Genomic DNA, 130,802 nt, shown 5'->3' on the forward strand with positions numbered 1-130,802 from the left:
CATATCTTTAATGTGAAACCCCAATGGAGAATCTTTCTAGAATAACTGTCTAGCAGGTTGATCCTTTTGTGGTTCCGCTGAAGGTGCATTAAAGTGTCTGGCAGGTTGTTGCTTAATTCCTCACCTTTAATGGATAGTTGTGGCAAAGTGGTTTGCAGTGCGCAGGTGTAGTGGTGATGTGATTATGAAACAGAAGACAGACAACAAAGTTCACGATCCAAACAGATTTTATTTTTATAATCCTGGTCTGGTAACCATAAAGAATAATCCCAGGCAATACACAGCAATGTGTATTGCACTGTTCCAAAACAACAGGTTGCAGTCCCTAAATAGTAAAACACAGTTTGTAAATAATAAATACAGTAGAGCACACACAAAGGCACACCTTCACAAGTCCGGAGTGAGTTCTATAGTACTTGTGGTGTAATACAATTTATATGTGTTCAGTGTTGCAGTGTTATCCGGCTTTAGAGCTGGCCTTAAGTGACAGCATGGATTGTGTTAGCCAACTAATAATAACAAACAAGTAGATTTTTAGACACGACAAAACACTCACGGTAATTCACAGTACTCCTTCCAGTGCAGCTTAACCATAAACAAAGGAACAGATTACCTTGCTACTTCCTCTTATATACCGTCAGTCACACCCCCCTTGGTTAATGAGTGCAACCATTTCTCCTCCAATCCAAGGTTGCCACATCGCTTCCCCTCTGGGGCAATGACTTGGTGTACCGTAGCTCTGCCCCCTTTCTAAATCCTGGGAATGAATTGTCAGGCCATCCAGTCCAGGGCACTGTTCCCTTTAAACAGTGCCCTTACAGGTCGGGAGAGAGATTTATAACCAAGATTCATTCTTTCTATGTCACACTGGTACATATATATTGATAATGATATATTGTGCAAAAAATTGTCTTAAGCATCCCGTTGATGATGCATGCTATTGTGCATATCTTTTATTTATTTATTTATTTATTTATTTATTTATTTATTATATAACACATAAATAAATAAACCTGTGTAGTAATACTCATAATTATCACCCATGTCGTAGGGAATTAGGAGACCTGGGAAAAAGAGGATCAGCACCCTGTTTAGATGTATGTGGAAGAAAACTGTGTTTTAATTAATTGATTGATTGATTGAAGTTAAGTAACCCCTCACTGACCCGAAAAGTCAAATTGTTTAATCTGATTTTAGTGTTTTATGTTTAAGATGACTATCCCACATTTGTCAAATTTTTGACTGTTTGGAAACAAGTACACTCATTCGGTTAACTAAATAAACACGCATCTACAGGCGTCACAAATTTAAAGTCAAAATAACGGTCACGTATTATATTTCGGTTGTTTTTAATTGTGACAAACACTTAAACCTGACATTTCATCCATCAACAACAACTACCGGTTGACCTCTTGAAATCATCTGACACTGACATCATTATCAGGAAGTTACGTCAAGCGTTGTGTGTGTCGTTTGTTAGGAAGAAGGTCGACTGATAGCAGACAGTAACAACTTCTGAACAGGTTGGAGTTTTACATCAACGTCACATAGAATCCAGGTATTTTGTGTTGTATTATATATGTACGTGTGTAGAACGATCTAAATTATAGTTAAGAAGCCAATTATTTAGTTACAGTGTCTTTTAGAATTCTACACTGAGCTTTCGGTTTTTGTTTGGCAGTCATTTCAGCACCAGAACTACTAAACTAGGTTTTTGTTATTGTTATTGTTTTGTACAGGTTATGAGAATATATTCTGATTTCGTGTAAATGACCAGTGCTAGACTATTCCATAGGTTAGTAACGTTGACATGAAAAGGAAAGCGGATGACAGTTTATGCTGAGAACGCTGGAGCGTGGGCCTGTGTACATTCTGGGTATATTATATGTTTTATTCTGATATGAACACACGCTGTTATGATACATCTGTTTTGTGGTGCAGCGGTTACCGGCTTTTCTTTAAATCTGTACAATGTGAATATGTGGGGAGTCATAAACAAATTACGCTCGATATTTCTATAACAACAATAATATATGTCTAGTTTAGTGGTTTAAGATGCTAGTACGAATTTTATTTATTGTATCATTAGTCACAGTATTATGCCGTTTTGTTATATGGTCAGGAATGTCTCTCATATGTAATAAGTAAAAAATAACCTATTGGTATGGGGAAAACACGATAACATTGTGGATTGGCACCCTCTTTGACCAATCAGTTGCAAGAATCTGAAAACTACGCCATTTAACTAAAATGTCAACAGTGGTAGAGAACCAATCGGGTTAAGCAAGGGGTGCAGCTTCACGTTTATCTGTACAGTATTAATACAAAGTGTGTGACGTGTTAAGCAGTCAAGTGATTGACTCATACAGGTTATTCTTTTCTTGCTCATGGTTATACCAGTTACAATACATGCCAATATCGTCAGATTTGCTAGGAACCGGTAATGGGGAATTTTTAAATTGCATAATGGGTAACGGTTTATACTTTGTACATGTTACAATCTGAAGAAATCTTCCCAGTTTATTTGCAATCTTAACTACTGACTGAATTTTTATAAACTGGGTCATTCCGCGTCAAATCAACAAAAATTACCCAACTACCACTTTTCAGTAGATGTAAACATTTACTGGGAAAATAACAAACAAATAAAATAAAACATGCAACATGTGAACTAGTTTTCGCCAGATATGAGGCAGCAGCTGGAAGTAGGAGAGCATTGTAGTAGATATCTTCAGTAATATAGAAACGTTTATTGCACATTTTATGTTTCTGTTTCCGTTTCCATAGTGAAGATGTTTGGATAAAGATGTATGTATTGTTTCATTCAAAGAGTGCACTTTTAAATGTGTCAGCAGAGTGAAAGAGAATATGATTACCGCAGCGGTATATTTAAAGCAGAATCCGAGACTTTAGACCTTGTGATGGGAAAACATCGTGCATGATTTAAACCTTTAATTCCTGGTATCTGACAAAGTAAACTGTCCGTTTATGTTGTGCAGAAACCATTTAAGCTGAATGTACTGATTTATATTTGCAGGGTAATGTAAACATTTTAGGGAAAATGTGCTGGTGTCTTTGGCCATCAACCAAATGGTTCCCATATTGGGGTATTGTGCACTCTGTGATACTGTATATACTAGAAGATTTCTTTTCAAATGTTGTGCCACAGGGGATGACAAATATCTAATAATAAAAAATAAGCAAATCTTCATTCAATGCATTTTACTGATTTGAGTGATTCACCTCTATGGCCAAGTATCTCAGTGCCTCCAGAAAAGACGAGTACTTTGTGCTGAAGGATTGGAATGTGGGTGTGTCATGCATCATACCAATATTCCCCCTGGCAAAATGTTAATGTACAACAAGGCACACAACTAAGAATAAGAAAGAAAAATCAATCGCAGATTCTAAATTCATGAATTATAAAACAAGATAGCAAAATCATGCCAATATTTTCATACCAAACCAACCCACATGTGTAAAATCATTAGATTATTTTCAGCCCTTTTTAAAATTTATTTTGTCCATTACAAAGCCTTTCTTATCTTTCTTCTGTCTGAGGATCTGATGAAGAACCACTCTCTGAATATACAGAAAAACTTTGGATCTCAATCTCAGTGTAACTTCCAGTGTATGGCTTTTCATTTTCCTGGTTGCATATCCAGAAAGATCTGAATGAAACTATAAAAGACAGTGGTAGTGCTTGGTGAGCAATTGATTTTTAAAAATGGGTTAGATCTGCTTTTGCTAAAATCAACCATATTGTTATTCTGTGTATTGTACTGTACAATATAGTGGTGTTAATATTTTTCAGCCTCATCAAAAACATTCTGAGGTTTATCAGTATAACAGTTTACTCACCCACAACAAATGAAAGATCACAGGCTTCTCACAAGATACAGAACAATGTGCCCTTGGGTTAATGTTTCGAACCAGCAGTTTTATCATGACTGCAAATGAGTACAGGTTCAGGACAAGATTATACAAACCTTAGGAAAACTAAAAAACAAATTTAACACAAGATGCAGATTCTTCTGCAACATGTAGTAACATTATAAAGTGCGTCCAGATGATCTCTTCCAAATATTTAGTTATGAGAGTAACAGTCCATATCTGTTGCTGGAATACACTCTGTTTCATTAGTCTAAAGGGCAGTGAAATGTTATAAACATGTAGTGTATGGACAAGTGTTTATCTCTCTACAGTAGATCACTGAGGGCTGCATCATCATGCGAGTTTTCTCATTCATTCTCCATTAACTTGTGTGTGGGAGTTATGGGTACAAAGAAAAGACAAGCCACCTTGGGCCAATAGCCTCTCTTTATTCCCAGCATTTTGTTTCTTTTGTTTGTATGTAGCAGATTGTGATTTTGGTTAAGTGCAGAGGTAGTTTGCCCATGGGGGTTTAATTCCATTAATCTAATATCCCTTTCACACTGACGAGTTATGATGACTCAGAACACACTGATGCTGCATTTTGGTCTGTGTGAATTGTCTATACCGTTTACAGAGCTGTCCTATTTTATGTCTTATTTTTATTTCTATGGTGTGTGAACTATGCATCAGCTGCAGAGTCACTTACAAGAACGTCTCGCCCGAAAGACGGAGCACAACGAGGTTAAGTGTCTTGCTTGGGGTCACACAATGAACCATTGGCTGAGCTGGGATTTGAACCTAGGACTTCCTGGTTACAAGGCTGTTTCTTTAATCACTGGACCAACCCCTGTGTGAAATGCTATGTCGGCACTGAAGCCCTGTAGTGGGCGTGGATTGAAAGCACCGTGTAACAATTTTTTTTATTTTGGTTAAATGGGTAGTAAGTGTTATTTCCTAATTGCTTATGCCTCAAAAGTATAGAAAATGGCCATTATTCCCCACAAACTTTGGTTTTGTGACCAGGACAGTGATATTTTGAAATTTACCTATTTTCCAGAGCATTCCAGATAGATTCAGTGCTGAGTAACTTCTAGAACTTTCCAGTAATATAAATAGTAGTATAAATACAGGGGCCTTAAGCCCACCAGTTCAGTTTAGTTCCAGCTGCCTAAGTGGATACATATCTGCATTTTTCTGAGATGGCATTAAGAGGCTGCAGTGGTGGCGTTCCTGATGGGTCTCCAAGGCGGTTTTACCAAGTTTCCCTGCTATGTTTGCCTTTGGGACAGCAGGGACACCAAGGCGCACTACCACAGACGGGACTGGCCACAGCGGACCGAGTTCTCTGTGGGGAGGAGCAACGTCAAGTGGGAGCCACTGGTGGACCCCCGGAAGGTGCTGATGCCACCACTGCACATCAAATTGGGCCTTATGAAACAATTTGTCAGAGCTCTAGATAAGGAGTCGGCAGCCTTCAAGTACCTTCAAGACTTCTTCCCTAAGCTGTCTGAGGCAAAGGTTAAAGCCGGTGTCTTCGTCGGACCACAGATAAAGAAGATCCTGGAGTGCAATGAATTCCCCAAGAAGCTCACTAGTAAGGAGAAAGCGGCTTGGAACAGCTTTGTCGCAGTGGTTCAGGGCTTCCTGGGCAATCACAAGGCCGAAAACTATGTGGAGCTGGTTGAGACTCTGGTGAAGAACTACGGCACAATGGGCTGTAGGATGTCCCTCAAAGTCCATATCCTTGATGCTCATCTTGATAAATTCAAGGAGAACATGGGAGCGTACTCGGAGGAGCAAGGCAAGCGCTTCCACCAGGATATACTGGACTTTGAACGCCGCTACCAAGGACAGTATAATGAGAACATGATGGGAGACTACATTTGGGGGCTGATTCGTGAAAGTGATTTACAGTATAATAGTAAATCTCGAAAAACTACTCACTTCTAAATCTTTTGTAGTCATTTTTGTATTGCTTTAGTATAAATACATGTTAATTTGGATTCATATGTTGTTTTTTCTGACTTTATGTGAACGAAAAGACACAAATTCGCCCGTTTTCTCATTGGAAATAGGTAAATTTCAAATATCACTGTCCTGGTCACAAAAGCAAAGTTTGTGGGGGATAATAGCCATTTTCTATACTTTTGAGGCATAAGCAATTAGGAAGCAATTGGCTGCTCAAGAACTAGGTAGTAATTGGAGTCTGGAATAAGTTAAGAAATTGTAAACTTTACGGGATGATGAGGAGGTGAATTCACAAACAGAAGGGTCAGTGCGTGATGCTGTATTGTATGGCATGAGAGAGCATGCTGGAGATTGTCAATTCTTGGTGCGTTATTACTGGGCGCCCAGTAAATATGCAGGGATGTTTTGGAGGTCTCGGATCTGTGACCACTGACGGACCTAATTTCTCTCGCTTGCAATCCAGTATTGGACAGTTTTTGTAGGGTACTGCGGATGCTGTGATTAGTGTAAATGTGTGAGATACATGCCTTCTGGCTTATTCTGGATAGCATTGTTGTTAGGTAATTCACTTGCATTGGCTTTGTCATATACCATATAACGCAAGAGTTGAAGGTACTTTGTCACGGTCAATAATCTTGCATCATTGAGAGGGCACAATCGCAGTTAGAATACCTACATTTACCTTTGTCGGGGTACCCTTCCACTGATAAACATATTAAGAAAATTGTTCCAAAAATGAAAGGATTGCATACATAATTGGAGAAAAAAAACAAATGGCTTTATAAACAAATAACATTTTACTTGTCAGAGCTGCCTATAGTTTATCTGGGCAGTGCCAGATATCTGAATGGAGCAATTTGTTATTGTTGTTGAAAGATGCTGCCTCCACTCCAGTTGAGCTCACAGGCTGACTCTGCATTTGCGGGTTCAGGACTGGTTGCTTTTGTTGGTGCAGTATTGATTGGCTGGTTTTGGTAGATGATACATTTGGACCAATTGTGTCTTTATTTAGTATTTGCTGTCCAATAGATGTAAACTGAGCTTTTAATAAAGCAAGTCAAAATAAACAGCCTGCATTTTTTGCTGTTGTTTTGAGGTGCTATGGAGTCGAGCTTTTGAAGTCTAAACTTTGGGAGCCAACCAGCTCAGTTATCCATTCATTGAAAGTGATTGTTGGACATTAGTCAGCCAATACTAAACACTGCGGCAGACATGACATGGCCCTCTGCAATGATTAACTCCAGTTGTCTTCTGGTAGTGTAAGGTGATATCCACATACTGTACAGATCACAGTCCTCTACAGCTTAGTTCAAAGCCAGAATTAGTAATTAGAATTATAATCTGTTTTATTAGCCAACTAGTAATTTGAATGTACCAGCACTGTGGGGAGATTTTCCAGCATGAGAAAACTGACATGATGTAAGCATAAAGAGTCATGCCCCTATTATAGCCAGGTGTAGATGCACTGAATGCAAATGTATATGAAGCATTGCAAAACATGTTCTTATTCGCAGTCCCAAATAAGGAAACAAATAAAAAATGCTGAAAATATTGTTGGTGATACCAAAAGACATCATGGACCCTTGTTAGTGCCATCAGACAAGTGAGAGTCTGAGGCTGAAATAGGAGGGTGGGGGAATGTTAATTGTAAAGTGATGTAACACAAAAGTGAACTGGTAGCCAGAAGGATGCATGGGAGGACTCAATTAGTTACAATATTATCTTATTTGTTTTGCAGAAGACTTGTCGATTGAAAAAGAATGTCATTATTTGAAGACCTATCGGCAACCGGCAATACCACGGAGATGTCAAACTTTGCACATGTGATCTTTCAAAATGTGGCAAAAAGCTACCTTCCACATGCTGCTCTGGAGTGTCACTATACTCTGACCCCGTACATCAGGCCTCATCCGAAAGACTGGGTTGGCATTTTTAAGGTAAGTTTGTTTTTCTGTTGGACAGTAGCTCAGGACTATATAGAAGTCGTGCGTGCTGTAAATATTTTACAGTGAGGTAAATAGTTTGCATATCACTGGTGAGAACATGCTAAAAGTGTAGAAATATTGATAATTTGTTATTTATATTTTGTGTTTATCAAGGTTATTGAGGTAATTGACTTGAAGAGTTTGAAGTGTTTGTTAGAGTCACTGTTATACAAACACTAGCTTTCAGGCTGTCTGAAGCAAACTTTATATGCTTTTATTACCAATGTGTTAGTTACCATGTTTTTGCTCAGTCAGCAAACTGTTCCCCATTCAAACAAAGTTGCCTCTTTTTCAGACTGACTTCTACTGTTTTAAAAGCAAACTGGAAAGTATCCAAAGCAATGCCGTTTTGACTATTCCCTGTCTTGTGATCTGATCGGAGCATATTATATCCACCCTGAAAAGCAGTAGTAAAGTTACAACAGTACATTTCAAGTGGATAGCGTTGAATGATCTTTTTCTAGTGCTGTGTTGGCAGAACACCCCAAATCAAATGTTGCCTACCTGAAGGTTCATTTGTGAGCAAGATGATACAGAAGATAATAGAAAGTGTGGTTTATAAGTTTCTGCTGCCCCCTAGTGCCAAATAGTTACAAACTTAGAACTACAAAAATAAATATACGTATTCCCTGGTATATTGTTAGTTGTGGTATACACAGCGCTTCTGTTTTTCAGTTTTTATTAATTTCATTTTTCGGTGCTTATTTTTTAGCTTTTTGCGAGTTTTATGTAAATTGTTTTTTTTGGGGAGGGTCTTTTGTTTTTTTTATATACTGTATGAAATTATTGTTAGAATTATTTACAAAGATCCCATCCTGTTTTAGGTGTCAGTCGTTTGTCTCCATGTTAAACTAGCTGAGTGTTTAGAATTGAACTTAACAGAATATGTAATGTTTGTTTTTCTCTACTTTGAACTAAAGATAAGCTATCATTTGGTACAATTGACCCTATTCCTGTTCTCATGTCTGGTCTTAATGCTGTAGATGGTTTTCTACTAATAAGAAAAGAGCCCGATGATGATGATGATAAAAAAAAAAGAATAAAAAAGTGACACTTGATTAAAAGCTTAAGAATTGCAGATCGGAGTCATGAACTAATGAATGCTGACGTGTCTTCTTGGAGGCCTTTTACTTTTAATGTGTAACACAGTGGAGTTTCCTTGTGTATTACATGGCTGCACTGTTTTCAGTAACATTTAGAGTATGCCATGTTTATTCTTATTTCAATCTACTGAAGCTATATTAGCTCTTTGAAGTAGCAGAAAATAAAAACTTAAAAGCAACATGAGTGTGGCGAGGGAGCTGGGAATGTTGCCTGGGAGGGTTAAGAGTAGGCAAACATCTGATTTATAATTAAACTGTTGCCAAGTTGTGGAACTATGTACTGAGTGATTCGGTTAACTTTTTCTTGAAATCAACCATGTAAATACATGCCACTCCATGACTACTCTGTGTGTGTATTTTTTATGTTAACATAGATGCATTTTGTATGTCAGAAACTGGTTCATTTTAAGATTATTCAGGCCAAAACTGGTTAATGCTATAATAAATCCGATAATATTAGTTCTTTGCTAACTTCTAACCTTAGAATATGATGCTGTATTCTTTGATTTTAAATTTGTTTTTGTGTAATCTCCAAATTAAAGCAAAGATTAATTTTTGAAAGGTTCACATTTTTCCAAAAGTGCAGTGTAATGAGCCTGTTGGGGTCCAAGCCTTTTGTTAATTATATTGAAGAGTTAGTTATAGCGAAAGGACAATCAAAATGAATGATAACCTGTTGGTGTAAATTAATGAGATTGTGAGTACAAGTAGAATTACACATACCTGTTTGTCTCATGTATGCAATATTCTACCTTTGCTTTATCCTGTCCTATTTTATAAATTAAAACGCAGTACAAAAAGCAAAAATACAGAATTCAAGACTAATTTGACATGAATGATTTCAAAGCGCACCAAATCTTAATCCAATATACAAGAATCCCAAATTGAGCTTTTATTCAAAATGAAAAGTTCAGATCCTCAAGGTTGTTGTTGTTTTACTGTAATCAATTATGATTTTCCACATGGTTGTTGAACAAGCCAAAAAAAAAGAGTGCTTTTTGACAACCTATATTCACGACAGAGATATTCCTGCATTACTGCTTTTTTTCAAACGATATATGTAGTTGCCAGCTGTGTTGCAATATAAAAGTATTTGGTTTCAGAGGCATACACAACACATTATTTATTAAGACAAAAGAGTTGACTTCACTGCGGAGCAGAGTTCGCATCGCGTGTGTACAGACCGTGATGTTGAGAGTGTGTGTTTTATATTATGTTATTTTATTTATTTATTTATTTATTTGGGATCCAGGGACCAGGTTCGTTATAGCCGAAGGTTTGTTGTAATGAAGGGAGTTATAGTGTGTGTGTGTGTGTGTGTGTGTGTGTGTCTCTCTCTCTCTCGCTCTCTCTCTGTAGATATATATTATATACTCGTGAAAAATTAATTAATTACATGTCGATGTCCTTTCTCTCTCTCTCTCTCTCTCTCCTCTCTCTCTCTCTCTCTCTCTCTCTCTCTAGGTTGGCTGGAGCACAGCTCGGGATTACTATACTTTTCTGTGGTCACCTCTTCCAGAAAAGTATGTAGAAGGAACATCAGTTAACTGTGTGGTGGTATTTCAAGGTAAACTGTTGCTTCATTCATTCATTTGTTTATTATACTATATAAGGCAAGCATTTATAACTGCTTTAACTCTGACTGTGATTAAGACCCTGTGTAAATTCCGATTTCACAAGCTGCACAAAAATCGTGAAATTAGCCCAATACCGCGATTTTTTACAATATTCGTAAGAAATAAAAAATATTTGATTTAATTATTTGTATTTCATACAAAAAAAACTGTTCAGCTCTGCTGTGTGCCTGTGTGTACTATTTTCCGTGCACATAGTGCTGTGCAGTGATTATCATGTGACTATATGCAATCTAGGTGGGAAATTAAAATACTGCACGCTGTAAATAAGGCTAAAAATGTGTCTGCAGCAGATCATGTGAAGGTTATGTGACATAACAGCGAGTCCAAAACCATGCCGACATCACTGCGGGGTCCATTATGGCGCTGGCCTTTACAGCGACTGCCCATAACAACGCTACAACATCACCGCGAAGGACATTACCGCGTCGACCATTACAGCGCTACAACATCACCGCGTGGGCCATTATTGCGCTGGCCATTACAACACTACAACATCACCGCGTGGGCCATTACTGCGCTGGCCATTACAGCGCTACATCATCACCACGTGGGCCATTACAACGCTGTGACATCACCGCGTGGGCCATTACTGCGCTGGCCATTACAACGCTACATCATCACCGCGTGGGCCATTACTGCGCTGGCCATTACAACGCTACAACATCACCGTGTGGGCCATTATTGCGCTGGCCATTACAACACTACAACATCACCGCGTGGGCCATTACTGCGCTGGCCATTACAGCGCTACATCATCACCACGTGGGCCATTACTGCGCTGGCCATTACAACGCTACAACATCACCGCGTGGGCCATTACAACGACTGCCCATAACAACGCTACGACATTACTGCGATGGACATTGCAGCGTCGACCATTACAACGACTGCACCTAACAACTCTACAACATCACCGCACCGAACTACAATTCAATTCCCAGTTCTGTTCCCGTACAGCTCCATCATAACTAGTTGGGTAAATACGACAAGTAAAACCTCCATGCAATAAAAGCGTGTTTCCACAAGCGGTTTGTATGTATTTGGGGCTGCATATCAATTTTTTTTTTTTTTTCTTTTCACTAATTGCGGAATGATATTCAACGTGTGTTTTGATTTATATATATATATATATATATATATATATATATAATATATATACACACACACACACACACACACAGCTCTGGAAAAAATTAAGAGACCACTACAAAATTATCAGTTTCTCTGGTTTTACTATTTATAGGTATGTGTTTGGGTAAAATGAACATTTTTGTTTTATTCTATAAACTACTGACAACATTTCTCCCAAATTCCAAATACAAATATTGTCATTTAGAGCATTTATTTTCAGAAAATGACAACTGGTCAAAATAACAAAAAAGATGCAGTGTTGTCAGACCTCGAATAATGCAAAGAAAATAAGTTCAGATTCATTTTTAAACAACACAATACTAATGTTTTAACTTAGGAAGAGTTCAGAAATCAATATTTGGTGGAATAACCCTGATTTTCAAGCACAGCTTTCATGCGTCTTGGCATGCTCTCCACCAGTCTTTCACATTGATGTTGGGTGACTTTATGCCACTCCTGGTGCAAAAATTCAAGCAGCTCGGCTTTGTTTGATGGCTTGTGACCATCCATCTTCCTCTTGATCACATTCCAGAGGTTTTCAATGGGGTTCAGGTCTGGATATTGGGCTGGCCTTGATCTGTTGGTAAGCATGATGTGTCTTTCATCTGCTGCAGTAAGTTTCCTTGGCCGACCACTGCGTCTACGGTCCTTTGCATGTTTTTTTGTGCTTCTTCAAAAGAGCTTGGACAGCACATCTGGAAACCCCTGTCTGCCTTGCTGTGCTCAGTCTTGCCGTGGTGTATGACTTTTGACAGTAAACCGTCTTCAGCAACCTCACCTTCTTAGCTGAGTTTGGCTGTTCCTCACCCAGTTTTATTCCTCTTACACAGCTGTTTCTGTTTGTTAATGATTGTATTTCAACCTACATATTGAATTGGTGATCATTAGCACCTGTTTGGTATAATTGTTTAATCATACACCTGACTATATGCCTACAAAATCCCAGACTTTGTGCAAGTGTACCTAGAAGAATTGATGCTGTTTTGAAGGCAAAGGGTGTCACACCAAATATGTATTTGATGTAGATTTTTCTTCTGTTCACTCATTTTGCATTTAGTTAATTGATAAATATAATCTATTAACATGTCTATTTTTGAAAGCATTCTTACTTTATAGCATTTTTTCACACCTGCCTAAAACTTTTGCACAGTACTGTGTGTGTGTATGTATGTATATATATATATATATATATATATATATGTGTATATATATATATATTATGTGTGTGTGTGTGTGTATATATATTACAAATACATCGCAGAGGTATTTAAATCTGCTAATATTTAATTGTCAAAGGCGCAAGCCTGATCCAGTTCTTCCAGTGACAGTGTGAGACTTGCAGCTCTTCCCCATTCCCCTGTATCTGAGTTTCCAGCAGAAGCTTTTATTATTAATAATAATAATATTTAATTGTGGATTCATATCTCCACCCTCAAGGTCTCAGCGTATATTGCAATTGGTCGATATCCACCGTTGTTTGTCTAAGATATCCCAGTGTATGCTTCTGCTACACACATTAAATGGTGATTTCTTGTTTCTTTGAAAATATATTTATTCAGGGCTACAGAACACAACACAAACAAAGCGTACGCACTGTAACAAGCTGAACTGACAGTTTTTTTTGTTTTGGAACTTTTAGTATTAGAAAACAGAAGAATAGGGTAATTTTAGGAATGTACCATCTACATAGAGTACCAGTCAAAAGTTTGAGTACACCTGCTGGAAACTAGTTTTTTTTCATAATTGACAATGTTTTACATCGTATATGTTTCTGTAAATACTTGAAAATGAAAACACATGTTACAATATACAAAACAAAACATAAGGAGTATCAAAGCAATGTTCAAGAAAATTGAAAATTGTCTCTAAATCTTGGATTCCTCAAAATAGCCACCCTTTACCTTAATAACAGCCTCACAAACACGAGGTATTCGGTTAACAAGTTTCAGCAGGAAATCACCCGACATGTCCTCCCAGCTCTTCTGCAGCAATTCCCAGACATGTAGGGCACTTGTGGGTAGCTTTGCTTTGACTCTTCTGTCCGGTTCGTCCCATACAAGTTCTATGGGATTGAGGCCTGGAGACTGGGCAGGCCAGGTCATTAGATTGAGTTGTCCTTCACTTTCCTTCTTTGCCAGATAGCTCTTGCACAACTTTGAGGTGTGTTTCGGGTCATTATCTTGCTGAAGAATGAAGGACTGCCCAACTAGCCGTAATCCTGATGGAATGGCTCTGAAGTATGCTATGATAGCCATGCTGGTTGAGCTTGCCATGGACTTGGTAAAGATCACCAACTCTGTCACCAGCAAAGCAACCCCAGACCATGACACTGCCTCCTCCATGCTTAACAGTGGGAACCACACATGTAGAACTCATGCGGTCACCCTCTCTGGGTCTTACAAATTATCGACGGCTGGACCCAAATATTTCAAATTTTGACTCATTGGTCCATAAGACCGACTTACACTCCTCAAACATCCAGTTTTTGTGTTTTTTTGGCCCAGGCAAGTCTCTTCCTCTTGTTCTGCACTCTTAACAATGGTTTGTTTGCAGCAATTCTTCCAGTTAGGCCAGCTTCACGCAATCTCCTCTGAACAGTTGATTTTGAAACATCTGTACTTCTTATCTGAGCTTGTATTTCAGGGGCAGTTAATCGCCGGTTTCGCAGGCTTGTGACTCGAATGAACTTGTTCTCTGATTCTGAGGTTACCCTTGGCCTGTCTGACCTTGTTCGACCTCGTGAGTGCCAGTTTCTTCAAATCGTTTGATGGTCTTGGCCACAGCAATTACAGACATTTGCAAAGTTCTTGCGATTTGTCTTAAAGACTGATCTTAATTTCTTAAAGTAATTACAGACTGTTTACAGAATTTTTTTTCTTTGCTTAACTGAGCGTATTTTGCCATTTTCTGCTCCCTTAAATTCAGGAATGACAAACTTGTGCCTATGCTACCTATATTTATAGTAATCATGGACCCTCACCTGTTAACAATAATTGGTGACAAAAGGTTAATTAGGTAACATGCTAGTTAACTCAGAGAACATCTAACAAAGATACTTTTATACTTAGGCCATTGTTCTAACACTGTGTTGTACACATTTCAGACTTTTAACTGACTTGGGCTTCAGACTGAAATCCCCTTGCTTTCGGTGACCATTTCATTGAACTTGACAAATTTACATTTTCATTTAAAAATAAAATTTTTGAATGCAATTCACTTATGATTATCAGCTTATATAAGTACACGTATCATATAATGAAATATTAAGTGTTTCTAGACAAGTCTATACAGTTAAAAGCATAGGTAATCATGAAAAACCTGGTTTCAACAGGTGTACTCAGACTTTTGACTGGTACTGTACATTTGCCATAAATAAATAGGAGTGTTTTGTAGGAATGTAATATATACATGTATTCAATGTTAATTTTAGGATGTTACACTTCCATAAGTTAGGGTTTGTAAACTTTGGACGACCACTATATACGCACACAGTAAATCTGTTCTCCAGCAGCTAACAGGATTACATTTTAGGTGCCCTGCCAAACGGACAAACAACTATTTCTACTTATTGTGGCGGACAAAAGAAACACACCGAAGGCAGTTTTTTTGGCCAAAATAGCGGTAACAAAAACCACTGTTTATTTCTTCCTTGAGAAATGGATGCTGTTAGAAATGTGATGGGGGGGCTGGTAGTAAAACCTGGAATGCAACTGCTTTGCATTTGTGCAATACAGGTCTTGCTGACTCTTCTAGGTCATATTAAAACCTACATACAGGGGGGTGGGGGGTTTCCCGTTAAGTGTCGCGTTTGTCTTCTGGGAATTGAATTGTAATTTGGTGCGGTGATGTCGTAGTGCTGTAATGGTCGGAGCTGTAATGTCCATCACGGTGATGTCATAGTGCTGTTATGGGCTGTCACGGTAATGGACCCCACGGTGATGTCGCGATACAGACTGCTTTACTTGCAAAGAAACAAATAACGGTGACTTCCATATTCAAAAGTCCACTGAGGAACGTGAAGCATGCAATACATTAAATTTTGACCTGACAGTTGTTTGTTTGCGTAAATATCCCTCTTGAAAATTTGGACAACCAAAAGTTATGTAAATTCTTCAGGCTGAGTGTAGCAAATGGTGGAGTGATTCCTTCATCAGCCCAGCTAAGATGTGAATACTTGCCTAAAGTTGCCGAGTATCACAAGCAGGAGATTATGGAATTGTTACAACAGTCTGGTTGCTTGTCAGTGGTCACTGACTAGTCGACTTGTTGCACAAGATCAGTATGGGTTACACATTGTATTTGTTTTGCAAGACCTAAATGGTGAGCATGCACCTGACGTACTAGAACTGAAAGCTGCCCTTACACATACACTTTCCTACAGGCTGTTAATTACAACACCGTTTCACAGGCTGTTGTAAAGTGCTTGAATAACTTTTATTTTTTTTGTCAGTGCATTTATCTATATATCTTTTTTTTAAAACAATAACCTGTACACACAATTTATAAAATAGTTCCGCGAAATACAGTACTTTACCCGTGACACTGCCATGAATTTTAAAGAAAATGTCTGCGATTTTCACAGGGCCTTAACTGTGATCATGGTTGATGGGGTTACTTTCTTTGATTTCTTTTCTAGGTTACTATGTTCCAAACGATGTTGCAGAGTTCTATCAGTTCTGTTATGTCACATACAAAGGTGAAATTCGAGGAGCCAGTACACCATTCCAGTTCCGAGCTACTTCCCCTACAGATGACCTGATGACCATGGAAGATGAAAGCAATTCTGATATACTGGTTGTGACCACCAAGGCTGGCATGCTTGAGGTGTGCTGTTATGAATATAACTGTTTCTATGTCTGCCTTTTTATCTATTTAAGAATGATTCAACTACATTGAAAAGGCAAACATTTCCATTACCTATAGTGTAGAATAGTATAGTAGCAAATTCAGTGCACACTTGCAGCATGGTTCTGCTGAAAAGATAATGCAGCACCTCAAGTAGTTGGCTCACAGCTGGTTAGGGATGGTGTTTCCTTGGCTTCCCGAGAGTATTGTCATAAATCTTTCAGGTTTGTGTCTGGACTCTGTTTCCAGTTTGTGTTGCTGTCTGCCCACACAGAACCTGATCTTGCTGCATTTTACACTACCTGCATACATTTAAATTTTAGTGTGTGTGTCTATATATATATATATATATATATATATATATATATATATATATATATATATATATATATATATATATATATATATATATATAGCTCAAAGAGCCAGCTGCTCAACGTTTCGATATGTTGTATATATCTTTCTCAAGGGAACGTGTTTGAATAAAAACATTTTAAAACTTTCCCCTTGTCTATTATGCTGCTGGCTCCCTTTGTGTAGTTTCTGATTTAATAAATAAATAAATAATAATACAAAAAAACATGTAAATTATTTTACAGTGAAGTGGGACTCTCTAGCCAAGTAGTGTGGCCATTCTTATTTACTTTTATAGTAGAATATTGAGTAAGACCACATGACTTGCTCTACGTAGAAATAAACTGGCCAATAGCCTTAAATGTCTGGCAACATGACATTTAAAACCGTAAAGAACAACGTTGACGTCAAGAACTTGCAAAGTAAATCCAGATCAAGACTGATATTCTTGCGTCAGTTGTATAACATTTATGAAGTTTAAACTGTTGGAAACTTTTTTTCTAGTAATATAATGAAAAAGGTGGTGCCAGCAAAGGTGAAAGGTTGCTGCATCATGTGGCATCTGGAGTTACTCGCATGGAGCCAGCAGTTGGGTGGATTCTAGAAAATTGTATTAATTAATAATTGGTGCAGCAAAACTTGAATGACTTTGAACATAATGCAAGTTCCTGTACCTTTTTACAGTTATAGGTACAGTCTTGTATCTTTTATAGTCTGACACTTTTTTTTACTACTGACTACTTTATAAATTGTTGTGTAAAATTTTCTTGTGAACCAATAACCAGTACATAAACTTATTGTTGCAGTAAAACATTTATGGTAGACTTAATTTTGAGATAACATTGGAAGCAATGAGAAAATTCCCATTCATTTGTTATGCATACATTACAAAATTATGGGATATTGATTCTCTTTATGCAGTATAAAATTGAAGAAGCTTTAAAAGAAAAAGAAGAGCTAATGAAGGTGATATCCTTGCTGCAAAAAGAAAAAGATCAGCTTGAAGAACAAGCTGAGAAGCTGGGGAAGGCAGCAGATCAGCAAAAGGAGACGTGTGCACAGGCCAAGAAGGAGTACCAGGTAAGTAAATCCACTGCTGCCCTTTCAACTGCTAATATCTTAGGAAGCATTTTTCAGTGCTGTGGAAACGCCTCATATAAAAAAATTATGGTACGCTTCACTTTATCCTGTGATCTAATATGGCTGCCTTAATGTGGTCATGTGACTTTTTTTCTTTTTTTTGTGTTTGGTTTCTTGATGAAGACCTAATGCATTGAGATTCATTCATGGTACGTGCGGTACACTGTGCTCTCGCTTGAGTTCAATTGTGGTATCGCAAGAAAAAAAATCTATTTTGTGACAGTAATTTTAATAAGCTGATGCCAAAAGCATCTTACCTCAGAGGCCATGTATGTAATGACTTCATATATCCAGGGTTATACAGTATAAACACTACATAGTGAGCATGAACATTCTATGATAATCTACGTAGGCAGTTTGGCTGTAAAAACATGAAATACCTTTTTATATTTCTTGAAGCACTAAGGACTAAGGTGATTCATGTGTATTGCTCAGTTTATGCTGGAGAGCCACTTCAGACAGTGAAGTGGGACCATGTGACTTGTTCTGTGTAGAAATAAAATGGGCAATAGCTTTAAGTGTCTGGCAACATGATATTATTTAAAACCACAAAGAACAACTTTGACGTCAAGAACTTGCAAAGTAAATCCAGATCAAGACTGATATTGTGTCAATTTTATTACATTTATGAAGTTTAAATTGTTGGAAACTTTTTTCTTCTTTCAGGAAATTGCATAATTAAAGACTTTAGCCCAAAATTCGTCATCAACAAAAAGTAGATATTTCTACTATAGAGTAATGAAACACACATTAAATAATATAACCTGTACAAGTATTTTTTATACTGCGGAATATAATGCAAAGAGTTATTCTGTGAAAGACAACTTTTCCTTTTTAATAAGCGGTTTCACATTTAGTTTTTATTTGTATGCCACCAGTAGAGGTAATGTTATAGTTGATTTTAAATAAGAGACTGTTGTCTAATGTTTAAAAAGGCTAGACTGGTTGCTGTTCATGGTTAAAAGAACAGTCTGGTAGAAAATTTTGCGTTCAACAATGATTTATTATGGTTTTGCCATTGAAGAGTCAATTGGCATGTTTTTTGGTTGTCTTTGTCTCTGTCTGTTAGCTCCCCCTTGTGTTTTTTTAATGGCGACGCATTGTAAAAATAATTGTTGGACCAATCTGTTTAATATGTATTTAATGGCATATAAGACAATGCTTAATTTGATTTTAAATGCATAATACTGGCTGCAGTATTGTAGTCTATGTATCAACAAATATGTTTAAAAAAAATGAATTATCAGAACTCTGCTGTTTGGTAATATTAAATATATTAATTCATTACATATTTTGCTTTATGTAATAAATGCAAAAATTTGGCTCCTTTTAGTATGGAGTGCTTGAAGTAAAAAAAAAAATATATATTTAATCAATTTGACCTGTATGCTATAAATCTATCCTAAGTAACATGAAAACATAAATATATACAATATAGTGTGGCTGTAATGTTATGACTGCTAGTTTTTATGAGATTTTGATATGCTGATAAAAATTATTCTAACAAAGTCATAATTTGGTGAGAAATCCCTTTAGGTGAAAGTTTTGATAGAACATTGTTTTCTGCTGACTGTATAAAGGATAAACGGGTTTGCTTTTATTTTAATTAGATAGCACTACCTTCTAATTTATTAGCCATACTGTAACTGGCCTTGGGCACAGAGCAATAACTCAATGTTGATCATACATCTGTACACGTTTCATTGATAGGATAGATGAAAAACATTGCTTATAGTGTAAATGGTTGAGAGAAACAAGTTTTTAATGCCTGCTTCTGAGCTGTAAAAATCTAACTTTGCTTAATACTGACATCCTTTACATGGATTCTATTTCATGTACCTGCAGTGTAGACAGTACAGTGCAATCTCTAAGATCTAACCCATGCCCCCCCCCCCCCCCCCCCCCCCCCCCCCCCCCCCCCCCCCCACCCCGCTTCCCCCCCCGGTGTACGATTGAAATTCCCCCCACCCCCCCCCCCCCCTCCGTCGGCTGCCCCCCCCCCCCCCCCCCCCCCCCCCCCCCCCCCCCCCCCCCCCCCCCCCCCCCCCCCCCCCCCCCCCCCCCCCCCCCCCCCCCCCCCCCCCCCCCCCCCCACCCCCCCCCCCCCCCCCCCCCCCCCCCCCCCCCCCCCCCCCCCCCCCCCCCCCCCCCCCCCCCCCCCCCCCCCCCCCCCCCCCCCCCCCCCCCCCCCCCCCCCCCCCCCCCCCCACCCCCCCCCCCCCCCCCCCCCCCACCCCCCCCACACCCCCCCCCCCCACCCCCCCCATTATGTTCAGGCCCCCCCCCCCCCCCCCCCCCGCCTTTCTCGGGGGTCGGTCAACAAAAAGCCAGGTCCCCTATAAGCATTCTTCTTCTAAATAGTTGTTAACAAACCCTGTAAGCTAAAGAGCAGCCAGTCTGTAAATAACAAAGGTAGAAGAGTGTCCCATTTGTGAAGTGCTGCATTAACAGCACTGTCTCTCACAAGCTCAATTCTAACAACATTTGCTTCATTTTCTCTTTAGGATATTCTCAATGAATCACAAACCCTTAAGGATGAGAACGAAGAAATTAAGAAAAAGTATGAGAACGCCACTTCTCGAATTCTAGAGTTGGAAAACAACCTAATTGGGGTGTCCCAGAAAGCCATTGAGAAGGAGACTGAATTAGACAGGTGTTTCTTCTTTCTTTTGATTTGTTAGATAAATGCATTAGATGAACCAAAGTGGTTCCTTTGGTCAGCTTAAATAAATAAATAAAAGGTCACAGCACCCATTGGCTCAACTTAGTTAAAATGTCTCAACTTACTTATCTAGCCAGCTTGTATTAAGAACTCTCCAATAAATTCATAATGTGTTCCTGCTCTTAGTGTTGTTTGGTAAGTGATATATTAAAAGCCTGAGTTTAAGATTAAAACTGTAACTATTCTGTTAACATATTGTCTTCTAAGTTAAACTGTGATAGAAGCACTCTGGGTTTCTTAACTGCAGCTTGACAACAGTACCATAGATTGTGCTCCAAGTTCTCCTCATGCTACTGAACCCAGAGGCTTGCATCATGACAGATTACATGGCATCGGTAGTCAAGCATTCCTTTTTTATAATTGTAGCACTTTATAGAGAACATAAGGAATCTGACCAACACACCATTATGCTCCTATAGAATCAAACTTCTAGAATATTTTCATAAAAGACTCATTTTGAGAAACGCTCTGATTTTGTATGCATTCAGTATCGTTTGTTATTTAAATTATTTTACCTTGATTTGCTTTTTCTGCTGCATTTTAGCATTCGAGGAAGACTGAAGAAACTAAGTCTGGAGAAAGAACAGTTGGAATCTCAATTAAAAAATGAGAAGGATGAGAAAGAGCTGTATAAGGTATCACATTTGTATTGCTAAATTGCATAGTTTTTACAGGATACGTTTGTGTTTCTTTAGCACGTTGTGTAGTGCATAATTTGTAGCTGAAACAAAAATCTCCCATTTCTGTCCTCATTTGCGTTACACATCAACAACTCCCATTGAAGTTGTAATTTAATATGGCTTCAAAGTAACTTGAGGCCTAACTTTATTAACTGCACAAGATGTGCAGATTTCAAACCCTGCTGTTTCAGCTTATTTAAATAAATCCCTGTAATTTTACTCCTCATCAGCAATTACCATGGGTAGTAATTTTATAACTAAATTCGAGAGAATTTAAACATTGGGTTTTCGCAGTAAAGTGTTAATTGCCATGAAGGATTCAGCTCTGGTGAATATTCTAAAAGGTATTGACAATGTCGGCCAAGGGATTTTTTTGACCTGAAAAATGAAACCAGGACCAGGGGTCACAAATGGAAATTAGATTAGAGGCATTCAGAACAGAAAATAGGAGGCACTTTTTTTACACAGAGAATTGTCAGAGTCTGGACCAACTCCCCAGTAATGTTGTTGAAGCCGACACCCTGGGATCCTTGAAGAAGCTGCTTGATAAGATTTTGGGATCAATAAGCTACCAACAACCAAATGAGCAAGATGGGCCGAATGGCCTCCTCTCCTTGTAAACTTGCTTTTGTTTTTAATAAAGCTGTAATCAAGGATAGATAGCCAAGTACGTTTTCATACTGCTTTCATTGAAATATTTTGGTAGCTTTTATTAGGTTAAACCCACTCAATGCAAGGTGTTCACAATGCCGACCTCTTGCAGATATTACAAGGAGGGTAAATTAAAAGCAAAAATATTTGAGAAACTTGTCATGGATTTTTGCTATTTTGAGAGAAAATAATTTAGTCTTAGTCTTGCTCCATTACTTTTGAACTATAAAACTTTGGAGAGAATTCTACAGCTTTTGTGCAATGTAACAAGATTTTAACCCCATTAGGGTCATGCTTTATGTGAACAACAGGGTAAACATTTAGCAGCAGTAAGACGTACATTTGATGCATTATCAGTTTTGTTCATACTATTTTGTAGATTTATTATTCACCAGTTAATGTAAAGGGACGTTTTTACAGGAGGTAATAAATATAACTGATGGCAGTTTATTGGATTTTGTGTTTTTTTTTTTTTTTAAATTAGAATTGAGCAGTGAGGTTTGTACGTATTATTTTCACCAAATTACATTTCTATTTTATTAGAATCACCTGAAGAATACAGAGCTGGAGAACACAAAGCTAACTGCAGAGGTACAAACATTAAAATCCGTTGCTGTAAACAAAGAAAACCTGCTCACACAGCTGAGAGAAGAGTCGGGCATGCTGAAAATGTGCATGGCAGAAAAGGAGAAGGCGCAAAAAGAAATGCTGACTGCGTCCTCCACCAAGGTACAATAACGTCTCCCTTATTCTGCAAGTGACTTTATAACCACCATGTGCAGTATGTTCAGGACTGATTATTGATTAAGTCCATGATTATTGTAAATTTTAGTACCTTATAAAAATGAAACCCTTGCTAAAGATTGTGACTTCCTCATAGGCTGAGTCTGGATTTTTGAGAGAACAGCTTCGAAAGAGCGAGGATCAGCTTCAGGCCACAAGGCAGGAAGTGTCCATGTTGGCAGCAGAGCTGAGAGATGTTTTCAATGTTCGGGATAGGACCATGTCTGACCTGTACACTGCACACTTGGAGATAGATTCTTTGAAGAAGAGTCTTGGTGATGCTGAAGCAGAGTGTAAGGCTAAAGATGGAATGTTGCAAAACATGAAAGCTATAGCTGAAAAAAATGAAAAGGTAAATAATGTAATCCTTAAAGATAATTTTCAAATAGTTAATACAAAAAAGTATACTATTGGAAATGTAACTGGGGGTCTGTTGCAGTAGGTTTGATTACAGAGATTGACAGTTTTAGCAATATCTGCAGAGAGATCGTCATGAATTAAGGAATAGTGAATGTTCTGTTTATTTTATCGTAGGAGGGACCAGGAAAGAACAGCATGGTGGAACAAGAGCTGCATAGAGAAGTTGAAGATTTAAAACTTCGACTTCAGATGGCAGCAGAACATTATAAAGAGAAGTACAAGGAATGTCAGAAACTTCAGAAGCAAGCAGTGAAGCCCACTGAACAAGCAGTGAGTGTCTGTAAGACAGTTCCATCTTCCATGTTATGCACAGCCTCTAATGTTTACTTTGTATGTACGAGTGTCTGTAGTCTAGTCATTTGGCCTACCTGACTTTGAGCCTGTGTGGAGAATCCGAAATACTTTCTCATTGCATTCGAATCATGTGACAATTTTTTTAGATTCACCTACTCTACCTTTATATAGATATGGTGGTCAAACATATTTTTAGATTTCAACAAACAAAACCCAAAAAATGTTATTAGCAATAGTTTTTACTTAAACACATTTGAAATTAAAATGCCAAACAAAGTTTTAAATGTGTAAAAATGCTTTTTTACACACCAAATTCGAGTACATGTCCTGTCTGGTGGTCATTTTGGATTTAACTTTTGCACTCTGCTGGCTTTTAGCTTTCAGAATGAAAAAAAGATTTGGCACCAAAATATTAAAACTCTCGAAAGGGAAAAGTCACTAACTTAGATTGATTTTAAATTGAAAGATATATATATTTTTTTTCCTTTAACGCATATCCTGCCCTTATAAACACATCAGGCACTCCGCCAATGCGGCTGCACTTGCTGCTGCTATTGTCTGAGAGAAGAGAATGAGTTAAACTTACAGGAGTTTATTTTAAAACAGTTTGTATGTGTAGTATAATGAAGTCAGTGTGGTTTTGTTGAAAAAATAGGTAAACCGAAACTCAGGGTGCCACAGACAGGGTGGAGCGGCTAAGTCTGGAAATTCAATGGCAGCATGTGTTACTGTTATACAATAGAATCCACTTAGAAAAAATGTTGTGTGTTGTTTTTTTTGTTTTTTTTTTTTGTTTTGTTTTGTTTTTTTTTTGTTTTTTTTTGAGCCAAAATGTTATCAAGGTGAATTGTACAATCCAAAGAATTATATTTTGTAAGATTTTATAGAATATTTTGAGAAATTCTTATTACGATTGAATACGATTAGGTTTCGTTGTCTTCTGCGATATATAGTGACCTTTAGAGGTCTGTAAACATAAAACTTCTCAAACATACTTCATTATTTTAAGACAGATGTGTAGTAGACAAAACGTTACATTAAAAATATATATTTGTTTAGCAATTGATGATTACTCAGATAATCTTACCTCGATTTCAACACCGCTACATTCACGATTCGCATACCCTGTCCTCATAGGGGATACATTGATAATAATCTTTATTTTATATAGCGCAATTTATGCAACACATCTGAAAATGCTTTACAATTCAAGAATAATACATAATCGCAAATAATCACAGCAGACTATATACGTTAAAACAAAACACAAGTACTGTGCAAACTCATAAAAAGACAGTTCCTTACACAGGCTGAAATGCCAATTTAAAAATGTGTTTTTAGGTTTCTTTTAAATATTGACATTCTTTGAATCCTTAATTATCTGTGGAAGAGCATTCCATAACTTGGGTGCATAGCAACAGAATCTCCCATAGACCGGAGCCAGGTTTTTGGGACTCTTAAGAGCCCAGCATCAGCAGATTGTAGGTTTCTCACAGGAGTATATTCAATTAACATATCAAGATGTAATTTGGTGTCAAACCATTCAAGGCCTTGTATGTTAAGAGTAATATTATAAAATCATCCATAACTTAACCGCTAGCCAGTGCAGGGATGCCAAAACAAGTGTTATATGTTCAAATGATTTAGGTAGTTGGGACTCAAGCAGCATACGGTAGCCTATTAAGAGCATGTTTTGAGACACCAGCAAGCAAGACATTGCAGTAATCAAGTGGAGAGGAGACAAAGGCATGCACACGTCTCTCCACATCAGATAGAGAGAGAATAGGTCTTCATCGGGTTATGTTACACAGGTGAAAAAAGGACACCTTGGTAACATTTCGAACTTGCGCTTCGAAAGTTAGACGAGCATCAAAAGTAACGCAGAGATTTCTCATTTCAGAACTCGCTCTAATGTCAAGCCCATCAATAATGAAACTGAAGCTCCCTACATTACTCAACTGACACGGAGAACCAAGCAGCATAACCTCTGTCTTATTGCAGTTTAGCTGCAAGAAATTCTGATGCATCCATAATTTAATTTCCACCAAACAGAGTAAAAGTACAGAAACAGCTATTGTGGTGTCAGATTTAATTTGAAAATAAATCAGTGTCATCAGCATAAGAGGTGAAAAATAGCTCCGTGGCGACAAATTATCTGGCCAAGTGGTAGCATATAGCATATAGTTATTAAATAACAAAGGCCTCAGAGTAGAGCCCTGTTGGACACATGTGGAAACTGGACTGGAATTGGACGAATAACCCCCCATCGAAACAAATTGCTTCCTGTCTGACAGATAAGATTTAAACCAGATAAGATAACACCCTGTTCTGCTCACTCTAATATAGACAGTAAGTAAAGCTTGCGAGGTCACTCTGTCATTTTATTTGAATAGCATGAGAAAGAATGTTCCTAGCACTCAATTATGCTTTTAAAAGCTGAGACAACAATATTATATAGATCAAAGAACATAGTCAAAGTTCTCCAAATGGCGAGCCAGGATACATTATGCATTGATATGGTGTGTGTCACTTAAATCGTATATCCTTTTATAGGAGTCAAAGAAAACTGCAGTTGCATTTAGCTTTCAAGCAACAGAAACTGCAGCAAATTCAGATACTGCTGGAGCAGTGACCATCCCCCCAGGTATTACCATTTTGATTTTCTGTTTAGTTACACCGGGTAACAAATTATTATTATTTTTTGGTTCCTGGGTAGTAAGTGTTATTTCCTAATTGCTTATGCCTCAAAAGTATAGAAAATGGCTATAAAACGTGTCTTTTCGTTTACATAAAGTCAGAAAAAACAACATATGAATCCAAATTAACATGTACTTATACTAAAGTATAAGTCCAGTATATCCTGGTGGAAGCGCTCGCCTTGCTCCTCCGAGTACGCTCCCATGTTCTCCTTGAATTTATCAAGATGAACATCAAGGATATGGACTTTGAGGGACATCCTACGCCCATTGTGCCGTAGTTCTTCACCAGAGTCTCAACCAGCTCCACATAGTTTTCGGCCTTGTGATTGCCCAGGAAGCCCTGAACCACTGCGACAAAGCTGTTCCAAGCCGCTTTCTCCTTACTAGTGAGCTTCTTGGGGAATTCATTGCACTCCAGGATCTTCTTTATCTGTGGTCCGACGAAGACATCGGCTTTGACCTTTGCCTCAGACAGCTTAGGGAAGAAGTCTTGAAGGTACTTGAAGGCTGCCAACTCCTTATCTAGAGCGCTGACAAATTGTTTCATAAGGCCCAATTTGACATGCAGTGGTGGCATCAGCACCTTCCAGGGGTCCATCAGTGGCTCCCACTTGACGTTGTTCCTCCCCACAGAGAACTCGGTCCGCTGAGGACAGTCCCGCCTGTAGTAGTGTGCCTTGGTGTCCCTGCTGTCCCAAAGGCAAACATAGCAGGGAAACTTGGTAAAACCGCCTTGGAGACCCATCAGGAATGCCACCATTGCAGCCTCTTGATGCCATCTCGGAAAAATGCAGATATGTATCCACTTAGGCAGCTGGAACTAAACTGAACTGGTGGGCTTAAGGCCCCTGTATTTATACTACTATTTATATTACTGGAAAGTTCTAGAAGTTACTCAGCACTGAATCTATCTGGAATGCTCTGGAAAATAGGTACATTTCAAAATATCACTGCCCTGGTCACAAAAGCAAAGTTTGTGGGGCGTAATAGCCATTTTCTATACTTTTGAGGCATAAGCAATTAGGAAATAACACTTACTACCCAGGAACAAAAATTGTGTTACATAGTGTTATCAGTGGATGAATTTTATGCCTTGGAGAAACTCTATTGAAGCCATGTGTATAAGTGCGTTGTGTCAAGTGATTTTGTCTTAGGAGACTTGTGAATGGTAGATGTGGTGTCAGTCCCTTTGAGGCAGTGTTTTATGGTTTAATGTATCATTTTCAGTCTGCCCAGCATCATCTGATACTGTGCTTGACCTGCTCACTCAAGAAAAAATACAAGTAATGAATAAAGAAATGTCTGAAAGAAACGACAAAAAATGGAAACAGATGCTGACTGTAAGTTAACACATTATTGTACGCTTGTATTTAAATTACTCTGCATTCATTATGTTAAAAGGCTAGATCATTGTGAAAAATTGATTCAAGATTGAATTTGTATGAACATGTTCACAAATTGTTATTTGACATTATGTACTAATAACTACAATGCAAAAATGAAATGCATTACAATAGGTGTTTTTAAAAAAAAATTACTCCTTCGTAATATATCTGGCAATTAATTTTGAATGAAAACTTTAGATGTGTTTTTTGTTTAGGAGGAGAAAGAAAAGAGCAGTAGGTATGCAGATGAGTTGGCCAAAATGGAGCTGAAGTTGAAGGAACAGTTGAAAATAAACGAGAGCTTGAAACTGCAGTTAGCTGCAGAGAAGGATCGCTATAAGGTCAGTGTCATTTGAATAACATTACAGTGTGTGTAGAGCACTTGTAATCTTCTTTTTAAAAAGACCATTTGAAGTATTCGGTATATTCTTATATTTAATGTTGGCAGCTATTTTCTTTGTGGTTAGTACAAATTGCAAAGAGGATTATAATATAAAATGGTTATACAAAATAAATTGCAAGTACAGTTTTTACACACACATCATCTAGATCAGTGTTTCCCAACCATGGTGCTGTTGGGCACAAAGAGCCGTGGAATTTTTTGAAAAACTACATGTGGGGGGACCTTGCCTTGTATTTGAATTAGTGTTGGAACCGGATCACATACTGTACTCTTGCTCTCCAGGTGTGCATGACAGAGGCAGTATTATGCTGCGTTCATATGGGAGTCATGTGGTGCTCAGTGTGTTTTTCAAACCTTAGAAATCTCAAATGTTACAGCAGTAAATTTATTTATGACCCAGAAATTGACAAATATTTGAAGAAAAGAGATTTTGGCGCTCCCACATTTACTTGCAGTGATGAAGCTGAACGTGAAACTATGAAAGTGAAAAGTGGTGAACCAACACTTCTGGGGGAGCTGTCTGCAATGTGGATTTTCGTTTACAGTGGAACCATCTTGCCCTCTTCCACAGTGTCTCATGTGTAGGGAGAAACTCTCAAGCGTTGAGGGATCAGAATGAGAAGCAAACATGATTGATAGACTGTGCAACTGTTTCTGACAAAGCACTGGAAGCAGGCTACGTGGGCGCGGAGCTTGTAGCAAAGCCACAAAAGTCACACACAATCTCAGAGACATTAATTTTACCAGCATGGAAAGAAATCATGAGAGTAATGTTAGGTGCACATGCAGTCAAAGAAATTGAAAAAGTTCCCTTTTCGGAGAATACAATAAATCGCTGCGGTGATGACCTGTCAGGTCATATTGAGATGGTGCTCCGAGAAAAATTCAAATCAAGTGGAAAATTTGCATTGCAGCTTGATGAATGAACGTAAACCAGTGGCCATACACAACTCTTGGATAATGTAAGGTACGTAGACTGTATCAAAGTACAATAAAGTAAATGATGTTAGAGGAATGGCAAGGGTGGTAAACAGCTTAAACCAAGGCAATTAGTGGGCGAGTTCATTTGGAGACAATATGGTGGTGTGGCTCAAAAAATAAAGGTATCTAGGTGTGCCACAGGCAGCAGAGAAAAGGTTGGGAACCACTGATCTAGGTGCATTTTGCTTGTGTTGTTTGAAGCCCTAAAATAGTTTAGTAGGGTTCAAATTACTTTTAACTGCCTAGTAATGGCCAAATGTATAATATGGAGTAGGGATGCAACGGTTATAATTTTACCACACTGAAAATGGACTGAAACCTACATTTGCATTAAATTCAAAACCAAACGATACCAGCAAAATAATTATTTATTATTTATTTATTTTGTACAATAAAAAAAGAGTTGGCAGTGTCAGCACTAATACACCAGCATTTTTGGGCGCTCATCTCACACTTTGCTAAATGTGGACAATTCATATTAATATCCCTTAATTTTTAATATGGTAACATACAATAGAAGTTATCACAAGACTTACCTGATTGCCCTCAGTAGGTATAAGTGTGGCTTGACACTTGGTCTTGTTCAGATGTTTAGGGCTGTTTTTCTTTTTAGATTTATTAATGAAAGACCCTAGCGATCGTACTACCAGGCATATGCAAACACTCGGCTTGCGTACCCTAAACCTTTTGTTAAAAAAATACATTCTAAGAAATAAAAATCTGATGGAATACAACTGCAAAATGAGCAAAAGGGATACTGAGGACGTAAATCTGGAAGCTGCTTTAGATGCTGCTGTGAGCAGTTCAGCTTCATTTACTGTGTGTATTGAAATGTTATTTGCTGTACTCTGTTGGCATATTGATGGACTTCAAGTGCAAGGGCCTTGCTGTATATGTATTATAGTGACAGACTAAACCAGCACACTAAATGAGAACTGTGTGAATGTTTTGGGGGGGTGGCGTCAGGCCTGGGTTCTAGCTTTAGTTGTTTTGCTGTCATAAATCTAGCTGACATTTTAAATTAGAAGTGTTTCCTCATCGGGCACTATTTTAAAATGCTGCCACACATCTCAGTCACTTTGAAGCCAGCCTGCAGTTCCGTGGAGCTCATGTAGCTCAAAAACCATGAGCTGAGTGCGAGTGATGCAATAACACTGCATTGAGCTTATCTATCAGTAGAAAAAAAAAAAAAAAAAACTGTGCATAATAATGGTATGTCCTATTCCATTGGCAGCAAAAATCCATTTCTGTTTTAAACTTTCATTTCAGTTTTGCCAAAAACAGATTGGACAAAATTAGCTGGTCATAACCAACTTACATCCCTAATATGGAGCCAACTAATCATGCTTGTTATAATTGGAACACTACAGAAGTGTTTACTTTTATTTTATTTATTTTTTTCTTAATGTTTTTTTTCTCTCCCAAATTTGTGATATTTTCACAAATAGTACTGTTTGCATTTTCACATTGGCAAGCACAAACCTCGTATTCTCCTGTAAATATCCTGCATTCTGTATACTAAGCCTGTATTCTGGCTCAAATAGACAGAGACATACATGCTCAGTATGTGCTCTGGGCAATACTAGATTACACAAAGACTGCTAAAACAAAGAAAGATAATTGTGTGTTTCCTGTAACTGTTACTGTAACCATAAAGCAAAAATAAAAAGCTAATGTTCCACAATAAATTGTTAATATGAAAATGACACCTCCTAAAACAAGTAGGTAATATTAACCATTTTAACTTCTTATTTTGGTGTACTTTTAATGTTACATTTTTCATTAAATAGAAATAACATTGTATTGAAATATTGCTTTTAGAGTCGAGTGACTGAAAAAGGGAAGGACGTGAATAAGCTAAAAGAAAATCTGAAATTGTTTTTTAAAGAGGAGGAGGTATGCAGATATTGAAGAAGAACTGAGCTTGCTGAGGTTCCTTACCAGTCCTTTATATAGCCTTTGCATATGAGAATTTGAGGGTTGGATTGCTTTGCCACATAGTAATAGGAGCAGTGACAGATAAAAGCAGCCATAAAAAGGGGCTGTGAAATTCTCTTTGAACAAAGAGAAGTTGTTAATTCAAAATGTATAATAAAATGTTAAAGGGGAGACCAATTAAATTAAAAGCTTTATGACATTTTACAGACTAAAAAATTAAAAAAATAAATTAAACTACATGTGACTTTTTATGGTAGAAAGATGTGATGGTGGATACAGTAGGATTGGTATTTTGGATTGTTCTGGGAAATACATTGCAAAGGTATTTTTTGAAAGAAAAAAATGAAATACTTTTCTATACAGATATATGAATATTTTTGTATAGAAAAGTCTTCCTAGGCCCATCTTGAAAAGAAAGTCTCATTAGTACACATTGTAAAATAGTGAAAAGTCACTTGCTTTTTTTGTTGTGTTTCCAACAGGAGCTACAGGAAAAAATAGAAAGCCAACTGGAAAGAATAACTGAAGAGCAGAGTTCCCAAGGTGCAATGCAGGTTGGCGTGACTCAGCCAGTGCTCCAGCAGTACACGATTCCATATTCACCAGAAAACCTGCCAGCCACTCTGGTAGCAGCGAGACCCCCTGAACTGCACTACGGAAATCCCTATTCCACACAGCACAAGAGAGGTGTGTTATACAGTGGAGAATCTTAATGTGAATGTGTGTGGCCTCATTATATGCCTTTCTATAAGATTTACATTAAAAGATTTTTGGCTGTTACTGGATAAACAGTCAAATTTAGAACAGCTTTATTTCTCATTTGCTTAGATGTTTCAAACAGGCAAGTTAGAGTAATGAGAACCATGCTGTTATTGCCTGGCGTATTTTCATACACATATAAACTGGATTTATTGTTCTGTTTTCAAGCAGATTTTTTAATGACTTTCAGTCTTATGCAGAATTTAATGAAAGATGTGTCAGGTTTTACATTATTTAAAAAAAATAAAATACATGGACAAGGTCAATATTAATTTTCTGTTTAGGAAATGTTCTTTTTGCACAAGGTAAAAGTATAGTAGAGTGTTATGATTGATTTTGCAATTTTTCATAGTTTTTAATATCAATTGTGTGCTTACATGATATTTGTATATTGCTTAAAACATGTATAGGATATATTTGGTCAAACTGCAGGACACAATACAGTATTTATGTTTTCCCTGGAATGATGAAAGATGATTATTTCCCAGGCTGGATGATAGGGCAGAATAATTAGACAAGCCTGGATTATTTTAATATTACATTTAAATACATTATTTTTTTTATATAAATATAAATCTGTGTTTTGAAGCAAATCAAATAATCCCTTTAACATTACATGTGTGGCAGAGCAAAGCTCTGCCCTTTTAAATTGGCAGGGATGGGGTTAACTTCCCCTGCCTGCCTGGGTTTATTATGTTCAGGTGGCTGGGGTTGATTAGTTGATTAGGTTGATTAACGATCAATCAGCGCCCAGCCACCTGATATAAAAGGAGGCCTCAGCTTCTCATTTGGGAGAAGGGAGCTGAGGAAGCAGGTTGGTGGTTTTTGTTTTGTGGTTTTTTGAATTTTCTAAATCCAGTGAAGGCATTGCCCAGCCTGGAAACTTTATTTTTGTGAGTTTTATTTTTGCTTTATTTGTGTTTGATATCTGTTATTTTGCCCTTGTGCACTTTATTTTTGTTTATTTATAATAAAACAGTTATTTTTTTCAAAAAAAAAAAAAATAATAATTATCCCAAAAATTCCACCAAACAAAACAAAAATACTGCTCTGAGCCTCTAGGTGGCGCTATCCCACTGCTCTGACACCAAATGTGGCAGGCTGGCGAGTGGATCAAAAAAGACTGGCCCAGTGACAGACTGCAGTTCAAAACCAAAATTGGTTTCCAGGCTGGGCAATGCCTCACTTAGAAAATTCAAAAAACCACAAAACAAACACCAGAGCTCCCTCCTCTCCCAGAAAAAAATACTACTTTTATTATAAATAAACACAAAAATAAAGTGCACAAGGGCAAAATAACAGATACTCAAACACAAATAAAGCAAAAATAAAACTCACAAAAATAAAGTTTCCAGGCTGGGCAATGCCTTCACTGGATTTAGAAAATTCAAAAAACCACAAAACAAACACCAACCTGCTTCCTCAGCTCCCTTCTCCCAAATGAGAAGCTGAGGCCTCCTTTTATATCAGGTGGCTGGGCGCTGATTGATCGTTAATCAACCTAATCAACTAATCAACCCCAGCCACCTGAACATAATAAACCCAGGCAGGCAGGGGAAGTTAACCCCATCCCTGCCAATTTAAAAGGGCAGAGCTTTGCTCTGCCACACATGTGATACTGCTATTAATCTTAACTACAAAAGCTACCTAATAAAATATACATAAATCAATTATAAAATTTGATTACTTGTAAACTTGGTTGCTTTTCTGGAAGGAGAATCCACCCCTAACCAACACGTCATCAGCAAGCACATAATGGTTCTGTGTGTTATTCACCAATGTCGCTTGTTTTGTTTCGGCCTCTCGGTCACATGTGAAGAGGCCAAAACGGTAGTCGACCGTCTTAGAGCCTGTAGGAATGGTTACCCGGAGAGAGGTGGCTCATAGCCATTTCCTGTCTGCGGCACTGGGATGCATGGTATCATGCATGTTTTTCCTAGCCGGCCTCACGCAGGTAGCTTTCTCGCAACCACTGACAAGGCCTCTGGCCAAATTTATCATTCACTCGGGCCCTGAGTGCCCATCACAGTTCAATAAATCATTTGTTAATAGCAAATCAATAAATCGTCACATTGCGAATTCTCTGTGCTGAGTGTACTATTATAATAATCATTTATAGAGGTTTTATTTTTTTTCTATCTTGTCTAAATTTGATTACATTATAAAACAGTATGTGATAATTGTGTTTCATATTTCTGATCTTTATATTTCTTCCACAGATGGAGCAGATGGTACATTTTCTCCAGACCAGATCCACAGACCTCCCATAGGAGCCCCCTGTTGGGACAGTAACGTGGTTTGCATTCAGCCAGCACGCAACCTAAACAGGCCTGATGGACTTGAAGACTCAGAAGAGCTTAGCAATGTAAATATAAAACTCTTAATCCCTGAATGGAATGCATTCTTCTAGTACCCAAAACCAAAAGCACCCGTCTGCTTAATTCCAGGCAGGGAAGAGACTTGGGTGAAATAAAATATACAGAAAAGGTTTAATTAAAACTGATTTTCCTGAGCTAAGTAGTTTTACGAGAACAAAAAAAAAAATTAATTGGGATGCTGTTACTATCTGTTAGACTAATAAAATTGGGGCTAATTGCTGAAAGAAGTTATAAGAGCAACTCTTAGAAAGCTTATCATTACAGTACTGTGCTCTTTGCTAGTACAGTGGTATCATGACCTGTTTCACATTTTAGTCTAGTTTGCTGCATTAAATTACTATTAACCTTTGCTAAAGCCAATCATTGATCAGACAGGCGTGGTTTGAGCCTTACAGCTTGAAATATTTTAATAATGTGAAATGTATTTTACCTTCCTGACTTCTGACTTTATCTGTCAGCAATGGAGAATAATTAGGAAAACTGTCAGAAGTTGCAAAGCTTGTTTGAAAACTATGATGTGTGCTTAGCCATGTTTGCCACCTTGCTGCTTATTGTAGATGTAGAGTTTGACTGTGCCTGGTACACACATTACAAATGACAAGCTCTTCTCATTTGAGTCATTTGCTGCAGTTTAATTAGCAGAGTACTTGTCCCGATCAATCTGTGATTCTCGCTGGCTTCTTTCTCTTATCCACCCATAAATGATGAGAGAAAGCAATACAAGTGCAAATGTGTGCTTGTTAGCAGATAGCTAACATTGTGCTATAAGAGGACTAGTATATTTAGCCATTTAAATGTCACACAATTTGTCTTGTCTCTTCCAAAAGTAAAATATTACATTTACAGAGTAAAAACCTAGTATTCAGCCAGGAATAGATATATATATTTTTTTTTTAATAAAAAGCTTCAATACTAATGTGCATCATGTATGGGAATTAAGCAGTTTATAAAGAATTCCATTAGTATGTTCTTAACTATTTTTGTTGATGTAAAACAAAAAGATTAAATAACTACCAAATAGAGCCACAGACTATAAAGGTTTAAATGACTCCAAGATGACTCAATTTATAATTATGCCAGCAGTACAGCTAATTAGTATTTTTTAGGTGTATGTTAATGTGCTGTTAGCATTTGTTATAATGTAGTCCTGTGCAATGTTATAAGCTAATTACTTGTTTGTTTTAACATTTTAAATGCAATCTTTCTTGTTTTTTTTTTCTTTCTCCGCTTTTAATGTTTGTTTTGTAACAATGGAGAAAAGTCACTAACTTTTCATGACGTAACATGTTGGGAGTGTAAGAATCTATATGAAGGAAAGCTGTGAAAGTCATGTAGTATTTTTGTAGGTTAGACGTGGCTCTTGTTTTGTATTTGCAGCTGGGATTGGAGGTGTATTTTACTTCTCATACAAATTACAGTAATTGACATTCGTGCCTTTTTACTCTTATGACGTAGACTCTATAATCTGAATTGATCTAATTCTGTTAAATACTTTTTGTTATGTAAAATGTAATGGCTATGTACAGTATGTTAATGGTATGCCTAGTTTTGAAGGCTGGCAGGTATTGTGTAATAGTAATCTTTATTTTTATATAGCTCCTTTCATAGTGGACCACCATCACAAAGCGCTTTACAAGATACGAGACTAGGGTTTGTGAACTATACATCAGCTGCAGAGTCACTTAAAACAACGTCTCACCCGAAAGACGGAGTACAAGGAGGTTGAGTGACTTGCTCAGACAATGAGTCAGTGGCTGAGCTGGGATTTGAATTGGGGACCTCTTGGTTACAAGCCAGTTTCTTTAACCACTGGACCACACAGCCTCCTATGAATGCCTTCCCTAGCTTGCCAGACAGTAACTATATGGGAGAGCAGACCCCTAGCCTTCACAGCAGGGGACACTAAATCCAGGCTTGTCTGTGCACCTGCTTTGGGGACCTGAGGATATGCAGGAGAAGGAAAGGTCAAAAACCTTCTAAAATAATTAAATATAACCCATGTGTTTAACCCTCCTGTGCAGAAGGTTCCTCTGCTTTACCTTTCAGCCGAATCATTCTATTGACAGTTTGTTTGTATTCAGAAACCTTACATCTTACCAAGCCAAAAAATAAAAAAAAAAAAGAATTATTTCAAGTACAGTTACTGTTACCTGTTTTATTAAAAGATGAGGGGGGAAAAAAAAGGTTACATTGTGTGCAGGAGCTGTCTTCATTTTTGCGTTATCTATTATCCAAACTGAGCTCTGGGGTTTCACCTATCCCCCGTTTAGTATTTGCAGAATATTTCACATTAAAGATGCTAAGGACACGTACAGGCATCTTGGCACAATGCAACTACAGCAGAAAGAGAGGAGTTTGGCTGTACATTCTGTCTGCACAGTGATCCTCATCCGTTCCTTCTGCAACTGTTTGTGCTGTCAGAGCTCATGAAACGAGAGCACTGCTGATCAAAGCTGATGAGAGGAAGCAACCCAAAAGGGCAATTTAGCTGATGTGTGTGTGACACGCTCGGCTGCCAATTACTGCATCGATGGATCCCTCCGAACTGATCGGTGGGAAGCAGACTTGCAAGACTGGAACCGCATTCTTGACAGCTGTTCTGTTATCCAGAATGGATTTAAAATTTCTTATGTTTTGTTATAAAGATTATTATGGCATGTAAGGTATTGCAGATTATTTTGTAAAACAGTTTTGGTGTGGCAGCAAAAGTAACCGTAGCTAAATATAAACCATTTCTTCAAAATTTTGCTTAAACATAAGTGTAATATTGAAATGACATGCCACATTTTAAATGTATTTATTATTATTATTGTTATTATTTTATTTTTAACTGTTAAACTTCTGTGATTCCGAGAGCATTACTTCAGGGACCTAAATAGAATTCAGGTTTTTTTTTTTTTTTAAAAGATTTTACAACACAATTTAAAACTAGATTGACACCAGTGAGGAGTTTGTGTGTCAATCTTAAACTGCTTAATGCAATCCATAATACTTATTTCTATTAGAGCTCTATTTTTAAATTGCAAGGCTGCAGATTTATATGGTGTTTATTGTACCATGACCTGTAATTCAAACACAAGATAATAAAATAACTGTAAACATATTATATTACAGCATTGTGAGTGTTCTAGATGTAAGCTATCCAAAGGGAGTTAATTGATATCCATTGCAGTTGTGGCTTGGATTAAATTTAAAATATAGTTTTACCTAATGTGTGGTATTCGAACAATCCAATATTAGAAAACAAATTGAAGGCGTTGGGCAGAGGGTTTTCTCTTATGACATTTAGCCTGGTATTAAAATGCTGATACTCCTTTTAATATAATAGTTAAAAGAACCAACAGTTTGGGAAGAATCTATACCTAAATATTTTAGAATCTGATTGTGTGCCACTAGAAAGAAGTCTGGGACCATCTCCTCATGTTAATTTCCTTTCCATGTATTGGATGAGCATACAGTAGGTTGAACTCCTGTTTAATGAAGGATATAGTAGACCACCCTGTGTGAAGGCTGTTCAACTGCACAACCATGTTTTTTTTTTTTTTTTTTTTTTTTTTTTTTTACAAATATCTGCCCTAAGGGAGATTTTTAAACCCTTTTTTAAAATTAGTTATTTCATTTTATAAGTCACTGAAAATAAGTCATTTTTGTGTTTTGTTTTTTTCTTCTTTAAAATTGTGCAGCTCATTGTTTGTTCAAGGCATCTGATGTACTTAACTTTTAAGAGAAATGTAATGGTGAGATTTGTTTACAAATATTATTCTTATTTGGTTCCAGACTTTAGTCAGTTACATTGTCATTTATTAATGAATTAGGATTCATTTTAATACAGGTATTGCATGTTTGCATGAACGGAAACTATTTATATTGTAGTCTCCTGTCACAGACGGGTGCTTTTCATCCCTTGCAGTGAGTTGCTTTAGCCCGTGTACAGTATGTGTCATGGATAAGGTATGTTAATAGATTGGGCTCATTACTATGTTTGCAATGTTGTGGTGTAAAGGCTTTTCCCTCTGTTTCCACAGGGTGAGCGTGATGCCGAGACTGTACAGTCAGCAGCCAGTGACCCAGGGCATTCCCTGCTTCAGGATCGAAGGGCTCACTTCTGCTTTGATTCTAGGTAACTGGCTTATTCCCACTTAATGCAGACCTTTATCTGTTAGATTACTCTTGACAATCACAGACTGCAGTGCTGATTTAGGGTACCACTATTTGTTCCTGCATGTGTCGGTAGATTTGAATAATAGACATGTTAGGATGTACACTGACAGGGAACTGATTTGTTGCCAGAATTTCATATATAAAGAATGTAGTTGGTAAATAACAGATGAGGCTGGCTGGAGCAGTTTACCTCATTGTAATTAGTGTGCTGGAATTGCCTACTGCTTTGTACCAGTACAATTGGGAGTATTTAGCCTTGTAGTTATTTAAATGTTAAATTATTGCTGCTTGCAAGTAGATATTAACAGTGCACTGCTGCTTTCTGTTAAAACGAACCCTTATATATGTGTATTGTCCATTTGGTTGTAGTTTATTGTGTATTCATTTCTTTCTTTTCAGCATTGATGTGTGTAAGAAGTGCCCACTGTGTGAGGTCATCTTTCCTCCTAATTATGACCAGAGCAAGTTTGAAGAGCATGTTGAAAGCCACTGGAAAGTGTGCCCCATATGCAATGAGCAGTTTCCGCTAGACTTTGACCAGTGCACTTTTGAGAAACATGTGCAGACCCACTTTGATGGAAATGTTTTGAACTTTGATTAAATGGGAGAATATAGTTAAGTGTTTCTGCTAAATTAGGCTGGAGGAGAAGATGCTGTACTTTGTACATTTGCAGTATGCTTTACACTGTAAACATAGTAAAACTACCTTAAGTGTAATCTCATGAGGTAAAAAAGAATAAGTTGCATATACTATCAAGTACACTTTCCCCCATCAAGCTTTGAACTAAAACAAACACATGTAAGATATTACTTAACCAGGCTGGATATTTAGGGTATAGAATAAGATGTTATAATAGTGTATATGTATTTGGGATAAACTACATGAGAGTAAAAGGTCATATTTACAGTACTTTAATGTAAGCAATGAACACATGCTGTTAAATATACATGGCTATACTGAATATATTCAAATTATTTTGGAGGCAAATATTAAGACATTCTTTAGGATTCTACTTAATGAAGATGTCATTGGCTTCTTGATGTAATAATCGAAATATCTACATTTTCCTGCTGATTTTATTGGCACCGCTATTAAATTATTTGCAGCACCTTGAGCATGTAGTTTTACAGTGCTAACAAACATGCATGGGTCGTTTTTGTTTTAAATGTATTATTTTGTCAACGATTTCTATTTACTTAGCATTGCTTTGATCATTTTTTAACAGTTGTATGTTTAAACTGTTTGTAATAACTGAAATGTACAAAGCAGAATTGTTGCATTTCATTATTTTCCTTATTAATGGTACAGGGCAGGGATCCCCAGTCCTGCAGGGTTGTATTGCTGTCTGCATCATCAATAGCTAAAGATCTGGAACACATGCTAATCTTGACTAATTAAACCAATAATTGGTGCAATTAAGTAACTTAGAGCTCTGTTGAAATGAAAACCAGCAGCTCTTCAGGACAGGGGTTGGTGTACAGCATTTGTTCCCCATGTAACATCTGTTTACAAAATTTAAATTAATGTAGCTTTGTGACATCTTTTTTTTTTTTTTAATACAATTCCCTTGTTTTTTAAAAGTACTTATTCCGTGAGCAGAACTGGGTTGCACAAGAGTGGATTTACAGATTTATTTGCCAGAGTAACTTATGCAAATTAGGTAAGGTGTTCAAGTTTCCATACTGGTAGATATTTTTTTTAGTGCTGAAGGAAGTGTAAACTGAACTAAACCGAGTTTATCAAAATGTGTGTGTAATATAATGACTGTGAATAAACTGAGTTAATCAAAATGTGTTTGAAAACTGTATATATAAGAATGGCCATATCCATTGCTTTCTACACCTTTTGATCTTTTACCACCTCCATCACACTAGGCCCTTTATGAAACGCTGATATTTTCCTTTGTAGCAGCTAAGTTTCGAAATTTCTTTCTCAGTATAGTAGCTTTGTCATTACAGTATCAAGGAGTTTAACCAACTGCAGTGATTTGTATTGAGTAAACGTGAACTGGGGGGGAACGAAATGTAAAATATGTTAACACATACTGAGCATCAAAAGAAACTTATCACTTATATTTGGACAAAATTCACTAGATGTGATCAAAAAATGACAAACTTTTAGCGCAGGCGCAGTGACGTTTTATTATGGTGATTTTAACAATTCACATCATGAAGATGCTGCAAAATGATCTGTCGATCTTGGACAGGTGTTGTGACTTTTGGTCTCCCAGTTCGTGGCCTGTCATTGACAGAGTGTGTCTGGTTATACCGTCTCGCCAGGTTTGAACTTACTGGCGGTGAGTACCCAAGACGACAAGCCACAGTATGCTGCCCTAGTCCAGCCTCCAACATGCCGATTGCACAAAGGCGCTGCTCTCTCTCTCTCGAGACGTGGCATATTGTGTGTTTTTTTTTTTTTTTTCTGTGATTTCCTTTATTGCTTTTATTCATGCTTGCAGCTGAAATCACTCCATATCCAGTGTCCAATCAACTGTCTCACTAATTAGGTGATTAAGTGCATATGCTTCAGTCATAGTCACTCAAGCGTGTCATGGTCAAGTATGAATGATCAAGCGATTAAAAAGAAACCAAAAATATTTTGTCAATGTCCATCATTTATATACCTTTTTTTCTTTTTTCAGAAGTAAATGTGTTATAATAGTGATAAGTTTCTTTGGATGCTCGGTCTATGTTAAGTCTCTCAGACCCCTCTCGAACAGAGATGTGCTAGACAATATTGGCACGTACTATAGCCTACATGCAATCTGTAACATTTATTTTTACACTTTATAAATTACATATTTATATAAAGTATTTGTATTCTTTTTCCAGTTTTCTCCCAATTTTTCGTATATCCAATTATTGTTCAGATAGCTCACCGCTGCAACCGCCAAACTAACTAGAGAGAGACGAGGACAAGCACTCACATCCTCCGAAACGAGTTTCACTCTGCAATCCCGCTGTGCAGCCAGATCCAGAACTTGCGAAATTCAGAACGCTGTTCTGAATTTCGTATAGACCGGTGTGTGGATGACCGACCTGCCACAGAGGTTGCTGGTGTACAGTGAGCCAAGGACTCGCCAGCCGACATAACCCCCTACTAGCCCGGGCAGTGCTTGGCCAATTGTGCACTCACCCCCTGGTAACTCCCGTCCACGGTCGGCAGTGGTATAGCTTGGATCTGAACCAGCGATCTCCAAGCTATAGGGCACATCCTGCACTCCAGGCGGAGTGCCTTTACCAGATGCAAAACTCGGGAGCCCCCCTATTTATTTTTTTTTGATTGCAGCCTAAGTAATGTTTATTGACTATTGACGGTTGTGAGATTTATACACAAAGAGAAAACAGATCTTAAAGCTTTGTAACGCATGCAAAGTTTGCAAAAAATCTTCACTATATAGGTATATGTCGAGGATTTGTCAGATTTCTAAATATTTTTCCAGGTCTTGTTCCACTAAGACAATATACACTCATCTATATTCAAAATACTAAATGAAAGAAAGTAGTTTACTCCACTGCTAATCCAAACAACATGTTTAACTTACATTATATTCACTTCTTTAAACTTACTCGGCTATGGTGAAAGCAGATTACTCTGCTGTTTACTCTAAGAGTACCTACTCTTTAGCTGTTCTACTTTTATGCAAGCCACCCACAGTATTTTATTTGTCACTCTACAGCACGTGCAGTTGAAAAAAAGGAACAGTGCCGCAAATTAGATTTTTTTTTTTTTTTTTTTTTTTTTTTAACAGAAAAAAGCAATATTTTCTCAGGAGGCAAATATTTTATTTAAATGTAATCAGATTTACATTTATAAAGCAGCTTTTGAAATAAATTTTGATTCAGTTAATTGCCTTAGATTCCGAAACATAACCCTCTGTTGCCTTCATACACAAAGGAACATTGTTCTCCACAAAAATATATGAAAATATAATTTAAAGCACAGACACATAATACATTCACTATACACAGTATATCAAAATAGTCCTTACCTGTTTTATAATACTGTCACAATGTTAAACTAAATAGACTGGAATTCCATTAAAATATTCATTTACACGCCGCGATGACATTTTTATGACTGTTTAGCAAACCCATTCAGCACTCTGGTTTCATTGTATAATCCAGAGACAGAAGTGTCTGCATCACTTTCCTTTTTGAATCTCTGCCAGTATTTCAATTAGGCTGGAAATGAACACATAGGGCTAAAGTCAATGGAAACAAAATGTTTCTTAACATCCTACCTAACTTAAAAACCGCATGCCACAAGATACCCTTACTTATGGCTGATTTACCAGAGCTGCTAAAGACAATCAAACACCATTAGCTGAAGAAAAGTACAAAAAGACTAATCATACATTCAAAATCAGTTCATAGATGTACTTAAGACACGAGAACAGAATGTAACATGCTTAATGTGAGATGTCTAAGTCACTGGCATTCTGAAGGCATGGTGTAGAGGCTGCCAGAACCGAACTAAAACAACTCCTTGCTCTTCAAGTTACTGTGTACAACACTAGTTGTAAGACTCCAGCAACATGTTCCAGGACAGTGTCATTATACAGCAACACAGACATATGACATTGGAATGCTGTGAACTACAATACAAGGCAATCAGAAGATCATAATATAAAAAAGAAAAAAATATAATAAACATCAATAGGAGGCTCAGTGAATTAAAAAACACACACACACACACACACATATATATATATATATATATATATATATATATATATATATATATAATTTCCCTTGACACAAAATACTTTGCCTCCTTAAAAACATGCTTGTTTTCTTGGTTGTTGTTTCTTTTTTTTGCAACCACAGGCACATGCTATTACAGCGGTTACAAGTATTGGCAACACAACAATTTAAAACTCTACTGGCAATAGTTTACCTACAAAGTGCTTAAACACTTCATCTGCTGTGATGAAGAAATAGTTCCATTTTCCATGAGAGAGCATTGTAAGTGGTAGCAGAAATAATAATAATAGAAAAAGTTGGTACTAAAAGCATTTCAGGTCGAGTGAGTGGAGTAAAAAATGGAACAGTGAATTCTAAATACTGTATCTGGTGGTTTGGGCAAGGATCATGGTCCTCAAATGCTGACTGATACTGACCTGAGATCTGCTTGGAGCATAGATAAACAGAAATACCTCATAGTTTGTTTGTTTTTCAGTAATATCAGATAACTATTCATATTCTTATTGAAGTGTCCTTATTACAAAGTTTAAAGCATACACAAGGGAATTTTAAAAGTGTAATACAGCATAAAATAAAAATTAGAAATGAATCCTTTTTTTCAGGTTATGAAAGTATATACATATTTATATATATAAGGTAATTATCAATGTTATATTACAAACATTCAGATTTTTCTATTAATCCAAGTAAGTGTTTACTTGCAACTCTGGGATACTGTGTTGGAATGAAGACTGGGATCTGAATTTAAAGATTCAGACAGTATATTAACCCTAAATACAACTGTAAAGGGCTATTCATACTGGACCCCACGCGACTTGTCCTGTGATAATGTGACGCTTTCTCTGCGACACAACCTTTCACACCAGTGGTGGCAGGTGCACGTGATGTCATAGACCGCAGAGTGCTCATTGGTCAGTTCCCTAGCTTACTCACAACAATCGCTAAAATAGCCACCAATCCGGTTTTCAGTTGCATCACAGGCACGTGGCGCGGTGTGTTATACTGTAGACCTTTACTGTAACTTCTCCCAGTATTAGAAAATTCTTTAAACTCGACCAACCTTTTTTCAAACAAGCATGACTTCTGTCCTGCAAAAATACTAGTCTGCCTGCAGAGCATGTGTTAGGCCACCGAGCTGCAGTTGAAACTTTCCCAGTTTTTTTATACAATAATGTATCACACACACACACACACACACGTGTGTGTGTGTGTGTGTGTGTGCACATGTATATGTATATGATATGTGTGTGTGTATTTATGTATATATATATACACACACACACACACACACACACACACATGGATAATTAGCACCTTATGCCAAAAGTAATGAAAAATAGGTATGATAGCTGAATGTGCAAATGTACAAAAACACAAACTCTACAAAGATACATCATTCCAAAATACATGAAAAAAAATTAAAAGCATGCATTCAATCTGTAGTGTATGTTTTTTTTTTTTTTGGTTTGTTTTGTTTTTTTGTTAAAAGGGCTGAAAAACACTTGCCCTTCAAAAAATACGATGGCTGTTCTGAAAAAAATCAGCAACTGCTGGTGACGGTTGTTGGCACAGTGGGGACCAGCGGCGTCATTATTGCTGCATCTTCCTGATCACCTCGGCAGACAGTGGAGGGTGGAAGTTGATGGTGTGGTGCCGGAGCCCCTGAGCAGTCTTGTAGCTCTTTCCACAGCGGCACTTAAACGGCTTGCGCACACGGATCTGTGTTCTGTGACCATTCTTGGCATGGTACTTGATACCATTCACATTCTGAGGAAAGAGGAACAGCATGCTTGTTAACAATGAAAACAAAAGAAACCTGCAAACTAAAATGATTTCACAACAAAAGTGATCAATTATCTATTTTGAATTACTTCAAACTTATACTTCATATTATGAAACTGTTTCAACCAATGCTTAAAAAAATAAAAAAGGACTACACTCAAATAAACACTTCAAACTGTTATACAAGCAATTCTTACCTTTCCATTTCTGTGCTATAACATATATTATGAATATGACTTTGCCAGAAGTTATATTAGCCACATGTAATCCATGTCTCTTTAGTGTTTATTCTCCTCAAGGTCAAATTAGATGGCTGAACAGATTCAACTGACAGTTTTAACGACATAAAATACTATTTGTTACAAAAAAAAAAAAAAAAAATCCCTTTTGGCCAAAAAAAAAAAAAAATCCCTTTGGCCATTTAAGGAAGTGGGGAAAAAGGCATTCTGTCAGAATTCAAACTATTATTCTCTTTTATGCATCAATGACACCAAGGTTAAACAATCATAATTGGATGACAATATAGGTCTTGCACATAAAAGACAGCTGTCCCACAAGCCTCCTCCCTACTCACAGTCTGCAGGCCAATGAGCCTTAAAAGTCTGATGGCACACGAGAAAGGAGGAACGGGACTATTCACATTCCACCACAGACCGCAACATCATCTATTCATGATACCACCCAGCAAGTTAGCATTTCATTTCAATTCTCTTTCTTAAAATAACTCATCTTCACTGGCTGCTGTGTCTGGCCTCCAGATGTTGGCAGGTGGCATCGATAGTACCCTGTGCACTCAACAGAGAAGGCTATGCCGGAGAGAGAGAAAGGGATTTGACATTCCACATGTGGGACACATTACTGTTTTAGCGGTAATGTAGAGGAACTTTTTTTATTCTCTTACAAGACTGTCAGTGGCTTTGATAACGAGTGGAAGAATGGCCTGAGCACATAAGGCATCTAAACTATCTAATCGGGCTACAAAAAAATGGAGCTGCACATTGTGTGTACCTATACTGATGGTTTTCTATCAATTGGAGCAAAGAAGGGAAAACTGAACCACTAAAACCACAGATGGATAGATGGATGGATGGATGAATGTATGTATGTAGTATGTATGTATGTCCTGCTATGCAGTTTAGAAATGACTGTTTTATTTGATTAATTAACAACAACGATATGCAGTTTCATAAAAATACTACAAATAAACATGTAGATGCATAAAGACTGAATATATACTGAATATCAAAAGAAACACATCACTTAAATTTGGATAAAATTCACTAGATGCGATCGAAAAATGACAAACTGTTTTAGAGCAGGTGCAGTGACGTTTTATTGTGCTGATTAACAACTGACATCACGAAGATGCTGCAAAATGATCTGTCGATCTTGGGCAGGCTGGGCTTGAAGTTAATTTTTGTGTGCTGGGCGATTTCCTCCCTATGCTGCAGCCATTTAAAATAAGCTGCTTTCTGGAGACCTAACAGTAGGGCTGTGTCCGAAGGTTCGAAGGTTCATTCGCTAGCCAGGGATTCGAAGATTGTTTTAAACCTTCGAAGGTTCATCAGATGGGTTCAAGCACTGTATTTTTTTTTTTTTTTTTTTTTTAATTATTATTATTTCTGTTAACAGAAACTGTTTGACAATGTGTGAATACTATAATTCACAAATTAAATGTCAATCAGATGCATAATTCTTTCTTTTGATTTGTATAATGCATGTTACGCAACCAAAAGCCGTTATTAAAATCTGTAACCAAATCGTTAAGTAGTAACCGCTAAGTTTGGTGCGCTGGCGCCCAGAAGGAATGGGGCTGAGTTTTAAGAGTTAAAGAAAAAGACACTGCTTGCAAAACAGCACCTAGATAGACTTAATATTTTATTCAGTCTATCTAGGTGTTGTCTATCTCATAGTTTGTTTGTTTTTCAAAACTGTTTACTTACTGCCGTGCACCGAGTTTCTTTAATCCTTATAGAAAGCGGCCGAGAGTGACGTACGAGAGAATAAAGTCTGGCGGCACTTAAAATAACCAGCACTACTTTTATTTATTTATTTATTTTAACCAGAGCTACTCAGAATGCGGCTTATACTGCTTTCATCACTGACACCCACTTCCTTAGGGATTGTTGTAGCGTTTCAGGCATTCCAAATTAGGTGAAAAATACAGCAGCTTGGTGTCTTAAAATATCTCTGCGAGATTTTCCCACCGAGGCGGTTCAGAAACGGCAGTGAACCATCATAACTGCCTGTGTGAAAGGCTATCCCGCCACTGAAGCGCTACAGTGGGTGTGGTTTCAAACTCAACATAGCACGTCACTATAGCGTAGGTAGGTAAGGGGCATGCATGCAGCGCTGAGGCACAGCCATGGAACCTGTGGGCATGCAGAGTTATAGCTCCGGAACCTTGAGTTAACTCTCATAAAATGCTTTCTTTTTAAAATCTCAACGCAGTTCTTGCGAGTGCTAAAGACTGACAGCCTGCATGAATGATACAAGCAGCTTCTTACACTACTAGGTTGGTAACATTCATTTAAAAAAAGAACAATGGCAACTTTTTAATGAAAAAAAAAAATTGTAGCCTGCTACATTATATTAAACCAAAACAATAAAATGATTAACTATCTGGTTCTCTTGCCTTTTTAATGAATATAATTTAATTACTAGAGAATAAAAACACACTAAGTTAACAACTACCTAGCCTAAGTTTAATTAATCGTTTTTTTGGAATCTACCAGTGGCTTCTGTTGCATACACATCGCTGATAATAGCGCAGACCGTGGGTCAAACCAATGTTTGTGTCGGGGTGTGTTTTTTCATCAATGTCGTCCTTCTGGAGTCCTCTGAATGCCTTTTAATGTGTTTGATGTTTAAAACACTTTGTCCTGCGGTTGCCTTTAACTAATTTATCTACACACACTACTACTATATGATGTAGAATACGTGATTGTAAACATCTAACACAAGTACGTACAACATAGGAGCCGAATGAAGGAAAAAAAGGGGGCATATCTGATAGCCCCTGCAGTACAGAATTAACACAGACGTAACAAAGGAGAGAGCTGCTTCTGCATCCAGCTCTCAAATAATATCACAGACATTTGCAGAGCTTTTTGAGATGTCATAGTAATATGGATCGCATTGATGAGTTTGGTGATAAAATGAGTGATCAGGAGAGGATTGATTTATCAGTGTGCACGTCTGTAAAAAGGTATGGGAAAAATATAGCGAACAAGGGGTGGGGCTTGGCTGCAGAAGCAGTACTGAGTGTACTTTTGCGATTCAGTGCCTTTTAAACCTGTTTTACAATTAAACAGCGCATGCAAAATAAATAGCATGTGTGAAAATAAATAGGACATGATGTGCCTGACAAGCGCTGAATAAATGGACCGCTAAGGGTTAAGTGCATGTGCTTCAGTCACAGTCACTCAAGAGTGTCATGGTCAAGGATGAATGATCAAGTGATTAAAAAGAAACCAAAAACATTTTGTCAGTGTCCATCATTTAAATTCCTTTTTTTTTTTTTTCCAAAAATAAATTTGTTATAATAGTGATAAGTTTCTTTTGATGCTCAGTATATATTCCAATCTCTGTACCATCGTCACACCCTTTTAGCTATCTGGTCTGTGCTAATGCTATTCAGAAGGCATATATAAAGTATTTTTAAAATCCTGCAGTATAAAATAAAATATAGCAAATACATAACTCCGACAAATACCTAGAAAAGCAGGAAACAATTAATTGTGCATGAAATAAATACGGGGGGGGGGGGGGCTTGGGTGGTGAAACTATCTTAAAACTTCCTTTGTGTCCGCTGGTGAAGCCCATATGGCAGGCTTATCCAAGCAGTCTCAGTCTCTGTGCAGGAGAGGGCTCTACACTCTCACTCGTCCCTGACATTACCCTTTATTTGCTGCTTCTCTATGTTTCAGGCCCAGGATGGATCATTAATTCTTCTCCTGTCTTGTTGCTCAAGCACTTGAGACATGCAAGACAGGCCTCATGCATTTGAGATGAAGGCAACGAGATAGCAGGAGCAGCAGGCAGGAACGCCTTAGTTATATGGGCAATAAAGGAGATGCACTGGCAGTCAAACAGAGCACAGGCAGGATGTAGCAAATTACAGGGTGATTCTTCCATCTCTTCTCCCCTAAAGAGATCCTCATTGCAGTGCTTGTGTTCCCTCTGGGGAAATCAGTTCCTACTATCACCATGGCTTGTTTCCTTCCTGAGCCACACATTCAGTTTTATCATGTTCCCACCCCCCTTATACTGTTTCAGCAATAAAAGCCTCCAGCACAGTTAATAAGCTTGTGAGAAAGGACCAAAGAACTTCTAAACATTTGAAGACTTGGATCCTGTCAATGTGTTAACCCCTGGGAAGCAGAATGGCTGCAGGGGCAGAACATTGCAAAAAACAATATGCAATGTTATACAGTCTCCATCCCTCCTCTCTGGTTATGCTGCAAATATGTATGTAGTACATTTACTGTACAGCATGTTATAGAGAGAAGAATAACTTAGACCGAGGCTTGAAATGATACGGTTGTGCAGACTGATACAACTCGGATAACCTGTGACTTTTAGAGAGCCAAACTCCATTCAAGGATGTCTAAGATGAGAAAGGTGAAGGACCTCATTGAGTGTGAACATGAGAAGACAGTGGAAGCTGAACTAGCAGGTACATTGATAGCAGAAACTGTCAGAATGATGTTCATGACAGAAAAAAAAAAACACTGGGTAAACAAACCACAGCAAGGAGGACTAATGGTGCCCAGAAGAAGTAAGCAGACCATGACTGGAGACAGTTTCCACAGGTTACGTCTAGAAATGGCATACCTCAGCAGAAGCAGCCGCAGCACAGTCTGCAAACCCACTGTGAATAAAAGCTTCTGCAGTGAGGTACATAATAGTAGCTTGTAGTTTTGCAAATACAAAATGCTGCAGATTTTCTACAACAATAAGATGCTTAGTTCTTTGGACAGCTTTATTTTTTTTTTTGTTTGTTTGCAGTGTACACACTGCCGTCCAAGAAGTGGCCTGCTCCAGAGGAGGGCTCTGCGAGGCTTTGATTTGATTTTTGCTCTACTGTGAACACATCAGTCCCTGAGCTGGCTCACACAGGCATGTTGTGAACAGAGGACCCAGTGTGACTGTCACTCAGCTGTCTTCATGGGAACAAAATACCACCGGAGTGATCAGAGCTGGTGCTTGCCGCTAATTATTATTTTTTACATTTTTTAAATAACCTGTTCTGGGCAGTTTCACTCATGCACATGATCGTGGACATTTACTTCATTAGAGGAAGGAGACGAACACTTGAAGAAAATGGAGAACCAAGAAAATAACACTGCGTAGTTCATATATGCTGTGCTCAGCAAGTTTCATATTGTATTACCCTCAATATTTATTTGAAATGTGTCCTTCAATAACACGCGTATAACATATCATATCCAAACATTTTCACTGTAGAAAATACTCACACCGATACCTACATACTACTGTGTCTAATTTATAACAAATAAATACAATTACCATTTAGGGTGAATTGCTACTTACTGACTACAAAAAATGTAATATAAATAAATAAATACATAAATAAAATTCAGGGCTTTAGAAGTAAAACAGTACTTGTTCAAAAAAACTGCTGCTTGTTCATTCTCTTCATTTCATTTTCTTTAGTAAAACAGAGTACAAAAACAAACACTGATACAGCTCCACGTCATAAAGCAAAGCAGTAATACCTGGATGTCCTGGATTTTTTGTATTGTTTTGTATTTTTTGCAGACCTTCAAGGACATATAGAGGACACTATGGTGTAATATCGCACTTTCATACTTGATAAAATAAATGAACAAACAAGTAAACACATTAACAAAATAAAACACACATCCATGCGTTGCCATAACATGTGTTGTCATTTTTCAATTATTATTATTATTATTACAACCTGGGAAACGTTAACCCAGTGACCTTGTGTTTTCTTTTCAGATGACAATGTGGGGGTGATCACATTAAGACTGACTCAGCTTACCTTGTATCTCTTTTTACACCCAGGGACAGGGCAGGCAAAAGGCTTTTCATCTCCTCCATTCATACACATAGAGCTCAGGATAGACTCCGAGCTAATGGCACTTTCTGTGGTCCAGGACTCATCGCTATCCGATTCTTCATAGTCCACTTCTTCTTCATCATACTCGCTACCTAGGAAACCAGAACACCCACATTACAACAGAAGCAATGGGAGCTGACATGATTCATTCAACAACCCTCACAACCAACAAACCACTAAGGGAGAGTTTAAATTGCTGAAGAAAAACAAGTTTAATCACATGAAGAGAGAAAGAAAAAAAAGGTGCCTGTTGGAGTCATATGTAATTGTGGTAGGTACTGCTGCATCACATCTCTTCCAACACCAATGACCATTTTCAATTTGTAATAACTTCAACCACAGTGCTATTGGTAATTACATCTGCTGGTGTTACAAGCCAGATCCCGCTATGCAGCTCATAAATCCAGCTACAAACAGTCATTTTCACAGAGGGACTTTTTTTCCCCCAGGAAGACAAAACAACCTAATGTTTAGCCTGAAAAAAATAAAAATAAAAGGCTGGTAAATGTTAATTAAGGCATTCTTGGCCTACCACCTTTTTCCGTTGCCTGTAGTAGTACTAGCTAGACTCTAATAAGACAGCTCATAATAATACTGTAATGTGCTTTACAATGCGGTGTTACAAACCCGGGACACTGTAGATCTCCAAGCCGGGGGCCATAACAGCAATGTATTGCCAAATGATTTGTTTATTTAGCAGACTCCTTTATGCAAAGTGACTTGTAGCGATGAACATTTCGTACATACATACAAACATACATACATACATGCAATGTTTTTGTGAGTAGCTGCACATTTACTGGACATCCAAAATGCTGTCCTGAAGAAATATAAAACCTTTATACTATAAATATACAATACATATAAATGGACAAATGAAAAAAAAAAAAAAAAAACTATATATATAAGGCCTCCGCCCAAGATTCTTCCACAAAAGCTTGTCTGCTGCGTCTCTCATCCATGTTTCTCCAGGGTGTTTCCTAATTTCTGCTAATTTTGATATATATATATATATATATATATATATATATATATATATATATATATATATATATATATATATATAGGATTTTCACATTTGGATATTCGCTCATAATTTAAATATTCGTCCGGATATTCGTTTGTTTTTCAAAAAGTAATAAAAGCCATTCTATTGCTCTGAATACAGGCAGAGACAGCATAGCAGCATGGGGCGTAGCCGTGGCCCCTGTGTGTGTGCCTTTATTTCACAGCAAGACCTCACAATATATAACACGTTAAAACAGAAAAATATCCCATGAGTAAAGAATGTGTTGTCTTGGACTTACTTTACCCCACTGAACTAACTAAAAAACAAAATATGCCAAATAGCAGTTCAAGTTAAACGTTGTTTGTTTATTCCAGAAATAAAGAGTACCTAAAGTTGACAACACATTTTATTAATTTTTACATTTTTCATTCCTTGCCATTTCTGATTCTTCGCAGTAAACAGTGACCATAGACACGTTTTCATAAAGTAATAACACAAGGTTTACTTGTACCTTTTTGTAGCTGAACAAGCAAACAAACTGACATTTAACTTTAAACACTGCAAATAAAACAAATGTGGAAATGGTGTTGTAAAGTGAAGGTGAAAAATCTCACCCTTTTGGTTCTCGTTTATTACATTCCACATAACAGAAAGTCGCAAAAAATATCTAAAATATATCCAGTCTACATAAAAATCCCTACACAAGATTTTCAGCAAGTTGGGCCCTGTTTAAGCGAGGCATTTCACAACGACGTGCTTGCCTTTTTTCTGTCCCATGAGATTCTGACTTGCCCTAAAGCAGCACAACATATTTTTGACCCAGATGGCCTTCCATAGAGATCCCTATGCATGCACACGCACAATCTGGTTGTTTACTTTTTGCTGTCTAAAAATTTTAAATAGAGGCTCAAGAGCTGCTGTGTTGATTCAGTGTTTTTTTTTTTTGTTTTGTTTTTTTGAACTCTTTTTCGAGCCCATTTTTTAAACGGTAAAAAAATTCTGACAGAGAGCGTTAAATAAACTCAAGTTTATTTTGTCAATAAGTAAACATACCCAAATGGGTATTAAAAAAAAATAAAAAAATTTGTTTGAATTTCAGATATTTGTCCCAGGGTCGATAATATTATATATATATATATATATATATATATATATATATATATATATATATATATATATATATATATATATATATATATATATATATATAACTGTTGTCCAATTGATGGGTGAAACAGTTATTTTAAAATTATGAGTTCTGTCCATTTAAATTACAAATCACATCTTGAATCTCAATCAGTAGACTTAATCTAACCATAACTAGTGTGTTGTGCTGACAAGGAAAAAACTACAGTAAAGCCCATGTATGTTAAATAATGTCCTTCAATTCACCAGTAGCAAATGAGGAAGGACAACAGAGTAGCAAGATTGGATTTAGCAGTCCCCATTAGCATTGCACAGGTATGCAACCTTCAGCTCCCCTGCTGTGGGATTGGGGCCCATGTGACATGCATTGGATGTACCTCCTAGGGTCACAGCCCTGTTACAATAGGTTTAAGCCCTCATGATTTACTAAATACGTTTAGAATACTAGGGGCTAAAGCAGCCGGACTGACAATGTCTCCGGTTCTCGCGGTGCAAAATCAGTACTCAACCACTTAAAAGAACAAGCAAACTTGATTTTGGGTGTGTGTACTGGATAAAAAGGTAAGGGTTTGCAATTTGCACTCCCCTGCAAAGCAGGAAATGTTCCACCTTTAGTCACAGGATACTAATTGAACTCTGGCACACGTTTAAAGGCTATTTTAACAAAGTTTACATTTGAATTAAAAACATTTGTACAACAAAAATGAACATCTGCTACGTTCTTAAAACTCCTGAATATATAACCAAGTAGCATAATTAGCATTACATACTGTAGCTAGTAGTTCCTAGTAAACAGCACTCTTTTTGAAGGCATATATTGAAAGTGCTGTACCACAAACCCTGTAGAACACTAATAGGATCACCCAAACCATGTTTCTCAAAAAAAAAAAAAAAAAAAAATCTAACTTGTTAATGTGGACATCTTATATACAAGTTCTTATATGCAATCACTGTGTTCTAAACTGAACTTCTAGTAGAAGCCTTATGATCTGGAAATTAAGGAATCAATCTGTGGGAAATAATTTGTTTCACAATAAAGCCTTTAGGCTAAAGTAAGTGTCTCATACCAGCGATGCTAAAAAAAAGTACCTTGGTATGTATTAACAACATTTTATACAGACTAATAAGTTTCAAGGTCTGGAGGTCATTATTTTTAAGCACCAAGAATCAAGATAAATACTGTACATAGAAGATTTGTATTATTTACTGTTAAACTTGGGGGTTCAGTGGCAGACAGCTATATATTATAATTTTTTTAATAACCTGAAAATCAGAATGTTTCTTCATGTGGGATACTTTTACAGGGTTCTTTGGTGAAATATTTATGGCACACACAATTACAAACTATCATAAATGGGATTAGGCAGCATGAATGAAGTCTGACTAGATCCCATTCATGTCTTTATTTAAAGCGTTTGACATAAAATTGGCAGCTTTTTTTAATGCTAATTGGATCCCACCTCCCACTGACTGATCCCTTAAAAGACATCAAGGGCAGACTATGAGAAACGTTACTTATGAGCCACACCTGACCACCACCAACCTGCAGCTTGTTTATTTAAAGTGAACTGAAAGTTTGAAAATGAATTACACAATAAGACTGAGTTTGGATGAACAGGACGTTCTGTAAGAACAAAAGCATGGAACAAAAAATTACCTGTGTCTCAAAGGCTTTTAATTAAACACAGCTTTTGAGACTTCTAAACAATCTTTTATTCTGTTTTAAAAGCTACATGCTGTGTTTGATTCCTAACAATAAACTATGACAGTTTGATTAAAAAAATAAGTGCACCGTGTTTACTGAAGCATTTGCAACTAAAAAGGACATACAACTATCAAACACAATAGTTAACAGCATTTTACTCTTCTATTCCTTCCTAGCAGAAAATGAATTATTACGTACGATTATTTGACTGTTCAAACTATTCTGATGAGTAAAATAAATTGGAGCAAACTACTTACTTTATATATACTCTTTTTTACACTTTATAGCCATTAAACTCCATTTTACTTCTAATAAAAAAAAAACACTTTCAAGTCCATTGTTAAAAATATTAAAAAAAAAAAAAAAATGATGTGAACCATGCTCTTTTTACAGTGTTCTTGCAGTAATTAGAAGAATCATTTGACAGGCAAGAGACTTTTAATTAACGTAGAAAACCAGTCCCTTCTAGTTTAACGTGCAGTATATCTCACTCCACATGGAGACGGCAGCACAGTACATGTTACTCTATTCATTTCACAGGCCTGTCTCATACAGACAGTCAGAGGTAACCTCAAGAGTCAGGAGTGCAGAGGCCACCCTGAATGAACCACTCGAGGCTCCAGGAAGGGTCCAGGATTCTCCATCAGAGTCAGACAGCAGAGACCCTACTCAGCAGCACCCTATGTAGCATACTGCTTTGAGTCTCGCACATAATGCCAGTGTCACCTTAGAAAAGAATGGCCTGTTCAAAACAGGTCTAATTAGAGTGTTTACACCTGTGGTTTAGCCATATTTCCACTCGTATTAAGCTATTCTCTTCAGTTACAGAACTACAGTGTGTACTCATTTGGCTATTTATCTTTCATGACAAGCCAGGCTAGAATCTAAAACCATGACTATGATGATGAAAAAAAAAAAAAAAAAAAAAACTAAATGATGTGAGTGACTAAGTGAGCACAGACATCACTATTTGTATCTGTGTGAATTCCCTTTCACAACCACGTATAAGGAAATTATATCTGTTCCTGAACTAGAGAGGCATGCTCCAGCTCCACCAGAGAAATAGCTTTAGAATAGTAGACTTGTTTCATCAAAGATATGTCACACTAACATGTTATCCCCAGGGGTGTGCAATTCGCCCAGCCAGCAACAGTCCTTTAAAAATCAGGGGTTCAGCAGTTACAAAACTGAAAGAACATCAAGAAAAATCAGAATTCCCCAAAACAGCAGTAATAGTTGGCAATTTATTTATATGTATAGTTTTTTTTTAAGGAGATGTGGCAGTGTTTGGTGTTTTCGCCTTTCTTACTCTTTCAGAATTGTGTCAATAGGTCTTCAAGAACAAAACAGGCAATTTGCACTAGACTACACAATTACAGAAGCAATGCTGAGAAATCTACTGTACCACTCTATCCACCCCCCCAAACACGTGCACAATAAAAAAGAAATACTCAAAATAATAACAAGTAGGAACAAAAACACCATGAGAAATACAGATGCATACTTTTCCCAGTGAATTTCATGTTTCTCAGATTCCTCAAAACATGCAGTTGTCTAGCAGTGACACTATTGCCAGGTAGGGGACAGGATCAGCTGTCAATTCATCCAAATAAATTAGCTGTCAATTCCTCCTCATAGTTCAGCTGTGGATTAAACGGATCTGGCATATATATATTATATATATATATATATATATATATATATATATATATATATATATATATATATATATATATATATATATATATATATAGTCAAGAACTCTACATTTCTGCTCCTCCCCCCAAAAGACCATCTTCAAAGCAGGCAAAACTCACATGAACACAAATGAGATTGGGAATGGAGTTGCATTCTCATTATGATTGAGTCCCCTGGTTATGGAGGCTCAGCACACTTGGGCTGTGTTTCACTGGGCACGTTTCTGAATGTTGCACTGCACCATGTCAATAGTTGCATGGCTTTGAATATTACATGGCGTCGCGGGCAAGTGGCAAAACATGTGAAGTGTGCAAAGGAAGTTTATTATTTTCAAATATTGATTAGGGACATTGATTTAGCCCAAGACGGGAAAAAGATTAAACAAACCGATACTCCAGAGTTATAGTCATAGTTATCACACAGTTTTATCAATGTGTTATTTGTGATTCTCTGCATACTAAGCCAGTATGTTTATTAAACTGTGCTCATGTAAATGAGTCATTCATGTCATTGAGGTTATCAGCTCAGATCAGCGCTTCTAGAAAGGAGCACATATACTGCAGTAGGATGGCTGTCAAGAAACCCACATTTTAAATCCGTGCCTTAACTGTTTTTAAGAATCTACACGCTAAAGACCAAAATCAAAACATCTTGTTTTCTAATGTTTGCAATTATTCCTCAATCTGTACAAAATATAGGAAAACCTCAAGCAACATTTTGGCTCTGATTTTAGCTATCACCGATCTTCTGCTGGGTGTTATCTGATCCCAAGAGGGGATGTATTGCAAATTAATTCAAAATATTTATTGCTGAAAAATGCAACAATTAAATTAATTGCACCAAATGGGATACTGACATCATCTACATTTCCCATCTGTTTAACAACCTATTATGTTTGTGCAATAGGAAGCTCTGTTTCAGCTTTGTTACTCACAATGATTACTAACGATTCCTCCAAAAGCTTCCTCTGAAAAGGCTGACTGTGAGGAAGGGAGGTGGGAAAGTGTAGTAGTGATTTGCTTTGCACTATAGCCCAGTGAAGGCATGTGCATTGACATTTATACAACATTATATATATCCCCAGGAATCTTCTCAATAACTTTTTTTTTTTTTTTTTTGTGGAGCAGACAGAAAATGATCTAAGCAGATATCACATTAGGAACTAATATGGAACACACAATTGTAAATTAAACAATAAATACATTAGAAAAATCCCCATCAAACTACAAACCTGCGATATTAGTGACGTGAGACACTTGCCTTATTTAAGAGTTCTAAAAGCACACAACGAAAGGCACTGCTGCCAACCATGTGAATATATTGTGGTTTCACGTCATTGGCTGCCATTCTGATGTTCATGGGTGTGGCAGTGATAAACCACATTAAAAACACAACAACTTATTTTTTTATTTTTTTTTTGCCATACAGTTATTCCATCCATGTTCAGTTATCAAAGCTTTGTTTATATCGAAATGTTCCAAATATCTTTACGCTACAAGTGATCCAGCTTTGTTTCATAATTATATAAATTAAGCAATCCCTAGCCCACAGCAATGAATGCCTATTACATGTTAGCCTGCCAGCTACTTAGCAGCTGCACTTCTGAGCAAAATAGAGGTTTCCTTTCACGAAATCCTTAAAAAAAGGCAATTTTATCATAGGCTGCAGAATTGGCAATTTATCTGAAAAGTGTGGTTTATAAATTACTTCATTCCACTGTACCTCAAGGGGACAACTGAACCATGAACCGCCAGCAACCCTGAACCTGCGTCAAGGAGGAAATCACTTCTCATCCCCCAAATCATTTATAGCAAGGTCCTGCTGCAATGCAACAGCACTGAGTGGAAATTGGGTCAAAGGAGGCAAGCAGCTTGCCTCTGGGGGGTGCAGATAAGTCAGTGTCAAACTCTTTAGGAAAATCTTTTAACTGCAAAATCTTCTCCAGCACCGATACTTTGACTATACATGTAGTATGTATGTGTATATATATATATATATATATATATATATATATATATATATATATATATATATATATATATATATATATATATATATATATATATATATATATATATATATACACATATACATATATATATATATATATATATTAGCTCAAAGAGCCAGCTGCCCAACGTTTCGATATGTTGTACATATCTTTCTCAAGGGAGCCTGTGTTTGAATCAAAACATTGGAGGTATTTATAGGTGTTTGACGGCATGACAACTACTTGTTATTGTTTATATTCAAATCCATGATTTATTCTTACATGATGTAATGGTGTTCTATATGTGACATCACTTTTACTTATATCTTTAAATCTATATTAATTCTAATTAACATTATTTTATATAAACTTATATTTATATTATCATGCAATGCTGGCTCTGAGGATCAGCCTTGATATGGTCTCCCCAGCGCATCAGCATGCACAACTTTTGAATTAATTTTGTTTATTTAATTATTTTTAACTTTTATATATTTATTGGAATTAATTAGTTCATTCTTTTCTGTTGAGTCCCGCTGGCATAATTGTGTTCAGTCTATTTATCCATTTACTTTCTTTTATTCTTCTATATGTCGCATTATCTAATTTTAGCTGTTCTAATACTACAAACTTTACATCATTTATGTCATGTCCTTGACTGGTGAAGTGCTGTACTATTGGTTCATTCATTTTTTTATTTCTAATTAATGAATGGTGGTGTATGAATATATATATATATATATATATATATATATATATATATATATATATATATATATATATATATATATATATATATATATACACACACATACATACATACATACATACATACGTACGTACACACACACACACACACAGTGGTTTGCAGAAGTATTCATTCCACTGAAAAGTATTCACATTTTGTTGGTAACTGGGCGTACTTCACGACGCTTTCCAATTAGACTTTACATGTAGAATCTACATAAACTACTCCACATTGATAAAGTTAAAAAATGCATATAGAATATAAATAAGTAAGATTTACAGAGAAAACAGATTAATCTCAGTTGCATAAGTATTCAACCCCTTTGCTACGGCATCCCTAAATCAGCTCAGGTGCAAATGATTTGTTTGAAAGAAATTAAATGTGTGTACTCAAAGTGGTTTAACTAGTAGATAACTTCCCTCAGGTATATAAAGACTTTCAAGCTACAACTCACATAGTGATCCAACAAAGCAACCATGAAGACCAACGAGCTTTCGAAACAAGTCAGGGATAAAGCGGTAGAGAGGCACACAGCAGGAGAAGGGTACAAGAAAATTTCAAAAGACACTGATTATCCCTCTAAGCCCATTGAAGTCCATCATTAAGAAGTGGAAGATGCATCATACCACCCAGACACCACCCAGACACTACCCAGATCAGGTCACCCTCCCAAACTGAGCAACTGGGCAAGCAGGAAACTCGTTTGAGATGTCACTCTGAAGCCAACAATTACCTTGAGAGATCTGCAAAGTTCTGTGTCTGAGATGGGAGTCAGTGTTCACACATCAACAATAAGTCGGTCCCTACACAAAGCTTCCCTGTATGGACGGGTGGCAAAAAAGAAACCATTACTCAAAAAACCTCATCTTAAAGCATGTAGATGATACTGCAGACATGTGGAAAAAGGTTTTGTGATCAGATGAGACAAAAATCGAACTTTTCGTTCTAAATTCCAAGCACTATGTCTGGCGCAAGCCCAACACTGCACATCACCCAGTCAACACCATCCCAACTGTCAAGCATGGTGGTGGCAGCATCATGTTATGGGTATGCATCAATTCAGCAGGGACTGGAAAGCTTGTCACGATAGAGGGGAGAATGGATGGTGCAAAGTACAGGTGAATCCTTGAGGAAAACCTGTTTGAGCCAGCCAAGACTCTGAAACTGGGGAAGAAAGTAACATGAAAGCAGGACAATGACCCTGAAGCACAAAGCCAAAGCCACACCATAGTGGTTGAACAAGAAGAGAATTAATGTTCTTTAGTGACCCAGTCAAAGTCCTGACTTGAATCCAATCAAATTTATGGTAAAACTTGAAGATTGCAGTCCATCAACGATCCCCAACAAACTTATCAGAACTGGAGCAATTTTCCCGTAAAGGATGGGCAAAAAATTCACCATCCTGCTGTGCAAAATTAGTAGAGACCTATCCAAAAAGACTCATAGCAGTAATTGCTGCAAAAGGTGCTTTTATCAAGTACTGACTTAAGGGGCTGAATACTTATGCAACCAGTAAATTTCATTTTGTAAAAAAAGTTAGTTTGAGAAACTGTGCAGACATTATTTGTAATTCATCAAAATGTGACATTATTGGTACATATCTATCACAGGTGGAATAATTTACAAACATAATTATACGTAAAAGCCAAATGTTGTCATTGCAGATTTTTATTTATTTATTTTTAAAATGGGACTTTTGAATATAACATAGTGTAATTGAAGTACGGTCCTTAAAGGAAAACACCAAGGCACCTTTTTTTCCATACCCTAGAATAAGTTGATGGCTTGATGGTATTTTAGCTCTGCCCTGTGACTACCTGTGCACTTGCTTACCTGTAGGAGTGCTGCTTCGGAAGGACGAGGACGGGGTGATGGGGGGTGTGACGGGTGGGGTAAGGCTGCCGTTGCTATGGCGAGGAGGTGTGGAGACACTTCCACGCGACACGCTGCTTGACAGGGTTAGTGACAGCTTTGGCTGCATCTTCTTCTTCAGGGATTCTTGTTCCCGACGTGCCGCATCAGTCATAAATCTGTTAGGAAAAAAAAAAAACTCAATATCTACGACGACTCTCAGTAAACTAACCACCTGAAAGGTGTGTTCATGATGATTAGACAATAGTTCTACTGATATAAACTACTGTTGTACATGATGGTTGAGTTTGGAATCATCTGAAATTCCTGGTTCTGTTTTGCAGGCCTGACACAAGCGATATTGATAACAGTCTGTATGGTGTCAGCATATGCTTTGTGACCATAAGCAAGCTTTAACTGAACCAGAGCAGACTTAAGTTATTTTGCTACTGTAAGTACTACAAGCTGTGTATTTAATAAAAGGCAACCTTTTCTTTGTTACAGTATTTCTGTTTATTGCTTTCACAAGCATCTGAATAATAAATGTGTGCATCCTGTGTTAACACACACGCTGCAATACCTCCTGTCCATCCTTGCCGTTTACAAAAATAATGCGCTGTAAAAGAAAAATTCTATCCAAATTCTTACCATTACATCTCCTTGAGAATCCTGTTCCCTACACTATGCACTAGCTTTGCTGTAAGAATCACTTCCATGTCTCTCAGGTGTATTTCTGTATGTAAAATACCAGAATACCAAAATCCTTTTTTATGATCTGATCAAGTGAATTGACCTTACAATGTATAGCACATCAAACCACTAAAATGCACTGAACCGTGATGTCAGTCCAATTTGTTGTAAAGTGCATTTTATAAATCTGAGATTAATCTTATGTTTTCTGATAAACAGAAAGCAGGTCCCATTGTTATTATCAATAAAATTATGTTCTATATTCCTTAAACTGTTCTAAACTGCTGTTCAGGAAAGTTTGATGAGCTTTTGAGATGCTGATCTTCTGTCAGTGGCACAATGTATAAAGTAGTTAACACTGAAAGACGCATTTCTAAACTCTTTCACTTTTTAATAAACACTCCAGAGTTACCAACTCAGCCAGATGATTTCAAATGTGTAATGTACAAACTACAGTCCCGACAGTAGTATATCATCCATGAAGCAAAAACAGCTGTGTGCTGCAATGCTAAGGTTAGCTCGTCAAGAATGTGGAAGTATTTAGGAATGATAATGGAAAGCACTGCCTACACTCATCTGGGATATTTAAAATCTGGCTAACCACACAGAAATGAAAAGAGACAGATGTTTGAATAATCCATTAGACAAGACATGACATAATTAATAGCTTTCCTTGGAAAACACATTTCAATAAGAATACAAAGCTGTAGTTTCCTTTTGGTGGTAACTGTGGTGAACTGTGGATCTTGTTTAAATGATTTTGGGGCTAAAATAAATAAACTGGCTACTTCATCCTCTGGCATTTTAATATGTTTAACTATGAAACCTTGAAATAGTCTCAATTCAGTTGTGTTTCTCTAAATATGAAACCCATTTACCAACCCTACCTCTTCAGATGTATCCAAAATCAAAAGTAAAGAATCTAAATGTGTCCTGACTATGTGCTATCCGGTGAATCCAATAAATGTGCCTTTTGATATTAAAACGAGACATACATTGAGTATATATATTGTATATTTTTGTAACATGTGTGACATTTTTTTTTGTTTTATGCACCATACTACATCATTCACTGAAACCATCTTCCTCTATGAAACATCACAAGCTTTGCTGTAGTGTAATTCTGAATGCCTTAGACAAGTTTGCCAAGATGTTTTGTCAGGCTTTTGCCACATTTGTTTACATTTTACCATGTGTTTCACAGCACTTGCCATTAGTATGGTGCATCACATTACACTTTTATAAGAGACACTATGGGGTAGATGTACTAAAGGGTTAAGCTATCACAATAGTCGCAAACGAGTCGGAGGTCTTGGGTGAAATGTACTAAACAAGAGCATGTTTGTTTGTGACTTTTTTAGAGAATGCTTTGCAGCCGCAGTCCTTCTTTGCGGTTCAACCTTAAATGAGTGTGTAGTTCTGGGCATAAATTAATTTGCAAAAAAGAGGGCGGAAATAGTGCAAATGAGGGTTCTGAAATATTATAATGAGATTAACTAAAGCTGCAGGCAATTGCATCACTTTGTTAAGAACATTTTTTAAACGGTCGCAATTAGCAAACCTTCAAAAAAGGCAAAGACATTGTCTTCAGCAAGAATGAGTGATTTAAGGAAAGAGAAGAGAGCGGGTACTTCATACCCACACTACCCTCTTCGATTTTAATGAAGACCAAATTAAGCACCCTGCATTATCTTGCCTCTGGGTCATTCCAGGGCACTTCCCAGTCCGCTTTTTCTCGTGCGTTGCCAGTTGTGCTCAATGCATTTTTGAGACAAACACCCAAATAACAATTTTTTCCTAAAAGCAGGATGTACTTACAAACCTTAAATTAATTTCTCTGACATTTCTGGTTTCCTCAATGTGTTAGGAGCAATAGACTGCACACATGTGCCGCTAACCCCTCCAGCTATTCTGAACATCTGTTTAGGAATAGGAAACACACCTATTCTATTAATGTGCAGGGGAGTTATAATTGTGCACAATTTAGCACTGCACCCCTGACTAACTTAAATAAAAACGGACAGTATACATTTGCTTATAGGCTACTCAAGATAATTAGTGGTAGCCTATAATGCAAAATGTGTTGTGGTACCTTGAAATTCGTACTTACGGGAATTTGACTGTGTTCCTGTAAGTAGCAGAACTTGTCAATGGGACACCATGAACTATTTTATGTTAATTGTCTAGCTATTAAGTAGGCCAAGTTAACAATAATAATAATAATAATAATAATAATAATAATAATAATAATAATAATAATAATAATAATAATATCGCTACAATCATTGTTTCAATTTAAAATAATTTTTTATTTGCATTGTACACCAATGTGTACAGTGCAGCAGCATGTTACCAGTACGCTAAAGTAAAAAGAAAGAGCACTAGGTATTCATTTGATTTTACTACTGTACTGTATACTGTATAGGCCTCCTGAACAGATTTATATTTTTACATAATGTAATGTGTAGCCTACCCAAAACATCTGTTATTTCAGCGCAATGTTTTATAAATTTAAAATACACTTAGCACTATAAATGTACGTGTGAGAGATTTTTATTTTTTTTTAAGCTCAACACCTCCATATGTCGGACAAACTTGTCCAGTTTAGCGAGGGGCTACTGTATGCTTATGAAATTCTTTTTTTTTTTTATTTGGGAGTGAAGGTTGGGGTCCCATCATAGAATCTGATGGGATTAAACTGCTTTTCATTATTTATTCAAAAAAATTGTGTGTGACTCTCGCAATTCTAGAGTTCTCGTCAAGAGGATTCAACAAATATTTTAATTAGCATACTGTGGCTCTCTTCATTAACATATTTTCTCTTAGTACATTAGACAAAATGTATACTTTGCAAATTGTGGTATGTTTGTACTGCGACTGGCCCATCTTAGTTCATCTACCCCACTGTGTGACTATATCTTCTAAATTACAAGCAGACTAATAACAGATTAACATATTACCTTATTATTATTATGTCTGTATTTTTGTTTCTGAACCTACTCGTCTAAATTGGTAAAGTCTTTGGTGCACGCGGTACTCTGTAAACCGTCTGGCTTATTGGGAGCTAATGATGTCAGGGTTAAAAAATAAATAAAGGCGATTCCAACAATGTGTTACCAAATAAAAAAAGAAAAAAATCTGATTTGCCAGCTATTCAAACAAAACCTTAAGGGAGGGGAGGTCCTCCAATGAATCTGTGTACAGTAACGGAACCATACAGTTGAACATAAAGTGAAACCCTGCTATGAAGAAAACAGACTGCCATCCGCATGAAGCACAACATGTTGCCTGGAAGGCAGAGTACAGCAGGAAGCTCCTTCCTTTGTGTTTGATCTGTTTTAGGGCTGTAACAGCACTCAAGAATGCTTTTCATTAAGCAGCAGAAGCATACAACACGTGTGCTGCTAAGTGGGAGCATAAGTGAATACAAAATAAAAACGCACTAAAGCAAAGGTTACAACCCAATTAGAAGACATGATCACTGAATTGATGTTATGTATTTAATTCTTACCATTTTCCTGGGGGTAAATGCCTGCAGGATCCATTTGGAAAAGTCCTGTACTCAAAGCACTAAATGCAGATTTTTTGTCCACAAAAAAAAAAATACTTGGTCTCTCTATTTTAAATAATAAGAAAAGGACAAATGCAGCATTTATTTTATCTTGTGCTTTTCCTTTTCTCTTTATTAACAAATCCTGGGTCTGCCTATTAAATGTACATTAAGTCTTACAGCCTCATGTGTGGTGAAATGCCTTGGTTTAAGCTGGACAGCATTAATGGAAACATTAACATGCTTACTTCCCTTCCCCCCACTCAGACTCAAACTAAAGCTCTAAAAACATGGTATTACAGTGCCCTCTTCAGGCCAATTCAGACTATTGCATGTTATCTTTACAAAAACAAAAGGAAACATTGCTTTGCACTGTTCGATTTGACTGGTATAGTATTGGCTAACATCTGGTGCATGTCCTTCCTGACAGATGGAAAAAATGTACCACAATCAATAAGCCATTATTATATAATGCTTATGAATTTCAATAGTGTTTCAAAGGATTGCATGGTTGTACATCTGAATAACACATTTTTTTGTTGATGTTCCAGAACAATCTTTGCAGTCCTAAAGATTATTGGAAAAAAAAAAATACCACAAATTAATAGTGACTTCAAGTGGCCCACCACATGATTAGCAGCTAATGCACAGGGTTTGTTGCCATTATATTAAAGTATACAAATGAATTGCCTTCCATAGGTCTTAAAAACAAGCCTCATGTACTGTTTTATCTGAAACTAATGCACATGTGTGAGTGCATTCCCATTCCTACTTTCCTTCAAGCTCATTAACCGTGCTCCTAGCTGGGGTTCATTATGGCTCCCTCTCTAGTGACCCCTGCTGGGAGTGGCTGGCTGTGAGGTACCGTATCTGTCAGCAGGCTCACAGTCAGTGCCTGACTCTGCTCAGTTCTGTGTCAGCAGGAAACACTCACCGCACTGATGCAAACTCAGCCGTCTGCAGTGTTTCCCTCTGTCTGCTGGAACGATTGTTGACCTCGTAACAGGAGACAGACATTCCCAAGGCTGAGAAACTACCTCTTGGGTGACATTTTGTTTCAGGCACTGAAGCACTAGAAATGGATTGTTAGTGAACGTGGAACCAAAACCATAATGAAAGCTGTCAACCTGTCACTGAAGAGAAACATGCAGAATTTAACATTCAACCCAAGCAGTTAGATCGTCTTGAGTTTTTTGGTGCCCTGCAATAACTTGATGTGGGCTTACTGTATAGCAGGTACCTAATGCATGCACACATCTTTCCCAAGATTGTGCAGTGGCTCACCAAAGGCTTTTTTATGCTAGTAGCAACAAGCATGTATTTTTAATTACTCCCTTCTTTACAGTTTTTCCCCACTGCTGCTAGCTATAAAGATGCATGTACCAATAGCTGACTTGCAGGCCCATATGCACAACATAATTATCCCGCATCAGTAGTTTAAACGAATGTTTTTACAGAAACTTTTTATGAAGCTGAGAATTTGCTCTGGAGCCTGAAAACACTACTGCAAAAAGCTACTGAATCCAGTGCAAAGGCTGAGCATCAACATATTTTTTTTGTGAGACATCTAAGGTGCAAGACTAAATAAACATATTAGACACGCAATCCTTTCCATGAAAACATGTACAGCCCTTTACTTTAACACACTGAGTGCCTCCATTCTAATTAACTTCTAATGCAATGTATAAAACAAAAATTGATAAATAAACAAACATCAATACCTGTATTATCATTTTTTCTCTGTGTGTGTGTTTGTTTACTGTTTACTTAGTTTATTTTTATTTATTTATTTTAGGTGCACTTGTTATAGTACTGTTCACAAAAAAAAAGCAGCTGGGACAACAACAACAACACACACAGAGGAATCTTACCTTTATTTCCAGCTTTGATAAGCATGACTTCCTTGTGTTTCTCATTAGCAGCAAGTTGACCACTTCTTAACACAGGTGGTCTCCAACTATTCTAAACAGTCTGACAATGTGCTACTCTGAACAGGCACTGGATTCGAACAACTGCCTTCCTTCACTGTGGACTCCAGACACATACTTTTACAGTAGATCAGTTTACAGCCGGCATCGTCCACATCAGGGAAGCTTTTTTAGGAGAGATATATGCACTGTTTCAGGTTACCGGCTGTGTTTTGGCAAGGATGTCAGACTGTAGTGCATAATGGGTAGGGTCTGTGCAATAATTCTTGGGGTCATTTATTTATTTTATTTTTTTCGACAACAGAATGAAAATGTAAACCATTCCTAAATCCCCCACATGGAGCTGGCACTTGGAAGATAAGGCAGGAAATTGGATGCAAGAGCTGTGGGTCCTATAACTGGGGAGGCAATTCTCCAAGCTACCAATATGACATATGTATTTTTTTTTTTCTCCATTTCTCCACTTTAAAAGTTTTATCCTATTTAATTAGCCATATGGCAGTTTAAAGCATGGTGTGCTAACATTGCCATTAATTCCACATGTGGAGGCTAATTTGGCTTTCTCCTCGGTCTCTCTGGCCATTTTTTTCATTGCGCGGAAACAGGATACTGTATTTAAGAACAGCCCATTGAAATATGTAATTATCACAAGGAGTACGGTAGATCATTCTCTTTCACTTATTAGAAACACCCAGCACTGAATTTAGATGTTCTCTACTTTCACTGTGATACACACTTGTGTGTGTGTGTGTGTGTGTGTGTGTGTGTGTGTGTGTGTATATATATATTAGATATATTATATATATATATATATATATATAATATATATATCTTATAGCAGATAATGTCTATCTGTTTGCACTCACACACACACACACACACACACACACACACACACATACATATATATATATATATATATATATATATATATATATATATATATATATATATATATATTATATATATATATATATATATATATATATTACTTTTTGCCAGTGAAGATTTGCTACTTGCCTGGAAAGTAGGTAGCAGAATGGATTTCAGTTATTAAGGCCTTTGTATGTCTTTTTTTTTTTTTTTCCCCAAATTATAAGTGATCTAATTTGAATACAAGTCATGCATTTTTGAACTATTAAGCACAACTGTATTTTTAGTTATTGGCTCTTCTGAAAAAAAAAAAAAAAAAAAAACTGTTTGTTCTTTATTTAGAAAAATAAAACGTCGATGCATGGATTATCTTTGATAAATATCTATACAAAGTTAGGATGCCGATTACACCACTACTAATAATTATATATACAAATAATTAAAAAAAAAAAATCACCTACCAACTGTTTTAAATAGACGAACTATCCCAAACTATCAGATAGTTGGCCTATATTTAAATCAGAAAGTATTTATTGAAACCACCTTGTGCTCAACTAAGTAATGGAACGAATGCAATTCCTTGTCAAAATGTACTTTGTTTAATCCTTAAATTCAATCTGCATTTGATATGCCATCAGTACAGTTAACCAGGTTATGTTTCATTGGTGCAAATTAAGTGGTACGAAATGATCCTCTTATCTGTCTTCAGTTGTTGACTGAGATTTCACAACTAACAAATCTATAAAAACAGCAATTAAAAAAAAAAAAAAAAAAAGGAATGTGTGCCACATTGTCATTGAATCCTACATTGTATGACCTTACAAATTCTAAGGTTACAACCACAATTGAGCTGTTTTGAAAATGAAAGCTACATCCAGCACGGTACCGCTACATTTAAAAGATTCATGCAACGTGTTATGCTAACTGGTTTGCTAATAAATATGTATGCTTGCACCCTGCCTTTATCATGCTGTACAATTTTGAAGAAATTAACTCATAAGTAATAATAGAATAAGAGATATCAACCAAGATTTTAAAAAATATATATATACAATAATAATTAAAAAAAAACCAAAAAAAAACCACGCTTGGTTTGTTTTATTAAACAGTGACATTAGTTATCTATGTGTGTAAGTTATAGTTTGACAGTGCCATATATAAGATACAGAAGAAGTACACAAGGTAGTGAGACTCTATTATAAAAAGAAAACAGATAAGTTAGATAAATTAATGCACCTCAAGGCTGTATTTAACCTATTATTCGTACTGATAAAACAAGGAAGCCGCTACTTGGATCATGGTAACATTATAGCTAGCTATAGTCACAATTTTAATAAAGTAATAATTATCTACCTATTATGTGGTCATTTTTAGTATAGGTGACACCAGGGTTAACATTATAACAGAGTTGCCATTCTCTGTGACAGATTCAATTTGCACTTTATAGACACTGAATATCCTGTTAGGTCATTGCCTTGCATTATCTTATAAAATACTAATTTTTTTAACAGTTACTTAATTTTACTTTTGGTCTATAAAACAAGCTTCATACCTTGAAATTGTATCCACGTTGTTCTGGTACTGTAAGTATTTGTACTCCACTGTCCAGAGACACCAATAATATACATCTTTAAAAAAAAATTAATGGCGGTATTTATATACGACTTCAGTCAGGGTTGGTCATATAAACTGCAACGTAAAGTATCAGAAAAATGCTACTGCATAAAAAAAACCTCTGTCTTGTGTTGCTGGTATGAATAGCCTACAGGGGCTTTTACTACACAGCAGCAGGAGCTGGCTGGGCTTGACGTGCCGAGACAGCTTGTACACAACTCAGTGCCTGCCTGGCCTCACGTGGTGTGAGGTTCAGATCTATTGCCAGGAAGACAGAAGGCCCGAGAAGAGGACTAACAGGTCCTCCATCCCCCTGGACCCAGATATGGGAAAAGGTTGGGCATGGGGCCAACAAGCACATCCCATAAAAAAATACCTACCTACAGAAACCAATGCTACAGAAAAAACTCCATTGGATCAGCGGAAACGGCCCAGAGGAGAGAGTATGAAGCAGACCAGTCAAACCCGAAAGGAAGCTGCTCTTGACAGCCAGTTTCCAGTCAAAATTCCAGAAGGTCACCATCGTCCAGTGCTACAGTATGCCCGACGAATCTTGCAAAACAGGAAATCAAGGAGAATAATTATGATCAGCTACAGAATGTACTACACAATGTTCCAAAGAGGGACATCACCCTGGTGATGGGCGACATTAATGCCGAATTTGGAAACAACAACACAGGAAGGGAGTTCATCATGGGCAAGGAGGGCATAGGAGAGATGAATGAAAATGGAGAGCTCTTTGCTGACTTCTGTGGGCTGAACAACCTGGTGATTGGTGGGACCATTTTTCCACATCGCAAGATTCACAAGGTAACATGGAAATCCCAGACATGGTGATAGAAAACCAGATTGACCACCTGGCAGTTTCCTGCCGATAGAGAAGAACTCTAATGGATTTGAGAGCCTATAGGGGAGCAGAACCTGAAATGAGCCACTCATTGGTGGTGGAAAAGCTTAAGGTTAGAGCTACAAGCAGAAAGAGGATTGGTCTACAGAGACATCTACGATGCAATACCTCCAGACTGGGAAAAGCTGAGAAATGACAGGAATTTGCCATCTCCCTTTCAAATAGATTTCAAGCCCTTGATGACCTAGACGACTGCTCCATAGTGAAGAAATGGGAACGAGCCAGAAATACATTCACATCAAAATGTGAGGAGGTGCTGGGACTCAGAAGATGTGAGGTTAAGGGCTGGCTGTCAAAAGACACAATTGGGAAGACTGAAGACCAAAGAGAAATCAGAAACGGAGTCTCCAGAAGGAATACACCTCAAACAACACGGAAGTCAAGAAGAGTGCGAGGAAAGACAAGCGGGAACTCATTGATAGAATGGCTACGGAAGCACAAGAAGCTGCAGAAAGGAATGACATGGGAACTCTCTATAACAGCCACGAGGAATCCAGAGGACCCTGACACAAAAGCTGGAAGACTTGGACTTTGCGGACGACATTGTACTGCTTTCACACACGATTCAACAAATGCAAGCAAAGATAGTGAATCTTAAAACTGTAGCCCAGACCACTGGCCTAGAGATAAGATCATGAGCATAAGAATCAACACCAACCAGGATGCACCTGTTCTCCTAAAGGGACAAGCCATTGAGGACACTGACAAGTTCACATATCTTGGCAGCACTGTGAACAAGACAGGAGTAACAGATAAGGATGTTAAGGTCAGGATAAGAACATTCACTTAACAAAGCTCAGGCTGTTCAACTCCAACATCAAGTCAGTGTTACTGTATGGGGCAGAGACCTGGAAACACACAAAGAGTCGGCATGTCTTGGGGGGAGTCAAAGCACACAGCTCAAGACAGAGAAAAAATTGGGAAATGTAGTAAAGGCCATATGTTCCAACAGGAGCGAAGATGATTAAACATGTATTAAAAAAAAAATAGCAGCAAATTAAGAGTTTTGGGTAACAAAATGCTACCAAATATATGTTAACCTTCTATCCATCCATCCATCCAGTGGTTTGAAGAAGTATTCACCCCTGCAAATTTGTCACATTTTGTTGGCACCTGAGCGTACTCCACGACGCTTTCAAATTAGACTTTACATGTAGAATCTACACAAACTACTCCACATACCTGAAAATGCAGACAGAATATAAATAAGCAAGATTACAGATTAATTTGCAGAAGTATTCAACCACTTTGCTACTGCAGCCCTGAATCAGCTCAGGTGCAAATGATTTGTTTGAAAGGTCACAAAATTAGTGAAATGGTTTCAGCCTGTGTGTACTCAAAGTGGTTTAACTTGTAGATAATTTCCCTCAGGTATATAAAGACTTTCAAGCTGCAACTCACATAGTGATTCAACAAAGCAACCATAAAGACTAAGGAGCTTTCGAAACAAGTCAGAGATAAAGTGGTAGAGAGGCACACAGCAGGAGAAGGGTACAAGAAAATTTCAAAAGGTGCCAATTATCCCTCTCAGCACAGTGAGTCCATGATACCACCCAGACTCTACCCAGATCAGGTCACCCTCCCAAACTGAGCAGCCAAGCAAGCAGAAAACTGGTTCGGGATGTCACTCAAAAGACAACAATGACCTTAAGTGTCTGAGATGGGAGTCAGTGTTCACACATCAACAATAAGTCTCTACACAAAGCTATATGTAAGGGTGGCAAGAAAAAAATCATTACTCAAAAAGCCTCATCTTAAAGCACGTACGGAGTTTGTGATAAAGCATGTAGATGATACTGCAGACATGTGGAAAAAGGTTTTGTGGTCAGACAAGACAAAACATTTTTGATCTAAATTCCAAGCTTTACGTCTGGCGCAAGCCCAACACTGCACATCAGCCAGTTAACACTATCCCAACTGTCAAGCATGGTGGTGGCAGCGTCATGTTATGGGGATGCTTCTCTTCAGCAGAGCCAAACATTTTATTGGAACACCACAATTTAAGGTATTTAAATTAGTGTACACAATGCATTTTGGAATCAAGCTACCAAAGACCATGTGATTAGTATTTAACCCTGACACACTGGTAAGAAAGAAAAATGTAAATACAATAGTGGTAGATTTTCTAAACAAGCTACAGTAAACTAGGTTAAAAATTTAAAACCCATAATACGACTGTTTTCTAATTTAGTCTGAAGCGCTCAGTTCCATCAGAATGCTAATTAAGCTTCTCAAAAGAAGAGCACCCCCCCCCCCCCCCCCCCCCCCGAAAAAATAAAACAGTACTTCTTACAATATTCCAGGTAATAAAACTCTGAATTTCGCTATCAAATCAAACAATCTGTTTCCTCAATGAGAGCAAAGCCATTTTTACCAAGATTCCAAAATGATATCAAATTAGTACCGTAAACACTGAAATCAGTACCACTTGGCCTGATTGTCGATTTAAACCCTGTGCTTACTCTCTATTCATCATTAATGAGCATCTACTCCATGGCCCTGACAGCCTGCTACCGCTGTGATAAATTATCTGACTCCAGTCCGATTAAAAACTGCAACCTTGCCTGCTAATTATCTCCACAGACCAACTTAGTAAAGGGATTTCTTGTCAATTATGGCATCACAGCATGGGTGTCATTTGTATGGAATACACAAACCTACCTTTGAGGCTGGCTCCCCATAATGCTCTCTTACCCACCATATGTAAACCCAGGAATCTCAGCACCTGCAGCGACCTGCAGCTGACAAAATGATAAAGCTAGCTGCAGCAAAACTCCCACCACCAGACAATTACTTAATGCAGCTTAAGTCAGTAGGAGATGAACAAGAAGTGGCTATTAGTGGTGCATTTCTAATGGACAAGCCACGCTAATAACCCCCTGTACTGTTACACTGGCAGCAAGGGCTGCAGATTATTATTTTTCTTCATGTTTTGTAAGAGACTGCACATGAACTGAAAGCGTGTGTGTTCGGTTTGTGTTTTTTTCTGATAATCTCACCAATGTGTGCTAAATAATGTCCTTCACATTTGCATCACATTTCGAGAAGCAAAACTAGATCCTGTAGATGTAAAACTGTAAATTCTGACACACAGTCTTACAGTAATTCTAAACAACTGCTGCATTTACACTTGCGTTCTGGAATTGTTTGGAAAGTATTCTGAGGCATTGTGTTCCGGAACGGAGCGTTTACTCTGGTATGACACTGCAGGGTGTACTTCTCTCAGGAGAAGAGAATGAGCATGTGCACTGTGTAAGGGGAAAACGTCTGACACTACGGTGTAATGATGACATCATCGAGCATCATCATTTGAAAATACTACCTTCTTTAGTGCTTGTGATGGACGTTGATGAAGAGGAAAGGTAAGCAACATATATTTAATCTTATTTTACTTTTACTATGTTCATGTAATGTATAACTCAGTGAATATTTAATGATGTTATTTAATGCTACTGCCCAATTAATCATGGGAAGGCAACAAGGTAATGATGTAGCTGGCTGCATGCAGTGCCTGCTGGACGCAAGCCACCTATATGTGTGCTGTGCGTGCTGTGATTTGACAAGCCAGCAACAGGATTTTGAAAAAATTGCCTTTATAAACAGGTTTTGAGACTGAATGTTAAAAATGTAAAAAAAATGTGATAACACACAAACTAAAACGTGGACCTGTTTTCTATTTTTTCCTTTGAACAGCATTTCCAGTATTTACTAGGCTCTGAAAATGATTATTTAACCCTCTTGATTTCAGAAAAAAACCACAAACATAAAATCCTAATAAGAAACAAACAGTTTTATATTTGCCAATAACTAGTCTCTTCGTGTTTACAACACATACTTCATAATAATTTCCCCCAAACCACTTTTCCAATTTAAAAGTAGATATTACTCACATTATGAGCACCACCAATCATGACACACACTTTTTTTTTCTACTTTAGTACAATATTTTATAAAACAAACATTCACATACATTTGAGCTTTTGAAAATGTTTTATACAAAATGTACTGAATATTCAAAATAAATTATTGCTTTTGGTTCAACAAAGCTGCAGCATTTCGAAAATGTAACTCTGTTTAAAATATAATTGTAGTGTGTGTGTGTTTTTTTTCTATGTATATAACTTTATCTTCATTCATCGCAGCTGTTCATGTGATCATAAAATTAAAGACGTCTTAGTGGGGAACATCACCCCACCTACATACAAGTGTGCATGCGCCAAAACAGACGTCGTATTTCTTGTGCCCAAAATAAAGTAGAGGAGCTACATGCTGTGTTGACTTTTCTGTGCTAATGATTAAAACAGTCCCAGCTGAACCCACGACAAGCCTGTTCTTCCTGCCACTACACTATACATTCACTTCCTGTGCAACAGGTAATAGAGGCCCAGCTGAGCTTCACGCTCATTGTATCTATGTGACACCAACACCTGCTGTACAGGAAGTCAACATAAAGTCTTGAAAATTAAACACTCTACAGCAAAATGGTAAGGGACTTGTGTTTTTGTGTTCGTAAGACAGTACGTTTTTAAGCATGTGCTTATTAAAAAAACAAAACACCAGACTACAATATTTACTCACTATGCATCCACCAAGTTTGAAATACAAACTTTCATTGATTTGTTTAATACTGTTCAAGTAAAGTAAATATGTGCCACAGTAAAACTGTGCTACTAGCAGCTGGTGTGCAAGGCGACTGCTCTGTTGGGGTGGGTGTGCCACATTAAAGAGACAAGCCACGAAATGGAAAGCTGTTCAGCATGGAGGGCACTTAGAAAAAGGGAACCAGAAAAAAGAAACAAAGCTTTAGCTGAGCAGAGCATGTTGCCAGTAACAGAATGAGGCAGGACTGGATGTTATCAAAGCGGTCCAGTTAAATAGCATCTGTTGACTTCTTTATGCCTATGGGAGGTCACCCAGCTAGCCAAAATACAAAACAGGCCCCATCATAGGACAGCCCTTAAACAAAATACCTGCAGATTTGTGCCATGTTAAAAAAAGTTGCAGTTAACCCCTTTACAGCCAAGCGTTTTTGTCATAGATGTCACCCCACAGCCAAGCATTTTAGGACTGCTTATTGTCTTTAAAGTACTAAAAAAAAAAAAAAAAAAAAAATATATATATATATATATATATTTATTATATATATATATATATATATGTCATTTTTTATAATATTTGGTTTATCAAAGACTTACTTTCTGAATGAATGTTTTTATGTAAAAATACACTTACTGAATATAATCCCACAAAATACAGACACTACTGGACATGACGGGCTGGTTTATATGCATATACTAAATAATAATAATAATAATAATAATATAATAATAATAATAATAATAATAATAATAATAATAATCTTTATATTATATATTGCCTTTCATAGTAGACCACCATCACAAAGCGCTTTACAAGATACATGACTAGGGTGTGTAAACTATGCATCAGCTACAGAGTCACTTACAACAACGTCTCACCCCAAAGACGGAGCACAAGGAGCTTAAGTGACTTGTGCAGGGTCACACAATGAGTCAATGGCTGAGCTGGGATTTCGACCGGGAACCTCCTGGTTACAAGCCCATTTCTTTAACCATTGGACCTCACAGTCTTCTAAAATAAACATATTTCTACATTTTTTAAAGTGTCAGAGAATTAATTACTTGCATGTATTAAATGTTTCACTTGTCCTTTGACAAAGAAAATACAAATAAGAAGTTTTTTGAGGGCCTTAATGGTGCAGGTGATCTGGGAATGTAAGTGTCTCCATACGAAGTTTGGTGCAGTTTAGTGAAGGACTGCCAGAGTTAAATAGCTAAGAAAAGACACGTAGCGCAAAATGGAACATGGCCGATGGCGACTACCCAAAGACCACTAGGGGAATCAAACACAGCTGATTGGAGCTGCAAATGGTGTTAACAGATTAACAAAATGCAATACAACCACAACCTTTCCTTGTAAGAGCAAATTCAGGGATGATGAAATCACATTCATTGTTGTTTTACTTTTCCGTAAACAGGCCCTTAGGCTTCTCCTAGCAAGGGATGGGTGGTGATTCTCTCATAGCCTCATTACCACAGACTGTAAAGCAGCCATCAATATACTTTTTATAACCTGTGGAGACCAGCACTAAAGCTTACTGTAGCTGCTGGTTCAGAATAGGGTGTAACCTTTTTTAACGAATTAGGATCAAACCATTAACTGCAGATGAATTTCAAAATTCCAAACAATAACGAAAAGACAGGAATGCTCCCCCTTCCATTTGTTAATAGTTATAGGGAATGTTCAACCTATTTTGAAGCTGCTCAGTCTTTATTACCTTGTTTTTAACAAATCTTTCTATTTTCACTTTACATTTATTTCCTTAAATTCAATGTGTCATCACACTGTGTCAAGGAAGGGTTTTTCTCTTATTTGCAGAATGAAAGTGAACCAAGTTATGTATTTAATATTTGTTTCCTATACAGGTAGAAAAAGGTGAATATGAATATGATTTTCATTAAATAACAATATACAACATATACAGAAATAGCTACAATTTAAAAAAGTTAACCAAAGACACCAGTGGTTCACCATATATACAGTACTAGTAGATACATAGCTATGTGACAGACAAATATATAGACATGCCTCCACTATATCCCAGTAAGCATTCTCTATATCTCATCTGGCTAGTGTCTTGTACTGTAGTGTAGTTTCTTATTGTTTCTTATTTTAATTGAGCGTTTTGGGGTGAAGGAAGAGGGCAGTAAGAAATCGAAGGCTTATAATTTCTGATAAATCCACTCAAAAACATACATAAAATGTCAATTTTTGTTTCTAAGGACGTTGGAAATATTGTATGAGGTGCCCTGTGTTAATGTTTCTGTAAAATTACTGCAGTGTTAAAGTGTACGGGCAGTAATACTGCTGCATTTCAGGCACACATTTTTATCCAAAATAATATACATCAGTCAGAAATAGTAACTGTTAAAAAGCTTAATCCCTTTTACAAGTCAACAACACTTCAACTAGTGCTTTTTTTGTATTATTATTATTATTATTATTACTACTATTGTGCTTTTACTAGAAGCTGGTAAAGCAGTTTCTTAATTTACAGCTAAGCCAGAACCCCAAATCATACTGCAATAACGCCATGGTGAAAACAAACAAAATCATACTGCAATAACGCCATGGTGAAAACAAACAAAATCATACTGCAATAACGCCATGGTGAAAACAAACAAAATCATACTGCAATAACGCCATGGTGAAAACAAACAAAATCATACTGCAATAACGCCATGGTGAAAACAAACAAAATCATACTGCAATAACGCCATGGTGAAAACAAACAAAATCATACTGCAATAACACTATGGTGAAAACAAACAAAATCATACTGCAATAACGCCATGGTGAAAACAAACAAAATCATACTGCAATAACGCCATGGTGAAAACAAACAAAATCATACTGCAATAACGCCATGGTGAAAACAAACAAAATCATACTGCAATAACGCCATGGTGAAAACAAACAAAATCACACTGCAATAACGCCATGGTGAAAACAAACAAAATCATACGCCATGGTGAAAACAAACAAAATCATACTGCAATAACGCCATTGAAAACAAACAAGAACAGGCAGCTTCCCTACTGCGAATAACGCCACTTCTGCAATAACGCCATGGTGAAAACAAACAAAATCATACTGCAATAACGCCATGGTGAAAACAAACAAAATCACACTGCAATAACGCCATGGTGAAAACAAACAAAATCATACTGCAATAACGCCATGGTGAAAACAAACAAAATCATACTGCAATAACGCCATGGTGAAAACAAACAAGAACAGGCAGCTTCCCTACTGCGAAGCTTGTGGAAGCCGTGCAGTTCCAAGTTCTGTAGCTACTTCTGGTTTCCAACAGCCACACAGCACCGGGCGGCTGTAAAATTTAATTTAGCTTTTTAGTACAATGTGTAAGCATCTTCAACTTTGTATAGAAACATTTTAAATTGATTTAAAAAAGAAAAAAATAATGTAGGCAATTGTTTTATTTTTCATCTGTAAAATATAAAATAATTGTATTCTGTAGATTTGTGTTGCTTTCCAAAGTCATGACTTAAATATACATGTTTGATTGTCTTTGTCGACTGAGCACAAACAGCGCAAGACTATATAAAAGTGTAAACCATGTTTACACATCGCTGCAAACTACATGAAACATAATTTGTACATTTTTTAATCAAAACCAAAAAGACAGTATTTCTTTTTTTATCTTGTATTCTTTAATTAACACTTTTTTGTTTAAAATACTTCAAAAATTAGTAGGTTTGTCTGACTTTGCATCATTTTTGTGAAGTGGTAAACATGGTTTAAGAATTTTAATGCGGTTCATGATTTTTATTTTTGTTTTTAACTTTAGGCTTAAAAGGAAAAGTCTAAGCTACATCCCCAACAATAAAAACGAACAAATTAATATGAATGTTCTTTAATCTCTTAATGAGTTTTTCAGTATTTAAAAACACATTTTTTTAAACATAACACTTCAGTAAGATGTAAAAGACGGTAGACATACGTAAAAAAGACCATTCATTTTTTTTTTTTTTTTTAAAAGGGCTGAGAACTGTAAAATGTTTGCATGTGAACTAAATGCTTTTTAATGACCATCAACTGCAGAATACAATACCGCCATTTCATGTGCTCATTAAGGAGAGATGGCAGGCCCACCCAGTGCAGGACTTTGAAGCTACTTTTTAATGCCAGACTCACCTTCTTATATTTTTATGGCACAGAAGATATTTCCAGAATAAGAAAAGCTTTACTTGCGCAATGGTAACTTGAATGTTTTATTTCAAGACAGAAAATGGCAAAAACTCAATATACTGTAGAAATAAAACCTGTTATGACGGTCACCTACATTTAGCATCATCTTATTTTTTTTTCTTTATTACAAGTGGATGACAAGAGGCTCTTTGAATAACAATTGCCTGTCAGATTATTGGTCACCAGATTTTTTTTTCAGATTTCACTGCAGTTCATTTGGGAAACAAATGACTATATACAAAGTTATTATGTTAGATCGAAAAAGATAACTGGTTGTGGACAACTGACAATCAGAATTAGCCTGTAATTCATTTCATAGAGTTTATCGTCTGTGTTTCTTGGACTATGTGTCAGATAGCGACAGTCAAAATAATATAGACCTAAATACATGCAGTATATATATAGCATACAGGGATGGAAATAAGGCTCACATTGCATGGCTGTTCTATTCCTAGTTTTACTATCAGTTTAATAAGACACTCCTGAGCTTGTTACCTATTCAATGTGGCTAATCAAGCTCGTAGTAAAACCTGGAACAGGTGAAACTGCTATGAAAGCAAGTTTGCTTACTTGTTTCAGAAACGTAATTATTCACATTTCTGATTCACCAGACTTTCAAACACAGCCCTACCTCTAGTATATTACGCACTTTCATCTTTCAAAATAAATGTTTCAAGGTAAACTAAGAAAAACAAAAATGCCACAGCATCCATTTCCCAATTCTGAAAAATTTCACAGACCTATTTCATTATCTGTGATCACATAAAATGTATTACAACAAATGAAACATATGCACTCTTTATTAACGTCTCAAACATATAAAATTAGAACAGTTCCTCAATTGCAGGCTCACTTCACAGGAGCTCAATTAACGTGCAGAGCTGCACATGTAATAATAGTACATGCCATGTCTGTATATCAAGAAAAACACCGTTTAACATTATGAAATCATTACAGTTACACAACTAGGGAAGAGACTGTCCCCATAACAAGACCTAAGGCAATTCTTTCAAAATAATTTTAACAGTTAATGGCTCACGGTAAATAATACTAATACATAAAAATTATTAATTCACTTCAACTAGGACAACCAGCTTTTAATTTAGAATGTGCTAAAGCTTATGAGTAAAACTTGTCAGCAGTACTGGGCTATTTATATCCAGCCTTACACATACATTACCACCTTACAAGAATCAAATTGGTGTCTTCATAGAGTATATAACAGCTAAACATTTCATAATAGAGTGCATTTCAAATCTATGCAGTGTATCAAGGCACTAATCTAGTTATCATTTCCTTATGGAAATACCATCCCCATAACAGGACCCAAGAACATCAGCCCACCAATGCTCTTGCGGTTTCTACTGTAGTAACTTCTAACAACAAGTGTGCTTGTAACATACAACCAAGCCATGGGTATAAACAAAAGACACGAAATAAATGATTTAAGATGTATAGTTTTAGAACAGATCAAACATATAATAACGATAACCAATGGGTTAATAGTCTTCACACAACGATGTCAAATAGCTTAAACTGAACAGAATCACATGTTTTCTTCTTATGAATACTCAGTCTGGGGTCCAGATCAAACTGTTCGAAAATCAGTACAAGGCACAGATATTAAAATAGAATTGTGAGCTACAGAACTAAAATCACATAAAAAATATGGTGTACCATACATCAAGTACCTTTAAACAAGGGTTATAGAAAGAGGAGGCATTATATTTGGCAGTCAGTATTTTGGATCGACTGTCAGTATGTTAAAAAATGCCATTTACTCAAATGCCTAAAATCCAACCATATGAATGTATGCAGAACAGTATGATACAAAATGGAGGCCGATGAAATCAATGCAATTAGAATGTTCCAGGTTTCCCAACCACCCCTTTTTATAAACTTTACCAAGAAGTATCTCCACTGTTTGTATTGAAACACACTCACTTTGTAAAAGTGTACGAGCCACACTCAAAAGTTGGGTAGCTGGCTCTTTAAGCAAAATACTTCACTCTATATATGTATTGTATCGTCTATCGCAAATGGTATCCACAACAGCCCTCTTTCTGCAGTACATCTCCAGTCACAAAAAACCTTCTGCTGTGCCATTTGTACTGCTAGCAGCTGGAAAGGCTGTGCTTCACACAATGTACAAACAGCAAACGTGCCATGAACAACAAACTGTTATTGTGCTGATTGTATGCAACTATGTTACCAAGTAAGAAATGCATGGCACTGACAGAGGAGACTGACTAAAGCAAGGTTCAGTCCTTTTTAATAATTTAAGAATAACTGAAATACATTTGTATTTAATTCAGGGGAAGTTACATACTACATGATAGTGTACCATAAGCAGTTGTGCAGTCTGGAAGAGAGAAGGACAGTTTTCCTTCCCAGTCTAAAGCTTAAGGAAAGGACTGGTTTACATATGAAACACAGTGCCCAGCACGTACACACTGCACTGGGGTTGCTGGGTTTAGATTTTATATGCAGAACATATGCTGCAAGAATTCTAATCCTGGGCAAGCCTGACAAACCAGGGCATTATTAAAAGGGTAGGCACATAAGTCAGCATGACTTTGGCCATAAATAACTAATGCACAGTTCTCGTCTGCTGTGGTGGTACCTGATTTCAGCATTCAAATGATTCAATGAACGCACTAAATATTTAGATTATTGCATTAAAAATAAATCTAGAAGCTATTCCTTGTACAGTTAATGTTACAAATCCAAGATATGCAAGTCATATTAATGCTGCCATATTCAGCCTTCTCATACTGTGAACGTATCATATTTTCCTCCTTCAGTCTGTTACCCTAAGCTTGAGCTGCAAAGTGTTGCATACCCTGTGGATCTGTTAAAGTACAGGTACTGTCTTGGTTTCATGTGCTTGCCTGTGTCCCTTTTATTGGTTTGTGCACAAACAGGTATAATTTACTGCATGCTCGCACACTACCTTTTTTTTCCATGTATCCGTTTTTTTGTAAATTGGGATCCTGTTTCAAAATCTGTAAAGCATTCACCTTAATTGCAAGTGGCAATATATCAAGAACACCCAGCAGGAAGCAAAGACCGTACAATTCAGATTTCAGATGACATTGTTTTAACGCATGGCCAACACCTAAACTTTGCAAACAAGCACTTGAGTAAAATCCTTCATGATCACATGTTTTTTCTTTCCTCTCATTTCCATAAAATCGGGCCACATACTGTATGCATTTGGAATTGAGGTTTGTCTTGTCGCATCTCCACACAAGATCAGATGGCAGGGTGTAAAAGGCATGATGAATATAAACACATGATTTGGTTAGTGAAGACAAACAAACAAAAACAAAAACAAGATGAGACATTTTCTCAAAGGACATGTTACTTTGATCAGTCCATTTTGCCTTGTGTTCAACTAATTTAACATGGCTACTGAGCTACTGTCCTGCCACAGAGTGTGCTCCATAACCCTTCAACAAATACGGCAAGCAGATCTTCATTCACTGTCACTGCCGCATCAGAGGATATTAAAAAAACAGAAAATGGGCAGAGAATGCGATGCTGCCGCATCACCACTCTGCATTGGGCATCAATTCTCTGTGCACTGGCATTCAGCGCAGTAACTGCGCTACTTAAAATTACAAAGGAGCATGTGCATTAGTACCTATGTTTACAATTCACTCTGTGCTACTATAACACAGCTGTGTTTTCATTTAAATATTATAAATGATGGCCTCGCTTAAAAACTCCAACAAGAACCCAGTAGCCCCTTATCCAGGGTGGTCAGTCTGGTTCCAGGTATTAAAACACCCTGGATGAAGGATTATAATTGCAGGTACGCACTTATTCTTTTGTTTTTAATAACTTTTAAAAAAAGTCCCTAATTGTGTTAATGATTAAGGAAAACAAAAACAAACAAATAAAAAAAAAAAGTGTTAGCTCACCTGTTGATGTAACTGAGGGCAACGTATGTGGGCTGCTGCAGTTCCTGTTTTTCTAAAACTCTCGGATCTGTATCTAAAAGAGGGAAGAAAGACAGAATTAAAAGCAGCCGATACAGTGGTAGCTGACAAGCACTTTGAAAGACGACAAGCATATTAGTAACACTGTACAACCCGTAATGCAGTAAATGCTAAATTATAGCTATTGGTGTGAGGTGAAAAAAACTGAAATATACATAAAAATAAAAAGCGATAGACAGGTTCCTCTTTATAACCCTGTAACTTGTGGACAAACATTGTTACAGGAATATATGTTTGAGGGACACCTGGAATATGCATCTACAGAGGGGATGACAGGATGCAGTGTTTATTGTGACAATAATCAACATACACTAAATAGGGAAGACCAGTATGCATTTACCTTTTATCTTCAGCAAAATAATACTAATTTATGTATCAAACAAGAGAAAAAAAAAAACAGTTTAATAAATACAGGTCAAACCCACCCAATTTAAAATGCTAGAAAGTCTCTAATTGTGTGCTGCATGCATTGCAGAGGAAGGGGATGAGATGGAAATCGAGGGGTTCACATTTCACACCAATATAAGTACTTCTTATAATTAACAGTATTGCATATCTTACAGCATGAACTTAGATTAGTGCAGTTTCACTCAAACATGACATTTCAAGTCCGACCTTGTCAGATATTGCTTTCCAATTAATGACCTGACGGTAATTATTAGTCACCAAAAAACAGAACTTGTTTTATTTTCTACATGCATATAATACTGTATAGATCTCATTCAAAACAGAGTTAATTCACAGATTTCATAAAAGGGCAAGTGTCTAAATTTTTTCCGTGTACATTTTGAGGGGTGTTGGGGGGGTGGGGGGGGGGGGGGGGGTGGACAGTTGACGCCTAATAAATAATTCAATATTGTACTGTACTATCCCAATGTTTATGCTCTACCTCACCTGGCAGACTTTTCCACTGCATCCTTAAACATCATAAGTCTTGTATTAATACTTTCCAACACCCCACGATCAGCTTAGTTACCCTACTATTCACCTGAGCAAGTAATCAAATGTAGTGTTGCCACCGAGTCCCGTAAAAAAAAAAAAATTATGGTTATATAGCATTTAGTATCTTAATTTTGACTTCAATCACATTCAAATCCATTTTCACTTCCAATGTTACACATATGGATTAAACCATGCAATACATGTGGTACGTTTCGGTTCCCATACTTTTCCAGACTGTTACTGCTTTGTAACACTACAACAGGCAATTTCCAAACCCTGAGGTGAACCAGGCTCTACTTTACAAAAATAAAATAAAAACTGCCCACTGACATTTGTCTGAACAAAGCAAAGCTAACCATAAAAGCTTGGGCTTGTAGTTAACCGGCAACACATTGGCTATTTCTGAGTGTTGCAGCATTGCCACCTTGTGGACGAAAATAAGAACTACATGAAAACAGAGTAATAGGGCATGTTGGTCAAAGCACAGTCCTTGTGTTGCACGATTTGTTTGGTCACTATTGAGTTTGAGAATCTATTGAAAAATGTCCCAGGTTTGCCAAACTAATCTGACTGCTATTCAAAGATATATTAAAATGCATGAGTGCAGCCCACGTACTAAACATGCCTACCTCAAACAAACCAAAAGCAACTGTGAAAAGTAAGGACATAAAAATGTGTAGTTTATTTTGTTAAACCTGTTAGGAAAAAACATTACTACATCTAATTATAAAAAGCAGTGAAACACTTAATGAAACACTTTTGTGTCTTTTTTCACACTAAAAAATACAAGTTTATCAAATTGTACACTTGTAAGGTTTAATATTTAGCATTGCTAGAATGTGACATAGCAGGAATATTACATGCTACTGAAGCTGTAACTAAGCTTTGTAATATACACGCAAAATCACTCGCTCTTTATAATGATCAAGTATCACTTCTAGTTAAAAACAGATCCTTGAAAAGAAAATATTACAATGCATTATTTTAGCTGAACAATGGGGGACTGAGATGGTGTCAATAGGAACGGTTCTTCACATCATCAGTGGTTTGTTATGTGCACATAATTAAAGTCTGCCTGTGTAATGGCTTACAGATGCAGTATTCTTAGGGTATTATTTAAATCATTAAATCTAGCACAAAAGAAGCAGTTTGTGCTGCCATCTTACATTTAATGAGTCTTCGTTGTATCAAAGTTAAGATGCTTAACTTTATGTGTATTCTGTTAGTAACTACATTGTTTTAGCACATTTTAACTCAGACCATATTAGAATATATTAAAAACACACTACACTACATTTCTGAATTTGCAGTTTCACTTTGTGGCCTATTTTAGGTTGTAAATGAAAACTTGAACACCGTATAATTAGGAAAGAATTCAGACTGCTTCTAGCACTAATTTACAACCAAACAGTAAAAGACCTGCTTTAAAAAAAATCAATCAATAAACAAATAAATTAAATAGTCATACAAATTTTATTTTGAGAAAGATGTTTATTTGCAGATTAACAATAGTTTCCTACCAAAGGGAAGTAAAAAAACAGTCCTATGCAAGATACACCATGATCATGTGGGTAAAACCAACTTCATTTACTTTCCTTAGCAGAAAACAAAGGACATAATAGAACATGCAATGACCCTTTACTATCGCACATCGGTAAACTGACCAGCTCAGCTGCAGTGCACCAGCGGTTTCGTGCACTTCAAGCAGACTAACTTCGGAAATAGAAAATCCCCAAATTAGCCAAATTAGTCCCAATTCCAGCATACTAATGAGAAGATCTAGTTAATTACTTTAGCTGATCTGATCAAGGGACCCTACCCATTGACCGGTATATAAAGCAAATATATTTCATTGACATGACCGTTTTTTTTTTTTTTCTTCTCTGTATTGACTTTTATCATATTAAAAAATGGGTCATATTAAAGATAAGTGGAATTCACTGTTCTACAAATACTGTATGCTGTAAAATTGCATGGGGAATAAAGAGATAAATTGTAGCGAATATTCACCATTTGTTCTGTTCTTTATCTACAGACTCATCACACTTTATTGCTATAGGGTTAACTGATAGAGGTTCTAGGGTTTTTGTCATAGAACAATGGCTGGCTTGTCTCTTACTTCAGAGGACTAACTTAATTACTTCATTTGGATATATTTTGTGACCGCGAGGGTCTGGTTTAGCAAGCTGCAATCAGTATTACACTTGATCTAATTTAACTGGTGATCCTAATGACCTAATTAACTTTTGGTAAACTGCAATTGGGATTAGCAATCCTGGTACTAACAATAGTCCAGGCAAGTGGATGAAACTCAATTAATCCCTCTGTTTGGTGTATCAAGTGGACTAATGTGATACACTGCAATTGATCCCTCATGTTTAAAATTAATAATAAAATGCAGCCAGTCAAGCACAGAGTATTGCATGTACTAGCTGCCCATGTAACTATTTACTGATCAATGTGATTTGGCACCCTGTAAAGGCAGCATGTGTTAAGATTACACAGTTAAACCTGTATCTATAAAGGCCACCCTAAAGACTTGGATAAAGCAGCCCATGCAGACATGTGGTCTTTGTATTTGGGCTGTTTTATATTAAGGCTTAAATGCCTGGCCCTGGTAAAAGTCAGTCGCATTGCAGACAGGTGGCCCTTAACAGAGGTGGTCCTTAATCCTGAATTGTAGAAGGTGATTTATGGAATAAAATGCCATAAACATTTAGGATATGTTATTTTTATAAAACGGAACAGTAGCTCGAAAGAGCAGGAGAAGGAAGGGGCTATATATATATTTTTTTTCTGCTTGTGATCCTACAAACAACACAATCCATGGAGACATATAACACTGATGTAAATGATTCATTGACTGACACTTCTTTCAAGTGCTCCCTCCCTGTTCGTTATCATATATATATATATATTATTTTAAAAAAAAAAAGAAAGCTGTCTACAGCCAATATTTGAAGACTGCGCTCATTAAAACATGCTGTAACACTTCTGTAACTGGTACAAACTGCCTTCCTTATTGTACTGTTTGACGAGGAGTTTGCACTGACCACCCTGATCGTACTGATCCCAACAAATAATCATTTCCTGTTCCATGGTCTTTTATATTGTAAAGTAATTAAATCTGCCCCATTAAATGTTGAACAGTAAAAGGCACTCAAGAACAAGGTTGGTTTTTTGGGGGGGGGGGGGTTAACCGATCCAGGCATATATCAGAACGTTTGATAATTTAACAACAGACAGTGTAGCCTGGTGTAGGTTACCAATCTGCTAAGAACAATAATGCTGACTTTTATTTTTTTTAAATCCATTGCACTGGTTCCAAGACGAGTGGGTTCAAAAGAAGGACACAAGGTCTTTGAAGTTGTAAAGGATGCTTTTAGCTTTCTGTACAGATTTATATTACTTTAATTAATGCACCCATTTTTTGTTTGCTGCTCTACATCTGACTAAGCCTAATTGAAACTATCATTAAAACTGCTACACAAAGGAATTATCTGTCCTTCACTGCAAGACTTTTACCTGATGTTTTTCCTTTATTGTGGTTTATTATCTACCTTAAGAGAATTCACAGAGGCAATAGCCAAACATCTGTAAAGTAGAAGTCTAGACTTTCCCATAGTTGGTAGTTTGCATGCATTTCAAAACAGCACTCTAGTTATATGTACAGTAGATGAATTTGGTTGCACAGGGCACATCCAGACCATTGGTGTAACGTAAGCTGCTTTATAAGTGTGCAAATCTTTTGTCAAAATGGAAACATGAAAAAAACTTTTTTGGTCCCTGGTGCTACAACCCTAGTGACACCCTTTATTTATATATGTAGTATCTGCCCGTCTTACTGCTGTTAATTTTCAACGCTGCTTTGTTTGAGCAGACAGCAGGCTTCCTTTATGTTTGCAACCATTAGGGCCAGCCTTGATTCTCTCCAAGAAATTTACTCCCCCCCCCCCCCCCTCCACAGTTGCCTTTCCACTAAGAGGATTCAGACACAAGAAAGCATTTAACCTGCAAGTTACACTGTTCTGCATGGCAAAATAACTTCTAAAAAACATGTCATACAGTAGAATAAAATGAACAGACCAAAACAAAAACGTATATTTTCCAAGCACTTAAAGATTATACAGTTTGGCATCAATACAATATGTTAATTAGTGCAAACGCGTGAAAAATGGTTGTGATATAACCCAATAATTATCCTGTTATGAACACATTTATTTTTGTCATTCAGTGTGAACTACAGTATCCAGGTAACCATGTCACATCTAAAAAGGCACATCTTCACTCACAGACCTGGCAAGGCAAGCAAGATGAACAGCCCTTGGAAGATCTGATGAATTCAAAAACTTCAGATACAGACAGTATATTAGCAGGCATTTTCTTCGGGTCCCATTACCAATAAAACAGTTGAGAATGCCAGCTAATTCCCAATGTGTATTGCTTTTAAACTTTGACTTATTTCTTCCTGTTGTATTTTGTTTCTTTTTCTGTTTTTCGTGCAGTACTCTTTCTCAAACAAACATTCTACTGACCCTACTGCAGCGACTAAGTGTTGCACCCAGCGCTGCACCCAGATATTTTAGCCACTGACCGCTGAGGCACTGAAACTCGCTGCCAGCGGATATTAGGGAATCCAGTTTGGTGCCTGTTTTAAAATCAAAACTGATCTTATTATTCAAGCCTTCTCATAACCAGCACCTGAAGAGCCGTCGCTGCTGTTTATGGAAAACTGGAAAGGCGAGTTACACAAGATAAATACTTTTTGGTGGAATATCAACACACTGGTATTTTAAGTGCAAGTTAACTTGCTGCATTTGACATGCAATTAGCTTTGTAGACAGCTGCAAATCTCAGCAATGATAATAAACTTAGAAATATTTCTAGGTTTAGTTTTTGACACTGAAGTGAAGAAAAGTGAATGATAACAAATGTCTATTTTGAGAATACTGTCTACTATTATTTCAAATAAACAGTGTTGTATTAAGTTAATTTTATATTTTAAGCATTCTACAGGCTTAAATCAGGCATAGGGTTCAATTACTGTTTACTGACTTGTCCTAAACTTCGCTGTAATAACCTGAATCCATTGTCATTTACTGTATGGCTTTAACCTCAGTGAATGAGTATTTTGTTAAAAACAAATCTGTATCCAAAACAGTAAAAATGTACAGCAAAACCGATAGTGATAATTAGTTTATCAGAACATTGTTATTTTTACCCAAATTTACTGCCATTCTTTTAAGCATTGAAAGCAAATCGGGCCGTGTCACCAATACGGATCAATAATGTACGCGTTTACTACTCCTTGAATATAACATTGCCTTGCGCCATTAACTATCTTTTCAACATCATTGAAATACATTTTAAAAGAACATTCAGGCTGCACTGTGCCATGTATGTGTCTGTTACTTGAACACAGCCAATGCCAACTTTTTCGTAATAGGTCTGATTTAGATGGCTTGAAAAACATTTCTGTTTTAAATATGTTAATGGAAATTTAAATTAAACGGTTTGCTGTTTTTTTTTTTCTTCACATCAACACAACAGACGTTTACCGGGTACTTCAGAATTTGGAGTTTTTAATACCCTTCCCCCTACAGTTTGTTCAGAATTTGAGTCCTGCTATCCTAACACTGGTTTTATTGGCGAGGGTCCCTCGGTGGTTTTAAAACAGCTCTAATTGCATTCTTCATGCCAGCTGAAAGCTGACAGCTTCCGCTTTCTAACTCATTATCAGAACACATCAAGGGGTTCTGAGAGGGAAGGAGCACCTGGTCCAAATTTACCTCAACAGCCCACAGCAAAATGGGTAGGTGCTTAATGTGTCACCTAAATGGTGACATTTTTATGAAGTATCCAAATAGTCGGATACATATACAAAGCTTTTTGAAAGGAGTATGAATGCACTAGAAGGTGAAACGTGTATCAAACCTTCTACTGTGCCACCCAAAAGCCTTTCCACAGAAAGAAAGAGCTGTGATCCTCTCGCACAATGTCCTCTGTACATCGGAGCCAAACAGCAAATCTCAAAACACCTCATTATCACTCCTTCCTTGTGTAATGCCAATTTACCTGCACAAGGTCTCATTGTTTTTTCTACAGATACAATCGAATCTGTTTCAAGTTTTGATTTTAGTTTTCATTTTGCACTGTACACGTATGCATTACAACACTAAAACAAGGCACTTTTTTACACAGAGAATTGTGAGGGTCTGGAATCAACTCCCCAGTAATGTTGTTGAAGCTGACACCCTGGGATCCTTCAAGAAGCTGCCTGATGAGATTTTGGGATCAATAAGTTACTAACAACCAAACGAGCAAGATGGGCCGAATGGCCTCCTCTCGTTTGTAATCTTTCTTATGTTCTTAAGTGTCACTAACTATAACAATCTAGTGTATTTGTACAGTTGTTAAAATACAGTTCTTCATTCACTATGCAGTACATAATGCCGGTGTTATAGGACTGTTCCTGAGAACACTATTTCTGGAAACGTAAACAAGGCCACAGGAAAGGGGAAACGCACACAGGGCGGCTTCCTAAATCTACTTCACTGCAGTGAAGCCATTTTATGGCCTGTTACTGCTGCCTGCAGGGTGTGCGCACAAAATTAAAGAGTTCTTTCCCCCAAAACGCTGCCTTGAACAGATGCCTTCCTTTGCTTGGTTTATTGCACTCTAAAATACAAAACAAAGATTGCTTATCAGATGGCAGCTCAAATAGTTTTCTGGCGCCATTTGGAAAGGAAAATGAGAACTTTTTGTATCTTGCTGTACAAAAAGAATTACAAGCATTACATTACATTTAGATTAATTTGGCATGTAATTTAAATTCTGCAGAACCTCCCTCGGTTTTATTTTCTACTTTTAATCCCCGAAAGAGACGACAGTTATTTTCACTATCTCAAGAAAAGGAAAAAAAATAAATGAATAAATAAAATCACTGCAGCAAAAATAAATAAATAAAATCACCTCAGCAAAAATAAATAAATAAAATCACCGCAGCGAAAATAAATAAATAAAATCACTGCAGCAAAAATAAATAAATAAAATCACTGCAGCAAAAATAAACAAATAAATAAATAAATAAAATCACCGCAGCAAAAATAAACAAACAAATAAATAAATAAAATCACTGCAGCGAAAATAAATAAATAAAATCACTGCAGCACTTTGAAAGTTAATTATTATTATTATTATTATTATTATTATTATTATTATTATTATTATTATTATTTATTATTGTTATTATCTGTAACAGAAACCTATCCATAAACAAATTATGATCTTGTGTCTGAAACTGTTTGTTTCAATTTGTAAAATATGACTTTGTTATTGGGTCACTTCATAGTATTTTTAAATATCTCCCACACCTGTGACCAACAATGTGCAAAACTGCATTTGAATAAAAAGCTGTCCGTCATGCAGGATGTCTTGCAGACCTCATATTTTCGGTACACTTTTTTAAAAATAATACACACTGTTCATAACAGATGCGTGTGAAGCAAAAATACTGCAGAATGGCCCAAATTAACATAATATATAGATAATACTGTAGGTAAAAAATAAGAAAGAATAATATACAGTATATAAACAAAATATTACCAGTAACGTTAAGCATTGTAACTCTGCAATCACATACAAGAATGAGTAGATCTTTTTAAGAGGCCATGGGGCATGCACACTTTTCTTCAATTGGTAGGTGAAGAATGCCTAGGTGGCTCTTGGTACAGGATGACACTGCAAGGGGGAGGGGGTTGAGTTCATTACAAACCTGTAATTCTCCAAAAGATCTTTGCTGCAATCACAATCTAGCAACATGTAGTCATGACGTTGCACAGTCCACGGTGTGTACATTTCATTATATCAGTATTTCTGACCAAACTGTTTTATGTTCATGATAAAGAAGCTTGACGACAAACCTGACCACGAGTTAAAGGTCACCACAAACACAGTTAATCATTATGATTTCAAATGATTAACTGCCCAAAGAATATACAGCTCCTAAATCAATGAAACCCCCCCATTCTAAACAATCCAAAACATCAACACCTAAGATTTTATGATATGGCACCGTCTATATAGTTCTGTTTTACGAGTAAAATCTTATTATACATTAATAAGTGTTGCTGGTGGTGGCTTGGGCTTTGTGATTTGAGTGGAAGCTTGAGTGAATGCAATTAGGCCAGCCAGGTGCAGCTGGATTTGGGTGCTAATAAATGTTTGTAAATGTTATTATTTCCGTTGTGATTTAGGGGCACATACCAATCTGCCTAAATTAGTAAGGAAATTGTTTCCATGTTTGCAGCTGCCATGCAGAAACAACTGTGCTGTCATTAGCACCAATACATTTCTGAAATTCCTTTTCCTTTACCTGTCAGACCAGGGTTTAATGTCGTCAGGAAAAAAAAAAAAAAGCTGACATCAGCAAATGAACTGCATTTGATTCACAACACTTTGAATGTATGTTACAGCCAGTGCTTTACTGAGTGACTATAAGCAAAAAGGGTTTTAGATACTAGACATAAAACCATAAGATTATGTGGAAATGTTATTTTAAATAGCGTTGGGGGGAGTAACAGCTATTGAAAAAAAAAAAGAAAAACACTACCATACATCTTGCCATAAATTCAGATTATGCTTCCTTTGGGTAGCAAGCATAACACTGTATGAGACAAGAAATATCACACATCCATCTTATGAATACAGATTACCACAATTACCTGCAACGTGAACTACTGGTATTCAAGGGGCAAATACGTTTTCTGTCTTGTACAGACTAATCTAGAAAATGTAATATTATATCACATAAACATACATATCACTTGAAAAAGTGGTTGTATTAATGATTTCTAATTTTATAGAACAAAGGTGTTATACAATAAAATATAACCAAAACCCTCGTACTATTCCTCCCCCAAGGTGTCTTTATTACATCGGTTTTTTTACATCGCTACTTGCACCCCATGGTGCCACTTGCTGACAGCATATTTCGTTCTTATAGACTGTGGTTTTTTTTTTGGTTTTTTTTTTTTTATGTTAAAGGCGTCTTAAATCAACTAATGCATCATGGGGAGACAAGAGGTCATTAAATAAATCAAAGCTCTAGGAGCCCTGTGCTGCGACTCCACCTCAGCGCACACATTTAAGTAAAGAGCAGCAGCATCATCTTATGGCAAAAAGCACTTACTACAAGCAACAGTCATACTGGAGCTGAATTCTAATTTAAAAAGACAGTTTTTTCTTATTTGTTTTAAATTATATACCGAGCATCAAAAGAAACTTATCACTATTATAACTTATCACAAAATGAATAAGGTAATAAATGATGGACACTGAAGAAATGTTTCTGGCTTCTTTTTAATCACTTGATCATTCATCCTTGACCATGACACGCTTGAGTGACTATGACTGAAGCATATGCACTTAATCACCTAATTAGTGAGACAGTTGATTGGACACTGGATATGAATTGATTTCACTTGAATAAGATGGAACAAAAGCAATAAAGAAAACCACAGAAAAAAAAAAAAAAACAATATGCCACGTGTGTCAAGAGAGCAGCGCCTTCATACAGTCGGCATGTTGGAGGCTGGACTAGGACAGCGTACTGTGGCTCACCATCTTGGGTGCTCACAGCCAGCAAGTGAAGGGGGAGAAAAGAAATAATCATACTAAAGCCCACTCACTATAACTTAGTTTGCCTCTATAGCGAGAAAAAAAACTAATTTCCAGGGAACTAGCTTGAATTTCGAATCCAGATAATTTTGTATTTTACTGTAATTTCTGATGGTGAATCAACTGCATTGAAAATTAACAATGTAATGCTTTTTTGTTTGTTTGTTTTTTTAAATATCACCAACATTGGCACGCAAAAGAACGCAATGATCATCACTGAAGAAAATATTTAGGCACATTACACATTCTTTAAATAACTAGTTAAACAACATCTGAATACTGTTTATTTGTAAAGCTATACAGAGCATGTACCGATCGCTTTAACTACAATTTTAATACTGTAACGATATAACAGCGGTGGGGTTAAGGTTAGGGTTGGGGTGACATGCTAAAATGAACTACAATTCAATGACAACCATTTCGATTGGAAGTCTTTTTCAATGTCTTTTAATGTTGTAACTGCTGGAGATTTCCTACATATATTATTCTGGACCTTTCAGTATTAATTATTAGAAAGGAGGAGGGTTTTAATGTCAATGCTGAATAAGGATCAAGTGCACACTACTATTCCGCTGGTGAAACTGTTTTTTTGTTGTTTATTTTTCTTTTTCAAAATCATAAGCCAATTGTAATTCTAACAAAAAATCTGGTACTGTTAGGCTCACCGTATCATGTATTAATGCTTGATCATATACCTGCAAAAAAAATGTAATTAAAATATAGAACAAAAATAAATTAGCATGTCACATAAACTGGTCTTTAGGGAGTTTAATCATTCTTAACAGTTACTACGTTTCTTTTGTTTTTTGTTATTTTTCTGTTGACGGGACTCATTACAAACTGTGATGTTGCATCAGGATATTAACAGTACTTCCTTAGAATAGACACTCAGTCATCTCTATAAAGCTATTGCTCATTTCAGGGGCACATGTGAAGACACACTCATACAGTTGTAGATAACGGTGTAACAGAGTTACAGACTCCTCAAGTGCAAGACGAGGTCACTGGTTATTTCAACATCTCCTTCATTGCTCTTAAAGAATCGTCAGTCTGGGGGCGTGGGGGTGGACAGATTATCTCTATATTCATGTCCTGCACGTCCTACACTTGACTGTGCTGTACACAACTATATTTATGGCTTGGAAGATTAACTGTTTGGATGAGGAACCGGTTTTGTATGTGGAGACATTTTTGTGGTAGTACTGTTGGATAACACACACACATGCATGCTTTGAATAATAACACTGTTAAAGGGATTGTTGTGCATCATTTTATTTGCCCACTAGAGGACTCCACTACTCCAATAAATTAGCAGCAACAACATATTAAGCATAACATTTTTTTCTCCACATGATCTGGGCACAGCTATACCATTGCATGTATCGGCTGGCACTGTGGTGGATACCTTCTGCATACCTGCTTCTACTTCTGTACTAGTAATTCTGCACCTTCACAGCATAACTGATTTGCCCTTTTCTGTGCAAAATGATTCTTTGTCTAGCTACAATACATTATACAGTAGGCTATGTACAGTATAGTTACTCCTAGTTATTATGCAATTGGTGTCTGCGAGATCCAGGTTGTAAAACACGTGAACAGCATTTCAATGTACAGAAATGCGTTGATCTCTGAAATATGCCACCTGGTCTAAATGCCAACTCCATACTTCGTTATATTCAGTGTTTCATTAATGTAGCCTAAGGGCTGAAGACTGATCTAATCAATGATGGAATTTAATAATAAATTAATTTTTTTTTCTGACTACTATACTGTATAGTCACTTTACTATACGAATATATATATATAGAATATATATATTAATATATATATATATATATATATATAATATATGATGTGTGTACTGCCACAGATCCATTTAACAAATTTATTTATAAATAAATAGATCCTAGGCGGAAAGTTTACGTTAATTATATATTTAATATATATATATATATATATATATATATATATATATATATATATATATATATATATATATATATATATATATTTTTACTAAAAGTCAAGAACTGACAACTGTGTATCTCAATCTTTGCACATTCCTTTAGTGGCCCCTATGTTGTCATCTCATTAAGACGCACCTTATCTTCTGTGATAAGGCATGTCTTAATATGCTAATGATTTAAATAGCACCGGTCTTAATAATCGGCATTCACATTAGTAAATACCAACTTATTTATAGTTTTAAGACGCATGTTACAGGATTGTGTTAACACGTGTCTTACGGCAACTTTTAAGAACCTTTAGTAAATGAGGCCCAAAAAGCCCCTCTCTATGACGTCACACGAAAAAAAAAAAACTATCAGGAAGTGAACGTCAGTCCCTCCCCCTATCCATTGATGTGTGTTTCAAGCCCTGCGAGTCATCAAAACAAAGTGCTTTTTTTATCGTATTTACACACTTGTGCTCCTAGAATCCCACTTCAGTATGATCGTGTTAACACGATCCCGGTCCTTAAAGGGTTAAAAGGAAAACCCTAAAAAGTGCAGTTCTAATGGAGTGTCCACCAAGTGTCCCAAAGGGAGCTGAAAGTCAGTTTAATTAGAGCACCTGGATGTAACCTCAACAGAGTGTAATGAGTACGGCTGGAAGAAAATCATGATTGTTTTTATCGAGAAGTTGTGGCCACTGTGTAACAAAGCTGCGGTTTTGGCGCAGTCATAAATAAAGTTTGCACGTATATATGCTGGCTTTCAAAACTGATTTGTGTTAATTTGTTCAACAACAAGAAAAAAAAATATATACAAATAGATAACCAGAACATAAGTTCTTAAGACTCCCTCTTTATCACAATTTGAAATAAAACGTTTTATGCTGTTTCATTATATACAGTACTTGCATAACAGTAAAAGCTCACTCACACAATTGAACAGCCACTTTGCAAAACGTCAATAAACCTTCAGTCACAAAATGTAACAGTAACTACAGTACTTGCATCACGGCCCAGTCTTCTTTCCCGTTGCTAACCACACATACTAATCCCCCACTAGCAAAAGACAATGTGAGAGGCGTTTCCTTTTCTGTTTCACTTTATTTTTCTGCATTATTTTCCAACGAAATTACATATAAATAATAGAAACATTGTAGTCACATTAAAAGTTGCGGCAACTATGAAAAGTTATGGTTTGTGTTAAAAGTTGCACTTTCCGCAACAAATTCACTGCCCGTGATTTTCTTAGAGCCTTAGTAATGAGGTCATTGGTAAATTGATCAATTGTATGGGTTAATTGAGTATTCTGTATAAAAGGAAGTCACTTTGTGCATATCAGGTTGATGGTGAGTAAGAAGGCGTGTGGAGTGCTGGAAGGAGAGAGAAAATGCAGAGTGCTTGATGTACAAAGTAAGTACTATTTAGTTTGTGTGCTGGTATAGGCAAATAGCTTAGCTGTCCTGTAAACAGTTAAGGCAACATCTGTCCAGTTTAGTTAGTGCTCCAAGAGGAGGTTTTCATTTGTAGTTTGATCTTATAAATAATGTAAATAAAACTGCGTTTTACCACCGTTCTATATGTCCGGAGCATCGCTACCACTATATACAGTTGTATGCAAAAGTCTGGGCACCCCTGGAAAAAATGTATGTTACAATGAATCTTTCAGTGAACAGAAGTTGACCTGACCTCTACATGGTACAAAATTAAACATGACAACTTTCTGAAAATTTTTCTAGAGAATTACAATTTATTTGCATTTATTACAGATTCAAAATAATAAACAAAATTGAACATGGCACGTGCAAAATTTTGGACCTTTCTTAATTACTTCTTAAAAAGATGATTACTAAGACCCAGAAAGGTTGATTCACTCGTTAGGGCTTCAACTAGTCAGGTGAAGTCAATTCTAGTGTTGAACTATTACTCTGAAGTAACTTCATACCTTCTGATCTGTCAGACTGTGATGGTTGTTCTGCCTGGTTTCAACAACCATGGGCTCAAGCAGATGTCTGAGGACTTGAAAATGAAGATAATTGACTTTCACAAAACAGGAGAAGGCTATAAAGAAACTCTCTCAATGCTTCCAGCTAGCAATTTCAACTGTCAGAAACATTATCAAGAAATGGAAGTTAAATGGAATGGTTAAAGTCAAGGCAAGATCTGGAAGACCAAGAATAATATCACATAGACTTGCCCAAAAACTGGTCAGATCAGCACAACAGAACCCACAGGTCACTGCAAAGGACCTTCAGAACAGTTTAGCTGACACTAGAATAGTTGTCTACAGGTCCACAGTACAGCGTACCTTACACAAGAAGGATCTGCATGGGAAAGTTGTCAGAAGGAAGCCTTTTCTATGACCTCATCACAAAAGTCAGCGTCTAGAGTATGCAAAAGAAAACCTTGACAAGCCTGAAGCTTTTTGGAACAATGTGCTTTGGACTGATGAAACGAAAATTGAACTGTCTGGCCACAACCAAACAAGGTTTGTTTGGAGAAAAAAGGGTGAAGCATTTCAAGAAAAGAACACCTTGCCAACTGTTAAGCACTAAGCACGGTGGTGGCTCTATTATGCTTTGGGGTTGTGCGGCACACAGTGGAACAGGAAATATTGTGCGGGTGGAAGGAAGAATGGATTCAACTAAATATCAACAAATCCTAGACGTTAATGTCCTAAAGTCAGTCAGGAAACTGAAGCTGAAAAGATGTTGGATCTTTCAGCAAGACAATGATCCAAAGCATACCTCAAAATCAACCACGAAATATTTACAAGATAGAAGGAGAAAGGTTTTGGAATGGCCGTCACAGTCCCCAGACTTGAATATTATTGAAAATCTGTGGGGAGATTTCAAACATGCTGTGCATGCAAGGAGACCTAAGAATCTTTCTGAGCTGGTAGAGTTCTGAAGGACGAGTGGGAAAAAAATCCATAGGCAAGAATAGAAAGACTCTTAGCTGGCTACAGGAAACATTTGGAAGCAATTATATCTGCCAAAGGAAGTGTTACCAAGCACAAAGTGACAGGGTGCCCAAACTTTTGCACGCGCCATGTTCACTTTTGTTTATTATTTTGAATCAGTAATAAATACAAATAAATAGTAATCCTGTATTAAAATTTTCAGAAAGGCGTCATGTTTAACTTTGTACCATGTAAAGGTCAGTTCAAATTCTGTTCACTGAAAGATTCATTGTAACATACATTTTTTCCAGGGGTGCCCAAACCTTTGGATACAACTCTGTGTGTGTGTGTGTGTGTGTGTGGACACACATTGTCCTGCTGAAATGTGAATTTTCTCCCCAGTTTCAGAGTCTTGGCTGACTCAAACAGGTTTTCCTCAAGGATTTGCCTGTACTTTGCACCATCCATTCTCCCCTCTAACGTGACAAGCTCCCCAGTCCCTGATGAAGAGAAGCATCCCCATAACATGATGCTGCCACCACCATGCTTGACAGTTGGGATGGTGTTGACTGGGTGATGTGCTGTGTTGGGCTTGCAACAGACATAACTTGGAATTTAGACCAAAAAGTTATATTTTTTTATTCTTGTCTGACGACAAAACCTTTTTCCACATGTCTGCAGTATCAACTACATGCTTCTTTGCAAACTCCATACGTGCTTTAAGATTTTTTTGAGTAATGGCTTCTTTCTTACCACCCGTCCATACAGGCCAGCTCTGTGTAGGGACCAGCTTATTGTTGATGCGTGAACAGTGACTCGCAGACACAGAACTTTGCAGATCTCTCAAGGTCATTGTTGGCTTCAGAGTGACACCCCAAACCAGTTTCCTGCTTACCCAGCTGCTCAGTTTGGGAGGACGTGTTATCTGGGTGATGTGCAGTGTTGGGCTTCTTAAACGGACTTCACTGTGCTGAGAGGGATAATAGGCACCTTTGACATTTTATCGTACCCTTCTCCTGCTCTGTGCCTCCCTACCACTTTATCCCTGACTTGTTTCTAAAGCTCCTTGGTCTTCATGGTTGCTTTGTTGGATCACTATGTGAGTTGCAGCTTGAAAGTCTTTATATACCTGAGGGAAATTATCTACTAGTTAAACCATTTTGAGTACACACAGGCTGAAACCAAAAAAGGGAGCAGTCTGCTCAAGGATGCTGCGTGGATAAGCATGTAGTGTGCACGTGGGTGTGTACAGCCGTAGTGAAAAGAAAGGTAGTGTAAAACCTTTTGATTTGTGAAAAACTGTGTGTTTGTTTAAACAGGTAAACAACTTAGCTATCCTGTTTTATAGTTTAGTTTCCTGTTCCTGTATTTTAGTTATTGCTCTAGGTGTTTGTTTTGGTTTATTTAAATTTTGTATTACCGGTATTAAAAATAGCGTGTCAGCACTTTTAAAAACAAGTTCCTGGGTCCTGGGTCTACTTTTAAAGGGGCAACAAACCACGGAGAGGAAGTGCTGGTGCAGATTTAGCACGGTTGCGCACGTTTATTATTTACAATAACAAAAGATTAAATAAAACAGAAACAAAAACCTAGCTCCCACTAGAGCACTAACTAAACGTTTCAAAAACAAACCATTAAACTAACACACTGGGCAGCTAAGCTGCTTATCAGTATCAAAACACAAAATAAATACAAACAAAACAATAAAAGGTTCACACAGTACCTTTTTCTCACTACACTTGTGCACACTCTCAAGCATGCTCCCCACACAGCAGCCCTGAACAGACTGTCTGCTGTCTTTAAATACCCTGCACCTGGCTCTAATTTACAATGATAGCCAGGTGCAGGGCATAATTACTGATACAACAATCAAACAATTAAACAAACACAAATGTGCATTTTCACATTTTTTTCCCCCACAGGGAGGAATTAACCCTCTCCCTGCTCACACATCCCCCCCCCTCCATGTCTTTTTAAGACACAAGCCATTTAACGGCCATCTTCTTAAAAGACCACCCACCCTCAAGTTCCATCTCTTTGATCTTCGCCCTCTTCCACGGGCAAATTTGAGGGTGGGTTGGTCCCTCTGGCGCTACCAGGGAGGGACCCCACTGTGGTGACTGGCATGCCGACCTGGTGGGTTGTGCCGCAGGCAGAGGTCTGAGGATGGGCCCCGGCGTAGTGACCTCTGAACCACCAGGGGGAGCACAGCAACACACAGGGAGAGATCAAGCCACATCAGTCGCCTGCGTCGCGACATCTGGGGTTGCAGGGGAAGCGCAATGGGGGACCACGCGATGAACTGTGCCTGGTGGAGCACACTCCTGGGCTCGAGGTCCAGCGACAGGAGATCCGGAACCTTAGATAGGGTGTCCCGGAGCACGGGCAAGGGACCATACCCATGAGCTCCGGACTGCTTTGCAGAGGTGGAGTTTGGGGCTGTGGTGGAGGTATACTCTTCACCTCCTCTTCCGACAGCTGCAGCTCCTGCTGCAGCACGAGCACCTTTGGTTTTGCACCAGACAACTCTGGTTCCTGTAGAGACAACCCCGGTTCCGGTGTAGGGACCTCTGGCTCCGTTGCAGGATCAGTCGAGGGCTATTCTGGTTTCGGCGCAGGAGACTCCAGTTCCGGCACCTGCACTCTTTCTTGTGGTGCAGACCACACCACCTTCTGCCACAGCAGCTCCAGCTCGGACATGGGGAACTCCAGTTCCCGTGTGGGCAACCCCTGCTCTTGCCTCCACTGCTGGTTGCTCTCTCGCTGCCTGACGGTTTCTTTCTGCATCCCCATTGTGGACTTTTCTACAGTCCTGATTAACTCTGTAAAGTTCGTTTTGTCTTCAGGATCAGTTGGGGCACTCATTACCACTGTCACCATATGTAACCGAGCTGCAACTCTTGGGTTTGTTGCCCATTTAAAAACCAATGACCCAACACAGGAACTTGCAGATTTAGCGTGGTTGCGCACTTTTATTACTTACAATAACTAATTAAATAACACAGAAACAAAAACTTAGCTCCCACTGGAGCACTAACTAAACTTTTCAAAAACAAAAAACTAAACTAACACACTGGGCAGCTAAGCTGCTTACCAATATCAAAACACAAAATAACTACAAACAAAACAATAAAAGGTTCACACAGTACCTTTCAAGTGTGCTCGCCACACAGCAGCCCTGAACAGGCTGCTTTCTTTAAATACCCTGCACCTGGCTGTAATTTACAATGATAGCCAGGTGCAGGGAATATTTATTAATAAAACAATCAAAGAATTAAATAATCACATGTGTATTTGCACTTTTTAAAAAAAAATTAGCAGGGAGGAATTAACCCTCTCCCTGCTCACAATATATATATATATACCGCCAAGACTGCTGTGGCCATTGACTGTGTACGAGGTTTTCTTGACAACAGCTGAGAAGCTTTAATCAGTTCATACATCTGGAAATGGTTTTAGGAGTTCCACACTGCCTCAGCAGAGTGAGACTTTATAGTAAAGGAATACTGCAGCTACCTATCTCTGCTCTAACCGAGGAGTTTAAGTGTGCCAAGGTCCAACTGGAAATTAAATTAGTAGATTCACGCGACAAATGCATAAGCGAGGCAGCACCTGTGTTGAAAACTGGAAGGAAGTGGGTGGCAAAGAAAGCTGTGGAAGATGCCAAGGCTGCCCTTCAAATCGGTAATATTATGAGGCAAGTTCTGCTTGGAAGAGGGGGTCTTGGTCTTAGTTAATCTCTTCCAACCTGGCACAAGGCAACCCCAGCTCAACGGAGGAAGCTGGTAGTCAATGAGGTGCAAAAGCAGGAGGAGAGGATGAGGTGTGTAATGGCCGTTTCCCAGGCCAAGCACGGAGAATGGAGAGTGTGGAACAACGCAAGATCGTCTGGCAAGACCTATGGACAATGGAACAGAGCAGGATCAGTTTCCTCATCAGATCAACACACGATGTTCTCCCATCACCACAGAATCTAAATCTCTGGGTGGGTGAGGATCCCTCATGCCCTTTGTGTTCATCACCTGAAACATTAAGGCACATTTTGACAGGATGTAAGGTGGGTCTTAGCCAAGGGAGGTTTACTTGGCACCATGACCAGGTGCTGTGATGTTTGGCCTTAGAAGACAAGCGTAACCTGACCAATAAGTTGCCATCAAACACAATATTCCTCTGTCCAGGAGAGCAACCACCAAGAAAAGGTGTTAAAACTAAGCCTCGTCCAGGACAACTGGAAGCTGCTAGAGACTAGAAAATACTGGCAGAGGTTGGTCAACAGCTTATTTTTCAACCTGAGATTGCCACCACTAACCTTCGACCAGACATTGTCTCGTGGAATCGATCAGCCCACTTTGTTCATCTGGTAGAGTTAACAGTGCCATGGGAGGATGCTGTGGAAGAGGTGTATGAGAGGAAGTAACTTGGGTATGCTCAACTAGCTGCTGAAGCGGAACAGCGAGGGTGGAGAGTCCGGGTTTACCCAGTAGAGGCTGGTTGTCGAGGATTTGTGGCACACTCTACAAGCCGGTTTCTCAGAGATGTCGGGTTCAGTGACCAAGAGATGCATCGCACAGTGAAGAACTTCTCTGAAGCAGCAAAAAGGAGTAGCAACTGAATGTGGTTGAGATGGAAAAATTCAGACTGGGGATCTCAAGCACAATAGAAAGAAAGCAACGCTGATGACAGAAGAGGGTGATGCTGGGACGCCAGAATCACTGTCGCGCTCTCTTGAGGTGTCGTGGGCTAGTTGACGAAACACAGAGGATGGAAGGTGCCCACTTGAAGACCCCAGATGTGTACCCTACTTAGCTCAATCCAGATGGTTGTCATGTTGATGCACTGGGGAGACCGCGCTGTGGTTGATCCCCGGAGCCAGCATCACAGCCGTTATGTGTGCTGATGCGCTGGGGAGGCAAAATAAGCTGATCCCTGGAGCCAGCATTACACTTCAGCCTTTAACACCAGGCAGAAGGAAATCTACATCATCAGATGGAAAGAAACCCAAATGGATGGAGATGCAGATGGATCACATTAGTTTACTGCAAAGCTACGTCTTAGTCGGTGCTTATCTTGTTCAAATCAGCTTAAGTCTTAACATCTACTGCTTTAAAATAAGTAGGCTTCCACTTAGATGAACTGTATTGATTTTATTGGTACAGTACTATATTTTTTATTTATTTTATTTTTTTCAACAGAAGTATTTAAATTCAGAACGATATGATAATGAAAACATCACTTGCCAAGAGATGACACGTGGATTGTAACACAGTACATACTTTTAAATCTGGTACATATTGTAGCAGTATGTAAAATTCCCTGTTAACGACCCAACAGCAAAATTAAATCAAAATGTTACCCATGCACAGAACTGCATACAACGTAAAAGGTAATGCAATTTAGCAAAAGATTAAAAAAAAAAAAACACAACAACGATGCAGTTTCCATAATTAAAACAGTATCCAAAGTCAGTATACAAAATTGCATAATATAGTGCTCAATAAGGCTCTAATGTCACTGTTCACTTGCAACAAAAACGCACTAAAACAATTAAAAATCACAGATTAAAAAAAAAAAAAAAAGATACATCACAGTATCTAAAACTGTTTAATGATTAACTGTTACATTACCGTAACGTTTTGGCTGCATTTTCATCAGGTGAAACTGGGGGAAGTGCTGTGTAACTGCACAGGGGTCTCACTACTTATTTACTGCAAAAAAACCCCTCAAAAACGCACAAAAAGCAAAACAAAAAAAACCACAAACAGTAAAATACAACGCAAAATACAGTAAAATACAACAAAAATAAAGATAAAATATAAAGAAACTGCCACTGTCCTGCATATTCATAAGCAGTCAAGACCGGGGCGTGGTTTAGCCGCGGGTAGATTTGTTGTCTGTGTCTTAATTAACAGCAACTGTTTCAAACTGATTTGGCATGCAGGGAAAAACAAAAACAAAAATATCCAAATAAAATATAAAATTGAAGAGATGGGCTGTGTATCAGAAAACTAGTGACGGAGTCAGAAATCGCTCAGAAAACTAGTGACGGAGTCAGAAATCGCCTGAGACCCTCCATTCACTGTAATTAAGTGCATTATCTATATATCTGAATATATATATATATAATATATATATTATATATATATATATATATATATATATATATATATATAGATATATATATATATATACCCCTAACTGAATAAGATTGATTATTAATACAAGGGTTTTTGTTCTGACTGACGTGTATCTGGGTATCCTATATCTGCTGACTGTGTTTTTTATATATATATATATATATATATATATATATATATATATATATATATATATATATAGAGAGAGAGATATATAGAGAGAGAGAGAGAGAGAGAGAGAGAGAGAGAGAGAGACACACACACACACACACACACACACACACACATCCTTGTTTAACTCGACACCCCATGGGGATGCCATTTAGTGCTGACTTATCTGAGGTGTCGCGTTAACCACGTGTGCACATGAGCCATGCCATTAACATTACAGTATTACAGCATTTACATGTTTATTTTTAGTTAAATGTCCTCATGAAAACAATTGTGAAAGAACTGCAGTGAATGAATAAATTACAGTACTGTACAAACTCCGTACAACTTGTATAGTTTGACAAAAATAAGAATTAATAAAATAACTACAGTGTTATTTTTACGAAAACAATCCAACCACAAATTGGACTACACATTTAGATATTGGCTTGCACTACACACACACACACACACACACACACACACACACACACACACCATGTCAAATCAATGTATTAAGTGTGCACAGATGTACTGTAGGGGCTGTGATTTAGTAAGACAAGTCCACAGAGTTTGGCAGTACTAATGGATTGCAGCTCAGCCACCAACATACTGCTCTTCCAGGGATAAGTACTTCATGTCATGACAACTACGTCAGGCAGATGAGAGGGGGAGAAGTAACAGCAGCTGTATTTGGTTTTGGAAAGTAATAGGAATAAGTCCTCCACAATATCACGTCGCTGGGTATAAAATGGGTTAGTGCTATTCACAGTGCTGGCAAAATACATAGGAAAGTGAGCTGAAGCTCAAACTTCAAGCACATTAAAAAACACACACACACACATTACTGAAAAGCACGGGGTTACAACACAGAAAGAAGCTAATTCAAGGTGTGAGGCTAAGAGAAATCGAAGTGATCAGGCTGCCAAACAGAAGGTCTATTAACCATTTTGAAGGACAGGTCAGCATTTGTTATAGCCTATTCATTACCAGCTCAACACCACTGTAAAGACTTCAAACACACAACACAACCATAGGATACTTTTGTATTGTGACCAGTTTTTAAGTTATTTTATACTTAAACCAGGTATATTTATAAAACAGAGATGCCGGGCTTCAACTAGAAGTAACTTTTTTTTTTTTGCATTTTCATAAGACTTGTCATACTCAGACAAAGCTTTAAAATGCAATTGGGAAGAGTTTTTAATTTCTGCCATGAAATTGCAGGTGATGCTAATTAGTTTCAGAAAGAAAACGAGAGGCTGTGCGGTGCAAGACAATCACACAGCTGCGGGACACTTGGGTTCACCGCCTTGGTTATTGCAAACCTTCAAGAGGTACCAATGAGAACAAAGATACATAGAGACAATGACGTACAGCAATCACCATACAGTGTGAATTATATGTATTATATTTAGGACTCCTGTTGGTTTTTTATTATTTCATTTTCAGTGCTTATTTGTATCTATTTTTTTAGTTTTATGTAAATAGTTTTGTTTTTTTGTTTTTTTCCAGGCTTTCACTTTTTATATACATATTAAATTATTGTTTTCAGTTACTTTCCAAAGTGCTTGGGCAAAAATGCTTAGGTCGTGCAGCACATGGAGAAACATGAGGGTACACGGCATCAAAATAGGAATTTTTGGAAACTACAGACACGTTCTCACCATGAGGCGAAAGATTTTACAAATCTCCTCTTTTGCATGCACACAATATCTACTCTGGAACCTTTTTCTCCATCACACATGGAATACATAACATGCAGGTGAAGGTATGCTTACTTTCATTGAGGGGGTACTGGATACAGGCACGGTTAGGATGAACTCCTGTCCAGTCTGGGAGAAACACCAGATTATTTGCCATACTACTTTGATTTAAAAAAAAATAAAAAGGCTACTATTGGTGGGTCAAGTAGTAGCAATAATTTGTTGAATTTGGGTGTAGACAGCGAGTAGGACATACTGTAAATAATTCCAATGTAAATCAATGTCTGGCGTATAGAAAGGGCTCTAACATGCTAAGCAGTGAGTAAACGCAAGTGGAAACATGCAGTATAGAAAGGGTTAAGCAATATCTATTCAAGGAAGATACAATCGTTTATATATAGGGGTCCATTAGTTTACCATTATGTACACAATATCAGCCAATCAGAGGGCTGGAATTATTCCCATTGTGTTCTGCACCAGGGTTATGAAATCTCTGTAGACATCTGTATCTCGCACATATCTGTGTATATATCTGGAGAATTGATAATCCTGTTGTGATGAAACTTGGTATTAACATTATTTAGTTATTGATATTATCAGATACGGGGGATTTTGGGGGAGGGTGGTTGTGTATGTCTGTACATTTGTCCATCTGTATTTCACACATACCATGAAACTTGGTATTAACACTATTTTGCAAAAGAGTATCAGATTATGATCACTGTATATATGAAGGTGTCTGGCTGTCTCTTCATCCATATGTCACTGACTTTTTTTGTGATTAAACATCCTATTGCCAATTCTTAAAGTATTAAATATGTTCTATTTAAGGTACATTACTGGCAACACATTTCCTTGACCATTTTGCCTATCCCTCCTGTCTCAAACAATGTACAAACATAGAACATAATTATTGTTGCAAACAACACAGTGGAAAATGTAACATTATCCTCATCTGGTGACAGAATACAATTGAATAAAACCAGGGCTGTAAATCTGCTGTAATAGAATAGGGTTCTATTTAGAAACAGCTGGAAAAGCATCCTCCTAAAACAAAACGGATACAACAACACTACATGTTAAGAGATTTGATGAAGCTGGCCACACTGCATTATGACAAAGATAAAAGGAAACCCGTTTCTTCCAGTATCAATAAGGAACGTCTAAAACGTGTTTGACAGTAAGTGCCGGTGTATTTACAACTAGTATAACTAAGGGGCTTTACTGTATCTGATGTCAAAGTACTAGGAACAACTAAAATACCACTAACTTGCTCATAAATCGATTCAAATGGCAGTTATTGTTATATAAACACGCGTTTCCCGAGGGGATTGAAGTGCAGTGTATACGGATATCACCCACATCCTCGGTGAATCTGACACGTTCAGGAACGGCAATTATGACACAATCTGTTCCATTGTTGCTATATCCGTAACAATTCACACACATTCCAACTAAAAAAAAATACGCATACTTGACACTCTAATTAGTCACAAGTACGTTGTTACTCCGTATGCAATAACCACAAAATGCACTGTACCCAGCTGCTTTGCACAAACTATCTTAGAGGAGGTATTCTCGTATGCACGTATAAGTTACGTTACAATGTAAACACACAGTAGAATCAGTCAGAGCGTTGCATTCCAAATGCATCTGCCGCTTCCCTCAATCTGGTTAAAAAAATGAGGCATTGCAGGTTCGTAGTTATGCATTTAACTGTTCTCTCACTAAAAGCTGCTTGTTACTGCAGCTGCAGCAGGCAAAGCTTGCATTAGGGCCTAGCTGTAAATACTGCAAATGCCAACCGCTGAGACGGGTTTCTGGTTAAATAACGCAATGCAATTCACTGGCAACAATTCGGTACCGATTCACTTGATTTTTTTAAACGTTTCTAAATGCTAAAATGTCACAACTGTAAACTAACGTCTTAAAAACACATCACGGTTAAGTCGAATGTCCCCATCATTACCACACCTAGCAACAGCGCTGACAGGACGCAGGAAGAGAATGGCTGCCACAGCCTTCTCGCTCACTCAGGCTCCAACGCCGCCTGCCATTGTAATGGGAAGCGCTGCAGAGACTGCAGTTTGTAATGCATTTTAAAGGCGATTTACCGATATGGTTGTCTTCGATGTGCTCGATGAGCTCGGCCAAAGTGAGGAAATGAAGTCCGCAGCCCCCGAACCTGCAGGTATTGGAGAAGAAAGAGGCAGCGGCAATGCCTGTCATGGTGTTACATTGAATATTATACTGTACGGAATAAGAAAGACAGACACCGGCAGCCAGGCAGCGGCGGCAGCAGCTGGAAAGGAGCAGCCAGGGTGAGATGAGGCTACAGCAGCAGCGGGGGGAGGGACCACAGCAGGACTAGAATACATGACGTCATGTTTACCTGTTGCACAATTGAATAGTGAGCATGGTCTGCATTCAAACAGAAATTGTATTTCAAGGTCCCATAGGAGCATTTTTTAAAATGAATTAATTAATTGCATTTTTTATTATTATTTGGCCTGCAGAGATACCAGATTTTATTTATTGTATTTTTATTTTTTTGCAGACAGTATGAAATAAGAATAGGGGTGAGTTAGAGTACTCGAGTACTCGAAATAATTATAATTATTCGAGCACTAATTTGTTACTTGAGTACTCGAAAAAATTAAAATAATATCTATTCGTAAATGTAAGTTCAATATATTGTAGCATTAGTTTTGGGCTGGGACCACACCACTAGTTTCGGTAGTGTGTGTGTCTTGTCTTTTTTCCCCAGCTTTAATTTAAATCTTACACTTTTTTTCCCCAGATTTATAAATGTGAATTTTTATTTTTATTTATTTTTTATTTTTTTAATGTGTACATGCAGGTGTAATTTATACATCTAGTATAACTAAATCTTAAATCTCACATTTAGCAAAATATTTAACTGACCAGCTAAATAGGGAGAATGAATGCAAAGGAGCTCCGCCTGCTTTGTGCTTTCACGTGATTTGATTGGCTCTTGTAATAGTAATCGGGGAATATGGACGTTTCAGCATTACAAGAGCCAATCAAATCGCTTGAAAGCACAAAGCGGTCAGAGCTCATTTACATACACACTCCAGATTTAGCAGGCTAAATGTTAAGTCTCGGGAAGAGATTTAAGATTTAGTTCAATATTTAGCTACATCTACAAGATTTAAGTTCAATCTGGGGAAAAAAATACAAGATTTAAGCTAAATCTGGGGAAAAAAGACATGTTAAAATATTAACACTTTTTTTTTACACATGGCACCCCATAGTATCGGGGTTGCAAATTTTCTGTACAGTAGCCTACCTGTATGTAGCAGGGTGTGTGGGTAACCTACTTTGACTACAGTACATTTATCGATGACGAGGGTCTATTAGGTGGGAGTTGAAAGGTCAGAGGAGTACTGTACCAGCTTATCAGGAGTGTGTATTGGTTGTTAAGGGGCGGGACAATGCTGGTGTGTCAGTTAAATCCAAGCCTGTGATGTAGATGTTTTTCTGCACCAAAAATTACTTCACAATATCAATTTCATTTCTGTAAAAACTACAATATAGCCTACTCTGTTATTTTTTTTTCTCAGTGTAAATCGCTTGTTTGTAATTTCTCTGCAAGAGAAATGGAAACTAAATCTTCTCATAGATAGTAAGCGCATTGTTTTTATTTTTACGGTATTGAGTACGGGAATTACAATTGAACTAAAAACAAAGCAACAAAACCACCAGGACTCCTGATCTGTATATAGTTTATCTTATATTTTCTTTCAGAACTGTACTGCCATAAAATAAAGTGTGCTTACTGTGTGTGTGTACATTAGCTTGTAATTTACGTGCTAGATTGAGGCTCCCCCGGTAGCGTTACATGTACAGTGCCTATAGAAAGTCTACACCCCCTTGAACTTTTTTCACATTTTGTTGTGTCAGTGCCTCAGAGTTTCAAGCATTTAAATGGGGATTTTTTTCCACTTATCTACACACCATACTCCACACTGTTAAGGGGAAAAAATTTTATTGAGAAAAAAATTACATATTAAAAATACAAAACTGAAAGATCATAATTGGATAAGTCTCTACCCCCCTAAGTTAATACTTGGTGGAAGCACCTTTGGGAGCAATTACAGATGTGAGTCTGTTGGGATAGGTCTCTACCAACTTTGCACACTTAGATTTGGCAATATTTGACCATTCTTCTTCACAAAAGCTCTGTCAAGTTCCTTGGGGAGCATTGATGGACAGCAATCTTCAAGTCATGCCACAAATTTTCGATTGGATTTAGGTCGAGGTTCTGACTGGGCCACTCAAGGACATTTACCTTTTTGTTCCTTAACCACTTCAGTGTAGCTTTGGCTGTGTGCTTTGGGTTGTTGTCATGGTGAAAGGTGAACTTCCATCCCAGTTTCAGCTTTCTTGCAGAGGGCAGCAGGTTTTTCTCAAGGACTTTTCTATACTTTACCATTAATTTTCCCTTCTATTCTGACAAGTGCCCCAGTCCCTGCCTATGAGAAACATCCTCAGATCATGATGCTGCCGCCACTATGCTTCACAGCAGGGATAGTGTTCTTTGGTTGATGCGCTGTGTTGGGTTTGCGCCAAACATCGCTTTGCATTTAGGCAAAAAAGTTCCATTTTAGTTTCGTCAGACCACAAAACTTTTTGCCACATGGCTACAGAATCTCCTGAGTGTTTTTTTGCATACTTCAAACGGGATTCAAGGTGGGCTTTCTTGAGTAATGGCTTCCTTCTTGTCACACTACCATACAGGCCAGATTTGTGGAGTGCTTGGGGTATTGTTGTCACATGCACACTTTGCCCAGTCTTGGCCATAAAAGCCTGTAGCTCTTGTAAAGTTGCCATTGGCCTCTTGGTAGCCTCTCTGATCAGTCTCCTTCTTGCTCATCCAGTTTGGAGGGACGGCCTGATCTAGGCAGGGTCTTGGTGGTGCCATACACCTTCCACTTCTTAATAATCATCTTGACCATGATCCAAGGGATATTCAAGGCCTTTGATATTTTTTTATACCCATCCCCTGATCTGTGCCTTTCAGCAACTTTGTCCCGGAGTTCTTTTGAAAGCGCTTTGTTGCTCATGGTTGAGTCTTTGCCTTGAAATGCACTACCCAGCAGAGGGAGCCTACAGGAACTGCTGAATTTATCCTGAAATAATATGAATCACTACAATTTAACACAGATGGAGGCCACTTAACATGGTGTGTGATTTTGAAGGTGATTGGTTACACCGGAGCTAATATAGGATTGCTATTACAAGGGGGGTGGACAGTTATCCAACCAAACTATTTCAGTTTTTATTTTTAATACATTTTCTACAAATTTCTAGACTATGGTTTTTTCACTTGGAAGTTGTGGGATAGGATATGTATATGTATAGATAAATGAAAAAAAAATAATGCATTTTAATTTTAGACTATAAGGCAACAAAAGGTGAACATTTTGAAAGGGGGTGTGGACTTTCTATAGACACTGTACATAGTCAGTGTTGCACTTTTATTTGTTTACTGTGCGTGTGTGTGTGTTTTTTAGTAGGGGAAGAAAAAAATACCTTAATGTTTCTTTATTGATAGTGGCGTTTATTTGAGGGCGGCCTCTATTATAAAGCTGATATATGACTGGCGAATAATACGAGGGCGGTGCCAAATTGAAGTAATACGGTATATATAAAAGGGACCAATTTCTATATATGAAAAATATAAGGAGTGTATTTTATAGCATATATTAAAAATATATGTTTTTTCCATAAGGGCAGCGCTTCAGCAGAAACATTTCGATTAGAAAACTGCACGCTGGATTTTATGCTGCAGCGAATGACACACGCAAGAGCTAACACAGTTACTCTCGTTTTAAATTTAAAATTCTTATGTTTAATTTAAATACGACATTTTGGCTGTGCAGATATTTGATATGATGTGCTTGAATAAAACTTTTGATTTGTATCTGATAGTTTGTCTTTCATTTTAATATCGATGTTGTTTAAAGTGTAACCGTCATAATGACTGCCGGCGCCAGTTTTTGGTAAGAGTATAACGGCGGCTGTTATAATTTTAAAGTGATAATTTTTGTGGCGCATGTAGAATAATATTGTCTGGCATTAGGTTTGAGTACTCGAGCACACAAAAATTTTAACGCTCGAGTACTCGAGCACTAAATGACTCGAAATTTCCACTCCTAAATAAGAACACGTGTTCCATTGTACATTTAACAGGATTTGATTAGCAACATTTTTAAACATGGCTATGTATGTGAAAGCTTGCTAGGGGGCCCATGTGAGTCAGTATGGAGAAGTTCAGGGTTGGTTTTGTGGTATTAAACAAAATCAGAGGCCACTGAATATCATTTTTTGGGGATTCATGTATTTTACGATATTGCATCTTAGAATTCATTTTGCATCCAAGTTGTGACTTTATTCTATAAAATAATGTCTATTTTGGAAAGCTATATTGAAGTACGGTATCACGTGTATTTTCATTGTAAAACATGATAACTGTTATTACATTAAATGAATAAAAGCTCACAGTTTGCTTGTTATTTGACCTCAGCAGTGTCCTCAGAGTGAAAGTACCAATATCATGTTTTTAAAAAGTTTTTTAGCTAATACATGTATTTCTTCAAAGCTGAAGGTGTTCGCCCCATGTAGTGATGGAAGGGCATGTTTGGTAAGACGTGTATACTGTACGAGTATTTTGTCAGTAGCACCCCATGGTGTCTCTCTCATGGTTTGGGGAACCTTTCACTGACATGGACTGGGTTCATCCAGTTACACTGCTAAAGTGACTGTTGATCATTAGCTGGGAATTTTGTACAACTTGATTGATTTCTGTGAACTTTCCCTATTCCTTGACACAATGTTATTGCATCTGGACTGGCCAACCCAGCCCCCTGACCTGAACCTTATTGAGCACTTTTGGAGACTGAGAAGGTGCACACTGCACATATTGTACTTGCATTGCTAATGGGTTTTGAACACACCTCCAGTCATCAGGGTCAAGACTAATAGTGCTATCAGCACTGTGTGTAACAGTAATCAGCAGTGACAGCAGGACTGTCCCTCAATCATAGCCTACCTGTTGTCAGCAATGCCACAATGTCTCATCCTTCTGTAAGGACGTCAGGTAAATATTTAATGTTTGTGTTAATTTTCTCCAAGCCATCTCTAGGACATAGTAGTAAACCCACCTAAAACAAATTATCCCTATTACACCCTTTCCTAAACAAGGGAACGCAAAACCAAGTAACTTTCACAACTACAAATCTGAGCATAGAGCAAACTGATCCCCACAAAAGAAATAGAAAGAAAGCAAGCTTGATATTACACTCTTACATTTATTGAACCTAATTGCCCCCATACACTTAACAGCAGCATCCTTTACACCACAGGTAAGTATAAATATATTTACAGTTTATAGAAAAACATTCTTTCCAGCAATATTAAAGTTCACTAGTTCTATGGATAAACAACTATCTGCACATTGCTTATTTTATACATTACCTTTCCTGTACTTCAACTTGAAATGTCTTTGTTTTTAATTATTTATTTATTTTAATTAATATTATTTTAACAAGAGTTACAACTGATCATATAACAACGGTTGTATAACAGTGTCCTATTTATTTATTTATTTATTATCAGAACACTAAAATAAGTACTTTGTATGGTAATACATCCCTAACTGGAAAGCTCACTTCCATAGCAAATCATTACATTCTACCTATGAAGTGAAAATGGGTAAGAAGACTGCAAAGCTGGCAAGAGGCATCTCTTCTTAAGAAGGCACATTCTTACTTGTCACATTTACCAATAGAAGTTTTCTACCAGGTCTCAACTCGCCCAGCAATAAAGCCTTGTTTTGCAGGCAACCATTTTGTAATTTATCGGGTTACAAGTCAGGTTAGAGCACTTAAGGTGCCTTCTAAAAGAACAGGTTACATTTTAATTTCATTTTAATTATATGTATATGACATTGATGAAGTAGACCATATGTTAAAATAAGTACGAACCTGTATAGAAGAGCAACTGTTATATTTGAGTAATTGAAACTGGAACTATTCACAATGGTTGCAAAAGTCACAGAAAGAGAGGTAAGGGAGAAAGAGGAATCTTATACTATTTGCTGTGTAAAGCCTGTCTCCAGGATCTCAAAGGTTAATGGGTGAGGATTTCATTTTAATAATTCCCTGAAAGTTAATGCTACAAAAATACATTAGTGTCAATACCAATAATATTTCCTTCATGTGTAAGAGAAGCAATGTAAGGTATATTGGTCCCCAAAAATCGTACACCTCAAAAAACTCGGTTTCAATTATGTTGGTAATGTTTTTGTAACTAGTGTGGTTAAGGGGGCAGCAGCTATGGCTCCTCCCCATTTCTCTCCCGCCAATAATATCTACCAATCTCCCTATTTAAATTCCAAGTCACGCCCTTATTCTTTGTCTTACGTTTTTCATTTCCTCCATCCTCCCTTCCTCCGCCACTGTGCTGCTACACCTCTGCAACTGCCTCTCTCTGGGGGCAAGTGAAGCTCACTTCCCAGCACTGGAGGGCCAGCCGCGCTGGCCTCGTCCTCCACCAGCAAGGCTTTCTGTGAGCCAGATGAGACCCCAACCAGATCTATCTTAACTCTTCTATTTTCCCATGGAGGTTCATCTCACCTCTATACCTCATGTGAATCTTCATGACAGCCAATGGAATGAATGCCTATTTATGCATTATAAAACTCCAGAGGAATGATGTCAAGAATCTAACCGCCACCGTTAAAACAACTTCATAAGTCACGTTTCTGATTAAAATACTGCAGGCTGATTATTACAGGACTGGGAACAGTACAAATTTACTTTTACAGCTGCAGTTACAGCTGCAGTTTTACAGTCAAGAAATTTGTAAGCTCTTGGTTATGTTAGCTCCTGGAATGAGCTAACTCTACCTTAACTGATATAACTAAAGATCAAAATAAACATACAGTATGTGTGTTGGGGCAGGTCCCAGCAAATCTCAACATGTTGATTGCCTGGAAATCTTACAGTAATCATCTCATATAAACAAAGGATATGTTTACTGTTGAAATTATTTGGCTAAAAGCTTTTTTTTTGTTTGTTTTCTAGAAGGAAGCATAAAATGTTTAAGTCAAAAAAACAACAAGAAAAAAAACTAAGAGCACATGATTGCAGAGAGCAGCTTGGTTCTCTAAATGAATGCATTCTTGTTTAGAGTCGCTTTGTTGCCGACTGTTTCATTATATATGGAGTGTTTAAAGATGAAAGCACCTCTGTGGCTTCAGGAGCTCTCTGAATGATGTCTCCAACTTCATGTGGTATACCAGAGTGTAACCAATAACCTGTGCCACTGCAACACTCTGCCCCCGAACAAATATGGTATTCCTTGTATTTACTTGCTGGCAGAGTGACCCAGGGGATTCGTGGTTTCAAATGGGGTTACAAATGTATTTAAACTTGTGAGTTTTTTTTTTTTTTTTTTAAACTCCCTTGGATGGGACGATTGAAACAGAAAATTATAGGAAGTGAATCTAAGCCACAAAAAGAATACAAAAGTTAAGATGAGAATATTCAAATCTGGGGATAAACGGGGACATCTGTCTGTACATTTGTCCGTCTTTAGGTTACACTTTTGCCTGTATCTGGAAAACCACTTTTTTGTTGTGAAACTTGATACAGTTAGTACTCGGATATACTCGGACAGTGTGACGGGCTACACCCCGCCCCAGTGTGTATTATATTATTTGTTGAATTGTTATTTAAAATGTATTGTTTGTGTGTAAAAACATGCCATTTTATTGTTATTGTTTACAGCCTGGATGGGGTTAGAATGATAAAATCGCGAGAATGCGCGGTCAACAGCAAGTGATTCTTGGTAAACTGTCTGTTAATCGCGCATTTGATAAAACCTGTGCCGAATGTGGTGGAGGGGTAAATTAGGTAACAATAAATGAGGAATCTGCCACAATATAAAAGACCTGCAGCTTTGGCTGAGTGGAGTTTGTTCAGAGCCGGAAAGAGACTAAAACTGAAAGTAAAGCTTAGATAACAATTGCTTTGTGTGCTAGTTTAGGCTAGCACCAAACTTGTTGTGTTCCATGTCTGTTTGTTTTGGCCACCATGCTGTTTTATTCTGAGTTCAGTGTTTTGTTCAAACTGTTTGTTTATTTAATAAATCCACTAAGCAGTGCATTCATATCCCAGCACTGTTGTCTGTACATTTTCCTGGCCTGACGTCACCTCACGAGCCAGCCCAGTCACATATGGTGTCATGGTGGGATACAGCACCTTCAAGACTCAGGCCAGGAGAAGTATTGAGGTTGCAATTTTTTTTTTGTTTTGAACTGGATCTCTGGATTTTTTTTTTTTTTTAATGACATATGAGACCTAGTTCTATAATCTGGGAGTTGGTCCACCGGGAAGAGGTGGGCACCTCGGATGACTGGTTCCACCTCAAGAGGCAAGCTAAGGCACCCGAGTGTCCACAGCCCAAAAAGAGGAAGCCAGAGCATATGCTGTCCAAGAGGAGGGAGGCTGGGCATCCACAGCCCAATAAGGGGAAGCGTGCTTGTCCAGAGCCCAAGAAACGCACATCAACGCCCTGGGATGCCTGCACGTCACCACCCGGGGGGTGATCGCACGTTACCGCCCGGGGATGCTTGCACTACACCGCCCAGGCGTGCCTGCACATCACCGCCTGGGGATGCAGGCACGTCATGCCCAGGCATGCCTGCACATCACCACCCAGGGATGCTTGCACTACACCGCCCGGGGATGCCTGCACGTCACCGCCAGGGGAACACAAATGTTTCTGCTGGAAATTCTAGGGCTGGAGCTCAAGAAAAGGGAGCTGTTGGCTATAGAGAAGGGGAGGCCCCTGTGTGTATTATATTACCCCCCCACACACACACATTCCTCAGTTGCAGATGTTAAATCTTCCCCTAGATCTGCAAATATGTCTTCCATACATTTATACATAAAAAATATTAAAAACGTAGTCCAAGTATATGTCTTTCTTTGAAGAAAAAGTATTTAAATGTAAATAAAAACTTGTATTAATATCATGCTTTGTTTCGAAAGTGATTACAGGAAGTAAAGAAAGGTTGTGGAACCAGCACATAAGCAGGTAGCATCAATGAGGCTTAATTTCCTTTTGGTCCTTGCACATTGCTTTGAGATAAAGTAGCTGGGTTGCCATGGAACAAATTAGAAAGAAGCAAACAGATGAGCAGCTGCACATTAAGAGTAATAGTGCTGCTGCTGATTTTAGGATGCATTATTTACATGTTGTTATGGTTTAGCCACACAAATAGACTTTGTAGCAGTTGAGTTTTGATATTTACCTAATGATTTTCAAAAGTTAAATATTAAAATTACTGTGTGCATGGTTCATTATGAATTTGTGGCAAGTGTTCCAGAACTAATATACAATAAAGGAGCCAATCACATGTCATACATGGAAAAGTCTGTGCAACATTCCTCACTGTATCAATGACAAGTAATAAAAGTATAATGAAAGTTTTGTTGTCTTAAGAAACTACTACATTTACATTATACTGTACATTATAGCTTACATATAGCTATACATTAAGTCAGTACAACGTAAACACACACACACACACACACACACACACACACACACACACACACACACACACATATATATGTATTTTTTTTTACATTATTATTATGTTTCAAAATATAAAGAAAATACAATGGAATTGGTGTCACTCACTTAAATAAGGACCCCAGCCCTCCTTCAGCACTATTCCTATATCAGTTAAATTGCTAAAACATCTTGGTTCTCTGCACTATAATTTCTGGTATTAGAGCTGTGCAGAAAAATACAATGACATTTTAAGTTCCATACAAAATAAACTGTAATTACTATGTTTGGCCACCGGGTGGCATGTGTATTTTTTTTTTCGAAAATGACATTAAGGAAACTGCAATTACAATATTTGGCATTTGGGTGGCAAGTGTGTTAGTTAGAATTAAGGTTAACAGAGTAATGGGGAAAATTAAGCTATTTGTTTTGTTTTGTTTTTTTTTAGCTTCAGTTATGTTACAGTATCAGTTTTACACCCAAATAAAAAGGAAAGAGTTTTTTGGGGGTTTTTTGGAGTATATTTTCCTAAAAAGCAGTTATCAGTTTATTTCACCAATAAATAAAAAAGAATAAAACATTGAAATAAAACATGAAAACGGTGCTCCTTCATTATTTTCTAATCCAACTTACAGATCGCTCAATATTGAAAAAAGTCCTTACACAGTAAAGTATTCTACACTGTCAACATGGCCAGTGAATAACCAAATTGCATTAATAATGAAAGATGACTTGACTGTATGCGATACTTCTACAAGCTGCTTTAAGTTTAGCAGGGGCAAAATACACATTTATTCCCAGCTGCTGTTTTTGAAATCAACAGCTTTACTCTCTGTCTGACAGCAAAAATGAAATGTTAGTGAAGAGTCTTATGCGGACACCAAAACTGCTGGCTGAACCATGTTTTAGCTGGTACAACGGTACAGTGATTAGTAGCAGTGCTTTACTAAACATTTCATTAGACGTATATCTCCTAGTGATAAAAAGGGATTTGGGTGTTACTTGTCTAAACTATCATAGACAGCTCCTAGCCAGTTTACCCCATAGAGGTGTTCAATGTTAATCTATAAGCAGAGCGGAAGAACATATACCAGGTTTATACCAACAGGTTATTGTCATTGTTAGTCTATAAAAAGCTTCAGTCACTTACTGTATGCAGTCCAACTACATGATCAATATTATATATTAAATATTCCATCTACACTTTTGGAATCATTCATTTACCTCTTTAAATCCTGTCATTTGGGTTATCTGTATTAGGGGGTGTCTTGGAAAAAACTTGATACCCCAAGATTTTTGATTCTGTTAAAAAATGTTTGACCCAATTTTATGGTCAAAAACTCTTTTCAGAAGAACGTGATAACCAACATTTAAGTAATAAGAAAAGTGTGTTTGGTCGGTAAAAGGACACAGGCTTGATTTTATATAATGACAATTGTGAGCTAACAAGTTTTTTTTGTTGTTGTTGTTTTGTTTTGTTTTTTATTTCCAGAAGACCTCTTCGTTCTTTATCATTTGCCAAGCTTACTGACTAGTAGTCCAGCGGATAAGCACATTGATTGTGCACTTTTTCACACAAATGTAAAACTTGGCATACAGCAATAGCTAGACAGATCTTGAATTGGTAAGCAAAACGATCACAAAAATGAGCAAAAATCACAGCATAATAAGATCTGTTCCATGCACATTTTGGCCTCTAATTTCTACGTCCTTGTAAAGAACTATAAAACTGCTTTGATACATGTGGAGTAAAATGATATACAAAATGGTCATTTCAAAGGTTTCTGTATTGACATTTAAGTCTTTACCCCAACCCCTTTCTTCATCAAAATTCGCAGAATGCCACAAAATGGAGTAAAACATGGAGCACCCTTTTTTTTTGCAGCCACAACGGATCAGTTCCTGGTAAATCTTTCATGCTTCGGGTAATGTCGTCCTGACAGGGCAACACATGATCCCCTCAATTTTCCAGCCCCAGCAAGCAGGGTCTGGAAATATCGACTCAGCAACTATACTTTGTCCCCAGACGTGTCCCCCTTCAGTAGATCACCCTTTCTTCGTAAAATGTTTCCAGGCATTGTTCACCTGAGATGTCAAACAGATACCATAATTTTACTAGTTATAAAATAACAGATACTAATGTATATATGAATGCCTGTGTTACAGGAGTGTTGTTTTTTTCCAACTTTTCCTTTAAGTGAATGTAACAGTAAAGTCATGCTTACTTTGTCTAACCAACTGGTGCGATCGTACGGTAGCACAATGAATCTCTCCAATACAGCCAGGCAGTCATTGGAATGTCATCAGGGGATACAGCAAGTTGTAGGGATGCAGCCATAGCTTAATCATAAGATATCCAGACATCCCATGCTGTCTTCTTGCCATGAACAGCAAATCCGGACATGTTATCACAACCAGTTATGCCATGGAACAATGGAAGTGCTGCTGATTTTCTTGGTTCCAGGGCAGATGCATATTGGTGAGCTGGTAGGTATCGGAATGTATTTCCTGTCCCAGATGCAATCCACAATTCCTCATCAGATAGCTGATGGTATGCAGCAATGGCAAGCACAACAGCATATGTGTCCACCATTCTGAGGCACTTGTGGCCTTTGTTAGCAACATCTACATAGTGCAGGGTGATTTGTGTATCAGCCTCTTCATGTGAGAATGGCGAAAGCTGGGATAGCTTCTCACAAGCTGGTACACACAAGACATCTTGGCCATCTGTTGACAAAAAAACATTATCGTCCACTTTGATCTTGATGCCATGCTGTGACAGCAGATGGCATAGTTCCGTTTTGTTTTCATCCACACTCAGGAAATTTTGCCAGTTGTGAGGCAATGGCACTGAAACAACACTGCGCCTATTACTTTCACCTCTCAAGCTGACAATTTTAGGCTGCCTTGCTTGTAAATGTCCCATACCACATCCACTCTACTCACTTTCACCAGCCATCATGAAACACGAGGCACACAATCTTCTTCGCTGTACTCTGGAAATGTTTTTGCCCTCTTTGGTTTGAGAATCTGCACTAGTGAGGCCCCATCAGAGTAACTGCTGAAACCTCTGGCTCATCAGTTCTGGTTTTGTGAAGATTTTCAAAGCACCATAAAAGATCAGACTTAGATGTCTGTCACAACCTACCACCATAAGCAATGGAAGGAGGACGTGACTGGTTTTCATGGGAAAAGACGTTGTCTTGATTCTGACATCTTATGTAAAGCCTGAGAACAATTCAGCCATTCTTTGCTGATCTGAGCTTCAGCTTAGCATCGGGAAGCACAGACATCTTTGGTCGTTATGTGAACATTGCTAGCTTGTTATGAGGAAGTATCTCATCGACTGGCTTGGTATATTCAACAAGTCTCTCTTTTACAAATGCTTGCTATTGCTTGTGTCTCACCTCTTTGATTTCATTGACAGTCTTAACAACAGACACGTTGGCAATATCTTTGGTCATCACTGACAAAAGCTACTTGCTATCCTCTGAGAATGGGTTGCCAATATCTTTAATGGTGTCCACCATAGAATACACATACGTTTTGAACTATGCTTGAAAACCAGGTACTTGCTCATGGTGTTTGCACTGTGCAGCGCTACTGTTTTCATGCTTTATTTAAATTCGTAAACAAGTCTTGTGATTTCTGGAGCACCAGTCATCCACCTCCGAAGAGCCTGTTGCCTTTGCATGCTTGTTATTTTGTTCGTGAGCCTGATCCAATGGCATGGAAGGTGAATTTCCTGGATTTAAACACTTTGGCAATTCCTATATGCATGACTCTGAGTTATTACATCTCTTGTATATGCACAGATAACCATCAGGAAAAGTTTGTACGATTCAATGTGAAGAACCATGGCATGAGATTAATGAATGACTCAGTGTACATTTGGAAGCATGATGACCTCAGGGACCTTTCAGGCTAGAACAACCAACTGTAATTCCAAAATAAGGGATCAATACTTGAACTGGAGTTTGTGCACTGCCTTTTCATGGCACCATGCATCATGCACCATGCAAGGTTTATCTGTCTTCAGAACGATCAGCTCTTCAGCAGGCTCAACATAGGCTTGATGTTGCAGAATGTACAGGGAGGCTGCCGTAACCTGATAAGCACACCTTGTACGTGTCAGACGGGCCACCTGAAGTTATGAATCTGCTTTGCCTGATGTAGCAACACCGGCCTGTGAGCATGTCTATCCAGCCACTTCCTTCCACCCAGGATTCTGCTGCTTTTCATGCTGCTACTTCAATGTGCAATCCGCCAGACATAAGCAGAAATGTAACTAATCCTAACCAAACATAAGTGGCCATGTCCGTTGAATGTTCTTGACCATTTGTAGAGTGGCTGGTCACAGGCAAGAATGGGGATCTGACCTGGGGTCAAGTGCTGTACTGCACTCTGTACAATAGTCATTGAATGTCGCATCATTGCAACTGAGTGAACTGAGTCTTCAAATAGTGGAATATTAGGGGACTGGCTATATACATGGTAGCAGACCAGGAGGTGTGTTGCCCTCATCTTTATCAGGTGAACATGAATGTGAAGTTTTGGCTTTCACTAGCCAAGCATAATTTCCTTGGATGCGTGTCTCTACCCTGTGCACATCAGCTGAAAGAGCAACAGCTGCATCTGGCAATGGTGGATGTTGTGCTGGTGCTGAAGTTGAGGGGACATTCGTGTAGAAGTGTGGAAGAGGATTCACGTGCTTTGAAGAGACAGGTCTGACAGTGACGTTGCTCACACCCACCCCGTCTATCAAAAACAGGATGTTGAAACAGTGAAATTCTAGTGCCAGGAAATGAACCTGTTGCTGTAGTTCATGATGGATTGTGGTCCATATTGTCCACAGCACCTGTAGTGAAAACTCCAGTTTACAAACTGTTTGGAACAACTACTTTCGGTTTCAGTGTATCGTTCGTATACAGCATTGGCAAGATCTGTGGACAACTGCAGTACTCTATCATATGAGCTGCAAACATGTTGTCAATCAGCCCACGTTTTCTTCTATGTGCATTCGCCATCATTCCAGTGTAGAGTGGGAGTGGGAGATGATGATTTTCAGCGTTGGTGTTTGATGCTGTTGTGCCGAATGAGCTGTGCTATGGTCTGAGCTTCAGGTCGCACTGGGGAGGCAGTCTGTGTTGTTATGTTTGGACCTCATATGAACTAATGCCAAAAGCTCTGATGGAACAGATGTATCCTGGGAGCCTGTTGTGAATGAACTGTCAAATGTGAATAAGTAATCAAACAAGTCTCTACATACAATTTAAGCTGCTCGTGCTAAACACATAGCATTACTGTGTTTACTCTTGTCAAAAGCCTCTGGCAGAACTCTCCGTGCTTCTTCATTGCTTTGCCTTTATCTGGCTGGGTGTCTTTCAAACTCATAGACACTCCAGCCCCCGCCCTTCCTGGTGTGGGGTGTGAGAATGTGTCCCCTGAAATACTGGTGATGGGTTTCTAATCCCTCGCTGCATATGTATAGATGGTGCTGCCTTTTATCCGGGTACTGCGTGCATATTGATGGCACTGCTGACTAGGGAGGTCAGTTAAGACTCCAAATAACAATCGATTATTTGGGTACACAGAAAAATATCGATTGCTCCACCCACAGACATTTTCGCTCCCCCCCGCCGTTATTATTTTAATATCATTGGTGTCCAGTACAAAATTGTGCACAACAATGGAACGCGTGGGGTAATTAAATGTAATATAGCTTTGCGTGTGGTACTGTAAGAGTACCAAATGTTGTATCAGCTATGGGCAGCACTGATTGTACAACTTACATCGACTAGATGTGGACAGTGGAAACGCGGCCCAGTTTGAAAAAAACATCATACAAAAAAAAATTTAGAAACAGTATTATTCCCAGGTTTAACAGTTCTGAAACTCCAAAGAAGCGCAAACTATATACAGTCAGTTTTTTTATAATGTGCACAATTTACATGTTGTTTGCCAGGAATACAAACTCGTTGACCTGCTCTGGATCCAGGGTGGTGCGCTTTTTGTTTACATCAAATACACAGAGACCACGTACTTACAAAGCATTTTCAAAACTGATTCACCAGTAGTCAAGAAAAGAAAAACATTCCCACTGCTTATCTTTGGCAGAAAAGCTGTAAATAGCAATGCAGGGCATTCGGAGCAGTTTCGTTGATAAACTTAAATCATGTTATTAACTATGCGAATTACAAAAATGTAATTATTTTGTTGATTATCCAGTATTTATTTCAATGTATATAATGAGCAATGGAATCGGTTGAAAAATCGATTTTTGATTTAATCGTAGCAGCTCTACTGCTGACGCTTGGGAATATGAATGTTGGAGTATACATATTGATAATATTCATAATATAAAATTAAGCACATTCAAATACTATAAATAGTAGATTAACATTTTCTTAACATTCTGAGCCCTAATTTGATCGGCTAAAGTATATTTTTCAATGTTTTATTCAATTTTGTGGCATTTTGTGAATTTTGATAGCAGGAGATGGGTAAGGTTTTTTTTTTTGGCAAAATGGTAAATACAGAAACTTTTGAAATGATAATATTGTATATCATTTTACTCCTTGTGTATCAATGCAGTATTAGATTTACTTACAAGTACCTAGAACTAACCTAAAAAAAATGTGCATGGCAGATCACATTATGCTGCAATTTTTGCTCATTTTTGTGATTGTTCTGTTTACCAGTTCAATAGCTGACTAGCTATTGCTTTACTGGTTGCTGTATGATAACCATAACATGTATGTCAACATTTAGAGCCATCTTGAGATTTAATTGGCCAATAATTAACGAAAATGGTCGAAAACTCTCCAACTGGTATACCAGTTGGAGGTACATTGAATTTTGAATTTAAATCAAGGGAAGTAATGTTAAAACTGTACAATGCATTAGTAAGACCTCATCTTGAATATTGTGTTCAGTTCTGGTCACCTCGCTATAAAAAAGATATTGCTGCTCTAGAAAGAGTGCAAAGAAGAGTGGCCAGAATTATTCCAGGTTTAAAAGGCATGTCATATGCAGACAGGCTAAAAGAATTGAATCTGTTCAGTCTTGAACAAAGAAGACTACGCGGTGACCTAATTCAAGCATTCAAAATTCTAAAAGGTATTGACAGTGTCGACCCAAGGGACTTTTTCGACCTGAAAAAAGAAACAAGGACCAGGGGTCACAAATGGAAATAAGACAAAGGGGCATTCAGAACATAAAATAGGAGGCACTTTTTTACACAGAGAATCATGAGGGTCTGGAATCAAGTCAATCCCCAGTAATGTTGTTGAAGCTGACACCCTAGGATCCTTCAAGAAGCTGCTTGATGAGATTCTGCGATCAATAAGCAAGATGGGCCGAATGGCCTCCTCTCGTTTGTAAACTTTCTTATGTTCTTATGAACAACTGGCACTATATCAGAAAATGTTCATTGTTTCAAAGTTTCACATTTGTATGAAAAAATGCACAATCTTGCCTTTTTTGCATTATCTGTAATTTCTGCCCCGTCTACAGCTGCAGAAACTATGAGTACTTGGTGAAAATGACAGAAATGAGTGCTGCACACCTTTAATGGAAGGCTTGCCAGGAAAATGCATTGTTTTCAGTAGGGTTCATTTCATTGGGAAACTGCAGAATTCTGGAGTTAGTAAGTGTGTTAATAAAAGAAGCAGAGGCAACAAGAGAGTGTGATGGAGAGCATGCACAATACAATATTAAACAGGGAAGAAGTTATAAAAATGTGCAGATACAAAATATCCCTTTAAATAAAAAAATGGATTACATTTTAATGCAATTTGTAACAATATTATCTGATAGTGGCTATTAGCTACATTAGTAGGGATGAATTTTACAAAACTATAAACAGATAGCCATAGCATGTTCATTGAGTATCTGAGAATCACAATAATTAAAATAGTAGTTCATCAAGTCAGTTTCATATTTTTGTGACTCGTTGATCTGCCCAAACTGCACAAGATGACTAAGAAGTGTACTACAACATAGCCTAGAACAAAGAAGGGTTAGGGGAGACATAAGTATTTGTAATTCTGAAAGGAGTTTATAAAGCACGCCCATAGGACGCATTCAGAAATTTACTAAATGGAAACATTTAGTAGTAGACAGAGGCACTTTTTTTACACAGACGGTGGTGTAGAGATGGGTTAGCAAGCTCTGTGGTTGCTTCTTACTCATTTGGTTCCTTTAAGAACCGACTCTACAGAGTTCTGGGATCAATCACCAGATAATCACTTTGTTTGCCATGGTTACAATATTAATATATGGCTCAGCCTTGAATGATAAAATGTGACATCTAAAAACACAGACTTGACCTCCACTATATAAAATATGAGACATTAACACTCAAAGAATCTTCAACTACATTCCTTTCTGTTATTGAATTTAGAGCTTTGCGTACACATTATATTCCAGTTACCTTCAAAACTGCCTTTCACCCACAAAAGGAACCTCACTCAGCAATAGTTCATTTCTCTGGGGACATGATGCTCAGAGTATAGAAAAAGAGTCAGTTAATATATGGGTGTGACAAAGTGTCCGCCCCTGTGTATATTATCTGTTATGTGTTTCGTGTGGTGTGTTTAAATGTTGGTGTATAGTCATTGGTACACGGGATATAAACGGGTCTGTGTAACACGAGTGTTTAAAATGTATATGTGTATTTAGGCACGAGGATTGCACAGCTCTTCACGTGCAAGTAAAATGTAGTAATATGTGAGCACGGGGAATTGCACTTTATTAATTCACGTGCTGGGATTCAAGCGAATAATTAATAGGTAATTGAATCCCAGCACATCAGTATATATAGATGCACGTTGTCACATACTCGCGGTTGGGTGTTCGGTGAGTGGGGAACGGGAGCGAGAGAAGGAGAAACTTAGATATATCAATTGCTATTGCCTGTTGGTGGGACCAGCACAATACTTGTTTATTTAAACTCACCGTGTTTGTCAGTGTCGATCCGTGCACCGTTTTGTTAGGTTTAGTCCGTTTTTGTTTCTGTTTATTCTGGCTACCAGTGCCGTGTCCTGTTTTTGTATTGTTCTAACCGTTTATTTTCTGTCTGCCTGTTAATTCATTAAATGCTGAGCGAAACCATTCACTCAGCTCCACCAAAGTCCGCCTCTGTCTTTGTTTATTTTCCTGCTTCTGGTCTGACGCCTCCCACCCCGGCCGTCTTTGTGACAGTGGGCAATAAAAGACCCCTATACATGTTGATGAAAGCGCAAGTTTAGTCAGAATGGCAAACACATATCTAGACATATGGCAAATGGACAATCTTTTATGTATCACAAAGCTCTGCTTCAATAATTTAGATAAAATGTCTATAATTAGCGCCAATTTTACAACGGTGGAAGTGATAAAAGGTGTTCTGCTTGGCTGAGTGTTTGGCTTGGTTAACCTATCATAGGAAATCATAATATCTGTCAGCGGTACCTCCTAGACAAGGCATTATTTTGTGATTTCTTATCAACTGCTGTGGTGACCCGCAGATAGAAAGCTTTTCATTCTGTTTTATGCGCTTACTTGTTTCCACTCAAATAGTGACACTACGCACATAATTCAGAACTGAATTACAATACCCATCTCATTTATAAAATGTTAAGTTTGAAAGAAAATAAACATACAGGTATAAAATATCTGATTTAGGATATCGGAATAATTCTATTACACACAGTAATTCTAAGTTCAGTGTGAATTGTTACTTCCCTGTATTTTTTTCTGTTTTAGTTTTATAATTGTCATAATTTGGTTGGAGTAATGTGTCATCAGCAAGCATAATCACAGCCATGCCAGTAACTAGCTATGAAGACACAAAGGTTGTGTCCTTGGTTGGTTTTTTGTGCATCATCAATGCTGATGCGCGTGTAAAAATTCTGGTAGAGTACACAAGACTCCTTCATTTTCTCTGTTGGTTTGCTGTGTAACATAGATTTGGAGGTTGAATAGTAAATACCAAGCAGAATACTGCCAGCTGTAGCTTGAAACATAAGTTTGCCCTTGGTAGAATGTTAGCTCTGGTTACGATGCTGATTACAAATTGTGATATGACTAAATAGGTAAACTTGGGCAGTCGCAAATGGAATCAGCAGGCCTAAGATTTTTCAGTATTGCTTCAGCGTGGGTTGCGATTTCCTGTTTTTCAAGGTTTCCTTGGTATCCATAACAGTGCTCGGAGTGACTCAGATCTGATGCATCTTTCAACAACCTGAAGAAGAAAGTAGGGTTACAGAGGTCATGGCGGTAGACATCAAGATATCTATTGCTTTCTATTTTTTTTTTTTTTTTTTTTTTAAGAATCATCACAGGTTTACACATTTTAAGTCTAATATGTAACTATAGATTAAATATAGATAAAAAAATCTAATCATGGTTTGACCATTTATTAATGTGCTGATCAATGGCAAAAAAAGAAAAGTTATTTCAAGTTTATCAAATTAAATATAAATTCCCATTTTAAAAAGTCTGTATATATGTATATATATATTATATATATATATATATATATATATATATATATATATATATATATATATATATATATGTGTACATACACATTTTTATACAAATTCGATTGATAATTTTAACCAATAAAAAGACTCCAATGAATAACTTTCACATCTGTTTTAGATTTCAGAATCAAGTGAATCATTCTTAGTTGTTTGCAGAGCACTGTATATAACCTTTGTACAAATAGCAAATACAATTTACTGGTAAATGATTTTACCATAAAATGGGTAAACAGTTTTTCACTAATGGGTCTTCAGAAAAGGAGGGCTACAAAATATATGAATAGTAACTGATTTGTCTTAACTAATTACGATACAACATTATACTGACATTTAACACCTGGCATAATCATCCACAGAAGCTGGATTCTTACAGTAGCAAATTCCAGGGTACTTTTTAGGGGAACAGTGATTTGTTAAAGTTATAAATAAAATTCATTTTGAACAACATGACAGCTGTGACAGGAGGGAACAGAGGGGCCTTGTCTCATTGACTGACAGTAATTACAGGTGAGGGCTTGATAAACAACGCTCAGCCATGTGGAAGTTGGACAACAAACTATAAAACAGTGGCATAACAACCTGTGACGCTATACATAAATAGAAACTGACTGCACCCGCCTGGTATAATTCAGATCAGCCAGTGGTTTAGAAATGTCTTTACAAGATCTGTTCGAGACTTTACAATGCTAGGGGGGGTTGAGGCATATTGGAGTGTACAGTGTTGCCTTCTTAACAACTTATACCTTCAAATTACATTTTCTTAGTGTTCCCGTTATTTTTTCAAGATGTTTCCACCGTTCTTAACAGTTCATTTTGCAAATGTTAGGTTTTTTTTTTTTTTTTTTTTTTTTTAAATAAATCTGCATTAAGATGCACTGGCTGTGAGTTAAGAAGCTTGTCTTCGGTTTCAGTTGCCTGCCAGCTGAAGTGTCTTTATATTACTGTAGTCAGCACCAACAATATCTATGGCACAGCAGTACATTGTCTGCAAAACTAAAGTGACAGATCACTAGATAGTGCTGGCTGTTACTTCTATAAAGAGGTTAGGTGGCTCTAGCCTATGATATATAATTATTTATTTATTGATTTATAGCAGGCAATTAGAAATGAAAAGGCCAAATGGCCATAATAGTTGAATAGTCAGCATGGACATTTTACTCATTGTGTTTTGTACTCTGCAGGGGCTGCCCAGCCTCCAAACAATAATAATATTCAAATGGTTATTCATGTCTGTCTTATGAGTAAGTTAGATTTAACAAATTATTATTTGATGGGTGATCTGTCTCTTGTTACTAATACTTAGACAGTAATAGCTTTGTTTTCTTTTTCTTTTTCTTTTTTAACAGGGTACAGTTTGCAGGGTCATAATGCTAAGGCACAGCATCGGTTGGACGTAACGGGATCTTCACACAGGTTCATCATTTATTCATACATCCCTTGTTTTAAGTGCGTGCAAGAGTTACCGTGAAAGTGTATACACGTTGCAGTCGTCTCAAGTGTTGCATTGCAAAGGAACTATAGTGCACGTGTATTCTTTACAAACCTGGCTCCAGTGTATATATTGCAGACCGTGTGTTTATTATACTATGGGTTATGGTCTGTGAAGCTAACCCCCCTGTTTTCACGCATCATGCATTCATCAATCCTAAAACTGCTAAAACCACATTCTGCAAACATTTCCAGTTACATCAGAATTAACCGAAATCACTTACTTTATGCATTAAGACTTGAACTTCAGTTAATATTTATTTACATTATTATACTTCACCAAGTTCAACAACTTAAAGCCCA

General features: G+C 37.5%; 2 protein-coding genes across 2 annotated transcripts; one reads left to right on the forward strand and one right to left on the reverse strand.

Annotated features, from left to right (window-relative positions):
• Positions 1-1,458: 1,458 nt before the first annotated feature.
• Positions 1,459-40,084, forward strand: tax1bp1b (Tax1 (human T-cell leukemia virus type I) binding protein 1b). Its single transcript, XM_041249034.1, has 17 exons — positions 1,459-1,558; positions 7,583-7,781; positions 10,397-10,499; positions 16,337-16,524; positions 17,821-17,979; positions 20,544-20,692; positions 21,306-21,396; positions 22,636-22,821; positions 22,973-23,227; positions 23,410-23,565; positions 26,143-26,233; positions 27,516-27,628; positions 27,889-28,014; positions 31,478-31,682; positions 33,974-34,119; positions 38,158-38,252; positions 38,693-40,084. Exons 2-17 carry the CDS (start codon positions 7,605-7,607, stop codon positions 38,892-38,894), a joined length of 2,442 nt encoding a protein of 813 aa, XP_041104968.1. The 5' UTR covers positions 1,459-1,558; positions 7,583-7,604; the 3' UTR covers positions 38,895-40,084.
• A 2,918-nt stretch (positions 40,085-43,002) lies between these two features.
• Positions 43,003-109,227, reverse strand: jazf1b (JAZF zinc finger 1b). Its single transcript, XM_041249035.1, has 5 exons — positions 108,990-109,227; positions 83,338-83,410; positions 61,021-61,217; positions 50,814-50,983; positions 43,003-44,767 (listed from the first exon to the last, which is right to left on the reverse strand). Exons 1-5 carry the CDS (start codon positions 109,102-109,104, stop codon positions 44,591-44,593), a joined length of 732 nt encoding a protein of 243 aa, XP_041104969.1. The 5' UTR covers positions 109,105-109,227; the 3' UTR covers positions 43,003-44,590.
• Between the last annotated feature and the right edge of the window lie 21,575 nt (positions 109,228-130,802).

Source organism: Polyodon spathula, chromosome 4, assembly GCF_017654505.1.
Source record: "Polyodon spathula isolate WHYD16114869_AA chromosome 4, ASM1765450v1, whole genome shotgun sequence".
Lineage (NCBI taxonomy): Eukaryota > Metazoa > Chordata > Actinopteri > Acipenseriformes > Polyodontidae > Polyodon > Polyodon spathula.

Excerpts from the sequence above, each read along its gene's own strand:
- tax1bp1b (XM_041249034.1), top strand. The coding sequence starts at position 7,605 with ATGTCATTATTTGAAGACCTATCGGCAACCGGCAATACCACGGAGATG. Across the intron at positions 20,693-21,305 it reads AAGGAGACTGAATTAGACAG|CATTCGAGGAAGACTGAAGA; the intron begins GTGTTTCTTCTT and ends GCTGCATTTTAG. Across the intron at positions 27,629-27,888 it reads AATGGAAACAGATGCTGACT|GAGGAGAAAGAAAAGAGCAG; the intron begins GTAAGTTAACAC and ends TTTTTTGTTTAG.
- jazf1b (XM_041249035.1), bottom strand. The coding sequence starts at position 109,104 with ATGACAGGCATTGCCGCTGCCTCTTTCTTCTCCAATACCTGCAGGTTC. Across the intron at positions 61,218-83,337 it reads GCCCTCAGTTACATCAACAG|ATTTATGACTGATGCGGCAC; the intron begins GTGAGCTAACAC and ends TTTTCCTAACAG. Across the intron at positions 44,768-50,813 it reads GGTGTAAAAAGAGATACAAG|AATGTGAATGGTATCAAGTA; the intron begins GTAAGCTGAGTC and ends CTCTTTCCTCAG.